The sequence below is a fragment of the Ursus maritimus genome, unplaced genomic scaffold, assembly GCF_017311325.1.
Source record: "Ursus maritimus isolate PB19 unplaced genomic scaffold, ASM1731132v1 scaffold_30, whole genome shotgun sequence".
NCBI classification, from domain to species: domain Eukaryota; kingdom Metazoa; phylum Chordata; class Mammalia; order Carnivora; family Ursidae; genus Ursus; species Ursus maritimus.
Genome location: NW_024425564.1, coordinates 18,132,539 through 18,276,717, shown reverse-complemented (window position 1 = coordinate 18,276,717; position 144,179 = coordinate 18,132,539). Strand labels below are relative to the sequence as shown.

The following is a 144,179-nucleotide window of genomic DNA, read 5'->3' as shown; positions in this document are numbered from 1 at the left end:
TGCTGGATTCTCTGCCTGGAGGCCAGGAGCCCGTCAAACGCAGTCTAATGGGGCAGGAGGTGTCGGCTTCTCTCAGAAGCCTGTATCTTTGTAGTTTTAGATCCCCAGCAGGTGCCAGGACATGCAGCCTGGCTCTTTCAAGAGTGGTGTTTCACTGCCACGGCTTTGGGCTTGGAGGGATGTTTCTCTGTCTCCCACCCCGCCCCTCCCCTCGTGTCTTTCGAACTTGTTTTTCCACTGACGCTGGAACCCTAGTGCTGGTGCTCTTGGAGGCGCCCTGTAATTGCAGAAAGAAGCTGCTCTGAGTTATGAGCTGGCATATGCCGCCCCCTAACGGCTCCTGCCTCTTAAGTCTTCAGGCTCGGTTGGGAGGTTGGGAACAGCCTCCAGGGGCCTTCGTGGAGGGTCCCCAGCAAGTCTCCTTCCAAGGAAGCTGGACAGCTCAAAGAACCGGTCTTTGCTCTTGGCAGGGGTGGGGGGAGATGGGGAATGTCAAAAGTCAGGCAGCTTCGGTATGTCTGGCTGGGAGCGAAAGGCTCCAACGTTTCACTGCCAGAGACAGAATAACGACTCTTCTCGTCCAGGAGCGCTCCTTGGACCAACCTCACCTAGCAGCCGAAAAAAGGATCGCCCGTCCTTTCCACCTGCTCCCTTGCAGGCTTCTCACTGTGCCCGGAGAGACAAGCACAGCACGGGTCAGCTGTGAGCGCTGAGGGGCTTCCTTCTCCTGCCCCTCGGACGGGCTGCATGCTGCGATAGGCCCCTCAGACTTCCCCGGCGGAGCCTCGAGAACCAACTCAAAGGCCAGAAAGAAAGGGAGGGAGAACACACAAACCCTTGGAATCCTGTCTGTTGAGTTAATGTTTGAAGAAGCTGAAGAAATCGGTTGGACCTAGTCCAGTTCTGTTTCGAGGGGAATCTGGGCCTTCATCAAGGAACAAGGTTCATAGGTGTGGGAGGAAAAACTGGGAAACATTTTGTTTTGGTAGCTGGGAAGCTTGTCTCTAGAAGTGATGGAAAGCAGCTAAAAGAGGAACTCGCTATTTCCTAGCAATAGGCCCAAATCTGGCCAAAGTGAAGCATCGTGTTATGAGCTCTGCTGCTTGGCAGGAAGCAGTGCAAAAGTTAGTGTTCACAAGTTTAGACTGTTGTCTACAGTGGAGCTTCTGGGGGGGGGAGGGGAGACTTAGTGTGAAAGGGAGTGCAGCTCTGGGCTTCTCTGGCTTTTCTTAGACTGGGGGTGGTGGTCACAGAGATGATGCATGAAGTCCTGGGGAACTGCAGCTGGCTAGTGGGGGCACACCGTGGCTCTCCCCTGCCCTGTCCAGGGGTGAGGAGACCAGAAAGTGGAGAAGGTAGGATGGAGCTGTGAGTTAACGGGCTCTGGGCTTTCATGTGACATGTAAGCAGGTAGACCATTTTCACTCCCTTGCAGAAATGGAAAAGAAGCACTTAACATTTCTTAAAAATTTTATTTGGCTCTCCGGTTGCACAGACTTGTCTGTAATTAGGAAATAAACCTTTCCCCCACTCAACTGTAGAGAATGGAGTTTTTTCCTCCCTTCTGAGAATCCAGAGCAATTCTAAAACATAAAAATAAGAAGGGTCCCCTCATCTGAAAGAACTGACCTGAGATTTTGGCCTATTTGTCTCTGGGTGCCTGATGGTGCTGACTCAGCCCCAGACATGGGCAGTAGCTTTCTAAAGGGCCTCATATGATCCGATGAGGGCCTGTCAGAGATAGCTGGTCCTGCTCCCGAGCATTAAGGGCCTGGCACGTAAAGGGTAAAGCTAGCTCTTCCTGCTGGCTTCCTCCGGGGAACAGAGCTGGGTTGGAGATAACTTCAAGTTATTCTCTTCAACCTCAAGATTTGGTTTGTTTTATTGCCAACCCCCCCGCCCCCCTTCCCCCAACTTAAAGATGGTATGGTGTGGCTGGGAAGATGTTTCTCTGCCTTGTTCAGCAGTTATTCACTTTCCGCTTTCAGAACATCTTCTAGAAAGCCAGTGCCAACTCCGGAGAAACGTTTCCCCAAAGCCTGGTTCCTGCTGAGCTGCACACATCTGCTCTCTGGTTTTATTTGGGTAAAATCGAAGGTCAACGGAGGGCCCTGGGCTTAGAGATGATGTTTAACACAAAAGGGTGTGACCAAAAGACCTCTAAGAGGCCTTTAAATCCTTGACATTCCATGATTCCCTGTTAATGTTCTAACAGTGGTTGGAGGAAGTCAGCGAATTCCAAGTGTCTTGGCGTTTCCTAGGGGAAAATGGCAGAAGCACTCAAGAGTAGGACCTCGACTCATCAGAATGTAGGTGAGGCTCCAAGCACACCCGGTATAATAGAGTCGCATGCCAAACCCAGGCAGGCCTGCATCTCGGCTTTGTTGACCCACTTTGCAGGACCAGAGGCAAAAGACTTCTCTGAGCCCCGGCATCCTCCTTGGTGAATGAAGATGTTGTAAGCATTATTTCAAGAGTTTCGTGTTCAGCGTATTGTAAAACATAAATATTATTATTTTTTAAAAGACTGGATTAAAAGGCCCGAAAGGAAATGAAATGTAAAATTGGCTTCTGTGAGCCCTCTATGTCTTATCTGGACTTACGTTTCAGTAAATGAAAGAACTTGGGATAAAAGTACAAATAAAAGCTTTGGGAGAAAGGCGAGGAAGCAGAGAGTGGACATCTGGGCAGTCTTATAGAGAAACCAGTTCAGATCACAACCTGAGCCGTGAGAACAGTGCGGGGGAGCAGACGTTGGAGAAAGTGTGAAAAAAAAGAAAAAGAAAAAAAAAAAGACCAGGGAGGGGAAACCTGAGAAGTCCACTTTGCCTGGGGAATCCAGTGGTGAATAGAATCTGACAGAACCTTGGGCTTATGGTCTGGATACCTGCAGGGAGAAGTTTTGGCTGGAGTGGAAAAGGGGACCTTGCAGGGGAGCCCCAAACTGGGAACCCGTCCAAAGCCACCAGCCTGCCAGGCCGAGAGGGGAACTTGGAGCGCCCGCCTGGTAAGCACCTGATTAATGAGTGAGCCGCTGGCTGGTTTAGGTAGGCGTGCACCTGTGATTTACCTAATCCCTACAAAGCTCACACCACGAGCTCCCCACACACCCTAGTCATTTTTCACTCTGACTGCCTGACTAAGCCTGGATTTTGCCAAGCAGACTTTGGGGGTAGGGACTCCTGAAAAAAAACAAATCTGATTTTCATCGGGTGGACTTGGCCATTCACAGAAATAGCAATGAAAGCAAAAATAGAAGTTACTTCATAAACTTGGGAGCTCCAGAAGCTATGATTGTACAAAATGTGAGCAAAAGCTCATAGTTGGTCTATCCTATGTTATTACAGACTTTACACTATCTTGGTGTCTTTGTGGCCTTTCTCGTATAGTCGGGTTTTTATTTTTGTTAACATAAATTTTTTAAACTTTTAAGTGTAACAAGCTTAAGAAAAGTTAAGAAAAGTTCCAAAGGCCTAAAGGTATAATTTGCTATAAGTTCACAAATTGAAAACACCTCGTATGACCGGCACTTCGATCAAGAAACAGAGCACGGCAGCGCCCAGGAGCCCGCCCTGTGTCCCCTTTTCCAGCATGAGCCCGTATCTCACACCATGGTTTCGTTTTGCCTGGTTTTTCTCTTTCTTCCCTCTTTTTAAAGAAACACTGTTAATCGTGGTAAAAGGCACAAGACAAAAACCTTATCATCTTCACCATGTTTACGTGTCCAGGTCAGGGGCATCCTGTACTTTCACGTGGCCACGCCGCCATCACCGCCGTCCGTCTCCAGAACTGTCTTCATCCTGCAAAACTGAAACGCTGCCCCATCCCCTGTTCCCTGCCCCCCACCCCCCGGCCCCCAGCCCCTGGCAGCCTCCCTTCGACTCTCTGCTCTACATTTTGGCCACTCTAGGACCTTCATACGAGTGGAATCGTACAGTATTTACTTTGTTGACGGGCTTAGGTCACTCAGCATGATGTCCTCAAGGTCCACCCATGTTGTCGCCTGTGTCAGAGCTTCCTTCCTTTCCAAGGCTGAATAAGATCGCACTGTGCGCATAGACCACACTTGGTGTATCGCTCGTCCACGGATGAGCACTTGGGTAGCTGCCACCTTTTCAGTCTATTGTGAATGGTGCCGTCATAAACGTGAGGGTAAAGTACCTCTTCGAGACCCTGCTTCCAATCTTTCGGATCTACACCCCAAAGTGGAATTGTTGGGTCATGTGATAACTCCATTTTTAATTTTGGGGGGAACCTCCAGACTGTTGCTCACAGCTGGTTTTGCCCATTTTAAACTTTATATACATAGGACTGTTCAAGACACACTCTTTTGTCTGGCTTTTTTCATTCAAACTTGTGTTTGTGAAACTCAGTTTTTACTGATATAATTTTCTAACGGGCCCCCAGTGTTGTAAGGAGTGACAGTGTCCTTGCTTTTTATTTGCTTGTATTGCATATTCTCTCATATTTTAAGCTATGTTTTTTATAGGGAGCTCCTCCGTTCTTTTTATCGATGTAGCATTGTGTCAGAGTATTGAGTGAAGCAGTGCATTTCTTCCTTAAAACTCAATAGAAACCTTTGCTGGACCCATTTATAGGGTCTGTGAGTCTGGTCCCTTGTGAGGACATAAGCCACCATTCTCTGTTTTTACTGCCTTATCAGACTTCACAGCCTGGAGAAGCAGATACCCAAGTGAATATTCCTGCACAACCCACGACATGGGCCACTCACATGGCAAACATCCATTCCAATTTTAAGATTGATTCTATAATTTTATGATAGAGAACTTTGATCAGCCATCCAATTACCATGGCTGGTAACCACTGCATAAGATAATATACCTCTGCATTTCCACACTTCCTCTAAACTGGCTTTTCTAATGACCCCTTCCATCCACAATGACCCAATTGAAATAAAAAAAAAAAACAACCAAAAACCTGCAGTTGGAATCACATATTTGTAGAATCTCGGAAGCACCTATGGGTTTCACTGAATAATTTCCTTTTTTATTTTTATTTTTTAAATCCTTTCTGTAGAGAGCTGGGAGAAACATTCTGTAAATCAGATGATCTAATTAGCTCTGTGTTAACCTCAACTTTTTTTTTTTTAAGTCTGCCTTTATTTCTTTATTTATTTTAAGTAAACTCTATGCCCAACATGGGGCTTGAACTCACGACCCTGAGACCAAGAGTCGCGTGTTCCACCAACTGAGCCAGTCGGGCGCCCCATCAGCTCTTAACAAAGTCTTGTTTAAGTGTTCCAGAGAATCCCAGCTATGCTCAAGGAAGTAAGGGAAGCGTGTTCTAACTTGGTCAGCTGGAGTGTGGTAAGCACATAATCGTTAGAATGACCTTAGAGGACAGTGTTTCTAGGAATAGAGATGGGAAGCTGGAGGTCCAGCTGCCCCTCCGTAGGGTCATCAGCATATGATTACAAATTGCTGGCAGATCTCCTTGCACGCTCCCTCGTACTCTGGGGATAAAGCACGGAGGAGGGAGGGCAGGACATGATATATTTAGGTGGAGTCAGGGGTCCTGGGTTTGAGTCCCTCCTCTGACACTTACCAGAAATGCAATATGGAGCAAGTCACTTGACCCCGCCGAACCTTGCTTTCTCCACTTGTGGAAACGGCTTAATTTATAGATTTTAATTGCATTGTGTCTGTTGTCTTTTTCTTAAGGCCTCTATTCCCAGAAAATCAGATCTTTGAGGTCCTTATCTTGCTGGGAGGTTTGTGGTGCAAGACTGACAGTAGAGTTTTCCTGACTCCAAACCCACCCTCTGACGTTTGTTTTGAAAGCTTGAAGTCACTTAGCAGATAATGCTAGCTAGCTCCCAGAAGATGGGGTGTGTGTGCAGAGTGTGGGGGAGGGGGTGGAGGGAATGGAGGCTGGCATTCTTTGTTCTGTTTTTGTTTTGTTTTTCAGTGAGAGGAGAATGCTGCAGAGCAGAGAGAGTGCTTTCCAGTGGCTAGGAAAAGTTGGTGGATTGGGGATTCTAGAAGGAGCCTCAAAAATTTGAGTCCTGGGCTGTCACAGTCCAGCTCTTATGAAAGTGGCCAAACCTGGGAGGGAATGGCTACTTGGCTCCCTACAGGCAGCATGAAGACTCTTCAAGGTACCCAGTGGGTCACTGCAATGACATGTCAGGGATTATAAGGGGAAACTAGAGGGGACCCACCTTGAATGTTCTCCTTTGCTTGTGACCCTGGAACCGTCTCTGCCTTTTGAACAACTGCAGAAACTGGGATGAGAAGTGAGAGTACCAAGAAGCGAAGGTTGAATTCATTTGATTTAATAGAAATTAAGAAATTAACATTTCTTATGGCCTTAGTTTCTAGAGCGAAATTCCTATGGGCCACATGTATAGGTAATGGAGAGTCCTAACGTCCAGCTAACATAACTACTGTGGAAATTAAGAGAGCTGGCTTATCAAATAATTAAGCTGGCCACCAGTTCCTTTAGGACCCAGCTCTCCTGGTTACAGAGAGAACATGCGGGCCCCGGGCTCCTCTAGGGGTTGGTGGAAGCGGAAATTTACCATGGGGCGGCAGGCTTCCCGGGGTTTCTGCGGGGGTGTCGGGTCTGTTGCCTCCATCAGCAGACCAGAGCAGGATGTGGAAGCAGGGGCTGCTTCCTTTGTGGGATGAAGCAGGGCGTTGCCTCTAAATGCTGACACTGCAGATTTTGCTTAGTTTATCAAGGAAGAGAGAGAGACTCCAGTGCATCTCAGGCCAAGCATCGGAGATTCTCTGACAGGCTTCCGTGTCCCTCCTCTGTCACGCCTCGACCGTCTGGTCCATTGCAACAGCAGATAGTGCTGGAAAATGATTGCTTTGCTCCTGTGGTAGTAAGTCATTCGCAGGGAACTTGAGCTCCTGATCAGGGAGCGCCATGGCCAGCAGCCTCTAGACTTGCGTTGAACACTAGAAATCCAATGCTCCAAAAATTGAGCCATTATTTTCAATTTTTTTAGTAGCCACATTATAAAAAGTAAAAAAAAAAAAGGTGAAATTCATGCTTATAATTTTTTTTGAATATTTTATTCGTTTATCTGAGAGAGAGAGAGAGAGAGAACATGAGCAGGGGCAGGCAGAGGGAGAGGGAGAAGCAGACTCCCCGCTGAGCAGGGAGGTCCTCAATCCCAGGACCCCAGGATCATGCCTGAGCCGAAGGCAGACGCTTGACCGACTGAGCCGCCCAGGCATCCCGTGCTTAAGATTTTTATCCTCTGTAACTTAGTGTATTGAAAATACTATCACTGCAATATGGAATCACTATAAAATATCAAAATATATTAATATAAAAATATTCATGGGATATTTTATATTCTTTTTTGTTTTTCACCAAATTGTTTGCATTCCAGTATATATTTTCTATTTACAGTGCATCACAGTTGGAGCTAGCCACCTTTCAGATGCTCAGTGACCAGGTCTGGCTTCTGGCTTAGACAGTGCTGGTCTATACCCATGGTTTTCGATTGGGGTTAATCCTCCCCTCTATCAATAACTGCAGGTATATTTGATTGTTGCAGCTGGAGGGAGTGCTGCTGGCATCTAGTAGGTAGAGACCAGGGATGCTGCCAGACACATCCTACAATGCACAGCAGAGCAGCCCCAGCAAAGAATCATCTGTCACAAGACGTCAATAGTGCCAAGGCCGAGAGACCCCACACCGAACACTTCCCTTCTCCCTGCTTTTTTCCCACAGCAGTGAGATTGAGGCACCAAGAGCCAGGGGGTGGCAGGACAGATGCTGACACCCAGGTCCCCTGAGTTCAGCCCCAGGGCATTCCTCTACCTCACCCATGGCCTCCTCCAGCCATGTGATAGTAGCAGGTGTCCCCAGATGAATACAAGTGACAGGTCACAAGCCCCAGGCAAGAAACCAACCCCCCCCCAAAGTTCCATGGCACAAACGTTTCTTTTGTGTTACATGAAAATTTCGGGAAAATTCATGCACTTGTCAGAACCTGAAGAATAGAAGAGACAAAGGAAGCACTGAGGTCAGCAAGAATTTTGCAGCTGCCGCTGGGCCAGCTTGGATGAGGTCCCTGGACCATGGGTGTCAGAGGGGAGCATCTTCCAATAAGATCAAATTCCTTACTTCACTGCGAGAGGACTGTTTTCTGAATGTCCGTGTCAACGTTTATTCTCATCAGGCAACAAAAAATACTTCTCAGTGATGGGAAGCCACAGCCTGGAAGTAAAATGACCAAGCGTGTTTCCCTTCCCTTTGTCTCCTCGGGGGTCCTATCCGTGCGCAGGTGCATAGATAGGGAACTTGTTAAAATGTCTGTGGAAACCAATAGAATGAGCGAGGGAGTGAAAGAGTTGCATAGAACAGCTTCGGATATAAACTAACCTTTCTCCCAGTTTGCTTCAGTGTTAAGTAACCTGTTGAGTAAGTGTCACCTTTTACAGTACTTCTCTCCTGACCCTTGATCTCCTTGGGCAGTGTTGTGGCTCCCGGCTTTCTGCGCGTGCCCAGCCCCACCCTGCATTCCCGCGTGTGTTTGTGGATGGCCCGATTCCACGTTGGGAAGTGACGTGGGAAGTGAGAGCCCCCTGGACGCCTTCCTCCCCCTGTCCTGGGCCCGGCCGAGGGGCTCCCTGTAAGAACCTCCCTTTCCCTCTGCCCTACGCTCCTGGAGACATTCCGACCACACCTCCTGCATCGGGGACCTCTGCACCCTCCTGGAGCCTGTCCACCCTCCATGGGGAGACGGCACCCTCACTGCGAGTTTCTGCCGACTGGGGGCTCTTGAGTCTATGCCAGGGCACACTTGGATATACCCGCTGCTTGACGAGCCCCAGGCATCATTTGTTCGCGGGTGTGTGTTTCATTCCAAGACTCTCGCTGGGTTTTGCCCGCCTTTCTGCCTTTTGCTGCTCATCAACTTAGCACAGGATGAGTAAACAGCCCTCAGACTGGCTCCAGCCATTTTGTGGTTTAAAAAGGAGCTCAGAGCTGTTTGAAAATGAGATTGGCAGAGAAGCGTGTGGCTGTCACATGTGGCTCCCTCCCGGCCCGGTCTGTTTAATCACGGGCTGACCGCTGGTGCTCTGACCCCCAAAGAAGCAGATGTCAAGGGGCTGAATCACACGGGGGAATTCCCAGCCCTCTGACCCTAGGCTGTGTGCTGGCCTTTCTCCCCCTTCCATGGTCCCTATTTCTCTCATGCCATCATTAGGAGATTGAGAAGTCTCTAATTCCATGGGGTGGGCTGGGTGCAGGGCCATTAGGACAAGAGGCCCAGCTCTGGGACATGGAAAATATGATGCCTTATGCTGAGAACGAGAGGCTTGTCTCGAAACAGAGGGAGAGCCAGTGACTTGGATAGGGATCCGTCTCCTTACCGACTGCCAGCTGTGGGGACAAAGCCCTGGTCACCCAGAGCAGCTAGTTTCAAGGGCACGGCCACTGCACCAGCTCCTGGTTCTGTGCGGCTGCCCAGTGTGCTCACGTGGTCGGTACATCCGCAGAGAGGGGACGATTCTTTTCCAGACCCCGAGAGCTGCTCTCTTCAGAGAATTAAACCATGACTATTTCTCTTTCCTCTTTCTCATCTCATGATTTTATTTACTTTGAACAAAATACACAGATGTCTCTCTTAAATGAGATGAAGCCCAGAATCCAGGGATCTGTTGGAAGCACCGTGGATCTCTCCCCATCGCTCACAAGAACTGGGCTTCATCTCCCTGTGTCCCTGCTGTCATCAGCTGGAGTGCCAGCCCTGCGTGGGAAGGGGGCGGCTGCTCCTTTGCCCTCAGCATCTCTGGGGCAGCTGGGCTGGGGCAGGAAGTGGCAGACAGAGGACGCTTCCCTGCTGCTGTGCGGCTGTGTGCAAACCACCCCCCCATGCAGGCAGCTTCTGCAGCCAGACCGGGTTGCGTGTTTTTGCGCTGCGGACAGATGCCAGGACCAACGTCAACGCCATGATGCAAACAGCGACGCGAAGAGGAGAAAGAGTGTTTTGCATCCAGGTCCTGGTTTCACGGTCGTGTTTGCTGACCCAGCACGTCACTTTAGCCGAATCTTAATGAAAACGTTTTTGGACAGGGATGAGTGCCAAGGTGCTTTCATTAAAGCGATTTCAGAGCATCGTTGACCCAGGTTCTCAGTGGGATGCGGTGCTTCCTCTCAGGGCTGTGGACTGGCCAGTGTCAAAGGAAAGCCACATTTCACTTTTTCAGCTCCATCTGCTTGCGCTGCTGGCTGTATTTTTATTTTACAAGACAACACAATGTTTTGGTGGAGGGTGAATACCCAGGGGAGTCATTTTCAGGGGGAGGATATGAGGACATTGGCACAAGGAAAACTTTATGTTCTAACTGCATTTATTTTTCTGTTTTTTCTTTTTCCCCTATGATGGCTTAGAAAGTTGGAAATTCAGAAACCCTTAGAAAGACAGGCAGTTTGATTTAATGGTACACAAATGGATCTTAAAACCATCCGTCCCCTAGCTTGTCTATGCTGGAGAACTGTCAGGCCAAACAGAGCTATACAAACCGTCGTTCGGCCCGGCGGCTCGGCCTCAGGCTGCAGCCGCCAGCTGCCCCCCCTCTGGAAGGGCGTTTGTTGAATCCTGGCCCTGGCAGGAGTTACTGCGAGTCATTACTGCTCACTTTTGCACCATCTCCTGAAAAGAAAACACACTCAGATGCTGGGTCTGGCCTTTCTCTCCTGTGTGGTTTCCAGGCCTTTGCTTTGCTGTCATGTCCCTTGTCCCCTAGAGGCAGTGGCAGGAAGCAGGGCACCCGGAGGCCTCACCACCAGTGTGTGTCCAAGGGAGGAGGCCAGTGTGGGAAGATGGCTTTGTCACCCTAACCCCACTGCCGTCATCCCCCAGGTCTCTCTCTTCTGGGTCTCATTTCCCATCAGATTTCCAAACAGGGCACTACAATCAGATCATCAAAGAGCTGCTGCTTTGGGAAGGCATATGCTAATGAGGCTGGGCCCAGGACCCTGCTGATCTCTTAGGGTGGCCCCCTTTCCTGGGCCTGGGCCTGAGAATGCCCTCCCCTCTCTCCCCTCCCCCTCGCTGCCCCCATCCGCAGTGCAAGGGGAAAGCAAGATGCCTGTTTGCCTTTCTCTTTCAACACTGCCACTGATCAGAAATCCAGAAGGGTTCATATGGTCAGGCAGCTTTAGTCTGCTTAGGACACGTGGGGTATGGAAGAATTAGAACTTCTGTGCCCCCAAGACGCGGTACAGATTGAAAACATAATTAAGTGCAAAAAAAAAAAAAAAGTTTAGATTGATTCATAAGTGATCAATTTCTAGAATTTTCAAAGGGATCTAGAGGTTACTTATATGTAAGCCTCTGTTATGTACAAAAGAGACAGAAGGATGAAGCAAATGTCCTCGCGTTCAAAGCGCTCACAGTCTGGAAAGGAGATGAGACACACCTGCCCACAGAGCAGGTAGGTGAGAGATCCCCACCCACACACAATGAGCAGAGCCTTCCTGCTCCCCCCTTCTCAGCAGGGGGTGACCACAGGGGAACACAAATCAGGCTCCACTGGTGAAGAGTAATGAATACATTCACTAAAAAATGCTTGAGGGGGCTCTGACACGGTGAGGGATTGGGTATTACACAGAACACAGTGAAGGCTTCATGGGGAAAAAATCCCCTTACCCTCCCAGGTTCCACATCTCATGGTGATGGCTGAAAATCTCTTCTCTCAGAGTCAGGCCTCCTGCGCTTGGTGATCTCATTTCCTCCTCTCCTTTGTCAACCTCACACCACATCGCCCCCCACTGTCAGCCCCACCGATGGTGTTTTCCTTCTCTGCATTCTGTTGGCCGCCCCTCTCCATTTCTACACCCACTTCTCCCATCAGCCAATGGACGCTTTAGGGGGGCAGAACAAAGGAAGGGACTCCTTCCTGATAGTGCTGAACGTCACCGTCACCTGAGTCTTGGGCTCCTGAAGAACAGGGAAGGTTAATCCCCCAAACTTTGTGACTAGAATCTCCCACCCTTTTTGTGTTCTGGGAGATGACTTACTACAGAGAGCTATCCTTCCCCACCTGACTTAGATAAGACTCACTGTTATCGGCTGAATATATCCCCTCATAATTCATATGCTGGAGTCTTGAATTCCTAATCCCCAGTACCTCAGAATGTGACTGCATTTGGAGATAGGATTTTCAAGAGGTGATTAATTTAAAATGAGGTCATAAGAATGAGGCCTTAATCCACAACGACTGGTGTCCTTATAAGAACAGAAGGTCGGGACACAGACATAAACAGAGGGACAACCATATGAGCTGTCCACAGGGAGAAGATGGTCATCTACACACCAAGGAGAGAGGCCTCAGAAGGAACCAACCCTGACAACACCTTGGTCTCAGACTTCCAGCCTCCAGAACTGTGAGAAATAAATGTCTGTTGTTTCAGCCCCCAGTCTGTGGGGTTTGTTATGGCGGCCTTAGAAGACTAAGACACTGGCTGTCCAATCTTTCTTGTGACCACCATAAAACTTATGGATGACTCCAAGGCCAGACAGAGACCCTCCAAATTCCTACCTTCATTTCATAAATGATTAGCTCAACTGTTTGCTCCCCCGAACTTGCTAGACACAAAGGTAGACCTATCTTGTTCAGCTGACAGACAGACTCCTTCTGATCACAAAATCCTCCCAACTATGAAATGACCCACCTCTGGCTTGGCTACTCCTCCCTAAAATATCTAGACAGAATCGCTGGTGAGACACTCTGGTCTTTGGATCTGGGGTGCTTTCCCTCCTGCAACAGTCTGAATAAAATCAGTGTACTTACCTGCTTGTCCTTTGTCTTTGACAGTTTGGTGTTGTGATTGGATGGGGCTGGAAGCCCATCTGGACCCAGGCTTCTCCGCCCAGAGGCTGAAGCCCCTCAAGCCTGTCATGTTCCTTTCTCACCTGGCATTCCAGGGATCCCACGTGAGCCCAGCTTCAGGCATTTGTCTGTGGTAGCGTGGCAGGGACTTAAGTTTGATTCTTGGTCTGAGTGTTCTTTTGGTTTTGTCCTTTTCCTGGCTTCTGTTTAACCTTGGTACTATGGAAACTCTGAATCTACTTCTCAGCCCTTTCTGAAAATCCCCTCTGATTATATGCTTTACCACTATGGTGACAATTCTGTTCCTTTTCTCAAAAAATGACAGGGTTTTACTGAGAAACACTTAGAACTGCAGTGGTCTCTTTGAGGCACCTAGACTCTCCTAAAACTGGCCCATCTAAGAGGCGCCCTCAAATTTCAGGGCTTTAAGATGTCTCCTCCTCCATGGTGAGCTCCTTGTGCTCTACAAGGAGGCTGACGAATGAGACGATGCCTCCAGTCTATCTCAAAGTGTACTTAAGAATGTCTCTCTCAGTGTTCTCTCTCATGAGCAGTTCTCTGCCTCCCCACTCCCCGTCATAACCTGTACTATTGGTGCTTCCTATCTATGATGGAAAGCTCCCGACCTGAATGCCCACCTGAACAAGGACTTACTCAGATTTCTGTGCTCTTGGTAAAGAATTTCCAGACAATAAGAGTAGGGAAGGGTTTATAATTAATTCAGACTGGTCCTCAGGACATATTCACCTGTGATTCCTGATTTATAACAACTTGTGCCGCGGCTGGTAGGTCGCAAAGCTGCCCAGTATGATTTGAAAAAGCCAGATGGGCCTCATCAGGGCCTTCCAAAAAGATCAGAACACTCCTGGGGTTTATAGGCCAAAACTGCCAATTGGCCTAAAAACCCCAGGGGAGGAACTTTGGAATCCATCCCCACTGTTTTCTCTCAAAAACTGATGGCCAACAATACAAGATTGCCAGTGACAAAAAGGTGAGCCCACCCCTGCAGACATAGACTAGAAGATGCTGGGAAGAACTAATTCAGTCTTGCTCTTGATAACTAGCTGCTCTTTGTTACCAATTTTGTAAACGGCTTAAAACCAGGAATTAGAGATTTTATCCAAAAATGTACTATAAACAAACAACATACTCCTCTCTCTGAAAATGTACACTCACTCCACACCATGGAGACACCATTGCAGAAAAGGTCAAGTCAACACAGTGCAAACCGAAGCCTTTAGAACTTAACTAATTAGGAGAAGCAAGCCAGGGCAGTCTGCTACCTCCGAACCCCCATAGAGACACTTGCAGATAACATCAATGAAAGGATGCTGGAGCTGGGAAGCCTGGCTTTAAGATGTAAAAGGGAACAAGAATCCAAATTCCATCTCCCTGATGACTTTCACTGAGGGACCCTCCCCTGTGTCTACACTAACATGCAAGAGGAGATAGTCATTCATTCCCACGAATGGGCACCCCGCTCCCTTCCTAGTGGGCCACGTACAACACATCCTACCATTAACACTTCTCATTTCCCACCCCCGCCCCTCGTACAAAAGCCATACTGTGGAGGGACTTGATAATTGTTCACATGACTGCCTTTCTCTGGACCTCTTCCTGTCTTACTAGGATCCCTCACTACCCAGCCTGGCTTTCTGCTTAGCTTCACTACTCAGTAAACCTTCTTGAAAGGTTTCCAACTAGACTATCAACATTCTTGGCTCCTGCAACAACCTCACTATTGAGATCCTTGGCTTCCTGCTCACACCTTTTCCCTTTCATGACTCCCCTGATTTTGACAGCTCATTGGTTACCACCCATTATTTATTGCAAGCTCTTCCCTGAAAGGGCCATAAGCTCTCTAAAAGCAGAATGCAATGATGCAGTCCTCAAGCTCATTATCTTAAAGCATGATACCCCCACTAAATGGAAGATTGTATTCCCTAAATGAATTAAGACTACTATCAATTTCCCTCTTCATGAGACCAAAAAAATGACTCCAAAGGTTTCCAGAATTAGTTGACCGTTGCAGAAACTGGACCCCTAATTTTCCACTATTGTGTCTCCCTTACATGTCACGGCTAAGGAGACCATCCCCAAACCCTTTAGTGACTCTCCTTCGATACCTGCATTTCAAAGCCTCACGTCCCTTCGATCTTCTCCTCCCACGTTTGCATTCCCTGTTTTGGACTCATTGTCCTTTTCCCTTTTTATGAACAAAAAGGAAAAACATGTTTTGGGGGCTTCACCCTATGTCTTATAGTCAATGTGCTGTTGGAGTTATGTTATGGAAATAAAGTGGGTCTGGGTCACCCACCAAAACTGGAACCCAAATCAGTGGCCTATTGGAGGCTTTCCCCAAGGAATTAAATATTCTTGAAATTGAAGTTCATAATAATGGCCACACCCTCAAAATTAAAGGAAACTCCTCGTGTGACAAATATGTTATAATAGCTGCTTCTTAAGAAAAATTTCCTTGATTACCTGCATACTTCCCATTGCTCAACCTTCTTTAGAGATGGAAACTCTACTTAAGAAGCTTAGGGCACATTGACTGCGAATACCTCAGCCTGATAAAACTAATTGGAAATATGTTGGAAATTTGATCCGGTCAAATGAGCTTTGGAGATGCCCAGATGGTCACTGGGTCTCTTCTCTGTCCCTTACCTGACCACAACCTCCATTTACCTGACCACAACCTCCATAACATTGCACATCATAGCAAAGGTAATCTTAAAGGTCTCCTCCATGTCGGTGAGGTTGCTTCTGCAAACTTCATATTGAGCAGATAACGTCAAATTGCCCCATGGGTCAGAAACACAATCCTGGTGAAATGTAAATGCATGACAAGGATAAGAGCCAGCTCCCTCTGTCCCTGTCTTATTGACAAATGGGTTATATCCAATTGCCAAAGTCTTATTAACATGAACATGGGTCTAACCTTAGTCTTATGTTTTTAAGATAATTAAAAATGTTTTTATTTTATTTTATTTTTTATTTTTGTTTTTTTGTTTTCAAACTACCGGTCTACTGCTACCATTGTAGTTTCTACTACAAAGAATTTTTGTCAATTGGGGAATCCTTCTGTTCTTCTCCAGTGATAGAGGAACTCATTTCATTGCCTAGATTATGTGGGACATTCAACAAATATTCCCTTTCTCACAAAAATTGCACTGTCCTTATCACCTTCAATCCTCTGGAAAAATAAAATAGGTTGATGGTGCTCTAAAACTTGAATTCATCAAGCTCACTCAGGAAGTCAACCTGCCATTGCCCAAAGTCTTGTCTTTAGCCCTGATGATTCTTTCCTCCTCCCCCTCCAGTCAACACTGATTGTCTCCTTATGAAATAATCAGCAGCCCAGTGAAGATCCCTTTGCTCCTCCTGGACATTAGAGGATCCTAACCTGATATAATCCAATGTCCTCAAATACTGCCAAAGTCTAATTAAATACACTCCTACTTACCACCAACGGGCTACATCTGCTTCTTTCCCAGAGGCTCCATGGCCGTCCTTACCTGATCTACCTGAGACCTGATTTTCTGGAAAGATACTACTGAACACCATTCTTGAACCAGGAAGAATGGACCTTACGCTGCTCTCTGAACCACCACATTGCTGCAAAACTACATGGAGTACAACCTTGGGTTTATGTTTCACAATTAAAAAGAATTGTAAGCCATACTCTGAATGGAAATCCATTCTAGTGGGAGACCTTAAACTGAGGTTCCATGAAAGCCCCCAGAAGCAGATGACACTGCAAAGAGACTGCTTTCACAAGACTCTCAGAACAGGTAAATGGCATCCCCACCTGTTGGGCATGCATCCTGTCCAGAGTTGCACAGGTAGACCTTGCTTTTTCTTTTTTTAAAATTTTATTTATTTGACATTTTTAATTTTTTTAATTTCTAATTTTTTAAATTTTTAAGCAATAAAGTACTTTTTAAATTAAGATATGACTTTTTTTTAGACATATGCTATTAATACTTAATAGACTAGAGCATAGTGTAAACAACTTGTATATGCACGGGGGAAGAAAATTTCATTTGACTTGCTTTATCGCGATATTTGCTTTATTGCAGTGGCCTGCCACTGAACTCACAATGTCTCTGAAACATGTCTGTAAAGGCTACTCTGCAGCCATTGACTTAACAAATGAGTCAATCATATATCATGATCTAGCAGCCCAGAGAACAATTCTGCCTCCAGCTGAATTTGTGCACAGTGGCCAAATCTGAGCTGACAACTTAACACGTGGCAATCAAATCTGGACTGATGGTGGCGCGGATCTGGACATCCCCATTGCCTCATTTCCAGACATAGTTGTTCCAGCACAACCACATGATTGTGTTGAATGAGAGTAGAGGCTGGCAATATTGAACTTTACCTGAGCCCTGGCACTTGCAGAAAACAGTGAGGGCTAATCCCCTAAACTTTTGTTCTCCAAAATCTCCCCTTTTGTGTTCTGGGAAACAGCTTATTGCAAAGAACAGCCCTTCCCCATGACTTAGATAAGACCAGCTGTCCAGTTGTTTTTGTGACCCCACAAGGATCGTGGATGACCCCATAGTTTACCTGTTTCAAGTCCAGACTGGTCCTCCAAATTCCATCTTTGTTTCATAAAGGATTACTGAACTATCTGTCCTCCGAAACTAGGTGGACACAGAGATAGACACTTCTTGTCTTGTCTTGACACACTTCAGATTATAAAGCCATCCTCACTATGAAACGACCCACCTGTGACTTGTCTTCTCCTCCCTATAAACACGTAGACAAAACCACTGCTGAGACGCTCTGGTCTGCAGATCTGGGGTGCTCTCCCTACTGCAACGAGAAGCTAACTTCTATTGAGCACTTAGTATGGGTCGGGCACTGTGCTGAGGGCTATACATATTACTTCATTTAATCCTCACAACAATTCTATGAGGTAGGTGTTATGCTTTCCCCCAGTTTTCAGAAGAGGAAAGCAAAGTTACATAACTTGCCTTGGGTCCCATGAAAGAAAATGGAGATTTGAAGTTCAACAGCAGCATTCTTTCTTTACAGTCTGAGCTAAGGCTCTGAATTTTCATACATTCAATACTTATCTACGTATTTTGCCATACTAGTAATAGAAATCCAAAGTGCTCTGCAAAGCCAGGAATTAAGAGATAGAGGAAGGTTTATAAGAAGGTGGCGTTTGAGGATCGTACGGAGGACCGAAAAAGTCTTTGTGGAGCAGAAATGGAGAAAGGACGTTGGGGCTGTGAACGGGCTTATGTCCAGCAGACACTAGAATCAGGGTCTGGACTCAGGAGAGCTTTTTTGGAACCAAGCTGCGGGTTTAGGAATCATCCGCATAGAAATGCTGGGGGACATTGAGAGAGTTTTCAGAGCATCGGTGGGATTAGCGGTCACATGGCCATGGGTTGATGAATTAGCAGGAAAAGGCAGAAAGTATCAAATGCTTTTTCAAGAAGTCTAATGGCGAAAAAAATGGAGAAAATATAAAAATAACTGAAGGGCAAGTAAGGTCGGGCAAGTGCCTAAAACATACATGTCATGGTGACATCTGTAACCCATAGAAGTAGACACTGAGCTTTGCTATTTTCCAGGTACGGGGCTAAGCACAACAGTATTCGATCCTCCCCCGGATCCTGTGAAGTGGATACCACAGCCATCTCCGTATCACGGAGGATAGGGAAGCTCGGAAAGGTTAGCAGGAACTTGCTGGCCATAGAGCAGCTGGAGCTCTTATTCGTGCATTGCCTGTGGGAATATCAATTCGTACAACTGCCTTTGGACACGGTTTAGCATTTTTTATAAGGTTAAACATACGCTTTCCATAAACCTTAGCATTTGCTCTCTGAGGAACTGGTTCTTTCCAAGAGAGGTGACAACGTGTCCATATACACACTTGACCACTAGTGTTCATGATAGTATTATGCATAGGAGCGCCACATTGGAGACAACCCAATTGCCCATCAATAGCTGAACGGATAAACAAGTTGGGACATAGCCATACGATAGGTCACTACTTTGCAATAAGAAAGACCTGACAACTGATATATGCAACGCTTAGGGATGAACTGAGAAGGCATTATCTTAAGAGAGAGAAGCCAGACACAAAGAGAGCACAGATAGCATGATTTTGTTTATAACAAACTCTTGACAAGACAAATCTAATCTCTAGTGACCAAAATCAGATCAGGAGCTAAGGGTACACATTTATTACATAGGAGCATCTTGTTGTGTGTAAATTATATTTCGATGAAGTTGATATAAATTTAGGCGTGTCTGGGTGGCGCAGTCCTTTGAGCCTCTGGCTCTTGGTTTCCACTCAGGCTGTGATCTCAGGGTCCTGAGATGGAGCCCCGAGGCATGCTCTGTGCTCAGCGTGGAGTCTGCTTGAGATTCGATTTCCCCCTCTGCAGCTCCTCTGCCCCGTGCTGGCTCGGGCTCTCTGTCTCTATATCTCTCTCTCAAATAAATAAGTAAATCTTAAAAAAAAAAAAGTTGATATAAGTTTAAAAACAAAAGAGAATACTGGCATGGAATACTTTAAGTCACAGAAATATAAGCCCAGAATTCCATTTAAGAAATAATACCATTTTAATTACTTCCTTACCTATGTAAATACATGATAAAGGACCCAGAAAAATCACAACGAAGTGATAACGGAATGTCACCCAAGGGTAAAGGAGCAAGATGGAGGGGGCTTTGCACTCACAATAAATATATGTTCACGCTGTATTGTTAGGTCTTTATAATAGTGTGTATGTATTGTTTACTTGCTTTAAGAAAATGATAGAAAAGAAAAACACAGACATACACACAGACACAAAGGCACCTTTCCCAAGTCACATGAATCTGAGCCCAGTTTTGACTATAGAGCCAGAAGCCAAGAGCCCCTGGGCACAGGGGCTGGACTATGAAGGGGGATCACAGTGGCCTCCCCATGCGCTCCAGGCACAGGACACCAGGCTGAAGGAGCCGATGTCCCAGCGGCCACCTTGCGTGCTCTCCTGGGCTCTGGACATTGTGGTCGCTCCACGGATCTTGTGAAACCACTAAGCCAGACTGGAGAATGCTTCAGTTCCACTCACTGTCTCATAATATTTGGCTACAAAGCCAGAATAATTGTGAACAGTTTTTTTTCTTGATAAGTGTTTTCTGAAGGAGACCCTTTTGGATGTCACAAGCCGAGGGGAGAGGGTGCTGCCGGCCTCTAGTGGGGAGGGCCAGGGATGCTACTCAATACACATCCTGCAAAGCACAGGGCAGCCCCCCCAGCCAAGGATTATCCTGCCCAACACGTCAGCAGTGCTGAGGCTGCGAAGCCCTGATGTAGACCACACTGCTTCCATGACGCTCTTCAGTCTTATCTAAGAAATAGAAAGTTTGTTGTAATGATGGAGGTTGATTCTCACAGTTGTGTTTTGTCTTTAAATGTCACCTGAACCATTACGTGGACATAGAGACAGAAGAGTTGCCTTCTTGCTTCTGGACAAAAGTTGGTCTTGGGCAGTACCTGAAGGGTGACTCGGGGAAGTTCACGAATGTGTTAGAGAGCCCTTGGCAGTGGTTATGGTGCCCTGGGCTCTGGCCTTGGCTGCTACATGCACCTGCTGTGGGCCGCTGTCTCGGGGGCAACTCCCACATCTTCGGCTCTGCTCTGGTTCCAGCCTTCATTCGCCAACAAGCTCATGTGTGAGCCGGTCTGGGGTGTTACTGAAACAGGACAGCATATAACGGAAGAAGGAAGAAGAAACTGTCCAGCACAGCCCGGCTACTCCCAGCATGTGCTCCCCGTGTGACCCGCTTCCTCTCGTGCTGAGAAAGGAGGAGGCCAGGCGGGCAGGAAGGCTGGCCAGGAGTGAGGTCCCAGCTTGGGGACTGGTCGTGTGACAGTGGGCTGGACAGAGGGAACTCTGTGGTGCTTGTGTTCACAGCAGGTCCAGGCGGAGAAGTGGCTTGCCAGTATTCTCAAAGAAACTCTCAGAAAAGTGGTGACCAGCCTTGGACATTGCAATGTCACTCGCTGAAAAGAGCTGTGAGGCCCCCGGACCTTGCAGGCGCTTAAGTGTCCGACTCTTGGTTTCGGCTCAGGTGGTGGTCTCAGGGTTGTGAGACTGAGTCCCGCATTGGGCTCTGCAGTCAATGGGGAGTCTGCTTGAGCTTCTCTCTCCCTTTTCCTCGGCCCCTCCTGCTCATGCGTGCTCTCTCTCTCTCTCAAATGCATAAATAAATCTTAAAAAAAAAAAAAAAAAGAAAAGAGCTGTATTTTTTTCCAGGATGAATTCTAACTCACGATATTTCTTATTAGAGTAATTCCAGAAGTTAGTATTTTTCTTTAATTTTCGTGAAAGATTTGCATTTGTGTTTTTGTTTTCAAAAGCAAGTAAGAGTAGGTGGTTTTAAGAAATATACATATTAAATACTTTTTGTAGGTTATCCATGCACGTGGGAAGACATTTAGCTATTACAAAGGGCATACAGTAAAAAAGAAGTCTTCCTTTCTGCTTTGGGGCAGCTGCTTCTGTTTTCTTCACAAAATGATCTTTGGAGGACAGACGAGGTTGGAGAGCAGCTGCTCTAGCTGTTGCTTTAGAAAGGAACAGGGGCCCCAGCCAGCCAGCCAGGGGCCGGATGGAACTGCTTCTAGGAGAGGATATTCTATTCCGGACAGACGTTTACAGGGCAATAAACTATTGCACACAACTCAGATAGTTGCCCTGCTGCTTGTTGATAAAAGAAAGTGTGTGTGTGTGGGGGGAAGTCAAGGGATAGGAACAAGGCAAGAAATTGAGGCTTTTGGAGTTATAAGCTGGGGTTTTACTGGGTTTTCTTCTGGAACAGTCTGCGCAGGTGTACTAACCAACCACCTCTGTCTTCCCTTCTATGGCGTCATTTTCATAGTAAGTGGCCAATACAGGGGAGTGACATGAGTCAGAAGGATTGCATAGGGTTCCTTGGTCTTTCATGTGTTCTTAGAACTCTGCTGTCTTCTTTCCGTGTTCAAAGCAAGTTCTGGTTTGCCCAGAAAGCCCGCTTCCAGCGGCCATCAGTGCCCTCACTTACTCAACATAGGCTGATCATGTTTACCTGGCACTGGTTTTGAGTCTCGCTGGACTCCCATGCATGTGGGTCCTCTGGGATTTTCTGCTCAAGGGCCTCACGGACGCTGCCTATGAATGGGGCAGCAGGGTGGGGAGGGGGATGTGCATGCTGTGTCTGTCTCCTCTGTTCTTGGGTATGCTCCATTGTCCTACAGAACTTCACTCACAGAATCTGAGTTCGAAGATGAAATTATTAAGATTTTCAAGAAGGCGACAGCAAAGCATAGAACAAGTGTGGGGCCCCTCTGAGCACGGGGTTCTGAGCAGCAGCACAGAATGATGGCCCTGCGCTGTGATGTGAAACTGAGACTGCTGAAAGTGTCTTAAAACCATGAGATGAGCTGCCTGAGGCCAATACCAACATCCCAAGGACAGTAGAGCCACAAGCTGGAAGGAACTGGGGTTCTTGATGACATTGCCAAGCCACAACTTTAATCCCCTTGGAGCTTGCTGGGCTTCTTATCATATGAGATAAAAATATCCTTGTTTTTAAAGCTGGTTGGAGCTGGGCATTCTGTTACTTGCAGTTGAAAGTATTCTAACATATACAGGGGTGCGTTCTGTCCATAATGAGTGAGTGCAGGACACCCTTACCTCCTTCCTTACCAGGCTGCGTGTCTCTGCTCCCCGCTGTTGGCAAAGCTGGATACGTAAAACCAGGGGCCCCCTTGTTAGTCCTGATAAGGCCTGAAACTGAAAAGCTGAAGGAGACGAAAGGAACCAAGATGGAATGCCATTGCAAACAATTACCTAGCCAAGACACGTGCTCTCCTTAAAGACACTGCATGTACCTTCACTGCCTCCTTTAGGGAAATGGTCATCTTGTAGGAGTCTCCCGGGACCTGAAGAAGCCTCGTCCAGTCCCACCCAGGGTTAAGTGAATGCATCGAGTTTCCCTGTCTCTCTGTGTTGGCTCCTCTTGCTTCCAACTTCCGGGTCATTTGGTTTAGGAGGTTTACAAAAACAAAAATGGAAAAGTAATAGCATAAACAGTACATCTGAGACCCTCCAAGTGGGACCTCAGAAAACATTAGCCAAGCAACAGAGCCATGGCAAATCCTTGCAGATAATTAGACAATTCTACCAGCCTGCGTGGGTCTATCCACCTTTCCTGGACATGGTAAGTGCCCATGTACGCCAAGAGTGCTTGACCCATATCATAAAGGCCCCAGGAGATGTTGTACAGACCGGTCTTACAGATTCAAAGCCATCCCCTTTTCTTTACATGCAGACCCCAAGCCCTGACAGTGGCCGCAGACGGGTTTCTAATGTCACAGTTGCAGACTAGGGTTATCGAACACAAGTAGCTGGAAAATGCTAACAATGACAATGTTGTTATCAACATTCTCAAGTGCCTGCAATTCTTCGCAGGAGTTTATGGCTGGCAAAGTCCCCTCGAGGTGACCTGGTCTAGCCCTGCCATCGAGGGAATTGAGACACAGGTGTGGCTTGCTCAAGGTCACCAGTTGATGCCTACCCGGGATTGGGTGTTTTGATTTCCTGCCTCGTGCTCTTTCCCCTGCACCCCACCCGTCTCTTACTGCTGGCTAATTTATTGCAGGCTCTATTTCTACCCTCTCCTCTAAATGCTTTATGTGCACAGGACGCTCTCTTCAGGATAAGATCGCACTTTTTCCCACATTACTTCCCCATCCTCTCTCTTCTCCCCCAGTGCTGCAGAGTCCCCACGGCTGTGGAGTCTCCAGCTGAAACCAGTTAAGAGGGACTTCCTGCCAAGCGACTGATTCCCAGCGCTCAAGTCTGAGCAGCTGGGTATGGAGGAGTCTCGGTTGTATTCTTTCTGATAAGTGTTACATATCAGCTTTGATCTAACTTTGTCAGGCTCAAAAATGTGCCTGAGTTACTCTGTAAACAATCACAAAATGTCAGGTTTAGAATATAAATGCGATTTATTTAGAACATGAAGGCGATTCTCTAACTGTGCTCCAGGGAACTCTAAGTGTTCCTCAGGGGGGGTGCCTTCCATTCAACCTCTAATAGCAGGTGAGCTGGGGAGCTGAGCAGACTCAGATTTAGGCCTTTGTCCCCTACCCTGAGTTATTTCATTGGGTTGAGGTTCTGTGTACGGTTTCTTGTGAAGAAAGGGGTTTGATGCTACAAAATGGCTTTCAACTCTGGATCTAGTCCCAGTGCTCTCCTTTTAAACGTGGAGAACATGGAGGTTCAGAAGGAGGCAAGAGGAAACTGTAATAGTCCCGTGCAGAGCTGCACAACTACTTAGTGACAGAAGCGGGGCTGGAAACCTGGTCTGCAGACTCTCCCCCAGCACCTGGTAGAGACGACCCGGCCCCTCCAACAAGCTGTATTTTCGGCCTGATAGAAAGACAGAGCTATGGGAACCAGCACCACAGTGGGGGCTCCTCTGGACAAGGAAAGGGACAAAATCAGCACTTAGCAAGTTGACGACTGAGTGCTAGACACTGAGAAGACATACATTCACTCTGTCGGAGCAGACTCATTGGGCGTCTCTTCTGTGCCAGCCACTTGGCCTGGATACCGCCGCTGCCTGCCACAGGGACTCTTTCCTCAAAGCTTCCCAGCAAGGCAGCCGGAGTGGGGAGAGGGGAAGTGCCTGACAGGGTAACACGACGAGGAAGTGGAGAGCTACATCTGAACGGACAGCGATTGCACTCCAGACCTGCTGTCCTGGGCCTCATTGTGTCCCTACACTTCGTGTGTGTGTGTGTGTGTGTGTGTGTGTGTGTGTGTGTGTGTGTGTTTGCACGGGCTCAGGAAGCCAACAGCTGCCAGGTGCATGTGAGCCTTCCAGAGACTCGAAACTCAGCAAAAAGAAAAAAAAAGAGAGAGAAAGAACAACTTGCGTTTTCCCTTACCTATTTGGAAAGTGGTAGGTCTCCTTTCCAGGCCTGTTCTTGGTGGGGGAGGGGAGGCACAAGCTTTATGAAGTGGAGTTCCCTTCTAGCCCTAATCCATCTCCCTGTTCAGGCTTTCATGATTCACCCACATGCAGCTTAGCCGGGCGCCCGCTCACAGTGGAAAACATTGCTCACCCTGCAGCTTAGCTTCTGGGTGGGTCTCCGAGCAGCTGTCCCTCGGGATCCGGGCATGGGCGAGGCTGAGCACTGTGCATGTGAGCGATGGGGTGATAACAGCCATGAGCTGCAGAGGGAGAAAGTGTTTGCCTTCATGGGGGGGGGGCATTGGTGGTGTAAGAAGTTTCCAACTGTCCTTGTCTTTCAAAAGACAGTGTGTCTCAATAGAGTGCTAGCAACTTCTGAAGATATTCCAGGCCTTGTTTGTTTGGTTCTGTTTGAGGTTTCTTCCGGCTCTACTGTCTGGCCTCTGCTCCTCCAGATATTCTTTGCAGAGACCAGGAGTCATTTTAACAAACTGGGTGCTGGGGGGGGAGGGGCTGTTGAAAAGAGGATGGAAAGGAAGCACAGGGGCTGTGCCGTTTGTACTGGGAAACGTGATGGCTGTCATCCCTTCAAACGTTGACCTTTCCAGCCTGGTACCCAGGATCTTTTTTTCCTGCTCTTACGGGGTGCTGTAAAAAGTCGTTGACGGCGATGGTTTGGTGGGAACTTGGGCACGGCCATGTGGCTTGAATTTTAAAGCTTGTACTCCAGATTTGCTTTGCAAGCTATAGATGTAAATGCATTGTCCCTCAATTTAAAAATTGTAAATCTTTATGAAAACATTTGGACTTAAGTAATAAGCTCAGTAAAGTATTCCAAGTGAGCACAAAAGTTATGAGGAAATGAAAACCACAGCATCTTTTGACATCTTTCTCATTAATTTTTAAGTTATTAACTTACAATCTTATTCTCTCCCATTGGAAAGAGATCATTTTCTATATTTCTTCTAAAGAAGAATGAAGCACCTTGTTCCCCAAGGCAGCTCTACCAGAATATTCCATTCTTTTTTAGCCACTACTTAGCAAAGACATGGCAACTCTCGGCAAATTACCTCTGGGCCGATGAATGCCAAAAATGAGATTTGGGGGTGGTGGTGGCTCGGTGGCCCTGGACATCAGAAGGTGGCTGTGACTGCTGTGGTTTGGCCAGCAGAAGTGGCCTCTGCCCACCCCACCCCATCACTCCTCACCGGGTGAACACCCGTCAGCATCTCCCTGCACCCCCCACCCCCAGGCAGGGCTCTCCAATAATGTGGCACAAATCCTGGGCTAGGGGCCAGCCTGTCTTCCTCGCTTTGTGAGTAGTGGAGAATGAAAACAACATTCTGCACTTTTGTGCTGCTTTCTGACCTCCAGAGTGCCCTGTCTGCATTTTCCCCCTACAGGATTCCAGGTAGAATCCTGACCAGGATAAAACAGGTTGTCCACCCCTAAGGGGCAGATGTTACTTGGTAGTGTTGGTATTCACTGAAGAACCCTTCAGATATTCTCCTTGCTTGTCATTATCATGAACACAAACATTAGGCCAACACAAATCACCCAGGGACAGCTGTGCACTTAGGACATGTTACACACGGGAAGGTTTTCCTTTGTTTTTAAAGAAATTATATCTCTATTCTCCACATGCTTCTTTGCCTCCTCTACCATGGATTTCTTTCTTTCTGGGACAGCCAGTTCAGGTCATAGGACACTCAAGAGCATCGGGAACGGGCCAGGGCTGGACCTCTTGGGGCAACATTCCTCATGACTCTTTTAAGAGCTTAGAGATTTGGAACTGGTGGCAACTGGTAAAGTTTTCAATATTTGGTAAACAGCCAGGGTCCTGAGCTCTGGGAACAGCCTTATTTAGCTCTTTAAAATTTGGGTTAGAGGCTCCCAAGAAGCTGGTGCAGGACAGAGAAATGAACAATTGCTTCTCGGTCACACGTGACAGCCAACGGACAGCTCTGAAAGACTCAGCCCCCAGTGGAGAGAGAGACCAAGGAACAGCCTTGGACCAGCTCTCAGAGGAGAACAGTTTTCTCCCCAACTGCTCTGCATGTGCCTGGATGTCGGCCAACATCTGTGAAAACCACAGTGCTGGTATGCTTTGGGCGAGGCTTGTGGCCATAGCAACAGGACGGGAGAGACCCGGTCCTTGAGAATGAGAACAGTGGATAAGGATGAGATACGGATCAGGCGGGAGAGGCTAGGGAGGCGAGGGAAAGGTTGGACCTGTCTGAAGAAGCGAGCCATTTTCCTGTTGTGGAGAAAGCCCCCGGGTAGGGCAGTGCTTAAGGTCCACCTGAGACTCAAACTGTGGCTCAGATGCACACTCCTTCCTCTAATGAGCAGGTGCAGCTCAAGCTGAGATCTTGGGAGATTCGGAGACTATAATCACCCCATTTGATGATGTGCCACTGACCTATTGTGGGCTAATTCTTGTTGAAATCTTTTTGTGAAAGATGCTGTCCAAGGACATGGAGTCCCGTAAGAGAATGCATGTTCTTTCCGTTGGGCAATTCCTGAGTGAAACTCATTCTCACACCGGTGTGGAGGAGGAGGAAGAAAACCCACCCCATCCAGAGAGATGTGCTGCCTGCGGGAAGCCTGTGATTTAAGCACTGGGCTCAGGATCAAAGATGTGAGTTCAAATCCTGCGAATGCTATGATCCTTCACGTGACCTCCCTGTGCCTCTTGCTTCCTCACACATGAGTGAAGGTGGGGAGGTAATCTACAAAACCTCTCCAGGTCTGAATTTCTGTGTATCTATGGACTGTAGAATAAAAGATTATGAGGTACTTGGATTGGGTAAGCCTCCTTAATTGTCCATGTTCAATGCCTTGGAGCCATCGGCTAGAGTTGAGGGCAAGTTTTAGAAATGGATAGGTTTCTCTTTCGACCTTCCTTCCTGCCCTTTCTCCGTCCCTATCTTCCTAACTCTTGCAAGTGTCATGGTAGCCTCATGATTTGATGGGAGTTTTGTTAAAGCAGCAGTTGTAGAAAGTCATTTATCTCTTCTGGTCTTATCTTCTTCCCTCTAGGATAACACTCCAACCCCAACACTCCTTAGGGCCTAGACCCCCAGGCTCACTTTTCCTGTCAACCCATACCCCAGCAGGTCAACCATCAGAGTTCTAAGCTCTGGGGCCCCACGCCTTCTTTTGTCCCAGTGACCTTGACCCTGGCATTGTAGCATTTGAAATTGTTCATCTGAGGCAGTAATTCTCAACCCCTGCTCTACAATGGAACCAGCCGAGAAAGTAAAATTAAAAAAAAAAAAAATCAATCTCAGGAGACTGATTCCTGGAGATTCTGATTCCATTGATCTTTACTGGTATTTTTTAATGTTCCCTAGTGATGCTAATATGGAATGACTCTGAAAAGTACTGTGAAAAGGAAATGGACCCCTGCTGTTGGATGTCAGTCATCCTTACCATACGACCATGGACGGTTTTTTTTTCTTGTATTCTGATATGGTTGCCCTGTGAGGGCATGCCCTTTAGATGCGAGGTCACTCCCTGGGGTTGGCAGCCTCTAAGATTGTCCCAAATGGTCCCCACTTCCTTGTATTCACACTGTTGTGTAATCCCTTCCCCGTAAGCCTGGGCCAGACTAGAGACTTGCTTCTAGCCAGCAATATAAAGTGGCAAAAGTGATGGAATGTCACTTCCAAGATTTGGTTATGAAAGATAGTGAATTGTCTTGCTTGCCCTGTCTGTCTGTCTCTCTCTGCCCCCTCCATCTCCCCTTCCCGAGCTCTTGCTCTGAGGGGAGCAAACTGATATGTTGTGATTAGCCCTATGGAGAGAACCATGTGGCAGGAAGTTATTGTTTCTGGTCAACAGCCAGTGGGGACTCGAGGCCTGCTGACCCTCTGATATGAGTGAGCTTGAAAGTGAAATACCCACCGTGGGGCCTTGTGATGTCCGCTGATATTTTACAGCAGTGTGAGAGAGACCTTATGTCAGAGGTACCAGGCTAACCATGTCCAGATACCTAGTGCACCGAAACCATGAGAGAACAAATGTTTATGGCTTTAAACTAACTTGGAGGGTCATTTGTTACACAGCAATAGAGAGTTAATACACTCCCTGAAAGAAGAAGTGGATCCATAGACAGGAAGACATATCACTGGGACGGCTGGCAGTGAAGGGCCCTAAGAGAGGGTTTCCGGAGGTGGGAGCTGAGCAGGCAGGGCCAGGTTGCTGGGGCGAGGAAGGCAGATGCCCTGTAAGTAGAATGTCGCCAGCTAGATCACTGCCTCTCAGATATTCAGTGTGCGCCGAAGATCACCTGGGGGATCTTGTAAAATGCTGATGCTGATCCGATAGGTCTGGTTGGGGGCCAGGGAACCTCCGGTGCTCCCAGGTGACGTTGATGCTACTGGTCTGAGCGCCACATGTTAGGCGACAGGGAGCTGCACTGTTCAGATTTGTCTCTCTACGGTTGCTTCCTTCTTAAATAATCTTCTCTGTTCCAACCCTGACTTGGTGGTGTTTCAAGAAGCCAAGGAAGTGGAATTTAGAAGGAGGAGCAGTGCCCCCTTGAGGCCACATGGTAGAGGCGGTGGCGAGGGAGAAACACCTCCCACGTGAATCTCAGAGTTAGGTTGAATCACAAGTGGTCATTCATATAAGTAAAAATTGTCAACGATTAGCAATTTCTGGAAGTTCCAAAAGGTCTGACTGCCTGTCTCTACTGAGAGATCCTCCTTTCAGGGATGGTCCTGGAGCTTTTAAGTGTATAAATTCCTCATCCGTCTTTCTCAACTTCTTCCTCCTCCCCGTGAGCACAGAGGGGCACCAACCCTGGGTGGCCTGAGGCAGCCCGCAGAAAAGTCTTTGAAGTCTTTTTTTTTTTAAATCTTACTATTCTCTGCATATTAATGGAATGTGTTCATTATAGTATAAAAATAATTTCCTCCCCAAATATACGTGTAGAAATGCTGTATCAGGAAGTTGTGCTTGGTCCAATAGGTGAGCTGGGAATATGCCTCTCCCAGGTGAGCAGCTCTGCCTGGACCCAAAGGCCCCTCGTCCAATTCTGAAACTCCCATCTCCCCCTCGAACCACTCCCATCTCCTCACCCTCCCTGACCTCCTGACCTTGACCCTGTTTTCTCCTCTTTTCTCAGGGGGTACCGGTTAGTTCCCTCTGGCCATCATTCTAGTCTCTACCAAGTGCTGGTCCAAGGTCAAGCATTTCAATTGTGTTCAATAAACCCCCACGCCCTGGACCTCCCACCACACCTACCTGGATAAACCCCACCCTGTTGGATAAACCCTAACCTCTGGATAAACCCGGTCCTCCTGGATAGACCCCACCCTCCTGGCTAAACTCCACCCTCCTGGATAGACCCACTCCCATGGCAAAACCCCACTATCAGTTTTCTCCCCGTGGACTTTCGGGCATCAGTGTTTTGCTGTGAAAAGGATACTAAATGGATAACACCATGTTATCCAGCCTCTCATGGGCTCTCCATGCTGCTCAACAGAGCTTTAATCCACTGTTTCTCCAACCCCCCCTGGTGTTAAGTATATACACAGGCTGTCCTAACAATGTAGATTTTTGGTCCCATCCCAGGCCCACAGAATCCGCCTCCAGGGGAGGAGCTGGGGAATCTGCATTTTGACACTCCCTTCCTGAGATTCTTCTCCCAAGGCAAGCTTGAGAACTGCTGCTGTTATTCACCCAGGAGGCCCTATTCTTGGCCCCTCTGTAGCCACAGGGGAATCGTCCAGACTCCCTGCTCCGCCCTGCCTCCCATCACCACCCCAGCCAAATCAGATGTTGCCTCCTTTCCCATTTAGAAGATTAAGGCCATCTGCTCTGTGCTTCCTGAGTTTCCCTCCCTCCACCTTCCAACAGTTTCCACATTTCCTATCCTTTCCCCTTCTCTCCCGTCTCTTAAGGAAGAGACACGGTCCCATGGCTGACTTCTCTTCTGGGTCTGGGCACCTCCTTGTTCATGTCCTCTGACATGTGGCCCTTCATCACCCCCTTTCCTGTACATTCGGTGTGGCCCTTGCCAAAGAGCATTTTTTGTTTTTTTGTTTTGTTTTGTTTTTGAATGGGACTTCTTGTCATCTCCTTAAGAAACAAACTATCTCACAGTAACTTCGCTTATTCCTCAAGCTCAGCCCCCAGCTTCCTTCCACTGCTGTTGCCTCACTGCCCATGTGAAGCACCCTGGCTGGTAGTTCTTTCACCCCTCCCCTCTCTGGCCTCACGAGTGCCCTGCGCAATGTTGGCAGGGCCTTTGTGATGCCCCAGGCTTAAAGCCAGAGTGGGGGCCTGCCGCACCTTTAAAGGTGGGGTTAGGGTGAGAAAGCCGAGGGCCCTTAGGCTGAACAGTCACACGGATTTTGCTTTCCTCTACACGCTGCTCTGATCCAAGGCTGTGTCCTTGGTGTCTGCTTGCAAAAGCATTGGGCCTATCTTGTAGGAAGAACTACAGAGAGCTGACTGTATCTCTGCTATGCGTTGATCTGGAGGATGGAAAGTTGCTGAGGCCCCCAGGTGGGTTTCTTTGCCCAGACGGTGGTACACAGGTCCCCAGAGATGACCTTCAGGAATTGGGGGGGATCTGGGCCAAATGTCACCCCCAGAAGGGCTCCAGGTACTCGGCACTGATTACTTTTACTCTCACCTGCACCCACCAGCTAGACAGGCAATTTTGGGGGAGCTTTCAAAAAACTTAATAGAGGTGAAATTCACATAACATAAACGTAACCATTTTAGAGTGAACAATTCAGTGGTGTTTAGTGCACTACGGTGCTGTGCAAGCACTATCTACGGAGCTCTAACACATTTTCATCACTCCAGAAGGAAACCCAGTAAGCAGTTTTTCCTCAATCCCACCTCCCTGAAGCCATGGCAACTACAGATTTATGTATTCCGGATGTTTTATATAAGTGGAATCATCCAGTGTGTGACCTTTGTGACTGGCTTCTTTCCCTTAGCGGAGTGTTTTCGAGGTTGGTCCATGCTATAGTATTAGTTCCCTTTTTCCCTTCATTCCCCTTTTTTCCCCCTCCCAAAAGTTTTCATGGAGGTAAAATAAACACAAAGATTTACCATCTGTTTACTTTGAAGTGTGCAGTTCAGTCGTACTAAATACATTCATAATGCTGTGTAACCATCAGCATCATCCGTCTCCGTAAATCTTACCATGTTTGTAAAACCGAAAATCTGTTAAATGCTGACTCCCCACTCCCTTACCCCCCAGCCCCGGGCAACCACCCTTCTACTTTCTCTATGATTTTAATACTCTAATGATAGCGTATTGCGTATTTGAAAGTAGCTAGGAGAGTGGATCTTAAAAATTCTCATCACAAGAAAAACAATTTTTATAACTATGTACAGTGAAAAAATATATTTATTACTGAAAAAAGGTGAATTTTATAGTATAAAGGTAGAGAACACATCTTCCAACCGTCTCTTCTCTGAACTCCTTCTATTATAATCCTACATTCTTGAAGTGTGTTCTCTTCCTATGTTGACTCCATCCCTGCCTTCCACATACCTCTACCAATGGGGAGGACAGACCAGGGCCCCTGGTGCAACAACCGGAGTGTCCTGTTCAGCAAGGAATGTCTAACCCTCCACAGTCTGAGCCCCTGGAGAGCATGACATCATCACATTGACGGGAGTCAAGAGCAGGCCTGGATTGGAAGGGCCCATTGGCAAGGCAGAGTGTCAGCTAGAAAGTCCTCAGAGGCCTTTCCAGAGCCCCCAGGAGACTGCCTGACGTGAACATGGGGAAGGGGGAGCTGTTATGCGGGCCACCAATGCTGCTCAAGCCAAGGGTTTGTGATAGATGGATGTTTGCTCAGACCGCTGAACTCCTTTCATATCTGGTATGAGAGAGCATCATCCAAACTCAGCATCTGAGCATTACCCTGATGGCTCAATTTCATGCAATCCAGAAGAACTACCATGGAGGCCAGCTGGAGCCTGCTCAGGCAATTCCCTTGCTGGAACTGGGGCCTGAGATAAGGGCCTCAGAGCAACCCCAAAGGCACAAGTCTAAGAGGTCTTCACAGCATTTGCTCGAACCTGTGCACAGGCTGGGGGTTGAAGAACATTTCTAAGGGGGAGATGGAGACTGGCACACACCCAGGTCTCAGTCAGGCTGGAATCCCACCTGAGTGGTACTATCAGCCTGGGCAATTCCAGGCACCAGAGAGGGGCTTGGAAAGTTTGGGGAAGGCTCTCCAAAGCACAGTGCCCCCTGAGGCATGGCACCCAGGCTCAGGACTCTCTAAGGGGCAGTAGTCGATGACCCAGGTGTCAGTTTAAGTTCCCCAAGAAGGAAGGATATCAAGATGAGATTAGATGTGCAAGAAACACACTCAGGGCACATGCTGGTGGGAGAAAGTGGGAAGTATGTAGCCTGGATAATGCCACAAAGATGTCTACGTCCTGCTCCCCAGAACTTGTGAATATGTTACCACATGGGACAAAAAGCACTTTGGAGATGTGATCAAGTTAAGAATCGAGAGATGGGGAGATTATCCTGGATCGTCAGGATGGGCCCGCTGAGATCACAGATTCTATAATATAAGAGGGCGTCAGGGGGGCAGAGTCCTAGAAGGAGTCGTGATGATAGAAGCAGAGGTCTGAGTGATGTGAGGAAGGGGCCAGGAGCCAAGGACTGTGGACCGCCTCTAGAAGCTATGCAAGGCAGGGGATAAATTCTGTCTTAGAGCCTGCGGAATGAATGCAGCCCCGAGGGGCTGTTTCAGACCCCTGATCTCCAGGACTGTAAGATAATGAATTTGTGTTGTTTTGAGCCCATAAGCCGTGGTGATTTGTTGCCACAGCCACAGGAAGCTAAGATGGGGAGGAAGCCACAGGAGGCTGGGAGTTGTCGGGAAGCAGTCTAGCCTTTCCAAGAAGAGAGGGAAGGCTGGAGGGCTGGGAGGAAACAGTTTCAAGGAAGTTTTGGCAGGCCGATGACAGGCCCTTGAGCCCAAGTTGCTTGACAGAGGAGCCCTGACTGCTGTCCCTGCTGTGCTGTCCCTGGCTGGGAGAGGCAGATTTCAGAGGGCTGGGGCTGGCCCGTGGCCCCCATGCTGTGCAATTTATTTATTTCGTGTAGATTTTGGGAATAGTTCCTCGGGAGGGTAGGTCACATGGCCTCTTCTCCAGAGGGGGCACTTAGAGGAGGGGGGCTAGGGGCAGAGGGGCCATGAATCCCATTCATTCTCTTTCTCCTCCACTCTCCTTCTGATTGTCCCCCTCACTGTTATCTCTCATCTTGGCAGATCGTGGTGGCTTACCCGGTGGTGTGACCCAGACCTTATACCTGGAGGGACCTCAACCCCTTTTCAGTGTGGGATTGCTGGGAGTGCCTATTCACAGTTACTATGGGGGAGGGGCTGCCCAGAGCCACCCAAGGGGACCCCTGGGCTCCATACAAATTTTTCCTGCCCCTTGTGTAAAAGGAGCCCTTCCCCTTCCTGCTGGTCAGGGTCACTAGCTACTACCCAGATGGCAGGTCCCTAAAACTTCATAGGGACCTTCTTTACCTCCTATCCTCTCTAGTGCATGTATCTTACCAAGTTCTCCAGTGAACTATCCACCTACTATTTCTTCTGTCCCATCACCATGATATCATTATGTTCTGTAGGATGTTCGGATGGTCCACATATCTTCAGACCACATTATGACAGAAGACAGAAGAATCCATCTAGCCCTGAGGCAAAGTTTTAATGGAATACTGTTTTCCATCCTACATTAATACGAACTGTTTCTAATCCTCTTTCTTGTTTGTAATGGAAAAGAATGCATCTGCCAGGTCAGTGACTGCATGCCATGGACCACGTCCAGCACAGCACCTGCGATCAGGGTTACTATTTGTCTAATTTTTTGTAGATTCTAGTCCTTCCCTAAGATCTAGTCAGTTTCTGCAGGGGCCAGACTGAATTAAATGGAGATGTGATTGGTACTATGACTTTGTATTCTTGAGGACTTTAACGGTGGTACAAATTTCCACCACCTTTTCCAGAATACCATATTGTTTTTGACTTACCACTGTGGCTGGTGGAGGTATTTTCAGATGTGGTGTTATGCAGTGAAAGGTTTTGTCCCAAGGGCCAATGTTGAAGCTGACCCAATTCCTGAATATGCCAATTACAATTGTGCACTTAGGAAACAAGGAAGTGACCACAGGCATGTCAATGGAGTGAGCAGGACCACTGTGAGCTGGACATTAACCAGAACTCCACTTACTATTTGGACTTGTAGGTCCCTATTCTAACGGGGAGGAGGGGGGTGGCATGATGACGCTTCAGTTCTCCAGGTATCAATGTCAACTCAAACCCTGTGTCCAGTAGTCCTTGAACAGTTTGGGTTTTTTCCTTTCCCCAGCGATTGGTCACCTAGTACATGACCTTTGGGGGAGGATTATTGTTATGAGTTGAATTGTGTCCCCCCGAAAGAAGATATGTTGAAACCCCATCCCCATATCTGGGAATGTGAGCTTACTTAAAAATAGGACCTTTGCAGATTTATCCACGTTAGGATGAGTTTAGTTCATTAGGGTGGACCTTAATCCAACATGACTGAAGTCTTTAGAAAACAGGGAAATTTGAACACAGAGAGAGGCACAGAAGACGACACGGGGCGAAGATAGCCATGTGAAGCCAGCATCGGAGTGACACATCTACCAGCCAAGAAACACCAGAGATTGCAACAACCCCCAGCCACGAGGAGGAGGCAAAGAAGGATTGCCTTCCAGGTTTTGGAGGAAGCGTGGCACTGCCAACACCTTGATTTCAGACTTCTGGATTCCAGAACTATGAGAGACTAAATTTCTGTTGAGGTAAGCCACCTACTCTTTACACTTTGTTACGGCAGCCCCAGGAAACTGATCCGACTATCTTCACAGTACAGCTTGCCATGGCATTGCGGGGTTCTGCGTCTTTGGTGAATGGATTCCAAATCCGGAAGTTGGCTCAGATCTAAAAGCTAAGTAATGAGGCAGCCCCACAGCCCCCCACCCCCGCATTTGTACGTTTGTTATTATAGACCTTAAGCAGCACCCTTCTTGGTTGCCTGCTTATTTTGCCCTTTGGACACCACATTGTGCTAACCAGCTCCCCGATGGGCACGCCTCTTTGGCTGCTTCTCTGACCTTACCACTCAGTAAGGTGGTTGTGGTCCCCTGGCTTCTGGTTAAGCACAGACTCCTGGTTGCTAGTGCTTCCAGGCCCTCCCTCATTCTAACCATGGATATTCATAAACCCAGCTCTGCACCCACGCTGCCTGTGCTCAGCCCTGGCCTGCAGAGCAGAGCCACCACTGAGCACATTGGTGATGCTGGTGTCCCTCACGCGCACAGCTCCAATGGCTTTGATGAAAGGTGTGTCATCTATGCCTTCTTTGGAACGTCATCCTCTGGTGGGTCTTTTGCCTCACCTAACACACCCATTCCAACATGCCCACTGCTTCTTCATCCCTCCCTTGGCCACCTGTCAGAAAAGCTTGGGCATTTCTACTCCATCCAGCATTGCCCATCAGTTTCTCCGGCAGAAACTTTGTCCATCCTCTGCGTTCCTTGCCAGGATGTTAAATCCTGACTCTGGAGAAACTTGCCTTTCAGTCAATGAATCCTGTTTTGTCTAGTCTTATACTCTGATCCCTCTGATCAAGCCCCTAGCTCTTGCCAGTAAATTGGCTAATTCTTACAGGAACTTTGGTGCGTAATTTCGTTGTTTCCTTATCAGGCTCAGCATATCCCCAACCAGGTTATGCTGGACTTGACGGTAGTTATCACCTAGGAGGGAAGGGGAGAGGTGGGGAGTACCCGAAGGGCACCGATTACCTGCGAGAGAGAGCAGGAGAAACTCTGGATGAGATGCAGGTGTAACCCTGGTGAAAGGCAGAAGGAAGGAAAGCACCAGTGGTGCAGGTCTAAGAAAGCTCTGGCAGGGCCAGCGGGGAGTCTCAAGATCAAAGTCATTCATTAGAAATAGGGGACTCCACACCGCCCCCAAACAAGGCATCCTCCCCACTTCCGAGTGCAAGCCACTCGGATGCCTTGTTTATTAAATGAGACTGACATTTATTGTACAGGAAACTGTGAGGATGGAGTAAAACAATGCCTGAGATGTACCCCATTTAGGATGGCAAATATGGGCCCCTCCCCTTTCCACGCCCAAGGCAGATGTCACAAATCCTTGCTAGCATTTTTTCCCCAGGGGGCCTGGTTCAGCTCCTGAAACATTCTCAATATGATGTAGCAAGTGGTTGCTGAAACAAAGTCTTGTTCCCAAGCAAGACCTCGGCACTGGCCTGACTCTCTGTCCCTAGAAAACTCTTCATTGGGAGTCCTAAGACGTTTCTAGGGCTTATTAACTGGTAGCTATGTTTAAAGAGTGTATTCTGTAACTTCCAGGTATTCTGTTAGAATACTATTATCCAAACAGTGCACAGCAAAACTCTGGCTCGTTGGGAGGACATTCATTTCCTTGGGTTCTTTGCCAATTTTCGATTTAGGGAAGTTGAGGGTGGAGGCTCCCGTAACCATGGTGAAGAGAGGAGGGAAGACAGCTGGATGTGTGAGTATGCAGAAATAGAGTAGGTGGGGCTTGAGGGGGAGCTTGTGAAGGGCGAACTTCTCTATGGGGTGTGGGTGAAGGCGTGTGCTTCTCCAAGGGCCCCCACGGGGTCACAGGTCTGTGTGAACTGAATGACAGGAAATATCGTATCATGGTGTTCGACTCCAAAGTCTCCTGTACTTAGGAGCAGAGGGAAGAGCGATGATGGGTCTGCTCCTTTCTCTTTCACTCTCCCAACTAATCAGACTTGCCTTGGGCAGCTCTGGGTGGAATGGAAATGGAGTCTCCTTAAAGCAGCTGTGTTGGGTTCTACTGAGACATACACTCACACGCGTGCCTTTAATGGTGTTCACACAAGAGGTGTTGCTACAAGGAGATGGTACATATTTCTGTGGTCAGCAAAGCTCCAGGCCGTGATGTGTGCTGATAGCTTACCAGCCAATACGCACGCTCAGTGTCACCATCTTCTCAGTGTCCTATTTAATTTTTTTCTTTTTGACTGAGGTAGGAAATGGGCCGCGTTCTCTTCCCTTTTCTTTCCTCTAATTGCTGTCTACATGTATATTTTTTTCTATTGAACTCCTTGGTATCAAGGAAAGAGAATTTTCATATGTTTAAAGCATATATACTTCTGTCTCTAGGCCTGTTGCCCTTGCAAAAGAATCCTACTTTCCTTTGGATAGCCTATGAAAGTCTCTTGTGGGCCCTCATGCATCCCTCTGAGGGAGAATTTGTTATGGATGCCTCGTTAATGTAGACGATAAGAGAGCAAGATGGTTATTTGTTCAACCTTAGGATTTCCATATTTTCCTTATGCTTCTTTTTCCCCCTTGCTCCCTTGTGCATTATCCTTGATTTTTGATGATTATTTCAGATAAGGGTCCTTCTGTATGTAAAGAGGGACTTGTTTTGCATGTGCGTGCAACACATGTGTTTGTGTGTGTGTTGGAAAGGGAAAGGAAGAAAGAAGGGAGAGAAAGGAGAGCAAATATAGGGCAAGGAATATGGCACAATCCCTGCTGGGCTGTTAACTTCTGGTACTGTTATGGATGAAGAAACGTGGGCAGGATTTTCTAAGGCAAAGTTTGTCGGAATAGACTGGTAAGGCTGTTTGGCTATGTGAAGAGTAGAGTTGTCCAATTACAGAGGACTCCGAATGGCAGGATGAAAGGTTTGCATTTAATGGATCGTGAAGAGCAATTGAAGGTTTGCGTGCCAGGGAGAGCCGTGTGCAGCCTGGACCAGAGCAGGAGGAGCCCGGGTGTGGGAGGTGCATGGGTGGCTGTTGGCATTCCGCACTCAGAGGAAGACAGGCTTGCACTGTGGGTGGGGGGACAGCAGGAATGCAGCATTTCAGATAGAGGGGAAGGACACTTGGGAGGTCTGTGCACAGCCCCTGATTGGACCAGGAGTCAAGGAAAAGGAAAGAGACACAGATGGACCCTCTGGAGTCAGGAGGGTGAGGTCTGGAAGGTGGCAGGGCCTTGGGGAAGGAGGAAGGTCATGGGGAAGAAGCTATTTTGTGCGGTTGGGGCTGAGTTTTGTTTTGGACACACAGAGTTGAGAGTGCCTGCAGAATGCCTGGGAGGAAACATTCAGTCTGTCATGGCTAATGGGGTCAGACCTTCAGCAGAGAGATTTAGATCTAACATGCACATACATGGGACATCTGCTTAGAGGGAAGGCGATGATTGTGAGAGGGAATGAGGGCCTTGAGGGATCACGATTAATTACAAAATTTAGATCTCTGAAATCTGTCTTGACATTTTCATTTGCGGTACATAGATCTGTGTCCTAAGCTACAGATTTCATTTTTTGGATATCTCTATCTATCCTATCTATCTATCTATCTATCTATCTATCTATCTATCTATCATCTATCTATCATCTATCATCTATCACCTGTCTACATCTGCTATGAGCTGAATTGTGTCCCCCATCAAATTCATATGTTGGACTCCTAACCCCTACAACCTCTGAATGTGACTGTGTTTAGAGTTGGGGTCCTAAAGACATGCTTAAATTAATGGGAAGCTGTTAGAGTGGGTCCCAATCTAGATTACTTATGTCTTTATGAGAAAGGAAACTTTGGATGCCCAACGAGCCAGCAGGGGCACACTGCACAGAGGGAAGACTGCATGAGGACACAGGAAGAAGGTGGCATCTGCAAACCAAGGAGAGGGGCCTCAGAAGACACCAGCCCTGCCCACACCTTGACCTTGGACTCCCAGTCTCCAGAACTGTAAGGAAATAAGCATTTTTAGGCCGCTCAGTCTGTGGTGTTTGTTACAGTCACCTGAGAAGATGAATGCCATAGCCATATCCATACATATCCATATACAAGTGTGCGTGTATGCACATATGTAGAAAATCTTTTTGCCTACAACAAAACAAAAACCGCCTAGTAGTATAGTTGGAAAGGACACTAAATAGCACAGTCTGGAGGGACTGCAGGGAGGCAAGTGACTTAACGAGGACCCATCATATTAGCACTGATGATTTTCTTTTTCTAAGATTTTATTTATTTATTTATTTATTTATTTATTTATTTATTTATTTATTTATTTAGCTCTCGAACAGGGGAAAGGGGCAGAGGGAGAGGTAGGGAGACTCTCAAGCAGATTCCTCATCAAGCGTGGAGCCCAACATGGGGCTTGATCTCAAGACCCTGAGATCATGACCTGAGCCGAAATCTAGAGTCAGACTGAGCCACCCAGGCGCCCCATCACTGATGATTTTCTGAATACAAAGGAAGTTGAGATGACCCATTGATAGTTTTCACACCCAAGTACTTCCCTAAGGCCTAATGAACAGATTAGAAAGTGTGGTAGACATATCTCCTTATGCAACAATTCACCCCCTGAAGTGCCCTCATGAAATTAGATAAACAGGGAAAGACACGAATTATACCTGCCTAGTGTTCGTGTTAGAAAACTCTGAATGCTTGTACCTGATGTGATGATGAAAAAGCAGTGGTTGCCATCTTCCCTCCTTGTCCTGATGGGGACTGCTGTGGCAAGTGCCCATCCATACTGCCCTGACTTGCACCTCCTGGGGCCATGCCTTGGGGGCCTGTAAGTGTGGAAAGGAAAGATGGGTGCTGCGCTACTGGCCAGGCCTATCTTGACACATGAACGCATGGCGCTGTGCGTGTGCAGACACTGAGCTCAAAAGGGTAACATCTTCATTGTCCCTAGGGGCCTCACGGCTCCTCCTTGTCCTCTGAGCCATCAGAGCTCATCCTAGGTCCTTGGAAAATTCCACCAGTGCTGAGGTTCGTAGGAGGCAAGGCACGGTAAGAGAGGGACTTAGTGCAGTGGCCAGCACACAGGGAGCAGTCAGTGCACATTAGCACTAACCATTTTTGTTATATTCTTGCCACCCCTCTTACTCAGCTGCAAGCTGTACGAGGGAAAGCTAGCCGTCACCCTGGTGTTTGGGTCCCTTACACGATTCAATCATGGTAGGTTTGTCAAATGATGAAGAGTAGAGCCACATGAATTTTCTTCTTAACATCAGAGCTTTACATGTAGTCTTTGTTTTGCACAAGAGTGTGGGACTGTAGAAATGACCAAGCAAGCTGACAACTGTGTGAAGCAATCTCAGTGATCAATGAGGATAATCAACAATCAATAATCAATGAGATTGTTTCATGACCTGCAAAATTTTTGTCCAAACATTAAGGACTCCTTACTGTTGGTTGTAAATGTAAAAGAAAATTTTAAACGTAGCAAAACTAATATTTAGCATACTATAATTAAAAATATTAGAAATATTGGGAAATAATGTTTGATTTCTTTATATGCATTTTTTAAAAAGAGTTTTCAATAGAGAGAAATGGACCAAGCATCTATTTTATGCCTTGTTGAATTATACTCCTTTCTAAATCTGGCTCATCTTCTAACATTCTGTCTTTTACCTTGAATGCTGTGAAATAGCCCCAAGAGTTCCCCAAAGATGGCTTTTTTGGCCAGCATTTTCATTTTTCTTCCCACAATCATTTTCCTTGTTTATTTCAACAGGTTAGCAAATGTCTCAAGCAACAGCAGCGCCATCTTTCCCATCCTTCCCACCCAGCACCCTTCAGGTGTTGCTTCCATAACTCTGCTTACGTCTGCTTAAAATTTACTTCCCACATCACCACTTTCTGTTTCTTTGCTACACTTTCAATTTTGTTGGCTAATTCTCTTTAAGGAGTCCCCATTTCTGTAAAATGTCCATTGGGTTTACCCCTGGGAGATAAGGAGGCCACACAACTGCAGCCTTGCTGTGTGTGCATGAACTGATGCCAGACGCAGAGTGACCAGTCACCGGCAGGCTGTGAAGGGAGTGACATGGTGGGTTCCCCGATCATGACACACATCTGTAATTTATGTAGTGCTCTGTGGACGGAAGCACAAACAGCAGTTTGTACGTGGCACAATTACTCACAGTTACTAAACTGTGGTGACTAAAATTGGAACTGTGCTTTTGGGGGCTGGCGTTAGTTAATTTTGGTTACTACAGGGTAACTGGAATTCGTGCATACGGGAAATATGCAAGGGGGGGGGCTGCCTGCATAGTCCCTATTGTGACCTGTGCCTGATAATATAGGCGTAACTGTCACTGAGTGGTTTTGTTATTCCTGAACATTAATTTACAGAGGCTGTTGTTGAAGGTATCAGGTTGCTCATGTGTGAGTGAGCTTTCCTCCTCCAAGAAATGGCATTCCCAGTTTTCCTCTTTGAATCCATCGCTCCACATGTATTTGAGGGAAATTTGCTTGACGCTTTCTAGAGTGGCTTCCATGCTGTGGTACCCAGATCGTGGTGATCAAGGACAGGAACAAGAGTTGGCGTTCAAGAAGTTGCAGGCTTTCTCAGAGAATTTAATACATTCATGCGTGTTGTGAATCTCTACATAAATCATATTTCCTGTATTCAGAACTGCTATGATTTAAAAGTCATTGGGATAATAACAACTTTCTAGAAAGTGTCTTGGCTTGCTAGAGTTACTATAGTAACGTTACCCAGATTGGGTGAGTTAAACAACAGAAGTTTATTTTTCAACAGTTCTGGAAGCTCAAAGTCCAAGCTCCAGGTGTCGATGAGGTTGGTTCCTACCGAGGCCTCTGTTCTTGGCTTGAAGATGGTGCCTGCTTCCTGTGTGCTTGCGTGGTTTTCCTTTGTGCACCCACATTTCTTCGTAGGTCCAAATGTCTTATTCTTACAAAGACACGAAGCCTATTGTATTAGAGCCCACACAAACAGCCGCATTTTAACTTAATCAGCTCTGTAAAGGTCCTGTCTCCGAACTGAGCCACATTCTGACGTACTGGGGATTAGGGCTTCAACATATGAATTTCACTGAATGAAATTCAGTCCATAAGAGGATGTAAGGAAATGCTGCACATTAATTATGAGATGAATTCTGAGTTCAGAAATGTGGAAAAGTTGGTAAAAGTGAGTGTTAGAATCAAGGAAATGTGTATACAGTATTTGTCAAATTTATTTGACACTGGCACGGTTGGTTCTTTCATTAATCATCTCATTGAGGTTGTATTCTCTTGATCCCGCTTAATACAAAATGTGAAAATGGGCTGGTAAAGAGACAGTAGGAAACAACTCACGCATTTTTGTATGATACAGAGAAAGGTATCTACTAAAAGGTTTTGTTTTGGATTTCCTGACTGTCTAAATATGTGTACAGAAAATTTACCACAATCATCAGAGATTTAAACTCTTGGCCTCCAAGTGCAAGTTTAAGAGGGTCTCCTTAGTTGCTGTCAATTACAAAATGGTGCTTTCCAAAGGGGGTGAGCCCTTCCTCTTGTGATGTTCCTTATTCTGCAGGGCTCCTTGGTGTTAAATCTCTACTCCATCTCTAAGGATCCTTTGGGTGGCACGTGTGCCTCGTCTCAGCTTTGGATGCCTCTAGCTTCCCATTACAGTTCTAAACCCTGGTGAGGGACGTCTGCAGGACCTCCCCCAACACTCACATATGCTCAGCCTGGAAATAGAGGCCAGTGGAGCTGGGGGCAGAGGCCACGGGATAAATGCTCTTGTCCCTCTTCCCTCAGGTAGATGATTCCGAGATGTCCTGTATAGACTGCTCCAAAACCCCTAGCAAGATCTTTCTCCAGGCATCCATCTTTGGGGTTAACTTAATAACACATCCTTGCATTGACATTTCCTCTGCTCCCTGGACCCTCTTTGCATGTAATTGCATGTAATGCTCTGCTTTCAGGAAAACCCAGGCTAAGGCAGATGGGGTCTTCTATCTAGCCAGAGCCGAGTCCTGGGTCTTTGCTTGGGACCCCAAATAGCAGTGGGATGGGATAGGATGTGGTACAGAGGTGGGGAGAGTGCAGGTGCCCAATGGAAAGGAGTGTTGTTTCCAAAAGCAGGGAGGAAATAAGTTGCAGAGACCAAAAACAGGTAAAAGAGAGAGCGAAAGAGAGAATTATCCACTATCTATATCATGGCCTTGAGCAACAGTAGAAACCAGACTTTCAGAAATACAGTTTAGTAAATGGTTAGTCTGGAAGTTTATTCACAGGAATCCCCTAGTGGTAGTTAACATTCCCTCTATGTTCTCCCCATTAGAAGAGACAAAACAGTCACGTTTCCCAAATTCTTAGTTATCAGAACATATCTATAGAGGAGGTAAGGCTATCATTCTCATTATACAGATGGGAAACCAAGGCAAAATGATTAATTATCTCCCAAAGCCATAAAAGAAGCTGCGGCTGAGTTTGGGATTACGTTTTGGGTTTCCTGCCCATGGAAGTTGAGCCCCACCTTTTACTGGAACCAGCCCCAGGGAAGAAGGTTTGCTGGGTTTCCTGGAAGGCAGAGGTTAGCATTTGCATGCCCTGTGCTGGGGCTTTTGACTGGGCGCAGCCCGGAGAATGTCGCAGTTGGTATGCCTATGGAAAGGGAGGGGAGAGAAAGCATTCTGAGCAAGCCAGCCTTGGGGTTGGGCTGTGTCATCGCCAGCCGTCTGCCCATGACTGGACTTGCCAGTTACTGCAAAGAGTCTCTCTGATTCCATCCATGGACACCCAAGGACAGAACAGAACTCATTTCTCTACAGACTTGAGTCATGCCAACAGGTATTCTTTGAAAGATCACCATTTGTAATTGAAGGCAAAAAAAGTAATAATAATTGCCCCCAATATTTCACTGTTCTTTTCATGTGCTGGTGAAAAAATATGATTTTCAGGAGAAATGATCTCCACTATATTTCTCAGTTGAAATACAGGCAAAGACATGTTTCAACTTTGGTTTTTGTTTTTGTTTTTAATGGTGATTCTCATTTATTTTCAGCTTTGGGGGTGTTTCTTGGGTCTGTATGTTAAGGGAGGGATAAATGAGGGGGACCAAAACATACTTGGCATTTATTAATGGCATTTACATAGGTTACTCTATTTACTCCTTATGACAGACTACGAGACATGTACTATGTATGATTATTCTTTTTACAAAGGAGCACCCTGGAGCTCAGAGAGGTCCCATGCCATGAACATCACTGGCCAGGTTAAATGAGAAAACCAGCACCCATGCCTGGCCGTGCCTCGCTCCAAAGCCTGTGCTGTTTTTACGACACACAGCCTAGCTTCCTGCAGACCTCATTCACGGTGCGGACGAGCTGGAGGCATTCTGGAAAGCCCACTGACACAGTAATCCCAAATCCTGGGTTTGTCATGTTTTTTTTCAACTGTAGTTTTTCCTGCTTTTTATTATGGATGTCAGATTTTCCTCCCTGCCTAAAAGTTATCTACACACACACACACACACACACACACACACACACACACCCTGTATCTGGGTAGGGGGGAGTGGAGATGGGAGACAGCAAAAGTACATGTTAAGTTTGAGTATGTCTTAGTCAGTTAGTGTTTCCAGAACAAAGTGTCACACGCTGGGTGGCTTATAAATAACAGATATTTATCTCTCACAGTTCAGAAGCCCACAGTCAAGACACCAGCAGATTTGATGTCTGGTGAGAGTCCATTTCCTGACCAGGCTTACCCAGCCATCTCCTCGCCGAATCCTCACCTGATGGAAGGAGTGAGGGACTCTCTGGGGTCCCTATTATAAGGGCACTAACCCCATTCAAGAGGGCTACACCCTCATGTCCTATCACCTCCTAGAGGCCCACTTCCTAATGCCAGCCCCTTGGGGGTTAGATTTCACACATGAATTGCGGGGGGACATAGGCACCCCATTTCATTGATTCTAAGATGAGCACTTTCTCATGCGTGAGCCACTCTGAAAGCCCCATGCCTAATGCTCACTGTTGGCCAGGCAGCGTGTGGCCCAGTTCTCATTGCCAGTGTCTGCGCATCAAAGCTCGGACAGCAGGTGTCCAAGGCTTAGAGGAAAATCCCAGACAATCGCGGAGCACTTTTAGAAGAAATATAGCCTTAACCAGAACCTTCCTGAAAGCTCTGGATGCTCATAGGACAACCGTGGGTGGGAAAATGGGGAATTCCAAAGTCCTGCATCAAAGAGTGATTCCAAAGAGGTAGATTCTGTCTGTGGAAAAAGTTTTAGGCGTAACTTAAATCAATTTATTTAGCTTATATTTCCCTTTTTGTGTATGCAGAAGAGTGATCCAAGATTTTAAAAATCCTATGTCCAAAGAGTTCTAGAAGGACTTTTAAAAATTTGTTTAAAATAAAAACTCATAAGTGCTAAGAAAGCCTTGTGACACATAGATATGAGTGTTTTTCCTTTCTGGGTGCTTCATTAAGTGTGTTATGCCAACGAAGTTTCAGATTCCATGGTATACGGTAGTGTTTATATTTTATATTTTAATATCCATCAATCTGTTTCTAATGTATTCATGGAAAAATATGCGAACCATCTTGCCATTAAGCTATTTTTGAAATCTCATGGAAACCTGCCAATATTTTCACTATTTAGCTAAGAAACTCTTTTGCTTTTGGAAGGGGGGACGTTCCAGTATGGTAGGGCTATGTTTCTAGATATATTTTTGGTCAGGTTTTTGTTAATCCTGGCATTTTTCTAAAGCAAAAAAAAAAAAAAAAAATCATCATAATACATGAAGATGAGAAACACCAAAATGGTTTCATTATACAAAATATGCAATCTGGAGAATACAAAGTCAGTTGTTGGACTGTATAAAAGTCGCTGTGGATTGTATAAAAACATTTCATTTCAGAAGGCTTGCTTATTTGTTCCTGCATTGGCTCCCTATGATTAGGGATATGTGTGCCCTTGAGTTCCCTTGGTGGTGCCCCATGAATTTATTTATTGGTATGTTTAAATCGAAAAATGTGACCTTATCATTGGTGCTGCAGGTGTATTTATTTATATTATCTTGCTTTTAGAAAAACACTATTATATCATAAAATATTTAAACCTTAAATTACTTCCCACAAGCCTCGAGTTTCATGCAGTTCCTATCTGGGCATAAAAAGAAATCAACAGACGCTGGTTTGAAGGGCAGTGGACTTTGGTTCTTGCCACACTTTCAGATAACAAATGCTTCACAGAAAGTAGGTCCAGTCTTTCCCATTTCGCGCTGTTCCTTCCGTCCTGGCGCTGCCGTGCCGTCACGTCTGGGCTGCTAGCACTTTCTAGGGTTGGAGGAAATTGCATTTCCAAGAAAGCAGAATGCAGACATCCCCTGGTTATGTACACCTGCATTAAATGTAGCACTCGCCCCCAGCACCAGCCCCCGATTCGGGATTTGGTGCCCTGTTAGCCTTTTGAAGGAACAATCCTTCTCCCTCTCCGTGTCCCCTGATGCTGAAGCCAAGATCCTCAGTGTCCCCCTGCCTGCTCACCGTGGTGAGGGTCCAGCTTATTCCTTCCACACATGCTCTCCAACGTGGAGTCCCGGAGCCTCTGTGGCTCCAGAGCCGGGGCCAGAATTTGCTCCCACGGTCCCAATATCCTGAGAGGGAGAAGGGTTGCAGCTCTTCTGATCAGGTGGAACCCTGTTTAAAACCTTTGGATGGTGCCCCATCGTCTTTGGGGTAAAATCCAAACTCCTAAAGTGCCTTCTAAAATCCTTCAGCATCTCCTGGACGTCAGGGCACTCTCCATCGTGTCGCCCTGCATTCCTGGCTCTCCACCCCAGTGCTCCCCGACTCTGACTTGTTCCAGTACCCCCCTAGCTTGCCATACTTTCCCTGGCTCCCTGGTCTCTGCACAAGGCCTAGAGTGGGTTTGACTGGTTGTAGGGAGTCTATGCACTGCCGAGAGTCTCCTTGTTTTCATGGGAAAACACATTCCAAACCAACTTGGAAACCAATGTGTGGAACACGGCTGACTGCAAGCGGGGGCTGCACAGGCTTTGTTAGCCAAGCAAGTTACATTAGAAGAGGTGGGCCTGGGGGCTAACCCCCTCCTTCAGTAAGAAGCCCTTTTAGAGCTTTGGAAACTTCCACTTGGAAGGCTGACCCATTTGGTCCCTGCCCTGTGTGGCATGTAAGGGCGCCTGGAATAGAACTGGCTAGAATGGAGTGCTGGGCACTAAGGCATCTCTGATAAAATAGTCCAGGTGCGCAGGGGACTATGGGGCCAGGAGAACCGCGCCCGACGGTGTCACCACAGTGGGAAGGGACACACGTACTTAGCTCACTTGCAAAAGGTACCTGGGGCTACTGCGAGCTCATTCTCAGGGGTTAACAGGTGTGAAATCAGTATTTATCGCAGCGGCTTTTCCTGGTGTGACTTCTATGAGTTCTCGTCTTCTTTCTAACCTCAGCAGGACACCTTCCCTTCCCTAGAGTTCAACTAGGTGCCAGTGTTTGGCTTGGTGTCAAGGTTTCTGATGCCGTATCAGCAAACATTTCTGTTATTCTTATCAAAACCAGCAGGTGACTTTTCTCTGGCCACGGTGAAAGCAGAGGCCTGCTCAGGTAAGCCCTGGGGGGTGGGCCGGGGATGCAGAATCAGAGGGGGCCTTATGGAAGTATTTTCATGCAGGTGGAGAAAGGAAAAAACTTCAGGGCATCGTGGCTGAAGAAAGCAGTGTCTCTAGGCAGACGTGTGTGTGTGTGTGTGTACACGCGTGCGTGCAAGGACCTTTATAGATTGTTGGATATGGTGAACCTCAGAGCTTGCTAGCATCTGCTGGTAAGCAAGCTGGCTCTACTTCGTGACCATTCCCCAGGCCAGTTATCTGTCCATGGTAACTACTGCACATCAAGGACTTAACCACCATAGCTCAAGCAGGGTCCCCAGGATTTGCATATGTGCCCTCATTTCATCCTGGTAACAGTCCTGGCAGTATTATTATCCCTGTTTAGCACACGAGGAAGTAAGTTGGAGAGCTTGCACTGCTTTTCCAAATCTGGAAGCTGGGTCCCTCTGATACCACGGCCGATGAGCTCTTCTGCCATCCTTTGTCTCTTGGGGGATGATACAGACATGGGCACCGCTTGGCTTCCAAGGATGCAGTAGAGATAGGAGATTATGACCTCATTGCCTGACTTTTTCCTCAACATTCTTCAAAATGTGATCTCAGAAATACAATAAAAAATAGCTGGATGTTGAGATTCAGGGACACAAAACCTATTTTCTGGCTTCTTACTGGCTTCTTTTCGTTGCTACTTCTAAAGTCAGTAAGTCACCCTCCTGCCCTGCTTAAGAACTTTGAAAGGCACATGTTGCCCTTGGGGTCAGATCTGAAGCCCTTAAGTGGCTTCCCAAGTCCTTGGTTAGGTGAGCATGTGCACTATGGTCTGTACCTTACAAGGGCACAAAAAAGCCATTTCAATTAACCATCTCATCGGAAAACTATCAGACCCGTGTTTGTACAAGAAAGACACCTGGGTGTTACTGGTGGGAAAACCCTCCGTGTGAGTGACTCAGAACTTGGAAACGGCACTCCTACTTTAACAGAATAGTTCTTCAACTTCTGGTTATTTCCTCCAAAATCCCTTCTGCCGGCTCGGCCTGCCTGGAGCTGGAATGTGTCCTGCTGCTTGGCTGGGTCCTCCTCTTCATGCACCTTGCCACCACCCAGGGGGCCGATCTGATAAGGATTGGGGCTTCAGGGCTGCCTGTGTCCCTCTCCGCTTCCTAAAACGCACAGCTGCCTTTTGCTGCTGGGAAAATATTTATTGAAGGTCTGGCTGTAGCTGAGAGAGTTTGACAACTCATAAGGCACAAACATTCTTTATCTGCAGGATGAGGTTAGTTTCTTTTGGGCCTGGTGTTTTGTAAGAAGGAAATCGCTTTCATAAGCATCAGATTAGATCCAGGAAGCATCCACAGGACAATGAAAAGCTTGTAGAGGCCCTGCGTCAGGATTTTTCTCATTGGTCACTACTGCCACCTTCTGGCGGATCTTGTGAACTACATACTATGGACTGTATTACGAAAGTTTCCTTACCCCAGGATTCTTCGTTTTTATAAGCTCCCGTGTGGTGCAAAGGGGAAATAGAAGAATTATTTTTTAAATAAAGTATTTATCAGTATATTTCATATTAGCAAGAATGATAAAGCAGACAGAAGAATGGCATGAAAATAAAAAATATAGTGGACTGTTTGCTTTTGAGGCAATAGGGAAAGGAATCTGTAAGAGCAATTTTTATACCTTCTGACTCAGCATTCATTAGGTTTGACCAAAATAGGTGTTTATACCTTATCTGAGTTTCTAAGACCTCCTGCCCACTCTCTAGATCTGATTTCTTAGCAAACATATGTTAATCTATCAATCATTTTGGAAAATCAGTACAAAATTAGGGTATTAAATGAAAATTGCTACCTACAAAAAAATTATTGCATGTAAGACACGTCTTCAATTATGCAATAACAAACATCAGTCTTTTTAAAGTTCTTATTTTAATGTCAGTGCTCATCACGACAAGTGCACTCGGTAGACCCCATCACCTATTTAACCCATTCCCCACCCACCTCCTCTCTGGTCACCATCAGTTTGTTCTCTATAGTTAAGAATCTGTTTCTTAGTTTGCCTCTCTTTCTGTCTTTCCCCCCTTTGCTCATTTGCTTTGTTTCATTTCACAGATGAGTGAAGTCGTATGGTATTTGTCTTTCTCTGACTTATTTTATTGAGCATTATACCCTCTAGCTCCATCCACGTTATTGCAAGTGGCAAGATTTCATTCTTTTTGATGGCTGAGTAATATTTGATCATATATACTCCATCTTCTTTACCCATTCATCCATCAATGGACATCTGGGCTCTTTCCATATTTTGGCTATTGTGGACATTGCTGCTATAAACATAGGGGTGCATGTATCCCTTTGAATTAGTGTTTTTGTATTCTTTGGGTAAATACTCCGTAATGCGATTGTGGGATTGTAGGGTAGCTCTATTTTTAACTTTTTGAGAAACCTCCATACAGTTTTCCATAGTGGCTGCACCAGTTTGCAATCCCACCAACAGTGCAAGAGGGTTCCTTGTTCTCCACATCCTTGCCAATACCTTTTGTTTCTTATGTTTTTTATTTTAGCTGTTCTGACAGGTGTGAGGTGGTATCTCATTACAGTGTTGATTTTCATTTCCCTGATGATCAGTGATGTTGAGCGTCTTTTCGTGTGGCCGTTGGCCATCTGAATGTCTTTAGAGAAATGTCTGTTCATTTCTTATGCCCATTTTTACATTGGAGTATTTGTTTTTGGGGTGTTGATTTGTATAAGTTCTTTATATATTTGGGAAAATAACCCTTTGTCAGATATGTCATTTGCAAATACCTTCTCCCATTCTGTAGGTTGCCTTTTACTTTTATGGTCTCCTTTGCTGTGCAGAAGCTTTTTATTTTGATATAGTCCCCATAGTTTATTTTTGCTTTCGTTTCCCTTGCCTCAGGGGACCTATCCAGAAAAAAGTTGCTATGGCCCATGTCAGAGAAATTACTGCCTGTGCTCTTCTCTAAGATTTTTATGGTTTCAGGTCTCACATTTAGGTCTTTAATCCATTTCAAATTTATTTTTTTATGTAGTATAAGAAGTGGTCCAGTTTCTTTACTTTGCATGTTGCTATCCAGTTTTCCCAATACCATTTGTTGAAGACACTGCTTTTTTCATTGGATGTTCTTTCCTACTTTGTCAAAAATTAATTTACCATATAATTATGAATTTATTTCTGGATTTTCTATTCTATTCTGGATTTTCTATTTCTATTCCTGTTCTATTGATCTATGTGTCTGTTTTTGTGCTGGTACCATACTGTTTTTATTACTACAGCTTTGTGATATAACTTGAAGTCTGGAACTGTGATGCCTCCAGCTTTGCTTTTCTTTTTCAAGATTGCTTCGGCTCTTCAGGGTCTTTTGTGGTCCCATACAAATTTCAAGATTGTTTGTTCTAGTTCTGTGAAATATGCTGTTGATACTTTGATAGGGATTGCATTAAATGTATAGATTGCTTTGGATAGTATAAACATTTTAACAATATTTGTTCTTTCAATCCATAAGTATGGAATGTCCATTTTTTTTGTGTCATGTTCAATTTCTTTTTTTTTTTTTTAAGATTTTATTTATTTATTTGATGGAGAGAGAGACAGCCAGCGAGAGAGGGAACACAAGCAGGGGGAGTGGGAGAGGAAGAAGCAGGCTCCCGGTGGAGCAGGGAGCCTGATGCGGGGCTCGATCCCAGGACCCTGGGATCACGTCCTGAGCCGAAGGCAGACGCTCAATGACTGAGCCACCCAGGCGCCCCAACATCTTCAATTTCTTTTGTCAGTGTTTTATAGTTTTCAGAGTATATGTCTTTCACCTCTTTGGTTGGATTTATTCCTAGGTATCTTATTATTTTTGGTGCGATTATAAATGAGATTGTTTTCTTAATTTCTCTTTCTACTTCATTATTGGTGTGTAGAGATGCAACAGATTTCTGTGCATTGATTTTGCATCCTGTGTTTACCGAATTCGTTGAGCAGTTCTAATAGTTTTTTGGTGGAGTCTTTTGGGTTTTCTATATATGATATCATGTCGTCTGCAAATAGGAAAAGTTTTACTTCTTCTTTACAGACTTGGATGCCTTTTATTTCTTTTTGTTGTCTGACTGCTGTGCCTAGGACTTCCAGTGATGTGTTGAGTGAAAGTGATGAGAGTGGACATCCTTGTCTTGTTCTTGACCTTGAGGGAAAGGCTCTCAGTTTTTTCCCATTGAGGATGATGTTATCTGTGGGTTTTTCATATATGGCCTTTATTATGTTGAGGTATGCTCCTTCTAAACCTACTTTGTTGATGGTTTTTGTCATGAATGGGCGTCATAATTTGTCAAATGTTTTTTCTGTGTCTACTAAAATGATTGTATGGTTGTTATCCTATCTCTTATTGATGCGATGTATCACATTGATTGATTTGTTAATATTGAACCACCTTTGCAACCCAGGAACGAATCCCACTTGTTTGTGGTGAATGATTTTTTAAAAATATATTGTTGGATTTGGTTTGCTAGTATTTTGTTGAGGATTTTTGCATCTCTGTTCCTCAGAGATACTGGCCTATAGTTCTCTCTCTCTCTCTTTCCTTTTTTGTAGTGTCTTTATCTGGTTTTGGTATTAGGGTAATGCTGTCCTCATAGAATGAATTTGGAACTTTTCTTCCTCTTCTATTTTTTGTAATAGTTTGAGAAGAATAGGTATTAATTATTCTTTAAATATTTGGTAGAATTTTCCTGTGAAGCCATCTATTCCTGGACTTTTCTTTGTTGGGAGTTTTTTAAATCACTGATTCAATTTCTTTCCTGTAATCAGTCTGTTCAAGTTTTCTATTTCTTCCTGTTTCAGTTTTGGGAGTTTATGTGTTTCTGGGAATTTATCCATTTTTTCTAGGTTGTCCAATTTGTTGGCAGCTAGTTTTTCACGATATTCTCCTATAACTGTTTGTATTTCTGTGATGTCGGTTATTTCTCCTCTCTTATTTGTGATTTTATTTATTTCGGTACTCTCTCTTATTTTTCTTGTTAAGTCTGGCTAGAGGCTTATCAATTTTATTGACTTTTTTCAAAGAAACAGCTCCTGGTTTCATTGATCTGTCTTATTGTTTTTGTTTGTTTGTTTCTGTATCATTTATTTCTGCTCTATTCTTTATTATTTCCTTCCTTCGGTGGGCTTTAGCTTTTGTTTGTTGTTCTTTTTCTAGCTCCATTAGGTGTAAGGTTAGGTTGTTTGAGATTTTCCTTGCTTCTCGGGGTGGGCCTGTATTGCTGTACACTTCCTTCCTAGAATGCTTTTGCTGCATCCCAAAGGTTTTGAACCATTGTGTTTTCACTTTCATTTATTTCCATGTACTTTTTAATTTCTTCTTTTGTTGTTTGGTTGGCCCATTCATTGCTTCATAGCATGTTACCGAACCTCCATGTATTTGTGGTCTTTCCAGATATTTTCTTGTTGTCAATTTCTAGTTTCATAACATTGTGGTCAGAAAAGATGCATGGTATGATCTTGATCTTTTTAAAATTTATCAAGGCTTATTTTGTGGCCTAAAATGTGATCTATTCTGGAGAATGTTCCATGTGCACTTGAAAAGAATGTATATTCTGCTGTTTTAGGATGGAATGCTCTGAATGTATCTGTTAAATTCATCTGATCCAGTGTGTCATTCAAAACCATCATTTCCTTGTTGATCTTCTCTTTAGAAGATCTGTCCATTGATGTAGGTGTGGTGTTGAAGTCCCCTACCATTATTGTATTATTATTTATTAGTTCCTTTATTTTTGTTATGAACTGTTTTATGTATTGGGGTGCACCCATGTTGGCTGCATAAATATTTGCAATGGTTATATCTTCTTGTTGGATTGTCCCTTCTGTTATTATATAGTGTCTTTGTCTTTTGCTACAGTCTTTGCTTCAAAGTCTATTTTGTCGGTTATAAGTATTGCTATCTGTCTTTCTTTTGACATTCATTTGCATGCTAGATGGTTTTCCGTCCTCTCACTTTCAATCTGCAGGTGATTTTAGGTCTAAAGTGAGACTCTTGTAGGTAGCACATAGATGGGTCTTGTTTTTTTAATCCATTCTGTCACCCAATGTCTTTTGTATGGAGTGTTTAATCCATTTAATCCAAAGTAATTATCAAAAGATATGTATCTATTGCCATTTTATTACATGTTTTGTGGTTGTTTCTGAAGATTTTCTCTGATCCTTTCTTGTCTTTCCCTCTTTCATGGCTTGCTGGGTTTTTAAATGATGTATTTAGAATTCTTCCTCTTTTTTTCTTTGTAAATTTATTAGTGGTTTGTAAATTTGTGGCTACCATTAGGCTTGTATATAAACTCTTCTGCATGTAGCAGTCTATATTAAGTTGATGGTCATTTAAGTTTGAACCCATCTTTACTCCTCTCCTCCCCACATTTATGTATATGGAGTCATATTTTACATTATTTTATTTTGTGAGTTCCTTGACTGATTTTTTTTACAGAATTATTCATTTTTACTGCCTTTGTGTTTCTTACCTTCATACTGTCATTTTTGGTCTTTCTTTTCCACTCAAAAGATCTCCTTTAATATTTTTTTGTAGGGCTGGCTAGTGGTCATGATCTCCTTTAGTTTTTATTTGTCTGGGAAACTCTTTATCTCTCCTTCCATTCTGAATGATAGCCTTGCTGGATAGAGTAATCATGGCTGCAAGTTTTTCCTTTGAATTCAGCCCTTTAAATACATCATACCACTCCTTTCTGGCTTGGAAAGTTGCTGCTGAAAAATCCCCCGATGGCTTATGGTTTTTCCTTTGTATATAACTGCCTTTTTTTGTCTTGCTGCTTCTAATGTTTTTCCTATATCACTACATTTTGCCATTTCATTTATTTATTTATTTTAATTTTTAAAGATTTTTACTTATTTATTTGACAGAGAGAGAGACAGACAGCCAGCGAGAGAGGGAACACAAGCAGGAGGAGTGGGAGAGGAAGAAGCAGGCTCATAGCAGAGGAGCCTGACATGGGGCTTGATCCCAGAACGCCAGGATCACGCCCTGAGCCCAAGGCAGACGCTTAACGACTGAGCCACCCAGGCGCCCCTACATTTTGCCGTTTTAATTACAATATGTCTTGGTGTGGATCTGCTCTTGCTGACTTTATTGGGGTTCTCTGTGCCTCCTGGATCTGGATATCTGTATCCTTCCCCAGATTAGGGAAGTTTTCACCTATTATTTCTTGAAATAAATTCTCTGCCCTCTCTTCTGTCTCTTCTCTTCTGGGCTCCTATAGTACAAATGTTATTACATTTGATGGAGTCACTGAGTTCCCCAAGTCTATTCTCATCTTGCATAGTTCTTTTTTTACTCTTTTCTTCAGTTTGATTCCTTTTCATTACTCTGTCTTCTCGGTCATCAACTCATTCCTCTGCTTCTTCCAGCCTGCTGTTCATTCCATAACCTGTGTTTCTCATTTTGTTTATTGAGCCTTTTATCTCTGTTATGTTATTCCTTGTCTCTGTGTTAATGGTCTTACTGACGTCCTCCACTCTTTTCTCAAATCCACTGAGTATCCTTATGTTCATTGCTATAAAATCTCCATCAGGCACATTACTTACATCTGTTTCACTCAGATTTCTGGCCATGGCCTTGCTCTGTTCTTTCATTTGGGATAAATGCCTCTGTGTTCTCATTTTGTCTAAGTCTCTGTGCCTGTTTCTATGTGTTAGGAAAGTCAGCTATGTCTCCTCTTCTTGAGGGTGATGGCTTTATGAAGAAGAGTTCCTGTAGTACTCTACAATGTACTGTCTCCTGTTCCTCAGGTTGCAAGAACTCACAAAATTCAGGCCCTCTCTCTTTCTAAGCCAGTCACTATTGGGGATTCATTTTCCTGTGTGCTGTCCTGTGTGTTAGTCTGTGTCTGGTCCTCCTGTGTGACTGCAGCTCCCTCCCCACCACGACAGCCATGATGGACTTTAGAGTGCAGCAGCTGGGGCCCTCAGACAATTACACTTCTTGCCATCGGGGATCCAAGAGGCACATTCTCATTGCTGCTTCAGACACCTAGAGCAAAGATTATACTTCTCATCCTCTCTTGAATTTGATGGCCTTGTGTTGAGTTCTGACCAATATGATATATGTGTAAGCTGCATAAACAATGTTCAGAAATGGCTCTCAAAAGAAGAGGACTGTGCACTCCTTCCCTGACCTTTCTCCTCTCTTGCTGGCTGGATTATGATGAGATGACTAGACCTGAACAGCCATTTGGGGCTGCAGAAGCCTTCTGTGGGAGGATGATGAAGCCTCAAAATTAAACAAACCCAAGCCCCATTGATCATGGAAAGCCTAGGTCCATGGGAGAGAAAAACAAACTTCTAACTTGTGTAAAGTACTGTTTGATTTTCTGTCCCTCAAAACAGAACTTAAACGTAACTGAAAAAAAAAAAAAAGGTCTACATTTTGTATGTAAAGACTGAAGGTTAAAGGAATAAATATGTCCCATGGGATAAATGATGGCACAAAGAAAATCTTAATCACCCAGGACAGTGACTGGGAGATGCTATTTATCCCATAGCCTGAGGATACTAGCAGATCCCACCTTCCTGTTGCTAAGATGGCATTCCTCTTAGTTAACAAGGGCAAGAGAAGGAAACCACTGATGTTCTGCATGGAGGAGTCTTTGAAAACAGCATGTGAGAAAGCAGCTTAAACCCCCCCACTGTGTGCCAGGTTCACAGAGTTTGCTGAATGAAGGGACCAAGAAGAAAACCAGCTTGATTTTAATTGTCTGTCAAATCCTTTGAAAATTAACTTTTTCTAAACTAATTCCTTTTGAAGCATTCAAAGCTTGAGAACGTAATAAATGTTAACTTTTGTCGGGGTTGTCATTTATTCAACCCAGTACCATTCTTTGACCATGGCATGCAGGCTGTTTTCTGGAAGGATACGACTGTTCTCTCTGATGACTTTCAAAACATGAATTTACCCATCTAAACTTTTTAGCAATGTTACCTGTATAGTTTTTAACCCTTATGTGTATTTTCAACATGTGGTGACTGAAGGTTAGCAACTCCTGTTTACTAAGGCCCTTAGGAGGCACCAGAAAAGGGGTTAGCACATAGGCCTGGAGATACACCAGTCTGAGTCTAGCATTGGCTCTGCCACTGAATCACTGGTGTCACCTTGGGTCTAATTTCTGAGATGGTTCCTCATTTGCGATCGTCCCTGGTTTATGGTATTGCTGTCAGAATTAAATTAGATAATGCATGAAAAATCTTAGAGGCTCAGTATAGGGTGCTGGTCATGTTGTAAGTACACAGTAAGCATTAGCTATTGCTAGCAATTTAATGCCCAGTCCAGTATAGGTTGTCCAGTATAACATCCACTGGTCACATGTACCCATTAAGCACTCAAAAGGAGGCTCTCCCAAATTGAGATGTGCTGTGAGTATAAAATACAAACGAGATTTTGAAGTCTTAGTATGAACACAAGAATGTAAAATATTTTCTGGATAATTTTAGAAGTATCAATTACATGTTGTAATGATAAATTTGGGATATATTGTGTTAATAAAATTTATTATTCAAGGTAATTTCACCTGTTTCTTTTTCCTTTTTTAAAATGTGGCTACTGGAAAATTTAAAATTATACCTATGGCTTGCACATCGGATTTCTTTTGTTTGGTGCAGGTCTAGGTAGGCAGAGGGGTGTGATGGTAAAGTGAACCCCCAAATCCTGGTCCATGTGGTTAGCATCTGGTGGCTAATAGGGGCTCTAACAAAGGTCCGGTGGAGGAAATCTACTTCCTAGGGCATGGTGAATACTTACACTAATCAATTCTATAGATACTGACTGAGGTCAAGGGGTTATCACCTGAGTGAGCAACACTCAGTCACCCTAGTCTAAAGATACGCCCAAGAATCTGGGGGTTCAGACAATGGAAGTTTGGAGAGGTGCAACCCAGGATCTGGGATGGAGTCTAAGATCCAAGGTGAAGCATAGTGTAGACAGAGCACCAAATGGCAAGGAGTGGTCAGGGGCCTGAACCAAGGAAGTAGCAGTTCAGGGGTGGAAAATCCACTTCACAGGGGCATTGTTGGTCTGGACACAATTCAGTTTCACAGATATTGATTAGAACCAGCTGTGTGCCAGACCTTTTATTAGAAACTCGTGAAAGACTATACTTGCTTGCAAGGTGCTTACAGTCTGGTGGGAAAGACAAATGAATAAAAAGATAACTGTAGTATACAGTGGTGAAATACCATGACAAAATACATGGTAGCTCATTGTAGAGAAAACTAATCCATTCTTGTGGGTAAGAGACATTTTTCCAGAAACAGCAACATTTCAACTAAGACTTATGGGGAAGTAGCCAGGAAAGAAGGGGTAAGCACATTCTAGGTACGGGAGCAGCATGGGCAAAGGCTAGGAGGTCAGGAAAGCACTGTGCACTCCAGGAGTTGCAAGTGCTCAGTTGCCTCAGAGTAGTTTGAAAGGTAGGAGTGGCTGGAAGCTGGAGAGAGGAGAAGGGGCCAGATCACAGATTGGATGGCATCGCAGATGAAGGGCTTTGAGGGCACAAGCCTGGGGGCTTTATAGAACTTGAAGCACAGGAGTGATGTGGCCAGATTTGTGCTTTAGAGAGATTTCTCTGACTACATTGTGAGGGTCCTAGTTCTGGATAGGATGAATTAAACACACCCCATCCAGTCTCTCGCCCTTAAATCAGGTATAAAACCTGGACAGAATGCATGGGGCAGCTGTTTAAGGACTCTGGAGGTAAAGTAACAAATGGATCAGAGAAGCTCAACAGTTGAAGTACCACTAAGCCAGCGGTGAGTTTACAATTTTTTCTCTTCCAATATTTCCTGGACTCAGCACAGCCTGAAACCTGGAAGGTGGCACGAACACAAAGAACGATCCAGGAGAAGCTCTCTGGTTCAGACTCAAGGAGTGGATAAGAGATCTCCTACTATTAATAGAAAGTGGGAAAATCCCCATTTTCCCTCTTTTCTCCACTCTCTTTCATTTCAGCCCCTAAACAATCCTTTGGTGGCAGCAGGAACGGTGGCAGCAATGGGGGCCCCAAAACTGTGAGGGAGGGGAAACTTCCTCACTGATTGGTAAAGCTGTGGTCCCAAGAAAATGGACTGAACCCTTATTGTTTTTTAAACCTTCATTCATTGCTTGGTCCCAGGCATGGACTCGGTTGCACCAAATGTGTGTCAGATTGAGAAAACAAGTCCCCACATTTTGTCTGGAGACTGAAAAGACCCGAAAATATTGGGGAAATCATGGAGAGGGAGGCGCTCAGGAAAGCAATCTTATAAAGTTGTTTTTGAACAGCTGGGCTCACCCCTGAGCTGCACATGAATGGATCTGAGCCTAAACAGAATGTCATAGACTTTGAGAACTGGCCCATCAGATAGATCACAGCCCAGGACCCAGAATGCCCACTGGGTGGCACACATGTGGGACACATCTGAATAATGCTGCAAAGGCTTTGACAATGGTACTGATATTTAAACCACATGGGCAGAGAGCTGCTCCAGATTTGCAGCCTGAACCCAACAGAGCCTGCTAAACAAAGCAGTTTCCCTGTCTCAACAAAACCATCAACATTCCCCATAGGTTTGAAATAAGACTTGGAGACTTGTAATATCCAAAACATCCAGGAAATAATCTAAAATTACTTAGCATACAAAGGACCAGGAAAATTTTAACTTGCATGGAAAAATATCCAACACATGCCAAAGCCATGATATTACAGATGTTGGAATTATCTGACAGACTTTAAAGCAGTAATTATAAGACTGCTCCAAGAAGTAACGGTAAACCCTCTTGAAATGAAAGAGAGGATTGAAAGTTTCAGCAAAAAATACTAAATGGTGAAAAGAACCAAATGGGAATTGCGAAAGTGAAAAATACAGTAACCAAAATTTTAAAACCTGAGTGGACTTCGTGGAAATGATAGAGAAAAGAACCAATGAACTTGAAGATAGATTGATAGAAAAGATCTAATATGAATAAGATATCATTCTTATTTTGAAGAATTATCTTATTCTGAATAAGCTTCTGACATTCGAAATTGATTTCTCCAGCCTGACAATAGGTTTTGGTAAAGGAACACATGTTATAATATTTTTAGCTCTTATTTGACATCTCAAGAACCATGCTGGGGGGGGAGGGGTTCCATTCATTCCGTAGTATAGAGAGGATGCCCTAGCTGTGCAGCTTGCTGCTCTGGGTAGCCAAAAGAGGGAAAATCCACCCCTTTCCATCCTGGGAGATGATGAGAGGAAAAAAAGTGAAAAAGAGGCAGGAGAGGTAGCTGGTTGGAAGTGTGTGGCAATTTTCTCTACTTATGCTGAGGAAGGTTGAGAGCATAAGAGTGTCAGAGGTGTGTTGGAGTTGGCTTGTATCAGCTCTTTGGGGCTAACTGTTAAAATATCAGGAATTTTGCAAGCTGATTGTTAAAATAGTTTGCAGCTTGAAATTGGACATGGTGGGGATATTTGCGCAATGATAACTGGCAAACACTTAGAACTCCTGAAAAGCCTGTTGTTAAATTACCAGCGTAGTACTATAACAGATAGATCTAAGGGAACATGGGGAGAGGGGCGGCCTGCTTTCCTTCTTCGCTATTTGGAACCCTGGAGGACAATGCTATGCAGGGACAATACGAGCAAGGTGTGATCCAGCATGGTGGTATGACATGGTTGGACAGAGAGCAAATCTGATTAACACTCTCAACCTTACCTAGTTTCTCAAATAGCATAAATGCTGGACTGAAAACCATGGGCCCGCTGTGCTAAGGTGAAGATCCCTGCCACAGAGTCCAGTCAAGGAACTCAGATCCAGCTGTCTTTTGACCAGTTAAGAGCTGAAAGAAGGCTGAGTCAGTGGGAGGATTCACAGAAATGGAACTGGCCACAGGGTCATGAAGCACAGATACCATCAGCAGACTGGTGGATCCAGCAGACAAGATCAGACCACCTTGGTGTCAGATTGACCAAGATAAGGCGGGGCTGCGGATAGTTCCTGGGTCCCCAAATCCATTTATTATACCATCATGAAGTCACAGGAGGCCTCCTCCCCCACATACCACGTACCACTGGGAAGAGGTGGGCTTGGAAGTAAGGGGACTGAGATATGATTCCCCCATACATGAGTACCAAAAGGCCTATTTAAGTCACTACATCTAACTAAGATGGGAAATCAGTCTATAATTAATTATCTTTTCTCTGCTACATGATAGTGGGAGCTCAGGAGGAAAACAGAATCCAGTGTAGATCCGAACTAAACAGACCACATTTTTTTCTTCCTAGTTGACTGGCAGTGTAAACCTGCTACCCAGCAACACTTGGAAAATAAATAAATAGCATAGCTTGTGTTTATCCAAATGTATAATTCATGATTTTTTTTTTTTTAAAGCTCAATCATTCTTTGCAAACAGAGGTTTCACTTTGCCCTTATTGGACAGATGGAAAAGAGGCTGGAGCATATTACAGTTGAGGGATTTGAAGACAGAAAGACCACATCTTGGATGCCTCTCCATGATGTGGGCCTTTGCTGTCAGGCTGGTAAGTCCAGAAACTAAATTTTTATCATTTATCCCTGGAATAACCAGGACCAGAGGAAGTGGCTCATTTTAAACTCAGGAGAGGTGAATTGATAAAGAATACCGAGTTTATTTAGTTACCTTGGAAAATGACACTGCCAGTGGGCTGGAAAGCTCAAACATATAGGATGTTAGGGCCAAAAAGTTAGCTGAAATCATTTAGTCCGGGCAACTGAGACCCGGGCAGGTGAAAACGCATACTCAAAGTTAGGCAGTTCGCCCATCGTTCGTGGCTGAGTGGGAACTCAGACGCTGACCCCACTCCCATTTCAAGTAAGGACTCTAGGATTCCACCCTACAACTACCTTTGCAGAAGAGTCTCTGTGAGGAACCGCATCACAGCTGGAAGGCTGCTTAACAGTCCTGCAGTTAAAACAACAGCTTCATTCCACTTGCCAAACGCACGGGAATCTCCCGCGGGCCCATCCTTCAGATACGCAGATGCTGATTCTCTACTTCTTTCCTCTTTTTTTTCTAAACTCCATGAGGAAAGACCCCTGAGTCTTTCCTCAGGCCATACACAGTTAGTTAGGGCAGATTATATTTGAGTGACACGCTAAGCCCAATACGCGGTTTTGATTGGATCAAAATGTGTCCCAAGTTACGTAGTAATAATAATAGCGGGTGGTGGTCTTGTTATTGGGCGTTTGCTCTGTATATGTCACGTATTGGCACTGAGCACTTTACATGTGTTACCTTTTTATGGACAGACTGAAAAACATCTCTAAGGGTCTCCTAGTTTCTACTTCAGAATGTATTTTTTTCCTCCACGTGGGCCTCCATGGGCTGTGCAGGCCTCCATGTTCTGTATGGAACTTTGTGGCTGATGGGCCACATCAGCGGCCATGCTTCATGTGCCTGCCTCAAAACGCCATCTTTCGTCTCTTACTCCCCGGAGACCCCACACGCCTGTGTCCTGGAGGCCTCTGAGACCCTTGGGAACTCTTGGGGGGCAGACCTGGGCTCTGTCAAGCATATACTTTCTCTGTTACCTGGGCTTGAATCTCCGTGTTGACTTATGTGCAAGGTTGGTGAGCTGCTCGAGAGAGACTTGTGCTGTTTTCCACAAGAAGGGAAGAGTAAAGGCACTGGCTGAAAATTGGAAGCGTTTCAGAGAAATGTAATTTTCCAGAGATACAAACAGAGTACAGAGAAGTGCATGTAAGTGGTTGAGCTTCACGGTCTATACCCGTGTGGTCCCTTCGCAAGAACAAATGGCAGGCGAATCCCCTTGTGTGGCCCTAGACTCAGGGAGGCAGGCTGGTGGTGTGGAAAAGCTATGGCAACAGATACTTGGGGGGCGGCCAGCCGTCAAAGAGCTCCTGACAAGCTGACTGAAATGGGAGACAGGAATACAACAAAATAAAAAAGGACATCCTAGATCGGACTCCAAGGCAGAGGACGGCATGCTGGGAACAGCCTGGCCCTTCTGTGCCATCTCGACTGGGCCTGACCGTTTAGGTCAATAAAAACTTGGGGAGTAGAAGAGCTGATAAATACAAAGAATTGAGCAAAACACCGTACGCGTCATCAAAGCTTCTCTGATTGGTATTTCCGTTTCATTTTTTAATGATCAGAACTTTAGAAGAGTCCACAAAGACCTTTGTTTTAAATTGGGATTAAATATACATAACATAAAATGTATCCCCTTAACTACCTATTCAATGGCATTAAGTTCCTTCACACTCTCGTGCCGCCATCACCACCGTCCATCTCCGGAACTTCGTCACCTTCCCTGAAACTGAAACTCATTAAACACTAACTCTTCATTTCACTCACCACCAGCTCCTGGCAACGACCGTTCCACTTTCTGTCTCTATGAGTTTGATGACTCTAAGCACTGCATATGAGTGGAATCATGCAATGCTCATCCTTTTGTGACTGGCTTATTTCACTTCACATATCTTCAGGGTTCATCTGTGTAATAGCCTGTGTCAGGATTCCCTTCTTTCTGAGGTTGAATAACATTCCATTGTATGCATAGACCACATTTTTTCATCCAGTGATCCATCAGTGGACACTTGGGTTTTTTCTACCTTTCGGCTCTTGTGAATAATGCTGCTGTGAACATGGGTGTACAAATATCCGTTTGAGTCCCTGCTTTCAATTTTTTTTTTCAATGCACATCTAGGAAGGAAATTGCTGGATCATGTGGTAATTCTGTTTTTAATTTTTTGAGGAACTGCTCCAATGTGCACAAATGCTTTTTCACTGAGTCTGCTAGCTCAGACAAACCCATTATCTCTCTGTAACTATGAATGATTCAAGATTAGTAGGGGTTTGCTGTTCCTTCGTAGCACTTGGTTTGAATATTTTGATTTAGCAAAGGGTTTCTTTCTTTCTTTCTTTCTTTCTTTCTTTCTTTCTTTCTTTCTTTCTTTCTTTCTTTCTTTCTTTCTTTTTTCTAATAGAAAGGGTCTTTCCGAAGTCAGACCCTCCTTTGGGAACCTGGGTGTGTCCCTCATTCTGGTTTGATGAGGAAGACAGAATAAAGGCCCCCAACGATGTCTCTGTCTTAATCCCCAGGACCTGTTGTGTAATACGGTAAAAAGGACTTTGCAGGTGTGATTAAGGACCTTGAGATGTGGAGCTCATCCTGGATTATCCTGGTGGGCCCCATGTAATCCCAAGAGTCCAAGGTGGCTGAGGGAAGCAGGAAAGACTCCAAGGAAGTTGTGACTCTGGACAAAAGACACAGAGACAACATTTTGAAGATGGAGGGAAAGACCGTGAACCAGAGAATGTGGGTGGCTGAAGAGCAAGATGATAGATTCTTCTCTAGAACCTGCAGAAGGAGCACAATTCTGTCTTCACCTTGGTTTGACACCGGGAGGCCTTCTGACACTTCTGACCTCCAGAACTGGAAGATAATACATTTGTGTTGTGCAAACCACTAAGTTTGTGGTGATTCAGCACAGCAGTGGCACAGAGACTAACACAGGTGGGGACTGTACGGTCCCGTGTTCACAGTCCTTCACATAGCTTCAAGAGCTTGGACAAAGGCCCTGGTTGGAGGCTGACACCATGCCCCACTCAGTATGCCTGGTCTCCACACTTTATCAAAAATGTAGTTCTGCTGGGGTGCCTGGGTGGCTCAGTTGGTTAAGCGTCTGCCTTCTGCTCAGGTCATGATTCCAGGGTCCTGGGATCAAGTCCTGCATGGGGCTCCTGCTTCTCCCTCTCCCTCTGCCTACCACTCCTCCTGCTTGTGTTCTCTCTCCGTGTCAAATAAATAAATAAAAATCTTTAAAAAAAAATGTAGTTCTGCCAGGAATAGCTCTACTTAAATTACTGACCAGGCACCAGTTTCTTTTCTTTTTTTTTTTTTTTTCAGGCACCAGTTTCAATCGTGATAATTGGATAATTGATTTTAACCTCTTTGAACTTCATTTAAGAAGTCTTTCAAAGGGGGATAGTATTAGTTCTCAGGGTAGTGGTGACTTTTAAATCATCTAATTTGTAACAAAGTGTCTAGCACAGTGCTCTTAAAAGCAAGCCCATAATAAGGACTGAAAAAACCATTTCAGGTAAGTCCAAAGTCAACGTGCTCAAGGCCGCTGATTCTCAGTGAAGTGCTTTCCCTTTTTCAATCTTTCTGGGATATTTGAACACATTCGTTTGCCTGCCTTTCAACAACCGGAGACCTTCCTTCTTTCTTTTCTTTCCTTTGGAAAAAGAGAAAGAGAGACAGAGGGAGAATGGGTGGGGGCTGGGGACTCATCTTAGGAATACAAAGTTCAAGAGGCCAGGATCTTCCGTCTCTGCGTTTCTCTGATAAGAGATATTTTCCTGTCCCATTACCAGAGTTTGAACCCGTTCCGGCTTCAGTTAAAGGGACTGCTACCCTTAACAAAGAACAAAGCATCTCGAGAAAAAATTTAAACAATGCCTTTGAACACGTTTTTATTATAACGCTAACGTCTGCCAAAATTTCAGGATCAAAGAAATCTGAAAAGATTTATGCAATAGTGAACCCTTCATGAAAAGTGTTAGATTAATGGGGAGACCATGTCAAATATTAAATATTTATGGCTCCACTCTCTTTTTCTTGCCCACTAAGGAAAATAGACTCAGAATGAATAATTATTTTCAAATTTAAAAAATTTGGGAAAATTATACGTAACATAGCATGCACTTTTAGTCATTTTTAAGTTTTCAGTGGCATTAAGTACATTCAGTTTGCTGTAGAACCATCACCACTGTCCATCTCCAGAATTTTTTCACCAAGCAAACCTTTGTATTTTAAGATACGAGTTGCATCAGTGGATTCAGAGTCCATATTATCTCGCTGTCTGTATGTAGAATTCTTCTAATGTTCTATATAAATATGTAAATATGTGTTTGCACATGAGGGGCTACAAAGGGCTCAAAGAAAGAAGGGAAGGGAAGAGAAAATATGTATCAAGTGACTAATAAGCCCTACATGTTACATGTTCCACACATGTGTGAATCTGTGAAGCAGAAACTTAACCCATTTTATAGAAGGGGAGACCGAAAAAAATTAAGTAGCTCACCCATGGTCACATAACCGGGAAGTAATGTCGCTGGTTCTCAACCCTGATCTGTTTGCAATGGGACCATGCTTTCAAATTTAGACTACCTTAAGCACAAAGGAAAGAAGGAATGGGGTTTGGGTAAGATGCAGACTTTAGGACTGTTAGGTGGCTAGTTATTGAAAGAACCTTCCAAGGGTGCCTGGGTGGCTCAGCTGGTTAAGGACTGATTCTTGATTTCGGCTCAGGTCATGATCTCAGGGTTGTGAGATTGAGCCCCACATCAGGCTCCACGCCTCTCTGTCTCTCTCTAAACTTAAATAAATAAATAAATAAATAAATAAATAAATAAATAAATAAAAAAGAACTTTCCGGAAATTGTGGGTTTGGTTTTGTTGGAGATTTTTAAGGACTCGAGATGTAGCTTTCCTCCTGCCTTAGGTTTCCATTGACTGAACATCTCTAGAAGGGTCTCTGTGGTTTGTGGTTGCTTAACGTATCCCATTGTTACATGTCATTGTGAAGTGGTAACAATAGGGACAAAGATAGCGAAGGGACAGATTAGTGAGCTAGTAGTGGTGGAATACTATGTCAGAGGGTAGGATGTCTGGGTTGGGCTGCTGCTCCTGGACATTCCTGTTTTGCTCAGAATATCATATCAGAGATGGAGAAGGGGGATGCTGGAAAGGAAACTCGTGGCTTCTTCATGAATACAAGGATAGGTGGACTTTGCTAGAAAAGTTCCACCCTCCAAGGATGAACCGGAGACTCGGGCCTCATTTCTAACTGAAATCTGGTGCTGTCTCTGAGGCTGCTTCTCAGGAAGATGTAGGTAGAGTAATATCATGACGTGATATTAGCTAATTTTTGTCGGTCTCTGTACTAGGCACTATACGGTAATCATTTTATTTGTACCAAATGACACAAACACTGTGGTTCTGTCACCATCTCTATTTAACAGGTGAGGGGATGGAGGCCACATGGCCCAGAAGTAGCAGGGGCAGAACTTCAACTGAGGTCCGTCTGTACCTCAAGTCCATGCTCGTCTCCACCATGACACTCTGGTGTCGAAGCTACATACACGGGGGTACTAAACGTGGCTTCACTAATTGCTACCCTGTGCTCTCCCTAGAGTCTCAGTTTGCAATATTATGAATAATGGGAACTCTACTACCTACTGCATGGGATTTCTATGAAGATTAAGTAAAATTACCCACATGGAAATGTCGGCTAAATAATGGGGACACGTTACAGATTGAATTGTATCCTCCCCAATGACGTGTTGAAGTCCTAACCTCCAGGACCTTAGAATAGGACCTTATTTGGAAATAGGATGTTTACAGAGGTAATTAAACTAAAATGAGATCATTAGAGTGGGCCTGAATCCAATATGGTTGGTGTCCTTATAAAAGGGGAAATGCAGATATAGAGACAGACACATACAAAGGCAAGATGATGGAAAGGTGCACAGGGAGAGGACCTTGTGAAGGCAGAGGATTGAAGTGATGCATCTATAAGCCGAAGAACGCCTGGGGCTACCAGAAGCTAGGAGAAGCACAGAATGGCTCTTCCCTAGCACCTTCAGAGGGAGCATGGCCTTGGCAATACTTTGATCTTGGACTTCTGGCCTCCAGGACTGTGAGACAAGACATTACTGTTGTTCTAAGCCGGTTGGTGGAACTTTTGTTACAGCAGGCCTCACAAACTAATACAGTGCACAATCAACATTTTTTTTTCTTCCTTAGGCCATTCATTCCACGAATATTTTAAGCCAAGTAAAGGTGAATGAGTCCTTGTTTCTGCTCTCAGATTGCTTATACCTCAATAGGGCAAACAGAAAGCAAAGAAGTAATTACAGAAGAATGTGGTTAGAATGGTCAAGGTGCTAGAGGAGCCCCTTGAACCCGGCCTGGGCATCAGTGATGGAAAACTTGGAGGGAGTGATATCCCCAGAACGATGAAGTAGTAGCACTTTGGATCAGGCCAAGGCTGTCATGGAACAAGGATGTTAACAACTTTTTTGTTTTTCTAACGGAGCAGGCTCAGTTCCAAGTTGATAGGAAAAATGGCAGGGATAAGCAAGATTAGAGGGAAGCCTAAGTGTTTGTTTCATTTAGCAATTTTGCCTCCAGCATAATTTTCAGCTGGAGTGGCTCCTTATTAAGTTTGGTTATTGGTAGCGGTGAGTGGGTGCTGGAGTGGGGTGGACTGATGATGCGATCAGGGACCATAAATCAATAGGAAGAGACCGATGTCTCTGTGAGGCAGAATATTCCCTTTATTTAGTTCTCTTTCTTCAACACGTGCCATGTAGTGCAACAAGATTCCAAAGCTTGGCTTGGGCCACTGGTAAGGTTGTAGAGGTTGTGGGCTGCGTAAAAGGAGACAGAGGACTGAAAACCAGTGTGTGCCCACTAACCAAGCCATGTATCTGGGCATAGGCCTATGTCTGGCCAACAGACAAGCATTCCTTTGTTTGCACAGAGGTATCATCTTCTTGCCAAGTCATATGACACTAACTCTGGTTTCACCAGAGCGGGCACCTTTTTATAATCATATATAATTTTTTATAATCACATACAACAGATGTTGTCAATCCCAATGGTAGTCCCAAGCATGGCATTTGATCTTGCTACATGACAAGGCATCTGTTCCTTTGAAACAGAGCCTATTCTAAATGCTGGAAAGTTGCCCAAGGAGTCCTTGTTACACAGTTAGAGACTGGATCCACAGCAATTCTGTCTTCTTCTCATTAGTTTAATGACCACCTCTGGGCTATCTTGCTAGTCTGAATCTTTACTAGATGGCTTCTGGCTCATGCCCCTGACATTGAGACCATATCTGATTTTTGTGGAGTCTAGAGAGGAAGGGACATAATAAACTCTAAGCAGTTGACTAATGTAAGTTATAAATGTTATCTGTGCACTTAGGACAATGTTCACTACAAAGTTCATTCTTGTCATACACATAACTGTATACATTGTGAATTTCCCTGACTTTGGAGTTTCTTCTTCTCCAGACCCTGTGACATATTTTCTTGGAGGGTAACGTAAATGGTTGCCGTGGGGGTTGAGGGCTGTGCTCCAGGCCAGAATATAAACAGACAATAGGTTTTGATGTTATTGTCAGGAGGATGGTGAAGAAGGAACTCTACTCACAATAGGAACAATGCACCTGTCTGTCTTCCAGCAGAGGGGAAAAACAATGGTATGGGCATTGTACAAAGGTTACAAGTAGGTCCAAATGGAGTTCCAGATGTCAGTGGGGAAACAGCAGGAGCTGGGGTGGAATCACATGGTGAGGAAATGGGATTCCCTGATCCCATGTGGTTCTGGGGAAGGGAAATCCTGCCCACCAGTAAAATTGGAATTTCTCGTGTCCATCTGTGGATTCATATGAAGACACTAGCAAACAACACTTAATTAAACTTCAGTGACTTAGCATTCCACCTGCATATTACAGAACCTCTCCAGACTCTCCTCTTACCTGAGTCTGGTTACCTCTGGGTGCCTCTGGTCAGCTCAAGAGCAGCTCTTTCTTATTCTATTCTTTACCACTCTCCTCTGGCACTATTGTCCAAGCTCTTAAAGCTACTGTGATGTGCTCTGGGGCAGCATGGCACCCGTGCCCAAGCCTGGTTCCCTCTTCCCCACTTTGTGCTGGGTCCTTCCAGGTTTATGAAGCAAGCCATGCTGTGTTCTACCCACTTGCCCATGTGCCATAAGGTCACTGGGCCCTACAAAATGCCATGGGTGTCCTGAATCCCTTAGAAAGCCAGCCTCTGGCTCAGCTTCTCTCTCCTCAAGGCTTTGCCACAAATCCAAGGGGCTGGATGGGGAGATGAGATGCCAGGCCCTCCTTTTTTCTCTGTCTTTACCCTCAGGAGCTTGGCTGCAACATGATGCCAACACCATCACTTCCACCCTGAAAATATCCAGAAGAGATGACATGGTGTCCTTTGGTAAGGCAACAATTGGTTTCTTCCCGAAGTTGTGCTGATTTTTTGAATTACTTTTTTAAAAATGTTTGTTTGTTTCTTTATTTTCTCCTTTCCCAGCCTTGAAAGGCCTCTGGGAATAAGCTCCCCGAGAGCAAGAACAGGTGTGACCCGGCTCTCAGTAAATGATTTTAGTGGCTTCTTTCCAATTCCAACATTCTGGGTGCCCTGAACATAGCTGTGAAATATTGAAATCAAAACACATAAAATATCGGATAACGAAATCCAATTAAAGAATTTAACAAAACAAATAACTGCAGATAGACAGCCCTCAGGAAATGATTGTGATGGAAAAAGAATATCCAATAAATACAAATGAATTGTTTGTTACCTCAGGAGGTAACTGTGGGCAAATCCAATACGGCTGTGAAAAATGGCCAGGGAACAAGGCAGGCGTGATATGCACCATTCTCTTCTCAATGACTCTAGATGTGACATTTGCCACTAGGTTGGTCGAAAGAGTCATTGTGAACAACTACAGATGTAGGCCAGGTTGGCCTTGACACCAGGTGACCAATAGGGGAGTTTCTTTCTTTCTTTCTTTCTTTCTTTCTTTCTTTCTTTCTTTCTTTCTTTCTTTCTTTCTTTCTTTCTTTCTCCTTCCTTCCTTCCTTCCTTCCTTCCTTCCTTCCTTCCTTCCTTCCTTTCATCTTTCTTCCTTCCTTTCTTTCTTTCATCTTTCTTCCTTTCTTTCACCTTTCTTCCTGAATATATTAACATGGTATAAATTTAAGGTGTACAATATGTTAATTTGATGCATTTATATATTGCAATGTGATCACTATCATAGTGATATTTAGCACCTCTATCACATTATATAATTATCCTTTCTTCTACGTGGTTGGGATAACTAAGCATTAGTAGGAGGAGTTTCTGTGTCAAGCTGTCTTTCAATTACTTCAATTTCATTACCAAAAATGAGGTGAGAAAAGAAAAGAAAAGATGTGCTATGGCCTGAGTGTCTGTGTCTCCCCCAAATTCATGTTGAAACCTGCCCCCAGGGTGATGGTATTTGGAGATGAGCATTTGAGAGGTAACTAGTCTCATGAGAGTGGAGCCCTCATGAATGGGATTATTGCCCCTATAAAAACGACCCCAGAGAGTGCCCTGGCCCCTCCTACCATGTGAGGACACAGCAGGGAGACAGTTGTCAGTGATCCAGGAAGCATGTTCTCACCAGACACTGAATGTGCTGGCACCTTGATCTTGGAATTCCCAGCCTCCAGAACCGTGAGCAATACATTTCTGTAGTTTCGAAGCTCCTTTTCTATGATATTTGTGTTACAGAGGTCCAAAGGGATGGAAACGGGAGGAGAAGTTACAAAGAACATGATCTTGGCTGTGGTGAACATGGTGGAGCATGAGTATGACTACGTGGGTTCTGGAAAGCAAATGTGGGAAGAAAGCTGCGGGGCACAGAGCCAGGTGGCTTTGGGCTCTGCCTGTCCGGGCCTCCTGTCTCCTGCAGGCACTATGTCTGCCGCAGATTACCACCTACTAGTCATCACGCTCAAAACAGCCGCTCCCCACTCCCCACCCCCTGCCTCTCCAGTCTCTGGTCCCCTTCTCTCTGAGTTTGTTCAGGTTTCCATGCTGCCTCCTTGTTCAGAGGCACCGCCTCTCTCTCCTTCCTTCGTCTATCCCATCCGCAGGAACACTGCACAGAACCCTCACGTCCTGGGTCAGTCCCATACTTTTCACCACTGAGGGGGACTCGGACAATGAGTCAAACATGAAAAGGGTGAGGGCACACTTGGTAAAGAGAATAATTTCTTGCCAGGTGGGAATGGATGGAAAAGAGTTCCTCAGGAGGGTGACAAGGGGACCCTTTGTCAGGGAGATGGGCTCAGGCTGGGATCTGGGTCCACAGTAAGTTTCAATAAATGCTTGCTGATGCATTGATTTTCAGGGGTCACAACTAAGCCTTAATAGAAAAGCCTATGCTCGGGTGAAATTCTCTTTTATTAGATACCTTAATTCATCTAAAATTGAACTCATTGCCTAATGACTGCAGAAATACAGTATGTCTCAGCCCTTAGGAATCAAACACCAGGTTGATAGCCAGAGAACCAGAGCTCAGCCTGCTTCCTTCATGGGCACCAGGTCTCTGATCCCATCCATCCTGCGAGGGCCAGCTCACGGCTCCTTCTACCTCAAAGCCAACACATACATTCTCCCCGTGAAGCCACAGTGTTTCGCTCCTCTCTCCAGTTACCTACCATGGGCTACCCATCATAGAAGATTTTGATACCTTCTTTCTTTCCTTTTCTTAAAATGTAAGCTGATGGTAGATAGGAATGATGTATTATTCATTTTTACATACATACATAAACACATCAGTATTTTACATACTGTGCTTAATACAGTGGTCAGTAGTTGGTGCTGGATAAATATTTACTGATAGAAGAAAAGAAGGAAGGAAGGAAGGAAGGAAGGAAGGAAGGAAGGAAGGAAGGAAGGAATAGAGAAAGTGAAAAAGCCAGGCTATCCTGGACTATTCATCCAATTTATCCAGATAAGGTTGAAAGTGAATGACCAAGAAATTTTTATTTATTTATTTGTTTGTTTATTTGGTTTTGGTTCTTGCTGAAGAGCAGAGTGGAGTTCTTCCAAATCGTGGAACTCAGTAGTTCACTATATGCCTTAAACATTCATGGTGTTTATATGTTCTTTTCTTTTCTCCTATGCTCTCATCAACAAATTCATTGAACTCCTTTATTAACCCACCTTTGTCTGCAGCCTGTTTGCTGCTTGACTTGACAAATTCTGCAACCCCACAACTAAACCCATAAAGTGCTCCCTATCGTGTGACCTCCAACCAAACAACCAGGGGCAGCATCAAGCAACAAGTGCCGGGGTTTGGAGTCAGACTGACTGGAATCCCAGCCCGCGGAGCTCATAAGCCGAGGGCCAGTTACCTCCCTTCTGTCACACTAGCTTTCTCTTCTATGGTTTGGGTGGCCCCATCATGCACCTGTGGGCTGTGATTGAGACAGGGAGAGCACCTGTGTATATGTCGATGCATGGCACGTAGCAAATGCTTAGATAATTGTTAGCTTCCAAACAACTATATTATTATTGTCATACTGACGTCATTATTCTGACTCCCCAGACATTGTCTTCCTACACCCATGCACTTTAATCAGTTATAGTTTATCTTTATGTGGAAACCTGATCCTATCCTTGAATCATTTCAGTAATAGTCTCTTAGCCCCTTCTCAAATTTTCTTCCACCATCCCTGAATAGAAGAAGAGGAGGGGAAACCACCACCGAAGGGTACAGCCTTCCACGGCATGGATGTTTTCTCTTTCCAGATCTTGCTTGGGTTTCAGGGAATCCGCAAAAATATCAGCTGGGGAGGGGGTGGAGAGAAATCATTGTTTTCAGCTGAAATAACATCAATGCATACATTCTTTTCCGCAGGAGGAAAGGATTTAGTTTTGTCATACATTGGAAAGGAAAGCTGGATGAGGGGATCGAGAGAGGCAAAAATAAAGTTCAGGGCCGGTGCTTGTAAAGGCAGCCGAAGTCTTCAGTTCCAAGTGGAGCCACTGGAGCTGTGTACCCGCTGGAGGGGAAACAGCGCCTTCCCAATTCCCCTAGAACCCCGCTCGCCAGAGAAAATGAGCAGGAAATTAGACAGAGGAACTCGTGTTGCTGACCGAGAAAAATGGAGCTGATTCAAATCTGAAACTGAACCGCTGAGATGATAAACCCCCTGCCTAACAAATCCGGGTTAAAATCAGGATGTGGCCCTTTTCCTTCTCTCACCAGCTATTTTGGGTTATCTTGGCTGAAGGCAGATGTAATTGTTAAATGTGCAGATGTTACATTTAGTTCTTCCGTTATGCATGTGTATCTCTTTGCCTTTTTTTTTTTCTTTTACAAGAAACAAGCTTAATTAACGATGACACACATTTTCTTTCCTCGGGACTGTTTGGCCTGGTTAATTTAATGTTTCTGTTTGAGCGGAAACTTGTACCTGAATGTTTCTCTTATATTCTCTTCAGAGTTCAGCGTTTCAGCAAGCAGCTCAGCGAGCATGCCCCTTCTTCTAAGAAAGAAATCAAGGTGCCAAGGGACCCCTTCAGCACTTAAAAAGGAATGCGGGCTTATGGGCGAAGGCAGGGCTCAAAGACCCTTTGCCTCAATAGAGTAGAAGGGACAGGAGAGGCAAATTAGGGAACAGCGTTTTGGCTGCAAGGTGAATACCTACCTCCTATGGACAGAATGGTTTGTGTCCTTCCAAAGTCACATGTTGAAATCTTAACTCCCAGTGTGATGGTATTTGGAGGTGGGGCCTTTGGGAGGTCATTGGGTCATGAGTGTGGAGCCTTCACAGATGCAATTAGTGCCCCTATGACAAAGGTCCCAGAGAGCTACCTTGCACTTCCTCCACGTGCGAGGAGAACACAGCTCCTATAAACCAGGAAGCAGAGTCTCATCACACATTGAACCTGCCAGCAGCCTTGAGCTTGGACTTCCTACCTCCAAAACTGTGACAAATAAATGTCTGTTGTTTATACAGCACTCAGGCGACGGTATTCCTAGCAGCCCAGAGGGACTAGGCACCACCTTAGCAGAAAAACTCACTTTTATTGAGTTACGGGCTAGGCACTGTTCTAAGTGCTTGCCATGCATTCTCTCCTTTAATTCGCAGTACTTCCATAAGGTGGGTGTTATTGCTGACACTTGCGGGTGAGCCAGCCAAGGTTAGAGCATTAAGTCACTCACTCCGTTAGCAGGTAGGGGAGAGTTAGAACGGCAGTGCTCGCCTGTCTAACTCCAGACATGCTCCCAACTACCCAGCATCTTTCCCCCTTTTCTCCCTTCCCCCCTTTCCAGCTCCCCCAGTTTCCACTTAGGGACAAAGGTGGCTCCCGTGGGACTAACTCCAATCTAGCACCGGGTGGGGTCGCATGACCCAGCACTCAGAATGATAGCAGGGCTTCCGGAGAGAGCTGTCTCTCTCCCTTTGTACATTGGACAAGTGTGAAACTATTTGCTCTTATAGGAAAGACTGTCCGAGGGTGAAACCAGTATTCACGGAGGCCAGAGGTGAAAGAACCATGGAGAAATAGAGGTGAACACTGATGGCAAGTGTGAACCTCTTCAGCAAACCAAGGCTGACGCCAGAGACACGTGGGGGCTCAGCAGTCACAGGGGCCAACGAGGTCCCTGTACGTGTAAGCAGACTGAGTTGAGTGTCTGTTCCTTATGCCCAAACATTCTAAGTGATGTGACCACACTGCCCAAATGGATCTTCAGCTTTCTGCCTGGGCCCTAGTCTTGGGCACTGGCATTTCCTCCCACCAAACACACACACACACACACACACACACACACACACACACACTTGACTGTCGAACAACATGGGTTTGAACTGTGAGAGTCCGCTTATATGCTGATTTTTTTCAACATAGTGAAGCATTCTGAATATATTTTCTCTTCCTTACATTTTCTTAACATTTTTTTCTCTAGCTTACTTTATTGTAAGAATTCAATATTTAATATATAGAACATACAAAATATGTGTTAACTGACTATGTGATCGGTAATGCTTCTGGTCAACAGCAGGCTCTTGGTTAAGTTTTTGGAGTCGGAAGTTATACATAGATTTTCAATTGCATGAGGGCTTGGTGCGCCTAATGTCCGTGTTGTTCAAGGGTTAACTGTATTTGTAGATACAGAGAGTTTCCCCTAAAATATAGCGAGGGGCCTGTGGACGCCCAGATGATGGGAGCTGTCCGATTTCCACAAGAGTTTTTTGGGAACATAGCATCATCTTGAATCAAACTGAGTTCTTTTTTGTTTGTTTGTTTTTTTCCAGGGAAGTTTATTGAGGAGAAATGTTTAGAATGTTTTCTAGTGATTTTGAAATAGCAGCAACTCTGCTTATGGGAAAATGAGGCATCACTTCAGTTCTTTGTCAGTGTACGCTCCGCACTTCACCTGCCAAGCAGGCACATGCCGGGGCGATCAGCCCCAGAGACCTTGCCTCGGGGCTGCCCACCTCCCCCTCAATGCCTCTGGCTTCCTGGGATGGCCGTTCCACACTTCATCTTCGTTCCTGTGTTCTGCCAGAATGTCAAGTAGCGATAATAATTCCAGCTGTTCTCCTACCAAGGCGGAGCCAGTGAAAAGCTTTCTCAACTTGCAGGAGTGGAACTCATAGTGAAATGTAAGGCCCACGACGGGACGCTAAGTACAAACATCTTGGGGCAGAGAAACGCATTCTTTTCCTCTCATCCCAATCGTTGAGTATGGCTGCTGTGTATTCGCGTGGACTCCGTCATGGCTGGGGCCAGCCCTGTACATGGAAATCCATTTTTAACCCAAACCCATAGGTCTGAACCTCTCTCTCTCTCTCTCTCTCTCACACACACACATGCACGCTCACACACACGTACACATATTGTCAATGAATTGTAAGAAGATGACAAAGAACAGGAAGGGGAAAGGGAACAGATGAATGGCAGAAAAATGAAAAGTGAGCTTGTTGCTGATTCCTTGTCCTTGCCTCTGCATGGCTGTGGCCACTGGCCTGTGCTTTGGAACACGTGAGTACTCAGAACCTCCCCGCAACCTTCCCTCCGCACGTGAGAACGCTTACCAGGAAGAGAGCAGGGGAGTGTCTCACTAGAGGGACTGGCAAAGGATCAGAAGTTCAGTCTGCTGTGTGTGTGTCTAACAGGATCGCTCCCATGTGTGTTCAGAGGTCTGCTCCCTCGCCGGGCATAACCACAGTATGTCTTCTTTCTTGAGCATTAATGGGTATAAGTGAGGACACTGCCATAATTTTGTTTCTCCATAACCCAAAAAACCTCTGATGCTGGTTTTAAAGTTTTAATTTGCCAGGCGCTTACAGCCTGCTATTCTGGGTAGCTTAATTATGTACAGATGGTAATTAATGGCAATGGACATTTTTAAATGCTGGATTTTTCCCTTTTTAATCTCTAACATAGTGGCACTTTTATGGATATCAAAGACCTGCAAATGATAAAGTCAACCCCATCACCTGACACCAGTCCCCCAGTAGGAGCAAGAGGGCCAGATGCTGGGCCAGTGGACACTGGGAGGATAGGAGTGGGGAGTGGGGCATGGGCTGGTGTCAGGGCTGTGGAGCCCACCATGCGATTCTGCACATCCTGGGACAGAAAAAGACGAGGCTGCCACAATGGCTTTGAGAGAAGACGGCAGCCTGCTCATTTACGGAGGATGTTGGAGGTGTTTCTGAATGCAAACGAACGTGCCCACTGATCGACGTGGCTTTTTAATTTTTCAGGGGACCGCAAGCTCAGCACTGTCTGTTTTGCTCCCTGGAGTAGCCTCGGTGCTGAGCATAGGGCCCAGGACCGGAGTGTTCAGCAGGTACTCATCGAGCATTAATGAATGCATTCATGAGAGCCATGGCGTGCTGAGGCCAGGGACCACCATGCTCTGGGGACGGTGATCTAATGAGGCTTGGCCAGGTGGGATTGGGGTATTGCTCTCTGTAAGGATTTATTGGCTCCTCAGCCCTTGTGGCCAGAGGGCCTAGAGCTTGCTCGGAGAAGGAGGAGGACAAGGGGCACATTCTGCCAGCTAATGCCAGCCAGGCACTCAACCTTCTCAATCTCTTAGAACTACTTATGCTTCGCTAGCACCTGGCACTTTGTCTGGAAGAAATCACGCTGTAACCATGCGACTGAACTAAGAGCCTTTGAACAAACCATGAGGCACGACTGTGGGCCAGCTTTCTTTATTCTGGGTACCCGGGGACGTGCTCCGGAGGAGCTGGGAAGCAGGTGAGTCCGGCCACGCGGAGGACGACGGGCCCACGGGATGGCGTCGTGACCGCCAGAAGGTGCCTTAGAAGCATGCACATGCATGGAGTCTGAGGACGTCTGGTCCTGGGGCTACATCTGCCCCTGCCCCTCCGGTGAGCCTCTCTGTGTCCGTGGACTGGCTTTTCGTACGGGTTCAGCGTGAGCCGCTGGCGGCTCCCGGCAGACACAGCGCGCGCCAGGTTCGGCTGCTCAGGAGTGAGTGACAGTGGCGTTGGCGCAGGCCACGGTGGAACGGTTCTCATTGTACAGTTGCAGCAGAACCTGGTATTCCCCCTGGAAGGACGCAGGCAGAGCATGAGATGTGCGACCCACAGAGCAGCCCGTTGTTGCACTGGGAGGGGTCGAGCGCCTCCCAGGTGCCAGCACTGTTTAAGACACTGGGGATCAAGTAGAACCAGGCCAACCAGGCGCTTACGGGCTCCCTGGGACAGACAGACGATGTACCCGACGCTTCACTATGGCTCCAGGCACGTGCTGGTGCCGGAGACAGAACGCAGGCCGGGAAGAGGAGAGACAGCAGTGCTGGGCCGGGCAGGGCAGGGTGGGGCTGGGTTAGCGCTGGTGGGCAGTTTTAAGCAGGTCCCGCTGCAGGGGTGACCTTTGGGCAAAGGCCTGAAGAAGATGGGGGCACCCCTGCTGTGCCGAGGGCTGGCACCCTGTGAGTGAGGAACAGGAAGGATGCCCACGGGGCTGCAGGGAGAGAGAACCAGAGGAGGAGGGAGAGGACATGAGTCAGGGGTGGCCTCCCAGGCCATGGTGAGGATGCTGGCTTCCACCCTGACAGGGACACAGGTCATGAGAGCGTTTTCCCCAGGGGAGTAGTCTGATCACATGTACAGGGTAATAGGACCCTCCTGGCTGCCCACAGAGCCTGTAGGGGCAGAGAGTGGAAGCACTTAAGACCAGGTGGGAGACTTCCCTGGCTGGGGCAGACGGCAGAGGTGAGGAGAAGAATCCAGATTGGATTCTGGACAGATTTTGAAAGAAGAGCCAATAATGATTTACCAAGGAAACTCTGTGGGTGGCAGAGAAAGAGAGGGGTTGAGGGTGATGCCAAAGATCCTGACCTGAGCAACTGGAAGGAGAAAGTGTCATTTGCTGAGACAGAGAAGACCTCTCGGGGATCAAAATTCAACTGCACGAAACCAGAATGTTCTCTGAGAAAACGTATTGCCACCTTTTAGGGTTCCTTTCTGGATTTGAGCCTCCACAGGGGACTCTCTTGTCTGTGGTTAATGGTTGGGCTGAATGTGAAACTGCAGAAAAACCCATGTGTCTGCTCAGCGCCAAAGCCCCGCCCCAGCCCCCAGAGGCCACGTGGAATGACGTGTCCTCAGGCTCACCAGTCTGGAGAGAGATGTTCTGGGCCGTGGGAGGTGCCGCTAAGCAGGGCAAAGGGCCCAAGAGGGTAAGATCTCAAGAGATTCCTGGCACATCTTTGAAGTGCCTGTCACCCAAAGAAGAAAAGGGGTTTAATCTGTATAAGCCAGAGGGAAGGAATAAATCAGACCACGGGATGGAGATTGCATGAGAGGCAGTTTTTGTTAGAGAAGAATAACTTTCTAGCAATTAGCAGAGGTCCAGGAGCAAGCGGGTTCCCCAACAATGAACACCGCGTTCGGCAGAGCCAGGCTGTACCCTGGACGGCGGCTGAGGTGAGAGGGTTGCGCCGAGTGTCCCCTAGGGCGCCGTTCAGCTTGAGGATCTGTGACAGCGCAGGCTCCCGTGAGGCCGGCTGCTCAAATACGAGCTGCTGTGATTTCAGAAGCAATGTAGGAATTTAACCGAAGCAGCGTGAAAGTTAGAGAGTTCATTATGAGTAAAGAGAGGTTCAAATGTGCTTCTGCTCATGTCCCCCTCATCACCACCTTCTTTATGTTTAGTGTCTGTGCATTCAGGCACACACCCCGCAAAATTATTGAAAAGCAGATGAATTTTTCACTATTGCCTTAGAAGCCTAAGAAAAAAGCATAGTATTTGCAGGAAGGTTTCTAGGTTGTGAATTCCATACTCACATTCCATACATGCCTACATACCTACATACGTATAAGATATGCATGCTCTGGTTTAGGAAGCAAGAGAATTTGGGCAATTAAGCTCATCTGCAGGCAGGTGGAGGGACACGCTAGGAGGACAGGAGGGGCAGAGTAGGGACAAGAAACAGAGGGCGGCAGGCTCTCTGCTGTTGAGGAGAACACTGAATTTGTGGGTCAGGAATTTATAGTCGTATCCTTGGCACTTAGATGAGGCTTCACTTACAAGTGTTGCCCGCACATTTTGGAAGCCCAAAGGATCTCTAAATTCTAATTCAGAAAACAGCAGTCATAGAGATGCTGGGCTCCAGGCAGGACTTCAGTCGGGGCCAAGGGACTGGCTGTGTTAAAGAGAAAGTAACACCAAGACACTGAAGATTGACTGCCGAATGGAAAAGTTTCCAGCCAGCAGGGATGAAATTAGCACAGAGCCCATCTCTGGGGGATGTGGTGGGAGGAGGGGATCTGGGGCAGGTCTTTTAAACCAGAAGGCTTCACACTGTCTCTGCCCCATATTAGGAAGCAAAGTCTCTGAGCCTTGCTGGCTGGCTGTCAGCCAAGGAAGCCGGGCTGGCTGCAGCTGGTCCTCAGCCAGCGTGGGAGCTCATGTTGAGATTAAGGCCGGCAGCTGTCTCTGCTGCATACGTGACAGGTTGCACGTGTCCCACTTGGGTTATGTCCCCTGTCAATTTCAGCAGGCTGGGCGCAGTCAGGGCTGGCCAGGTTTCTGTTTCCTAGGCCCAAACCTCAGAGGGGGAAGAGGACCGATGGATGCTTAAGCAACCATGCCCACGGTGGGGACACCTGAGCCTGGCTTTGCCCTCGTGTTGGGCAACATTGCTGAGCACCAACACTGGTCGAAGAGTGCAGGTCCTGAACTCACCCAAGCATCCTAAGGGAATGCAATAAAGCTTTTTTTTACATCTCTGCAAGATTTTCTTTTAAAGGGATTCTGTGTCTTTAAGAAGTTCTTTTCCCTTCTATTTCATAGCTCTCCCTAAAGAGCACTGTTTTTGTTTTTGTTTTTTTTTAAAGTCAATGTTGCAAGATGAAAATCAATTGTTTGCAAATTTTAAGTCAATCTCCAAAGGGAGGGGGAATGGAAGGATTCAGAAGGAAAATAAGGTAGGAAAAAGAATTCAAATAGCAAAGATTTCAAGAAAAAACAACCTGGGAGAATTTTGGTCCCACATCCTAGAAGTGAAGGGAGTTTGCAAGACTCTAATATTTTACTGAAAGGTCTGCAGAGAAGACTCTGGAGAATCCCTGAGGGGGAAGGTGAAGCTGGAAACTTCCCATCTGCAAGAGCAACACTAGAGAATGTTCTAGAGACATGAGAGCTTACACCTTAGGAACCCAGAGAGTGGGACAGAAAGAAACCACACATGAAAAATGCAAGTTTAAAAAATTCTTGATGCAGAAGGAGACCCTTTCCCAGAATCATGCATGGGTTTTTTGGAAAACCGAGAGGATGAGGTTGAAACAAAAAATATAGTTATTACATCTTTGTGATTCCTTTTATGATGTCCCATAACATTCTCTCACGAATAGCGTATTGAAAATGTATTGCTTACGTCAGCACTGTTTGAATTCAGCCATTTAATAAGGTCACATTATTTTGCATAAAAAGGGATTAGTGGAAAACTCTACTCTTAGCTGTGAGCCTCGTCAGTGAATGCTCAGGGTGGGGGCATTTTATTCACCTGGTGGCAGCCATGAGTAATAGTGCAAGACCGGAACCTGGGAGCTTATAAGCCCTCATGGTTGTATGTGTGTTTCTTCTTTTCTCCAAACAGCCAGCCTCACCGACAGCCCACCCCCAACGGCTTTAGCCCATGTGATCCCCGAAGACACAGGCAATCTTGCCGGCCGGGACGTGGGAGCTCTCTGCTCAGAGGATTCCCGAGTGTCCATCAGGACATAAAATGTGACACACCAAAATGGCAAAAATCAATGTCTAAGCATTTGTATGTGCCTACTGTGAGGTAACAGCTTTTTTGAAGAAGCGTGTTCTTAGTGATGGCCAATGGAAAATGTTTAAATTTAATTCCCTCCTCCACCTCCCTCTCCTCTAAGAAACTGCTCAATACAATAATTAAGTAACAGAGCAAAACAGAAAACCAAGACCTTACCTCAGGAATTTCAATTCCAGGATTATTGATGGGGCCAGCAAAATAAATCTGCTCTGAAACATACACAAAACAGGCATAATGTTACTCGATCATATTAAACAAAAATGATTTGCTCATATTTTCTGCACTCGCTGTGCAGTAGGGATCCAGTGATGAAAAAGAAGGTCTCTGTCCACACAGTTGCTCATATTCTAAGTAGAACCCTGACAGCATGTAAATAACTACACAAGGCACTAGCTGGACTGTAGAAAGTGCCAGAAGAAGACATGCTGGCTGTGTGAGAGGCAGATGGTGTGATGGTTAAGAGGCCAGGCTGGAGTCAGGGTGCGTGGGGTTAAGTCCTGAGACTGCCTTTGATAAGTGTTTTATCTTGGATAGTCATGACCTCTTTGGGCTCAGTTCCCCTTTTTAGAATGGGTTTAATAATGACAATAACAGAGTCCACTTTTCTGAGCTCTGAGGAATCAAAGAGTTAATCAATGTAAAGTGCTAATAACAATGTCTGGAAAGCACTCAAAAAATAATTGGCTAAAATAGCAAACTAGGAAACGCCATGTTTGATTGGATGGCTGGCCAAGGAAGGCATCTCTAGAGAGATGATATTTGAGGTAAGCCCTGGGGAGGAGAATGAGGCAACGTTCAGAAGCTCTGATAAAGGAATGGAGAGGGTAGATGGTTGGGTAGTTTTACTGGGCAAGAATGATGAGGAGAGAAAGTCCAGGCTTTTGGGAGTAGATTGGGGACAGCTTATGATAACAGATCACGGAATATAACGAGGGTAGGGAAGTAAAAGAAGGTAGGGTGGGTTGAGAGTAGAAACAGTGGTAGAGTCAGTTGAATGGGGTTTCCATCGTTGCTATTAGGGTCCTAGAATGCAGGGAGGTCTAGAAGGACATGGTAAAGCCAGAAGGCAGAAGGCTTGACACTGAGATTTCAGAAGTGGTGCATTTACTGGTGATGACAACACATAGGGTTGATGTGGGAGTCAGTGGTTGAGGTGTAATGATGGAAAACATTAGGGGAGGTCAAACTGCTGGGACATTATGGTGGTGGGTGGGCCAGTCATGTCAATATTGAATATTGAAATCTTGCCCAGCTCCTCATATGGTGACTGCCGTCTCTGTGACTCCCAGCCCCGTGCCCTTCACACATGATAAGCATAGTGTTTAAGAGCACAGACTCTGGGTCAGATTGTCTGTGCTGGGCTTGACTTTGGGCTCTTTTGATTATTAGTTGGGCAAGTCACCTGATCTTTCTGCGCCTCCGTTTCCTCATCAGAAAATGAGGCGGGGGTTATAATAATATTCACCTCACAGAGTTGTCATGAGGATCACATGAGTTAATGAAAGTAAAACTCTTTCCACAGCACCTGGTCCATGATGAGCAGTAAATGAGCGTTTGCATTAATACATTCACTCACCAGTCTGCACTAGGGGGCATCTGCCCGATACGGGCCAAGCGTTATGCCAGGTGCTAGACAGAACGGTAGACAAGAATATTATGCGAACCATTTGAAGCATTGGTTGCCCAGAATTGTAATCGTTTGTTTATAGGCTGCTTCCTTCAGTAGTCTGTGCCTTTTTCTTTGCACAGGTCCCAGGACACTGCAAGGTCGAACACACAGCAGGGCGCAATATCGGGTTGTTACAGAGGTGGTTGAATGAACAGATCCAGAGCCAGAATGTGGGTTTGTCAACCAACTTCATTCTTGCTCCTGCTATTGTGATACTCTCCCTGCTGGAAATCTCTGGGCCTGGGCCATGCTGACACAAGAGACTGGATTAGGGAGAGAGCCATCAGAACAGTCAATCTGGTGACAAGGGTGGGAGGGATGGTGGAGGACGATGGAGTTGAATAAATGCTTATTGGTTTATTGTTGGCATTAAGTATTGAGCTCCTTTAATGGCTCAGTGACTTCCTGCCTCACATAGCTTCTGGTGCCTAACCACTGCTCAATAAATATTTGGAGACCGTCCAAACTCTCTCCATGAAAAGGGGCTTTGGGCCAGGGGCATGGCTGGTGCATGAGCAGCTGCCCACATGGAATGATATCAGGGGTATGGGGGGCATTTAGAAAAGGCATCTCCAGGCAATCTGAACCTTAACTTCTAGCAGGAGACCCATTCTTAGCATAGCCTTTGGCTTCTGTTGGCTCATGTCCCAAACATGTCTATCCTTCCTTCCTATGGTCAATTTCTTGTACCTTGCAAGGATAATGTGCAAACATGGTAGGTGCCAGAGGGACAACATTCCTGTTTCATTGCACTAACTGAACTGATCCATTTATTTATTCTTTTTTGGAAGATTTTTATTTATTTATTTGACAGAGAGAGAGAGACAGGGCACCCAAGCAGGGGGAGAGGCAGGCAGAGGCAGGGGGAGAGGTAGGCAGATGCAGAGGGAGAGGCAGGCTCCCTCTGAGAAAGGAGCCCGATGTGGGACTCATCCCAGGACCCTGGGATCATGACCTAAGCAGAAGGCAGACACTTAACTGAGCCACCCAGGCACCATTGATCCATTTAATTTTGAAAGGAAATACATATTTGGTTGTGGATATAAGCAAAAGTTTAATTGGAAGCTACTTCTCCCTGTGATGTCGTTTTAGAAATAGACATGTTCAAGTGCAATTGGGAAAGATACAATGACTAGCTGTGCAGAAAGTTAACCGTGGGAGAAATGAGTGGTGCATGTGGGCGGTGTATCTAACAAGTGCCGAGAGTTCAGAGGGGGCTGCCTGGGATTCATTTGTAGTACAACCGGAGGGCATACCGTTCACGTTATAATATGTGAGTGGTGCCCCCTGGAGTTACGCAATGCAGTGGCCCAGCTACCAGTACACCATTCCTTTTTTAGGAAATTCTCTTCCCCAGTGGATATTCTCTGACCCAAGCCAGAGCAATCTGAGCAGGAAGACAAAGAAGAGACCCAGGGCCAACCTATTCTGGCAAGAGATGGTTTGTTTTATTTCAACTCACCAGTATCTAGGGCTGTTCGCTTTCTGCCTGGTGTTGCAGCCTTTGTACCGTGTGCCTTTCAGAAAATCCCTTTGCTTTTGTTGGCAGAAATGGATTTCTGCTGCTCACAACGCAAGGACTGTGAGTGCTATGGGCATGAACCAGTCAAGATCACTCACGCTGGCCATCAAAGTAAGGGACGCAGGAGCAGAGTCCAAGAATGGGGAGTGAGTGTGCCTGTGCGTGTCTGGTCTGGGCGGGTTCCCTTGGACACATTTTACCCCTGCTTTATGCTTCTACGGATTGTCCTAAGGTGGCGTAGTGCAAACGGCTTGACCTTGGAAGCAGACAGAACTGACTTTAGGACCCAGCTCTCCTATTTGCTGGCTGAGTGTCCATCCTACAAATCAATTTCTGCACTTGCAAGAGGGAAACGAGAATGTCTCTCCTGCAGGGCATGGGGGGACCAGAGAACTGTACGTAAACTTGCTGAGAGGACTTGGGTCCCCAGTAAGGCCAGAGCCAGTAGTTATTAGCTGCATTACTATCCACCGGATGGGAAAAAGGGTAATGCCATGAAGACCCACTTGGATGCCAAGGAACACATCAAGCCCAGGTTTTGGAACCTTTTGGCAGAGGCAACAGCTAGTAAGTTCTGTTGGTGCCATTCGTTTTAAAAAACAGATGAGGACAGCTCTTTGAAGAATCACATTAGAATGATATCTAACATTCTATTATGCTCATTTTTTTAGTTTATTTTTATTTTTTTTAATGTTTTTTTATTATATTATGTTAGTCACCATACAGTACATCCCTGGTTTCTAATGCAAAGTTCGATGATTCATTAGTTGCATATAACACCCAGTGCACCATGCAATATGTGCCCTCCTTACTACCCATCACCAGCCTATCCCATTCCCCCACCCCCTTCCCCTCTGAAGCCCTCAGTTTGTTTCCCAGAGTCCATAGTCTCTCATGCTTCATTGCCCCTTCTGATTACCCCCCTTTCTTTATCCCTTTCTTCCCCTACCGATCTTCCTAGTTCTTATGTTCCATAGATGAGAGAAACCATATGATAATTGACTTTCTCTGCTTGACTTATTTCACTTAGCATTATCTCCTCCAGTGCCGTCCACATTGCAGCAAATGTTGAGAACTCGTTCTTTCTGATAGCTGAGTACTATTCCATTGTATATATGGACCACAGCTTCTTAATCCAGTCATCTGTTGAAGGGCATTTTATGCTCCAAGATTTGCAAATTGTGTGTCTCAAATAAAGAGGTTCTGTACTGGGCCGAGAGGTTTTCATTAAATCTCTCTCTCACACTTTACAGTTTCAGTTGGAGCTTTTTGGGGGTCTGTGAAGTTCCCGAGAACGGCTGCAAGTCACTCATGAAACTTTTTTTTTTTTTTAACCTAATGAAACAACACCTAAAATTAAATTCTCGCCCCTTCCGTTCTTAGATCCTCCCCGATTCTGAGATTCCTCTAATTAACATTCTCGCACTCCAGGACTATAAAAAGAGCCCCAGTATATCTGTACCCACTCCTTCCTTTCTTCCATTTGAAATCTTTATCAGTTTTTGGTGTGCTGCGGATTAAAGAAATCCACCTCCCCGGTTCTGAACACATGAAGTCATTTCTGTAAAGTGGCTTTGTTTTTGACCCAGATCTTTGTGTGGTTGGCACATAGTGTCTTTTTCAGAAAGGAAATTGATTTTTAAATTGTGGAAATAAAAGGTCCCAAAGGGTTTTGGATTCGATGGACGTGAGGCTCTGGGCTGTCTCCTGCTCTGCAACCCTTTGTCCTCTGCAAGCAGCGTGAATGCCCCCTGGAAGCACGTCCCGAATGCGTGGGTTCTGTCCAAGGCATTCTCCCTGTTTCCTAGCCCTCCCCAGTGTCTTACTGCAATTGCCTCCAGTCTTCCAAATTTATTACAAAAATGTCATCAATATTTAAGCACCAGGAGGGTGTTCAACACTGTAAAAATACTTAAGAGTTACAATTTATCATAAATAGGCCAATTAGTACATTCAGAACAAAGATTTTAAAAATCATCATTTATTTATTTACTCCAGCTTTGAATCTTTTTCCTACCTGCCAGGCCCAGTTGAGGGCGATCTTTGGGGGAGATGTGCTGAACTAGGAGGACACAGGCTTCAGCCTGCTCTCCAGGGAATGGGGGCACCTCAGGAGCTGGGGAGGCCCCCTTACAAGGGCTCCTGTGGGCAGTGGTCCCACAGCAAAGACGGAGTCGGGAGAGTGTTCCAAGTAGACCAGGAGCCTTGTCTCTAGAGCGAGAGTGAGCGAGCGCATGACTTCATTTTAGTGAGCTCTAAATATAATCTTCACTCCTCTCGCTGCCTCCGGGCATTTCCTTTAAGACACCCAAGTCTGGCAGATGGCTAAGGCCCGGGCACGGCTCCTCATCTTCTCCCTGATTTTAGCTCTGCTTTTTTCAGTCTCTGACCCTGCAGGGTGTAGAAAATGCTTCCTGGGCCCACAGGGCAATGAGCTAGGTGCTGGTTAGGGCTCTCGTTTAAATTCATAATGAGCTTGCCTGGTGGGGACTCAAAGGAGTGTCCCCTTGCCTCCAGGGGGATTGTGGCTGTAGACAGACTCCCTGAGGGCCTGAAAGCCTTGAGGTTTCTTCTGGGTTTCCATGGATGGGTTTCAGGCAGTCTGGGCAGGTAGCTCCAGGCTGGGCCCCGGGCCCAGTTTTTATTTTTTTATTATTTATTTATTTATTTGGTGTGTCTGACTTTGTCAGCTTCTCTATCTCCTGGGCCGTTTCGCCTTTTATTCTGCAGAGCCCGTGCCTTCTTTATGTCTTTCCTGAGGGCTGGCCACCAGAGGACTTCAGTGTGGTAAGCGTGCCCGTACCACCTCGGAAGCGACCTGAGCGTCTGCGTGCAGTTGCCCAGACTGCCGGCCGAGGGGGTGGGTGGGGGCACAAATCTAGTTCCTGCCCCGTGGGGCCAGGCTCCGCAGCCTGGGGCTGGGTCCCACCCACAGATCCTTCTGCTGTCCTGGCCTCATCCGTTAGCCGGTTTTGAAATAAGGGCAGCCTTGGTAGCATCGGCCATGCATTGAACGTTTGTCCCAGGTCAAGAGCCTGCCACCCCTCCGTACTTTCCCGCTGTGCAGTGGCCCGAGTAGGACAGCTGGAAGTCCGGGGGTGTTATCCTCTGCAAGCCCTCAACCCAGGAGGACTGGAATCTGGGGATAAATTCCATAACCTCCCGACCTTCAGAGGGATAATTCTGACATGCACACTGCAGTTCCCCAGGATCCCAGTGGGGCAGAGCCCTGGTTCCCTTCCCAGTAATCAGTTGCCCATTTATCCCTTCCTGGCTTTTCCTCCTGCCCCGAAACCCTCGAGTTCCTCGCTCATGCCTGCTTTCTGGCATTGCTTCCTAATAACTCCCCACCCCCAAGTCCTTGTCTCTGGCTTTGCGGGGGAGCCCCAAACTACCAACACTTCCTGGCAGAAGGTGAACCTTTTCCCAATTTGTACCAAGGCCCCGTATGAGCCAGTGACCGTCTTAGAAAGTTGGCTGCCGATATATTTGGGCCTGACTGTGATGATGGAGTCACCCAGTCTAGAAGCTAAATCTGAGCACCCTCGAAGCTACTCTCTGACTTCTGCAAGAAGAATGAATGTCCTGGATTGTCCTTGAGAAGGCTCAGAACCTCACACTTTGAAGAAGACAAGAGTTGAGAGAGAGGGATGAGGAGGTGAAGACCATGCTGGGTGGGTGGGTGGCTGTGAGGGAGCCAGCAGGCATGGGAAAGGGGGAGCAGAGAAGGAGCGGGAGAGGTGTGCAGCTGGCCTCTCAGATTCTAGGTTCTTCGTTCAGACACATGGACTCTTACTGTGCCTGAGCATTGGGCCACTGTGGGCCAATGTGGTGCAACCTGTAATAAATGAGGTATATTCTCTAAACTGATTCGAAGCTTTGGGATTCCTGGGCATATCAGATGATCCTTTTTTTGAGAGAATTTTTGCTGTTGCATATGGAAGCTCAGTCATTAAAACATGTTCAATTTTATTTCCAAACCTATCTTGAGATATCCAGCATGTTTTTGGCCCCTCTGGTCAGTTCTGGGCATCCTAGCTGTGGTCCTTTTCAGAATTACAACTGCACTTTGGAGCTCATAAGTATCTGATTAGAGTTTGGATTACTACAGGTGTTAGCTTTGTCTGTACTACTTCGATATCTTTCACGGTTCATTCAAACGGGCTAATGAGATCTTCGTTTTGGCCATTTTACCACTAGAGAAACTTAATGTTATTTACAACTTGAAAGCATTCACTGTGCCCTTGCAATGGATCATTTATAAAACTATGAAATGAGAATCTTCTAAGGGCTTCCTTGCTCACGGGCCCACTCCTTCACCTCTCTGGTGAATCCGAGATGCACCTGTTACCCCTATTCTTTTTTCCCCTAGTTGCATCCTGGCTTCCTCTTAATAATAAACTTTTATAAAGGACTCATTGCTATCTCACCCTCTTTCTCTGCTGGAATGATTCCAACACATGGGTCGTGGAATTGACTTCCAGCCAAATAGCTTTTCTTGTGAGTAGGAAGGATCCATGGCAGGTGGGAGCTTTAGGGGGTCTCAGACAGGGTGAAAATAATGGCCCAACAAGGCAAACCTTTTCTGAGCAATGATGTAATCCCTTAACAGAAAAACTCGTATCTCTGCTCAGGAACACGAGTAACTGTATCGTCTGTGAAGTTCTCCAAACGGTTGACTTCTGCGAAGGCATTTTCATTGAAAACATATAGAGTTTGGGTTTTCCTTGGATTATGCACAATTAGTTGGCCTTTTTACGTGGTACGCGGAGGTCAGATAAGATGGATTGATTTTCCAGTTGGGAGCTGAGCAGGCTACAAATGCCCACCCTTCAAGATGTCTGTGTCCTTATCCCCAGAGCCTATGAGTATGTTACCTTCTGTGACAAAAGGGACTTTGTGGATATAATAATGCTAAAGTTTGAGATGGGGAGATTAACCTGGATTATCTGGGTGAGTTCAGTGAGATTACAAACTGGTTTCAAGCCAACAAATGCTTCTAGAAACTGAAAAAGTCAAGGAAATGGATTCTCCCCTGAAGCTTCTAGAAGGAACACAGTCCTACTGACACTTTGATTTTAGACTTCTGACATCCCAAACTACAAGAGAATAAACTTGTTACAAGTTACTAAATTTGTGGTCGTTTGTTACAACAGCAGTAGGAAACTAACACAGTTGTCTTGGATTAAGAGAGGAGGCTCCAGGTGATCGACCTGAGAAGGGGCCGAGAGTGATGGCTTGTTTGAATTTGGGTCCCCAACAAAGGGCCCTTCAGAACCATGACACCAGCATAACCCAAGATTTCAGGAAAAGAGAAGGTACTTGAGGTTATAGCTTGGGCTGGAGAGTGAAGTTTCAAATATACATTCACATACTTGCATTCAGGATAGACCGTTAAAAAAATTAGAGCAATATAGAAACTACTATGTCAGTGATGTCTAATGATGTTCTGCAAAGATGGAAATGTTCCATATCTGCATCACCAAATATGGGAGCCTCTAGCTAAATGTGGCCAGTGTGACTGATGACCTGAGTTTTTGATTTAATTTAAATGTAAATGATTTAAATAGCCACATGTGACTAGTGGCTATCATACTGGATAGTTTTAGGTCAGCACTGTCTAATAGAAATATAACGTGAGCCACATACATAATTTAAAATTTTCTAGTAGCCATATTTTACAAAAAGGAAAAAAAAAGCATGTGAAATTAATTCAAGAATATAAATATATTTTAACCCATATCTTAAAATACTATAATTTCAATATGTAACCAATATAAAAAATTAACAAGATATTTAGAAGTCTTTTTTTAACAATTTTTTTTTTTTTTTGCACAAAATCTTCAAAATGTAGTGTGTATTCTACACTTAAAACACATATCACTCTGGACTGGCCACATTTCTGGTGCCCACTAGCCACATGTGGCTAGTGGCAACTGTACCAAATGGTGCCAATTATTTATTTTTTAAAAAGGTTTATTTATTTATTTTAGAGAAAGAGAGAGAGTGAACGTACATTGCGGGAAGGGCAGAGCCAGAGGGAGAGAGAGAATCCCAAGCAGACTCCTCACTGAGCACTCAGTCTGATGTGGGGCTCAATTCCACAGCCCTGAGATCATGACTTGAGCGGAAATCAAGATTTGGAAGCTTAACTGACGGAGACACCCAAGTACCCCCCAGGCGGTGCCAATTATTAAGTCACTGATGAGGAATTGGTGTCCAGAAGGTGAAATGATTTGTTTCCAAGTTTATTCCTCCTACAAGACCTTTTTGTCTTTGCCGCTCAGTTTCTGTTAAGAGATACATAACTTCTGGCAATGAGAAGGGAAAGAACATTTAAGTTTTTTTCCCTACCAACTTATTTCTGAATTTCAGTGGATAAATAGTTAATGTAACTCTCAAAATATAACTTGTGAATTGGTGGGCTGATTGGATTTCCAGAAATGGAAATGAAGAAGACAGTGCTGGGGAGAAAGAGGAGAAATTGAATTGATCTCCAGAAACCTGGGGCAGATGCAGGAAAGAGCAATGTGATGGGAAAAAATAGAACAGACATTGCAAAGGGTGGCCTTTCTCAGATTGGGGGTCTCTGGGGTGCATGCACATCAGAGTTCTCAGGATGTTTGTTAAAATGCAAATACCAGCAACCTGTGGGATTAGAGTTTTGAGTGGTCCAGGGAGCTGGGAGTTGGCCTTCTTAACTGGCTTCATAAATGATTATTACATGAAAGTGTGGGAGTTGTCGAGCCAGGGTTTTGAAAATCTACAATAGGCTGAAAATTCGTAAAGGAGCTTGTATTGTCTTAGAAAATTAAAAATGCTTTGATCCTAGGTCATCATCAATCTAAACATGCTGGGTTCAACTAAACTGAAACTGCGACTGATGGCAAAGGACAGTTCCAACATATTATTGGCTCTTACAGATGGGCTTGAATTTGTGGACAGAAAGAAATTTCCTAGGGCTGTAGGATTTCTTAATAGGCAATATGCTTTCCTCCTCCTCCTCCTCCTCCTCCTCCTCTTCTTCTTCTTCTTCTTCTTCTTCTTCTTCTTCTTCTTCTTTGGTCATTGCTGGTACCCTCTCCAGGTTGATTGTTGTTCCTACTTCTATTTTTTGCAGTTTAAGAGTGGGAGTTTTCTGGGGCGCCTGGGTGGCTCAGTCGTTGAGCGTCTGCCTTTTGCTTGGGGCGTGATCCCAGCGTTCTGGGATCGAGCCCCACATCGGGCTCCTCCACTGGGAGCCTGCTTCTCCCTCTCCCACTCCCCCTGCTTCTGTTCCCTCTCTCGCTGGCTGGCTCTCTCTGTCAAATAAATAAATAAAACCTTAAAAAAAAAAAAAAAAGAGTGGGAGTTTTCTGCTAGTGCATCACACACCACTGTTTTTGTTGACTCTCTCCATTAGTCTGCAGCAGTGGCGGCGGCCCAGCAAATCCACAGCTGCTTGAAGGATGCAGACAAAGAATAAAACATGAAAAGAAGAAGGGCTGAAGGCTGAGGAGACGATGCTTCAAATGTCCAATGTCAGGAGAAATGCAAATGGCGCTCTCTCCCCGGAGGCACAAAGAGGCCACGGAGACTGTGCTGTGTGGGCCACCAGAGGGTATGCAGCTTGGACTGGAGTCATGTTCCTGCTACCTCCGAGGAAAAAGGTCTTCAACTTCCAAGCCTCGAAAGCTCCCCTGCCCCTGCAGACCTTGTTAAAATGCAGACTTCCACGCTGAGATGGATGACTTCAGGGGCCCAGAGCCCTTGCTTGAGAAATCCCTAATCAGCTGCATGAAGTAGCTTCCATTTATCATGCACTGAGCGCTTACTCTGTGTCAGACTGTTCGAAGGGCTTTGCATGTATTACCCCATCTTGTCCTTCTAACACTCCCACGAGATCACCCGTATTTTCCTTATTGTACACAGGAAGAAAGTGATGCTTTTTAGAAAGATCGAGTAATTTGCTTGAAGTCACGTAAACACAGGTGGCAGTGAGGGTCCAACTCTGTGCAGGGTTAGCTTCAAACCCTGTGCTTGTCCCCAACCAGGCTAGTGGTTCTCAAAGTGTGGTCCCTGGATCAGCATCATCAGCCTTACCCGGGCACTTGTAAGAAATGCAAATTTTAAGCCTCTCCAGAAGTACTGAATTGAAAATTGGGGGTGGGACCAACAATCTGTGGTTGACAAATCCTCCAGGTGCTGTGATGTATGTGCAAGTTTGAGAAGCCTCCTGCTTTCCCAGGCAGCGCTGCAGTGGGATGAGGCAGGCCCCAGAAAATTCTTGGAGAATAATACAGGGGCTGGTAGCGTTCTCCTACAGCAATGGAATGACAGTGGGGTTGGTAATGGCAGAAGAAACTGCAGTTCCCAGGTGGCAGAGGACCATCACCCCCCTCGTGGGTCTGTGGATTCATCCAAGGGAAGTGGGACCAAGACACACGAGTTCCCATCTAAGCCCCTTTGTTATCTGGGGAAAGAGGACGAGAAGCTGGGATCTGGACAGATTGAGAAGGAAGTTACAGGGACAGCAGAGCAGAAAGCCTGAAGCAAAGGAATTTGCAGAAGCAGGTGGCCTAAAATGGCCCAGAAATCCAAGGTAAGCAGACAGGTGGGACAGAGGTGACAATCCAGAGAAGGCATATTTTAAAGTTGAGGCCTCAGATCAAGCCGCTTGTTCCCCTTCTCTTAGAGCAGTAATCAATGACCGTATTCCTGGGGCTTGCATTCGTTAGTGTGTGTGCAGTGAATGCGGAACAGTTGAAAAGTGAGACTCACAGTGGGGGTGCCTGGCTGTGGGCGTGCTTTATAGAGATTGTCAGGACCGTCGGTGTAGATTAATGGTGGAAACTCTTGCCTGGAAGGTGTTTTTGCCCTATCTTCTATGACAGCAGTGCAAGGCATAGGCATTTTGCAGAAAGCATCTGTGGGAATTTTTCCAAATCTAGGCAATTTCCAAATTTCCTCCATTTCACAGACCCGCGAAAGGGAGCATATAGAAACAGAGAGAGCTAGGGCAATAGAAATCTAGCTGATGAGATCGGAACTGCTCACCTAGATAGAACTGTTCAGACCAAATTCTGAATCGTTACAGACAGTGAGGTTGAGATGTTTCTGCAATTAATATTAATGATGCTCAGAGGATGGCCAGGTGCAGTCGTTCAGCATAAACCAGGACAGCTGATAGACACCAGAGCTAACAAAAGGGAGGGAGGACAGGTAGCCAACATGAGCATCCCCTATGCTTCTGCCTTTGTCTTATTTGTATATAAAATCAATGAATATTATAGCAGAATCCCTTAGCTGCTGTCAGAGATAATATCTGCCTTGTGGGAAATGTCATGTCAGACTTTATATACAGTTCTCAGGGGATCTACTGTGCTGTATACTAAAATTCATCTAATTACAAAGAATTCCCCACTTTGGACAAACACTTAAAGTAGGAATGTTCAGATTTACATAGAAGATAAACCAGGGAGCAATTATTTCCTTGACTAAAGGGTTCTCCAGCTTGTAAAAGGTGTCACTGTAATATTTATTTTAATTACAAGCTTTCCAGATGCAGTTAAAATTAAGTCTGCGGCTAATTTGTTTCTGTAACTCACATATTGCATGAAGTGTATCAATATCCATTGTATGTATCTCCTAACAGATTTTGCTCTTCCTGGAAGGTGGTTCGTCTACCCCGAGTGAGACAGGTGCACCCTGCACTAGCAGTCTTCACAGAGACTGTTGATTTCTGCACCTCTCTGGGATTCTGACATGCATATGACATCAAGTCCTCCCATGGCTTCAGCCATGTCATTCATGGCTGCTAGGGTCTCAGAGAGAAGCCCTTGACCTATGGGTCTCCTACTTTAAAATCATATATACCTAGCATACACACACACACACACACACACACACACACACACACACACACAGGAGATGTACTTATTTAACTCTTTCATGCCTTTATTTTAATTTCAGTTGGTTTTGGCAAGAGGTTGGATGCAGCTAATATTCACATGTTAATTCACAAAGCAATAAACAAATCATTATTGAAAGCCAATTATTATTTAGTGCTGTGAAACCAATGCTCTTTGCCTGGGTTGAACTCCTAGAAGTTTGGCCAGAATCAAGTCTGACAGTTGATGTGTCTTTGCCAGTAGGAGTGAAAATCCTGTGTTCATTCTATTTACTTTGGGGTCTTAATCTAGGTTTTTGCCCAAATCTCCAGGTTTGTTACAGTTGAGAATCTTCTTTCTACATAGCCCTACACGCTATATTCTGGACAGCCAAAACATGGGCCGCTCTGTAATTTGATTACCCTCCCCCCACTTTCTATTTGGGTGGAATATGTCCAGTTGGGGCATCTTCTACCTTCCCAGATTGATACTTCAGTTTCATGTTCGACAGTAAGTCCCACAATCCGTTTTATGCTCTATTTTTCATCTCATTTTCATCTTCCTGAGACAGGATATTCTAGGAAAGTCTCTGAACAAAGTGAACCCTAATTTGTCGAGAATGGATATCAAAATATGTTGGCCATGTGATAAATCAGAAGTCCATGAAAGGGAGTTCGGTGAACTCAACTCATTTCCAAGCTAGAGCTGTGGGGTCTTGTTCGTGGTGGAGGTTAGTGCCAACAAATCCAAATTTTGGAAGAAGTTTCTACGTCAGACGATTGTGGGGTAGTCTTGTTGGGGCCATGGAGACAAAACACACCTCTGTGGTTAAATGTCACATTTCCAAGAAGGAAGTGGACATTTCCACTTCCACTCATTCTGGAAGGAAGTCAAGTGGGGAGCATAAAACGAGAACTTCAGAGGCTGATCTTAGACCAAGATAAGACAACAAAATAGAACAGAAAGACACAAGAAGAGACTTCTTCATCTACTCCTCAGGAAATCCTGGGATCCTGCGTGGTGGTAGAGTGTTAGTCTGGCTCCCCCCAGCTTCGGGTGAGCTGGTTTGAGTCAGGATCCTCACTAGGCTTGTCTCTGTGGGAGACCCTAGCCTGGGTGTGCACAGCAGCTGTGGGTCCCTCAAGCTGTTCCACCCGCTGCCTCGAGGTCCCTCAGGTGGGGACCGAGGCAGACAGACATGGCATTGACATGTTTATTGTTTTCTAATGTGCCAGGCATGTGACATATCTTTTCTTTTTTAAGTATTCACTATTACCTGAAAAAGAATGATGGTTGTTCCCATTTTATAGATGAAACAACTGAGAACCAGAGAGATCAAATGATCCTGCAGAAAGAAGGGCCTTCTGTCCCCAGCCTATAAATGGCAGCTATCGGAGGGGAGGAGACCGTCAGTCCTGCTCTCTGGTGCTTTCAAACAAGGCTCTTTGCCCCCTGCCATCAGCCTCTCCCATCAGTCTTTATGTTAAGTCCCCTTTCTTTGTCCCAAATCTGATTTGTTGGCACTGGCAAAACATAGTTTAAAGCAAAGTTGTTAACATTTTCCAAAGTAACCTAATCTGAATTTATGCTGAACCTTAGATGAGTGACCACCGTAGTGAAAGACAGAGAGTACCCTATGCTCAGTAATTCTGGCTAAGAGCCCTGGATTCTCATTTTCCTTATAGCAGTGATTCTCAAGCCTTAACATGCAACAGAACCATCCAGAGCAGGGTTGACAAGCTATGGTCTGTGGGCCAAATACCCCTAAGGCTTCTTTTTCAGTGGACATGAGCTAAGAATGGTTTTTACATTTTTAAACGGATAAAAAAATCAAAAGCAGAATAATATTTAACAACACAGGAAAATTACATGAAATTTACATTTCAGTGTCTGCAAATAAAGTTTTATTGGCACACAGCCATGTCCATTCATTTCCATATTGCCTGTAGCTACTTTTGTGCTGCAGAGACCATATGAACATATGGCCTGCAAAGCCTAAAATATTTACTTCCTTACCCTTTGCAGGAAAAGTTGGCTGACCTGTGACCCAAAGGCTTGTTAAAAAACAGAGTACTAAGCCCCGACCCTAGAGTTTCTAATTTAGTAAGTCTGGGTGGCAACCAAAAATGTGCATTTCTGATAATTCCCTAGATGATGCTGATGTTGTTGGTCTAGGGAACACACTTGGGAACCACCACCTTACATAATGGCTGCTTAGGCCCAAAATGATTATTTCATTTCTGTAATTTTGTTGTGCCTTTTAAAATCCTTGTTTCCACTTCTAGTGGAGGGCTGAAATGAGTCATACTTCTCCAGCAGTATCTTCTTGATGTTCAAAGAGAATATGTAACAGATAGGTTTAGAGCAAGCTCCTGGAGCTCAGCTTCCTGAAGAGAAACTCAGTTCTACCACTTGCTGGCTTTGTGACCTTGGGTAACTTTCTTAACCCCTTTGGGACTCAGTTTCCTCATTGTTAACATGAGGATAATAATAGTTTCTATCCTTCCCAAGGCTGGTGCAATAAATTGGCTAATATACATAACAGTCCTGCAAAGGTCCCTGGCATTCATGAAGTGTTGTGATAATGCTAGTTGTTATCGAGCCATCCCTACCTGGGACTAAGGTAGCACTCCTCCACCTCGGCAGATCATCGGAATCACCTGGTTTGGGCCATACCTCTCAAGATGCTGATTTAACTGGTCTGGGGTGTGGGGTGTTGGGATCTTCATTATAAAGGGAAATCATAATGGAGCACTGCCCAATAAAAATACAATGACAGCCACATGTATAGGTTTATGTGTTTTTAGTAGCCATGTTTAAGAAGGTGAAATTAATTTTAATAATACATCAACAATAATGTTTTTTATTATTGGTGAATAATTAATAAATGGTATAGTAATCATATATTTAATTTAACATAATATGTCTCAATTATTATAATTTCAACATGTAACGAATATAAGAATGATTGAGATCTTTCACACTCTTTGTTTTCATATTGAGTCTTTGAAATCAAGTCCGAACTTTACATTTATAGCCTATCTCACTTTAGATTGGCTACATTTCCATGGCTGGATAGCCACATGTGGCCACCACAAAGAACAGTGTGGGTCTAACTAATGTACAACCAAGATTGAGATCCAATGGGGTAAGAGCACAGTTGGCCATTGTGGGCCCACCCAAAGCTATGGAGCTTCTAGTGACATTCTCTCCTTAGAGGTAGTCATCAGGTGTGGCCATTAGAACATTCGATTTAATCCCAGTTTAGTCCTAAAAACCGATGTCAGTTTGAAAGCATCAGGATCGAGCCAAGCAAATGAATCTACATGACCCGATGTCACCAGAGGCGAGAAACGCAGTAAGGGAGCGTTAACGGAGAACAAAGTAAAACAGTGACCTGTTTTGTTTCCTTCTCAATGAACCCACAACTGGGTAAAGGGAAATGTGAGTATCCCAGAAAAAAATCCGGAATGGATATTGAAAGATCCCTTGACATTCTATGCCACACGTTGACTCAGAACTTTCTAACTCCAAATATCATTGAATCTTATGTAGGTTACGATTCTTTTTGAAAAGAGGAAGAGGAAGAAGAGAATTCATCCTATCTATTCTTTCCTACGTGCTCACTAACACTGAAAAGAATAACCCTGTAAATTTATTATGAAAGCAAAAGAGATTTCTAAAAAGATGAGAACAAAGATCTGTAGTTCCACCACTTAAAGATAACCACGATTAGCACCTAAGTGTATAATATTTCAGAGCTCGATGGTGCATACGCTTAGCTACATTTTACTAAAAACAGTATCCAATAGTGAGTACTCTTTTACGCAAGCTTCTTTGTCACTTCCCAAAAATTTTTAGTGTATTTTCAAGTAATTTAATAATTTCCTGCAATATCATTTGAAAGCTCAGCACATTGAACCTGTGTTTGGCTGAGCAATAATCTGCTTATTCAATCCCCTATAACCGGGCAGATAGGCTATTGCCCTCAAAGTGCTAATCACACCATAAAAGCTAATGCCAAAAGAACATCGCTTGGTCTTCCAGTCCAATGAGCTTTTGCCTTAGAGCTAGCTGGGGAAGATGCAGAAGGAAAGGATGCAACATTTTATCCACACAGTCTCACTAAGCCTGACCCATTTTGTGGTTTACCTGACTTGGAGAACAGCCAGCAGGATGCAGGGTGCAGAGGAATGCAAAGTAATGCCTTGGAAATGATATCAAACAAATGATATCAAACACCCTCGTGTGCCACCTGCAGTAGACACCAAGTTTTCTCACTGCTCTGCTAAGAAGGACCTGCAAACCCCAGAGGGACTCTGTTTCCTGCTTAATATGTCAACAGCAGCTTGTGCTTGGGTTTGAATTGGCTTCAGCTCTCCACTTTTCCCCCTCCGGTCTTAGAATTAATCACTTCTTTCAATAGAATCATTCCTGCAATAGGTTTGTGGGTGGGTTAAAGAAAAACGTAATAACCCAAGAAGCCTCTAAATTTAAGATGTTAGTTTTTCTGGCTTATCTAATTTACATAATTATTTGTTCATGCAGCATTTGTATATCAGTTTTGTGATTGTTTTATACGATATGGAATTTCCTGGCAATTCTCCGAGTGCGGGCTTCTCAGGCTGCCTGTGCAGGCTTTAGCCGTGCAGCAATAAAGCAAATAAATGACTATAAGGCTGTCCGGCATTCAGATAAGGCAAGCACCAGCCTTCTGAACTGCTGAACTGAATTGGACATCTCAGTTTGGGGGAACAATATCTCTTCTGCTTTATTAATTCTATTAAAACAATTCATAGGGAAAAAACCAGGTTTTTATTAAACTTGGAGGACCAAGATAATTCACTGTTTGCTAGGATCTGATGCACTTGTATCTTTGTGGTATGTATAAGCATCATTAGATAGTTGCCTTTAAGGTGAGCTGGTATATTGCATTCAATCCATCATATAAAAATTCAATAAAACAAGTATTTATTGCATCTTTATTCTGTGCCAGGCTCTCATTGCCAAGTCTCCAGAGACAGAGGGGAGCAAGAAATATTCCTGCCTTCAGTGAGTTCACAGTTTAAGGACGGAGAAACACACACACACACACACACACACACACACACACACACACACACACACTATAGGATATGATTCTAGCTGAGATAAGTAGGAATGTGATACTCCAGGAACACCCAGAGGGAGTGATTCATTTGGCTGAGTCTAGCATGCTTCTCCAGCCCCGTCAGATCTGCGTTTGAGAAGACTACCCTGCCAGCAGTAAGGAGGCAGGAAAATCAGGTAGGACCCCATTTCCATCATTCAGGAGGGAGCAAGAGAGACTTGATTCAGGGAATAGAAGGAAGTAGGTATGAAGGTTGGCACTGTATTCTTTCTTATCAAGCTCAGAGTGCTTCCAAGCATACCTGTTTCCACATTTGGATTCAAGAACACTTATTGTGGGTAAAAATTGGAAAGATAAGAATAAGGCGATAAAACCGTAGACACTGACTATAGAAGAGGTTAACTAGGGACCAACTCATGAAGAGCTCACCATGTTGAGGAACGATATGAATGCACTCAATCAATCAAAAATATTTCTAGTAAGTTCAGAGAGGAAAACTAAGTCACCAGTCTATAGAAGGTTAGCTAGGAAGAAAAACGTGTCCCTATTTGAAACAAAGTCAGATCACTGGCCAGAAAGAGTTCTTAAATGATGACTTGAAGTAAACTCCTGGCCAAAAGGCACAGTTACTTGTTTCTACTTTGGTTGATTCATTCCTTAGCCACTAAGATTATGGGTCCCGGGGCCAGCTCACCTGGGTTCGAGCTGTGGCTCCCTCACTAGCACTATGACTTGATGGTAGAGTGTTAATAATACTAACTTGTAAGGTTGGGATAGAAAGTAAACGACTGACTGGATGTGAAGCTCTTAGAAGAGTGCCTGGCACGGATGCTTACTGATGCGGCCTCTTTCTGTCTGCATGCGTGCTGGAGAGCTCAGTACTGAGTACTCCCCGTGCAACAGGCACGTGTGAGGTCCTGGGCAAGAAGACCAAGAAGCTCATCATCTACGGAGGATGACAAGTGGGAATAAATGATTGTGCCAATATGGTCATGCAGCTCACAGTTTGGGGAACGGAGGCGAGGATGAGGCCTCAGTTTCAGGGGGGCCTGCACTTTTTAAAAAAAATTTCCTGTTTTCTATTCCTGCACAAACTTCCTCTGTCTGTACCCCTTAGCTATGGGAGGGGAATCCCAATTTCTTCTAGATCCTTTGTTTAGAAAGCATAATTGAGTAATTTCGCTCTAGCTTCCTTGAAAGAGGAAATAAATAAGTGGATGTTTCTGGTGTGTAGGGTTAAGGGTCTGCTCCCCCTTGGCCACTGGGACAAGGAAGGATGCCCTGGGAGGGAGGAGGAGAGTGACTTCTGGGAGGACAGTCAGAGATCAGACTCACGTTTTAGTTAAATAAACAGAGGCATCTCAGGGCCTTGGTGAAAATGCTCAAGGAGGACAAGGCGCAGAACGAGGTGAGGACTGGCTGGAATGGGGTTCTTGTGCTCTTTGGGGTATATACAGCAGGAGGGGAGACAGTTAGTGAATTGAAGAAAGAGCAGTCCTGGTTTTATGCTGTGTACTTTGAGTCTAGTGACCTAATGCCCCCATCAGTCAACAACTCAACTGGGCAAGACCACACTAAAACAGTGACATTTAGAAAATTTCATATATTTTTTTCTTTTTCTCAGAGTCCGTTGCCATATAGAGGAGACCCTGTCCCTAAAGAGATCGCTGAAGAGAAACCTGGAGATACTTTGCATTTCAGTGGATTTGGGGAAGCTGTTGATTCTTTCTGATGCCAGACCTTTTTTTTTTTTTTAACAAGGTACCACCGTGAACAGTAATATTTTTCAGTTTATAAAGTGTCTCACATGCATGTTTCGTTTGATTTTCATACTCAGTATATGAGGTAGGTCCTGTGAAATGGGCTTCATGGTTATTTTTATATGACACATGCTGATAAGCAAGATTAAACTTGTCCAAAGGTGAGGGGCGGAACCGGGGCTGCAGCCTCAGCTGGAAGCCATCGTTCGTCCCTCTCTGGACCTCAGTGAGCAGTCAGCAAGACAAACAGCTTACCCCCTTTCCTTCTTCCACAGAAAGAGAACTTGGGAAAATCCTCTTCACAGATGGGATAGGAGAAATTCAAAATGGATGATCCTTTATTGAAGAGAGCTATGTCAAGAAACAGCTCTTTGATGTCCTCTCCTAAAGGGAAAGAGAAGATCGGCTTTACTACTACTGTGGGTTTTGCTGTGTATCAAAGCATTCAACATTTATAGAAGCATGAGCCAAAGGGCCTTCTATTTCCAGAAGCCTGCCCTGTATGGGAACAGTTTCCTTCCCTCCCTTCCTTCCTTCCATCCATCCATCCATCCATCCATCCTTGCTTCCTCTTTTTTTTTCTTTAAACAGCACGTAGGCAATGCTGCAGGGGATAATGGCAGCAGCCCTAGGTATGAATGTGGGCCTTTATGAACTTGATCTGTTCAGAACAGGGCAGACACTCTGCTGTGCTCCCCTGCCCTGATGCTCTGGTCCCTCAAGGTGATGGCTGCAGGTCCGGCCTCGACAACTTCTCAGCCGCATAGTATTACGTGCCTCCCCTGAGAGTGGTGGGGTGGGTCACCTCCCACAGTTGCTAGGTAGCTAGTGTATCATATTACACAGGAAGCTTTAGGGTGCTCTGCCTTTTTCTCCATTCCTTTTTTTTTTTATGTTCCCCCTACTCCTCTTTTCATTCCTCTTTTATTATTCAGCTATTGCTATAGAATCCAGATATTGGGCAAGGTTCTGGAAATACAAAGATGCACAAGAGTTCTTGGTCCCCAGCAATGTTCCCTCCATTTCTTTGGAATGATTCCACACACTAAGTTTATTGAATCCTTCTGTTCTGGTTTTGATAAAACTGCATTAGGAGGTCCCTAAAAAGTTAAAAATTGAGCTACCCTGTGATTCAGCCATTGCAATACTGGGTATTTACCCCAAAGATACAGACGTAGTGAAGAGAAGGGCCATATGTACCCCAATGTTCATAGCAGCATTGTCCACAATAGCTAAATCATGGAAGGAGCCAAGGTGCCCTTCAACAGATGACTGGACTAAGAAGATGTGGTCCATATATACAATGGAATATTACTCAGCCATCAAAAAGAACAATTACCCAACATTTGCTGCGACATGGACGGGACTAGAGGAGATAATGCTAAGCGAAATAAGTCAAGCAGAGAAAGACAATTATCATATGATTTCACTCATCTATGGAACATAAGAAGTAGGAAGATCAGTAGGAGAAGAAAGGGAAGAAGAAGGGGGGGTAATCAGAAGGGGGAATGAAGCATGAGAGACTATGGACTCTGGGAAACAAACTGAGGGCTTCAGAGGGGAGGGGGATGGGGGAATGGGATAGACTGGTGACGGGTAGTAAGGAGGGCACGTGTTGCATGGTGCACTGGGTGTTATATGCAAGTAATGAATCATGGAACTTTACATCAAAAACCAGGGATGTACTGTATGGTGACTAACATAATATAATAAAAAATTATTATTAAAAAAAAAGAAGGGAGATACTCTAGCAGCTCCCGCAATATGATGACTAACTGTAAAGGCGTGGCCAAATAGAAATAAACAATCAGACAGCATCCTAGCTCATTGATTAGGGTGGAGGGAGAAGATATTACATATCTTTGCCTTTGTCAAAGGTTTAAGAACTTGCGTCAGCTATTTGGGAAAGGAAATAAATCAAATGATAAGCCATACTGCTTGTGGTAGACTAGTTTGTTGCTGAGATAACAACACAAAAGCTCTCTCCCACATAGACATCAATATTTAGGCTTGATGTGTTATCATTTTTTGTGTGGTTGTTGGATATACCAATTCCGGGTACTGAGACCACCCAAATGAATGCTTTGAGTCTTTGCAGTGCAAGAACACAGCATTCAGTCGGAGTTCCACTGTACGGATGTTACCCAGAGAGAGAAGTAAAAATTCGGATGGCAATAGAGTTGATTCCGCAGGGTGATGGGGACAGTGGCTTAAGCCAGCTACAAAGTAATTGAGGTGTGCGGACCAGGAAGAGATTGTGCAATGTTTTATTTTATGTCAATACTCTTTACTTACTCAGAATGATTCCAAATCTAATGTTGAGATTTGACTTTAAATGTTTAGAACACCGGTCAACAGAAAAGCCAAAGTCTTGTAATGGATCTGCCGAGAAGAACACAACAGATGAGGTGTGAGTACATTGTGTGCTCTGCAAACTTCCATTAAAAATTCACACCAATGCTATCATTGTTGTCTACATGAATCACTAAAATTGATTCAAAAACATATTGCCCAGCACTTTTCTTGCATAAATTCATGATGACATCAATAATCCTTCCAAGCCTCTCCAAAGTCAATGTTGGTCAATGCCATGTTCTGATGGTACGCTCTCAATCAGAAATGAGCACAGGGTCTTGATGGGTGTGTTACACACTTACTTAACATTTTTATCATTGCTTGAATTCTTATAGTTCCTGAACTTTTGGCTTTAAAATTGCTCCTTGATTATTTGAAACATTTCACAAAGCACTTATTACATTAAAAGAGGGAAATACAAGCAGATTTTCAAAGTTATGCCCTGCATTTATAATTTTGTCCCATCCCATCTCAGTCAATGTAATATTTTTTTCCCAAACATCCCATTATATGCAAGGTATTGTGCGAGATATGATAGGGACTGCAAAGATCATGTTTTTTACGCATACCTTCTGCTCATTCAGAAAGCTCCAGAGGCTCATCTATGCCTCAGAATAAAGTCAGGAAATGTCCTACTGGCCCAACCTTCCATACTCCACATTCTGAATCCATCCTCCATTTTTTTTTTTAAAGATTTTATTTATTTATTCGACAGAGATAGAGACAGCCAGTGAGAGAGGGAACACAAGCAGGGGGAGTGGGAGAGGAAGAAGCAGGCTCACAGCGGAGGAGCCTGATGTGGGGCTCAATCCCATAACGCCAGGGTCACGCCCTGAGCCGAAGGCAGAAGCTTTAACCGCTGTGCCACCCAGGCGCCCCCCATCCTCCATTTTTTGAGGTCAGGTAATCACCCAACAAAGTCCCATCACGGTTACCTGCTCGCGCGCTTTCTCTAATGGGTAAGGGTCTTACCCTTTTGGCTGTGGTCTAAGTGAGGTCTTACTCATTCCTATCTTTTTTTATGAGGGTTTCCCTGGTCATTTCCCAAATATTTTTGACTTCTCTGAATTCTTAAAACAGTTTTGTCTGAAATATTTTTTCAAAGCGTACGGACATGTATACTTTGTACTCTGATCTTGGGCTCATCCTACAACACTTACTGACGCTCCTGAAAGACAGGAGCTGGGTTTTTGTTTTGTTTTGGTTTGATTTCTATTTCCTGTTCCTTTATGTTCCCCACTGGTCCTGAGAGAGAACTGCTTTTAACTGAGTTGTCCTACGAGCTGTGCCCTTATAAGGTTTTCTGTTTAATCCTTCAGACTCCTAAGTGCATAATGCAGAGCCCCTCAGTCAGACACATGGAAAGCACCCCATAAGTGTAGGTAATGAGTGGATGAACCACGTGTCCCTCAGCTCCAAGTTCAGCCTTCCGAAGTCCTCTGTGTAAAGCTGGGGCTCTCCATAATTGCATTTATCCTTTGTCATCTTTAAAAAAAATTTTTTTAAATTATGTTATGTTAGTCACCATACCGTACATCATTAGTTTTTGATGTAGTGTTCCATGATTCATTGTTTGCATATAACACCCAGTGCTCATTGCAATGCATGCCTTCCTTAATACCCATCACGGGCTAACCTATCCCCCCCTCCCCTCTGAAACTCTCAGTTTGTTTCCCGGAGTCCAGAGTCTCTCATGGTTTGTCTCCCCCTCTGGCTTCCCCCCCTTCCTTCTCCTAATGTCCTCCCTATTCCTTATGTTCCACATATAAGTGAAACTATATAATTGTCTTTCTCTGCTTGACCTACTTCACTTAGCATAATCCCCTCCAGTTCCATCCATGTTGATGCAAATGTTGGGTAATCACCCTTGCTGATGACTGAGTAATATTCCATTGTATGTATGGACCACATCTTTATCCAGTCGTCTGTTGAAGGGCATCTCGGCTCCTTCCACGATTTAGCTATTGTGGACAATGCTGCTATGAACATTGGGGTGCATGTGGCCCTTCTCTTCACTACGTCTGTATCTTTGGGGTAAATACCCAGTAGTACAATGGCTGGGTCATAGGGCAGCTCTACCTTTAGCTCTTTGAGGCATCTCCATAACTGTTGCCTGCACAGGTGTCGGAGGGAGACTGAGGCGGAGCAGGCGAAGGAAACTGCTCCTCCTTCCATACTTGCTGGTCCTTGCGAGTGTCACCTGGAGATGGCCTGTCACCCTGGCAGTGGCAATTGGTCCCAGGGTCCAGCTCTCTTCTGCATCTTCCCAGAATCAGTGGAGGCTCAGCTGCGTGGGCTCCTAAGCTTCTGTTACGACAGTTTCTGCTGCAGACACCGTCTCCCCGTCCCCAGCAGTCTGTGCCTCAGCTCCACAGGGCCCTTCTTTGAAGCCTCCAGGTTCTGATAACTCCAGCCCCTGCCCTCTGTTCTCCCAACCCTCAGGGTGGTCGCTGCTTCCTCCCTGTCCAGTGAGAATAACTGACATGGTCTGTATTTTCCCCAGGGGAACCAGACTCTTTTGACAAATGACAATCTTGAGAGATGGCTGTGATTTTCCTCTTTTCACAGATGGAAAAATATAGACTCAGAGAGGTTACATTAACTTATCCGGGTGCCAGAACTCTAAGATGGTAGAGTCAAGATTCGAACCCAGACTTACGCAACAAGCAAAAAATTACAGCCCAGGATTGTGCGCAAGTATTCATGAAGTAGAGCCTCAAAGCTGTATGTTAATGATTTAATTTGTAAGATGTCCTGGAATATTTTGTGTGCGGGCATATGGCATGTGATAATTCTGTTTCATAACTGGTTTTAATTTCAGCTTAGCTATGAGCTCACATTTGTCAATGGTGCTGTTCCAGACAGTTTTATCATCCACACTGCTGACCTAGAAGATATGTAATTGTGGTATCTGCGTGGAATGATTACTAGGCTATTTTGCCTGCACATCCAATCTAAGGTGCAGTTTTGTTTGATCAAACCCTCTTGGATCTGGCCGTTCATTGTCCTGGGGAAAGGCCGTTTTCTCTTATGCTCATTTTCCTTCTTCATAAGCACCTTTGTGCCATCCCAGGCTTCTCTCGGCTTGGGAAATGGGAGCAGGAGGTATGGAGATGATTGTCCCTGCTACATATTTGGCACTCAGTATTGAAAAAGAGAGGCCAACTGATGGACATTCAGGAAAGTGCGTCCTCAGAACTGTGAATCTATTCAAACTTCTGCCTAAGTAGAGATAAGAGAGGCTATGTATGTGTCCCTTAGCTGGCTAACAGTTACAGAATTGCACTGCATGTTTATTGATATTTTAAAAGTATAGATAGAGAGAATAAACTAAGGGCAGGAGAAGGAAGTAAAACATCTCCTTGGTACTGGAAAAATACTGTTAGGAAAATAATCTTAATAGGGAACAAAGTCCCAGAGAAAGCAGTCGGTTGCTTCTCTCCGAGGATGTGTGTGTATATAAAAACATTAAGGCACATTGCTTCAGAAATGCTTAAGGGTTTGGTGATCTTTCCTAGCAGTGATTTTTATTCTATAATTGAGATCACATTTTATATTTGAGACTGATTATGTAGTTTGCAGTTGTCTTGTGGGAAGTGACATCCGTTCCTCCTGTGCCCCAGTCCCATCCTCACCGACGCATGTCCTTCCCTGCGTTAATATGAATTTTCACTCGGGCTCCATATTGCATCGTATTTTCCTTATACCTTTGCCATTCCTCTACGAGATGCTGTGTAAGGCAGCTCCCAGCCTCAGGGCTTAACACACTGCCTGGAGATTACGCCGAGTTCCAAGTGATTGTTTGTTGAATGAATGATAAAATTTATATATGTAATAAACTTGTAGAGAACTTTAAGGCAGGTTTTCTCAACCTTGGCATTACTGACATTTTGGATCAGATAATCCTTTTTTGTGGAGGTTGTGGGATGCTAGCAGCATCTTTGGCCTCTACCCCACAAACACCAGCAGGCTCCACCACCCCCCCAATCCAGTTGTGACAACCAAAGATGTCTCCAGACATTGCCAAATGCCCCCCCTGAAGGACAAACCCGCCTCTGGTGGAGAAAGCCACTGCTTTCAAGAATTGCTTTCTCAATTACTAGACAAGTACCTCAGACTTATGTACCAAAATAAAAGATGGTGGGTTGCATTTTTTAAGTAGTCTTTTTCATGTAATACGAGAACTGCTGGGGGGGAGGGGGAGGGGGGGACTCCCTTGGACACCTGCCTCAAGTAATTTTTAATACATATAAATTGGATTATCTGAACTTAGATCTTCCGAAGGAATGAAATTGGGAAGTTAATGAGAGTTGGTGTTCCCGGGCTGTGAGGGCAGAGATAAATGTTTCCTCTAAACGCTTCATTGTAGAACAGCAAATGAGCCGAGGAAAGCTTCATCGTGCAAGATACAATCTTTTCATTTTAAATATTTTTTCCTTAGCCTCTGTGTGATGCCCCCCTTCTGTCTGGTCTGTCGGCATCCATGGCTTCTGACCAAGGGAGGATTTTTTTTTTAAGATTTTTTATTTATTTATTTGACAGAGATAGAGACAGCCAGCGAGAGAGGGAACACAAGCAGGGGGAGTGGGAGACAAAGAAGCAGGCTCTCAGAGGTGGAGCCCGATATGGGGCTCGATCCCATAACGCCGGGATCACGCCCTGACCTGAAGGCAGATGCTTAACAACTGAGCCACCCAGGCGCCCCTGATCAAGGGAGGATTGTGGTTGCAGTGAGTGAGCCCAGCATGCTCCCAAACTGTCCCCACTGTCCCTTGCCTCTGGGACACGTGTGTGGAAGGCAGGCTCCTCTGAACAGCTGGGAGCAAATCGTGCTAGGGGTGAGGAAGAGGCTCCGGAAGAGCAGCCAGCTGTGTCTGCTTTGTATGTTAAGGGCAGTGACAGCCCAATGCATCCTGGGCTATTTTCCTGCTCATTCATAGGGTAGAAGAGATTTGGATAAACAGGTGGGCTAAGTGTGTGCAGGGTCTTAACAAATCTCAGCTCCAGAACAATTTTTGTGCCTTAGGCTCTGTGCTCTCCTGGTCTGGACTAGAGCTGGGCAGTTGTCCAGCAGAGGACAAGCTTGTCTTGGTAGTTTCTAGCCAGTTCCGGGCCTCAACTGGAACCAGGGACTAGAATACCAAACCCAACAGCACAGGCTCTGGATATGCAATTACCCACTGGACGGTGGTGGGGACATAAGCTTGATGGGTCTGGGGGGGCTGGGGGGGGCGATGCCGTCTGCTGGGTTCCCTGCCCGTGTGTTCTCCAGTGTGGGTTGCTAAGTCCTGGAGTCTATGGGCATCACTTGGCAGGCACCCCACAGCCTATTTGCTGGCTGGTTTGAGGGTTACAAGATGGGCCAACTCTCATGCTATTATTTTTCGTATCTCATGGGTCTGCTTGAGGGTTTTCTTTAACCTTATATTTGGAATAATTATATTCTCACAGAAAGTTCAAAAAGATACAGAGAGATTTCACTTACCCTTCACTCTGCTTTCCCCCACTGTTACATCTTACATATAATACAGTACATTATCAAAACCAGGACATTGATGTTGGTCCAATGAACAGATATTATTCAGACTGTACCAGGTTTTATAGATACATGGATATGTGTGCGTGTGCACGTGTGTGTGCACGTATGCATATGCACACAGGTGCGCGTGCATGCCTTTACAGTTGATTGCTTAGGTTTTACAAACTCTTGCCACCCTGAAACAGAGCTGACACTCCTCAAGCCTCACTTCCACTAGCCCTCCCACGTCTCCGCCAAATCCTTCCCTAGGCTTGTCCATATTCTTCCTGCTGCAGGAAGGCAATGTCTCTCTCTCTTTCTCTACCCTTCTTCTTCTCTCTCCCTTGTGTGACTGCAGGGTGTGTGTGTGTGTGTGTGTGTGTGTGTGTGTGTGAGCTGACAAGTCTGAAATCTGCAGGGCAGGCCAGCATGTTAGAAACTCAGCCGCATTTCTTGCAACTGAACTGTTTCTTCTGGAAACTTCAGTATTTTCTCTGAAGGTTGATTGGAGGAGTCCCATCCATATAATGGAGGATAACCAGCTTTAATCAAAGTTTATTGATTGTGAATGTCAATCACATCCATGTAATACCTTCAGAGCAACAGCTTGACCAAACAGATGGCCCCAGAGCCTAGCCAAGTTGATGCATAGAATTCATCATCACAGAATGCCTTTTGTGTTGTATTGCTGGAACCCTCAATAGCCCTTCCAATTGTGTGTTCACATTCCTTCTTGCTTTTATATGGTCCATAGTTAACTTGGGAATCAAATGTCTCTGAGTGGTTCCATATGTTTCTGGGATGGATATACTGAGCCCTCTACCAGTGGCAGGCTCTGTGCTGAGTGCTTGGGATATAGAGATTTGAAGAAGCCATCTGAGTTTTCAGGAGTATACGAATAGGGATGTCCTGGCTCATGGAATTACAAAGAGTGAGCCAGTAACTGTGCTTGGGAGTCATTGATGATTGTAGAGGGAGAGAGTGACATGATCTGATCTGTACTTTCCTTACTTGTAATAATTTCTCTCCCTTCTATCCAAACCCTGACCTCTTTGGGAAATGTTACCTCATTCCATCAGCTTCTTTCTCTTTATTCCTGTGAATTTATGATCTATGCTGGTTATTTGGCATGTAACATGGGCTACATTGTGTAGTTACTCAATGCTTTCTATGATAATGCCTTGCCTCCTTAACTAGTGTCAGATCCTCGAGGCCAGGACCTCACTATTATATGTTATTATAGCATATTCTATTCTCTTATAGTTGGATTACTCCTCCCCTTCCCATCATATTTAACACGTACCTCCATTGGCAGGTGCTATCTCAGTGTTTGCTGGATAAATGGCTCTAGCTTTTAATCTCTACTTTCTTTTTTTTTTTTTTGAAGATTTTATTTATTTATTTGACAGAGAGAGAGACAGCCAGCGAGAGAGGGAACACAAGCAGGGGGAGTGGGAGAGGAAGAAGCAGGCTCCCAGTGGAAGAGCCTGACGTCGGGCTCAATCCCAGAACTTCGGGATCATGCCCTGAGCCGAAGGCAGACGCTTAACGACTGCGCCACCCAGGCGCCCCTATTCTCTACTTTCTGAAAACATGTTTATCTCTATCTGCAGTGTAAAAATCAATTTGGCCAATTTCCAGGAAATGTCTTGGGAGAGCTTTAGACCTCACATCGGAAAACTTTGATTGCCTTTTCTTTTGGCCTTCTGCACCTTCACAATGCAGCTCAATCAACCCCTTCCCAGGATTCCAACTGGGGTTCCCTCCCCTGTTCTCTCCCTGGTCTCTCATAGCACCCTGTGTGTGGCTCTATCATTGTGGGTGCGGTAATGATTACTAGTTCGCATCCTAGTAGACCGTGCCCGGGTACAAGCTGTGAGTGGTCAGGACCTGAACCGTGTTTACGCATCGCCAGATAACCAGCATCTAATGTAATAGTCACACTGCAGCATGTCAGACGGTCGGATACATAGACGGAAAGGAGAGAAAGTCAGATAGTTTGATGATAGCAGAAGGATAGTTGAGCTTTCACTTCCAGCTTTGGGGAGAGCCAGCCGTTACTGGGGAGGTCTGAGTTGTGAGGCCAGTGATATCAATGTCTTCCCCCACACTGGGAAGGCTTTCTTGGAAGATGCTATTGTGATCATAATGGGAATTTTGCTGTAGCACTAAGGATGGAGTTTCTGAGTGTGGTCGAAAATCAAGGCCCAGGCCAAACAGTAGCAGATATTCCTCTGTCATCTTTTGGAATTCTTTTCCCAAAAAACCCCAAAACAATGAACAGAACTTGTTCTTGACTTCTTCCCTTAGGTTGGATGATTACCAATTCTGCAAGTTTGTATTCTGTTTGCTATACAGGCCTACTCGAACGTGGATCTGGAAGTTTGCTTTCTTGCATGGCCGTATTTTGATTGGGGCGTTTTAATTTGCTTGCGTGATTCATAGGACAAATTCAAGGGTCACTGTGGATCCTCAAAGAAAGGATGGTGTGTCAGGCTCCGTGTGTAAGTGAGATGTCTTTGCTGGAAATTCATTACCATGGCAACATAAAATTAATTTTGCTCCTTCCTGTCCTTGATGCCACTGTGGTGCGTTCCTTCTGCCCCTTCCCTCAGGTTCCTTCTCTGCCTTTGATGATCAAGAAGTGACTTACAACGTGGTAAATGTATTCTAGCTCTGTTGCTCTCTTATTTCCTCATCTCCTCTAGTTTCTGCCTTTCAAATCTTGTTACTGTAGGACAGCACAGGGAGGCCCCCCGATGGTACAGTATTTCAAACAACAGCAGCTCCACCCTGTTCCACTGTCTTTGGTGGCATTTCCTTGGGAATTGACCCACACACCAAAGTCAGGTCTATGACTTTGTTCTCATTTTATCTTGGGTGTGCAGATAGCGGGTTCAAACTGCTTACACGGGGTTCTTGATATCAAACACAACAAAAGTGGAGGAACACCGTCACCTTGGAATGCCACCTGTTTGTAATAGAAGAGGCCAAGAACTACAGCACTCTGTAGCTGCCTGGTAACATTGATGAATGCATTCTTGTGTCGTGTCTAACTGGGAAACACACGGAATCCATGGGAATTCATTATTGACAAAAAAAAGGGGGTGTGAACCGGAGCTGCCCCCTCGACATCTGAATCGCATTCCCCCGGGACGGCCTGAGGTTGGCTTCCATTAGGTTAGGAGGAAACGGTGTTTGAGCCATCACAGAAATGTTAGAGACCGCAAAGAGATAAATGGTAATGAAGACGAGCTTCGATCCCAAAGACCTGGACAATGTCTCACAAAAAATAACGACCCATGTGAGGCTGCTCTGCGTGAACTTTCGCATCTTAGGAGAAGATCGGCAATGAACTCTCAATGCTCCGATTTATCCTGTGTTATCCGTGGTGCCACGTGGTGCCGAATCTTAACATGAGGACGAGAGGAACTTGAACTTGTCTCCTCGCTGGCGGAGAGTGCGTCGTAGTGGCTCGAGGATAGGAATTCCTACTTAGCTTCTTGTCCATTTTCCTGCATACCTGACACACGGCCGGAGGAGCGCCTGACCTTGGGAGCACAAAGCAAGTCAGAAAATGCTTCTGCTCTCACCTGGATGATAACACTTCCAGCATCTAGTTGTAATACTACCAGACCAAACACACTCAATATAAGATACACGTAGACTCTACATCTCTTATTTTACAGTCAATGTATAGTCAACATTTTGTGGTCTTCTGTGTGCAAGGCACGTCTCCCATGGACACGCTCCATGCTACCTGACCCAATTCCTCCCTCTGCATTTAAAACTCGGTCTTACTGGTAGTGTGGCCATTCATTCTTTCGATAGTGTTTGTTAACTGTTTAATATGTGCTGGGCACTGCTAGCTGCCGTGGGACCCGGGTGGAACAGGAACATTTTGACCAGGCCAGTCTAACCAGATACTGTTGATTGACTAGTGATCAAATTCTCAGGGTTTCCCCGAATCTGGAAGCATCTAAGGAACTTGCCTGTTCTGTTGGGTATGGATAATTATTTAACTTTCTGTTATGAATCTGGAGTCAACCCATATGGGATAGAAAACTGGAGATAAGTTAGATTTTCTGTTTCTTTTGTTTTTAGTGGAAACTTAGACCTCAGAGCATGTGTCTCTACTATACTTCAAGGGTGGGAATTTGCATTTCACTAGCAGACAAACCTCTTCCCCGGGAAGGAGCCCATGGAAGGCTTTACTTTCCTTGGCTTAGGAATGTCAGGAGCCGTGACAGTGTTTGGTGACACCGAGACACAACCAGGATACACCTGTCATATTTCAGTTCTTCATTTCCTGCAAATCTGTCTGTTTTCTGACAGGGGACAAGAGCCAGGCCTTGATGTACAGGTGGTTAACCTGATTGTGTGTGGCTAGGAAGATGAACTCTGGGACTGTTCTTTAAATGCTGGGCACTCTGAAAAGGAGTTCTCTCCTGCTTCTGGAAGTCATGAACTAGGTATGGTTTAAAAGAAAAAGCTAAGGCATTTGTCCTTGGCATCTGGTGTTATGGAATGTGAAACATGAGTGAGTAGGGGCCAGTAAACTGGCTGAGAGGTAACATCTGACATCAGCCTTGTCTTTGCTCATTTATAGAACTGGATTTGAAGCCAAAGGACCAGGTGATTTTAAGATATATACGAATCACTGACTCTGTCCCGTCTTGTGGGTGACCAGGACATCGGGTATTAATATCCCCATTTTGTGATTGAAGAGGCTTAGATCTAGGGCAGTGAAATGACTGATTCCAGTCTCCAGACTCCGCCTGCTGTGGCTTTGCCCTCACACTGCCGTAGGTGAGAGACAAACAGCGAGGGAGGTCAACTGACTAAGAGAAGAAAACAGAGCTTTGGACAGAGGCAAAATGAGTTCAAATGCATGCAGGAAGACCCTCTTCCTCTTATGTCTCATGTTGGTCACAAGGAGGGACAGGGCAAGGCAGACCCAGCTCCCCAGTTTTTCTAGGCTTGCTGGCTAGGCTCACACACAAGGACTGTTTGCTGGGATTGCCTAGGTTACTTACTCTGCAAAACGGCAGCCATTTCTCAACCTAAAGGGTGCTGGTAAAGCACAGATGAAAAAGCAGGGGTGTTAGAAGATTTTTAGAGGACTTGAGAAAAATAATTCATGAAGCATCTAGGCCAGTGGCAGCCACATGGTAGATATTCAATCATTGGGCAAAAAAAGGATGGATTCTGTTAGAGGGGTAATGTTGACTATACGTCTTGTGACCATACAAAATGAAACCAGCTTCTTTTTAAAAATGTCTTTTTCACGTTAAGAGCACTCAAGGATTGAAATACTTTAGTCAAGTTCAACGGATATTTCTGAAATAATACCAGGATATCAGCTAGGGCCTCTCAGCCCTTGAGATATAAATAGGATTGCGGTGAACACGATCAATGGTTGGGGATGTTCTTCGACACTGGGTCTCAAACTTGGCCGCACATTGGAATCCACTGGGGAGCTCTGTAAAAATACTGAAGCCTGGGTCCTGTCCTAAACATTCTGCCTGGGCGTCATGATTCTTGTGTATTCTTCAGGTGATTCTATTGCCCAGCCTTGTTTGAAGAGCACGGTCATGAGCCGCACCAAGTGATGTGCTCATTCCGTAAGCTTAGCATCACATGTAGGCTTCCAGATCTGCCATGTACCACTGCAGGCTGCAAGTGTAACCTCCGCACGGACTTCCTGCGAAATGGCCTCACAAACTCTTTCACAAATACTACAGACTTTATGAAGATTGTGGGGAAAGGGGCTCACCGTATTCCTGGCTCCCTCCCTCCCTCCTTGCTTCATCTCTCTACCTTCTTTCTCTGGAGAAACAACAAAATATTTCCCATTGTCTCGGTGCGGAGGGCTTGGAAGCACCCCAAGCACCCCAGGGCCTCAGCAGCTACCCCAGTGACTTGTAAAGGAATTCTTTCAAGAAAGGCAGGGCTCTGCTTAGTTACAATTCTTGGAACAGCCCCTAAGAGATTTTTTTTTTGTTTTATTTCAGGAACATCAACTCAATGCCCAACACGAACCCAGGCATGGAAAGGTTTGAGATGGGGGCTCAGGGATCAAGAGGATATGGACTTTGAGGGCTGTTGGAGGAATAGGGAGCATGAGGTGGAGAGCACGTGAGGAGGAGTGGGAAGTGTGGGCTGGGAGAAGCCCGGCCATCAGGACAGGCTCACTCAGACCTCTGCGCTGAGATGGGAGCAATCACTTGAGGGTAGGGTTCCAAATGATCCCTGAAATTAAAAAACAAAAACCATCTTGTGATTGTAAATAAAAGACATTCTGGTCTTATTAAGGAAATAATTAAGAGACCAGCTGTGTCTTCTGTGGCCCAATTGGCTTTACTTTCCTCTACCGTCTGTGTCCATAAAGGTGACCAAAGTCCATGGCTGGTCTCAGAAGCTTTGGGTGTCACTCTTGGCACAATAAGCCCTGTTGTGTGTGTCAATGTCTCTCCATTAACTTCCATGACCTTTGGGGATGGAATGTCAACTCGTCCACCAACTTTGTACTGAGCATTCTTTTTTCTTCTCAGAAGACTGCCTGTGTTCTGGGACACAGGCGCAAATAGAGGCTACACAGAAAGAACAACTTTTCCTTTTCAGAAGAGAGGTAGGGTTTAAGCTATAAACTCTCCAGACAAGATCATAAGAATTGCATGGAGCACTGGGTGTTATATGCAAACAATGAATCATGGATCACTGCATCAGAAACTAATGATGTGCTTTATGGTGACTAACATAATAAAAAATTAAAAAAAAAGAATAAAAAAAAGAATTTGAGAATGAAAAAAAAAAAAACCATACAGTCCCTTTCCTATTTCTGAATTCTCTACTCCGACAACATCTTTTTTGTCTGATTGTGCTATGTAATAGGCACGGGATCGTTGTTTGTTGAGTGAATAAAGGAATGTTGATTAACAATCAGACAGGGGTAAGTAAGGGATTGAATGATTTTGGAAATGGTGCACCTACCTGCTCCTTTACTGCCTCATATGTTTGGTGAACACATCTCCCTTTTAATAAGTCTCAATTTCAATTCGTCCTCTCCTAATACAAGGGGACATAAAGATCGTGTTTCCCCCATAGTTCTCAGCACTCTGACTGGGGTGTAGATGTGCCTCCGGTGAGACTGTGTTTGGGATGCATATTTGAAGTCAGAGCAGCCAGTAGAACCTGCTAGCAATTGGACTTTTCCTATTTTTGGTGGCTGCCCAGAAAATGGAGAAGGGATGCTATTTCAACAGGGGAGACAAGAAACCTAATACCACTGTTTATTGATCTGATCACACACATGTTTGGATCTCCTGCCATGAGCTGAACGCTGTGCGAGGTGTGGGGGTACAAAGACAAGTCAGTTTTAGGCATACCCCCTGACTTTTTGGAACAGAGAGTGTAGATGGAGAAGGAAGGTGAGCAGACAATCTCCCCACAGTGTAGTTACAAGGCACAGTGAAGAACAAGGAAGGTGTGTGCAGTCCAGCATGGGGGTGGTCACGGATGGCCACGAAGTGGAGATGGTGCCAGAGCTCAGACTTGCCAGCCTCAGAGTCTGCAGGGGTGTGGTCATCAGTTGTCACTCTTGTAGCTCTGACCACAAGCAGGTGCTGTTTGAAGCACGATATATGTTTTAGCTCGAATCCTTGCAAAAGCCTTAAGAGGCTTGTTATCTCTATGTTAGAGACTAGAGAACTGAAGCAAAGAGGGTTAAGGAACGTGTCCAGGGTCATACATCTGGAAGGGGCTGGAGTATGAACCCAGGCAGATTGTCCATAGGCACTCTTTTCCAAGAAACTTGGGGCAGAGCGAACAACATATGCAGACTCTGAAGTCCCAAAAAGCACATAATTTCTGGGAACTTCACAATTGCCAACAAAGCCCTTTGTGTAATCAAGCCCATTCTGCATTTGTGGCATTTACCTTGACTAATATAAATGCAACTAGTTCAGGGGCGCCTGGGTGGTTCAGCTGGTTAAGCATCCAACTCTTGGTTCCGACTCAGGTCATGAACCCGAGATTGTGGGATCGAGGCCAAAGACAGGGGTCCTCGCTCTGCGAGGGGTCTGCTTATCCCTGTTCCTCTGCTTCTCTACCCCCCCCCCCCCGCTCTCTCTTTCCCTCTCTCAAATAAATAAATAAATAAATAAATAAATAAATAAATAAACTCTTCAAAAAGAAAAATAAATAAATGCAGCCAGTTCAAGTTCTTCAAAGACTTGTGGTCAGAAGTGGGTGGTGTTTGTTTGAACATACACAGACCTTAAAGATCCTAGAGTCACCTCTGGACGGATCCTGAAAAGTACAGAAGACTTAATTTTCTTGCTTCTATTGTTTAGAATGGTACTGGAAAGATCGATTTCTGTCTTCTTCCTATCTATTTCCTAGGAAGCAGCCAACCTTCATGACGCGGATGTTTCTGTGGCTGTTGGGGTTAAGAAGAGCCCTGCCATCAATCACTGGCCTGCCTCTTGCCGGTGAGCTCGGAGTTCTCACACTTTCTCTGGCTTTGCTGAACATCTGCCCATCATGTGGAATTGCATGACTGTACCACTGATATCCAGCTTGACACAAAACCAGCTTACCCTTTGCAGCCCTCAAGTACCACTCCCCCACACATGCACACATGCCCCAAAACAAAAACCCCAGCCTGTCTCACTTTGGCCTCCTAGGCAAACCATTTAGCGGACTCTTTCTAGAAGTACTAGGAAGAGCTACTTCTACTTACATCAGAATTTAAGTCAAGGTGACAGCTAGCCCTCACCCCACCTCAGTGAGTTCTCTTTCCTCACCTGTATAAGGAGACACTCGGCACCAGTTTAAGCTTCACACTTCCTCCTGGTCCTGGTCTCTCGGATGCCCTAGAGGCAGGGAGCCATGGAGCCTGCACTGTGGGGCTCAGGGCTGCCCTGTCGACAGAACCCCTGAAAGCAAGATGTGGGGCCTTGGGCTCAAGAAGTCCCGGCCTTTCTTTTTTTAACTTTTTATTTTGCAATAATGATTGATTTACAAGAAGTTGCATACAAGAGGGATGCCTGGGTGGCACAATCGTTAAGCATCTGCCTTCGGCTCAGCGTTCTGAGATCGAGCCCCACATCAGGCTCCTCCGCTAGGAGCCTGCTTCTTCCTCTCCCGCTCCCCCTGCTTGTGTTCCCTCTCTCGCTGGCTGTCTCTCTCTGTCAAATAAATAAAATCTTTAAAAAAAAAATAAAAGAAGTTGCATAAAAGAGTACGGAGAGGTCCTGGGTATCCTTGACCCGCCTCCCCTCATCTGACATCTTACACAGCTGGATCTCAGAGCCAAGGCATCAGCTCTGGTACCATCTACAGATCCCTTTCACATGTAACCAGTTTTTACATGCATGCATGTGTATGTGCGTGCACACACGTGCATGTGTGGTTCTATGTAATTGTATCACATGTAAACACCACCACAATCAGGAAAGAGATACAAAGGATCCTCCTCGTGCTCCCTTTGATAATTATCTCCTTCCCTACCCCTAGCAACCACTACTCTGTTCCCCATCAATATAACTTTGTCATCTTAAGAACGTTACGTAAACGGATCCATCAGCACGTAACCTTTTGAGGATAGGGTTTTTTTTCATTCGGCGTAATGTTCTTGAGATCATTTAGGTTGGGGTGTGTATCAACAGCTCATTTGTGTTTCTTGCTGAGCTGTATTCTGCAGTATGGATATATCATGGTCTGTTTAACCGCTCACCTGCTGAAGGACGTTTGGCCAGTTTGGGGCTATTACAAATAAAGCTGTTGTGATCGTTCACATTGCAGGTTTTATATAGACATAGTTTTTTCATTTCTCTGGGGTAAATACCCACGACTGGGATGGCTGTGTAATATGCTAAATGTATACTGAGTTTTCTGAGAAACAGCCCCACTGTTTTCCAGAGTGGCTATACATTTTACATTCTCTCCAGCGATGTAGGCAGGTCCTCTTAAAGAAAAATTCTTGCTAGAGAAGGTTGTTCCCTGGAGAAAAATCAGAGGAGGAGCTTGTAGTGCAGGGTGGGGTCTACAACTTCTACACCTGCTCAGCCTTGGAGATTGTGGTGAGACTCCCTCCGGGACATAAGAAGAACATTCCCATGAATGATTCAAATACTAGGAGCCATGAAGTGCACAGGCAGCCACGGTTAATTATTGTTAATGTCCATATGGGGTGGGTAGGCTTGGATGACTGGGCAAGGAGCTTCCTTTCTTAGCCACCAGCCTTCCTTCCCGATGCTGCACTCAGGGCCCCTGAGGCAATTTTGGCCACACTCCATCATAAGGAGGCCCTCAGAACAAGTGTTAATTCTTGAGATTTGTTTCCCTAATGCTTTCTGGTGTGAGATCAACTTGATATATTTTTCATTCCTCACCAGAGGAAAAAAATCAATTTACACTTTTCCTAGGAAGCAAGCCTATTGACAAAGCTGACGTGTTGTCTCAGTCTCTCAGGCTGCCATGACAAAGTACCACAGATCGGGGGGCTTCAACAACAGACATTTATTTCTCACAGCTCTGGAAGTTGGATGTTCAAGGTGCTGGTGGATGCAGTTTGTGGTGAGGACCCTCTTCCTGGTGTAGAGATGGCCACCTTCTCAATGTTTGTTCACGTGGCAGAGAGAGAGGGAGCTTGCTCTGGTCTCTTCCTCATATAAGGACACTAGTCCTAGCATGGAGCCCCCTCACATGACCTCATCCAACACTAATCACATTCTAATTCCATTGTGGTTTAGGGCTTCAACATATGAATTTGGGGGGGATACAGATATTTGGTCTATACCATGTGTCAAGACTGTCCTCTTTCACTGTCAGCAGGTTGGCAAAGGGGCTATTCAGTGACACTATCTACAGATGTGACCACCTTGATTTAGAATGAAGAGGGGGCACCCTCACAGAGAGGCATTTGAAGGAAGAGGAAGTGTTCAGGGAGAATCACCAGCTCCCTCTTCATTAGAGAATAAGAGGCACAGTATCTCCAGGGCATGAAATCAGTGCTTCCTAAAGATACCACGGAGACTTCCTGAGACGGGGAAGTGGGTACCAGAGTTTCTAACAGAGGGTCTTGTACTGAGATCAGGGAAGCAGAATTCCTTGTTCCCCAAACCAGTTCACCATTTCTTCCTGTATCTCCCACATTGTGAGGCGGAGACAGAATAGGGCTTCTGGATGTCCCAGCTCTGTCATAGAGCTCTCCCTGATGGGGAGGAGGCGGATGTTTCTACGGGAAACTTCTCGTTAGCACTTTGTGGCTTGTCAGACATAGACCTCCCTGGGAATAAGACCCCATGACATGACTAATACAGGATTACAAGCACTTACAGATCGATGCCAGGGGAGAAAAGAACCAGCTGACTTTGGCTTGGTGTCCCTCTGCCAGCAAAATAAACTGCTAAGCAAAGAAAGGGCTCATTTCTCTGCTTCCCAAATCAACACAATCCTACTACTTCCCCCCTGGTTAGAGGATTAAAAATACGTTTGCTAAAAGTAACAACAACAACAAAAAAGAATTATATTGGAAGATAGCAAACTGACAGGAAAAATAAGATGGGAAACCTGACTTCAGATTAATAAATGAGAATAGTGCACCTGCTGAATGCCCACAGTCTTCCTGCCCCCCCCCAACTCCCACACTGAGGTTAAATGTAGCAAATGTTGATCACCCCGAACTTTCAAGCTGACCCCTGATTGAACTCTTCACCTTTCTCTTTCACATCATTGCTGTAACCATTTGGATATTGTTCAGCCTTTTCTTTCCATCTGTTCATGTGTTTTCAGAACATAACATTTAAAAACTGTTATTGTGTGGAAACATTACAAGACAAGGCTGGTGAACCTAGACCAATTCCAAATACCTTCACCCAGGCATAAACTTGGGAGAAGTGGAAAGAAAAGTCCTGGGCTGGGAAACCTTTTCTGATACAAAGAGATATAAATAAGAGGTGCTGCCAACAGCTTGTAATTATAAAAAATTGGAAGCAACCAAAATATTAATCAAAAGGAGAATGGATACAATTGTAGTCGATACAAGTAATTATATACTCTGCAGCTGTGAAAATGAATTAACCAAAGCTACGTATGCTAGCTATCGCCTGGAATAATGTCATACAATGGTCCCCAAAGAAATTGTTCAGGCAACCCTCTTATTAATTCCAATAATTTTTAGATTAGGTTTTTCTGCATGGCCAGTCCTATTGTATGCATATAATAACATTTTTGTTCCCTTCTTTTAAGTCCTTAAATATTTTATTTTATTTATTTATTTTTGTCTTCCTGGGCTGGCTGGGGCCTTCAGTGCAGTGTTGGATAGAAGTGGGGATGGTGGGCATGCTTATCTCCTTCTTGGTTTTAAAGGAAATGCTTCCAGTATTTCACCATTAAATCTGATGTTCCCTGTGTGTCTATATTTTAGGTATGTTTTAGATCCATATTTTAGGTGTAAAAATCAGCTGATTTTTACTTTTTTTTTTATTTATTTTTTTAAGTAGGCTCCATGCTCAGCATGGAGCTTAAACTCACAACCCTGAGATCAAGACCTGCGCTGAGATCAAGAGTCAGACGCTTAACTGACTGAGCCACCCAGGTGTCCCCAGAGAGCTGATTTTTAAAGTTCAATCTAGTATTCTTTTTTGAAAAATCAGTTTACCTCGGTCGATTCATATATATTAGAATCTCTGATACATTTGTAATTATTTCTCATTTATAGTTGGGTTTTCTTTCCTTAGTGCCCTGATCTTTATATGCTCCTTTGTCCTCTTCTTTCCAACATTCTTTTGGATCGATTCAAGTGTTTGTTTGTTTATTTTCTTTTTACTAATTTGAAAGTAATATACTATATTGCTAGTTTTTTGAACAGTTACCCTTGAACGTCTAACATGAAAATTTTACTTAATAAAGCTTAAAATGAAACATTTCCTTTTTTTTCTTGTTGCTTTTTCTCTTGGTATTTATTTATTTGTTTATTTATTTATTATTGTGGTAAAAAAACACATGGTATTAGATTTATCATCTTAATCATTTTTAAGCATACAGTTCAGTAGTGTTGACTATAGTAACACTGTTGTATAACCAGACGACAATAGAACGTCTTCATTTTGCAAAAGTAAACATGATTTTAACCCTCTCCCTGAACAATACAAGGACAAGGTCATCAGAATGCCTTATGTCCCATCACCAGCTCGCTCCTTCATGTGCTATTATTATCCTGTAGCTTGTGCTGAATTATTGCTTTGTGGTAGGCACTCTCCAATACCTCTCCCAGTGGTCCCTGCTCCTAATTCACACCCTTATGTAAAGCATTCCCCTGAGACCCAGTGACTCGCTTCTAAGAGCATGGCAAATGTGTTGGGATGTTGCTTCTGAAATTAGAATAAAAAAATCTGCCTTTCTTGCCCTCTCATACTCTCTTGCTTAGAGCTTTGCTCTGCAGGAGCGTGACGCCATGTTGTGAGTGGCCCTGTAGAAAGGCTCTTGTGGCAAAGAACTGATGCTTCTGGCCAACAGCCACTGAGGACCTGAATCCTGCTAACAGCCATGTGAGCGAGCTTGGAGCGACCTTCTGGGGCCTGACTCTAGCCGCGTACTCACAGGAATTTGGGAGCAGATCTTCTCTCAGTCGAGCCTCAAGATGGTTGCAGCCCAGAGGAACCCCTTGATCAGCCTTTCAAAAGACCCCATGTCAGGGACACCTCACTAAGCCACACCTGAACTCCTACAGAGAGCACCTGTGAGATGGTAATGTCTGTGGTTTGAAGCTGCTGGGTTTTAGAGTAATTTGTTATGCAACAGTGGAAGGCAAATACATTCCCTTTTCAAAGTGGACATTATTATCATCTTTACATTCATTGCTTGTTTGAATTTACTAATTCTTTTTTGCTATTCCATCTTGCATGTCCAAACTTACTTCTGAGAGACCATTTTATTTCTTTCTGAAGTATCCCTTGGAAAGTTCCTTTACTGAGAATCTTTTGCAGACAAACTCCAGATTTTGTTTGGTTAAAAAAAAAAAAAAAAGTCTGTAATTTAATTTCTAGGCTTGGGGTTTCCTAGATCATGAAGATAATATACATTTGGACCCCAAACCTGTGGACCCTCTGGTCTGCAGCTACTGATTCTCAGGGAAAACTTATTTCTCCAGAGGCCAGGTAAGTTAGATAAGTTTCCTTGTCTTCCGCTTTTGCTGTATTATTATTTTTTTCTCATTCACTTTTTAAAATTGTGGCTATAACTTGTTGAAGCACCAAGCTTCATGGAGGGGTCACTTTCCTATCTTGCACAGCACAGGACTATGCTGCCAGACTCCCACACAGCCACTGAGGCCTGACTTCTGGTGAGACAGACAACTTTTCTGAGGGTGGACAAGCCTTCAGCGCTGTTTTTCCTCGCCTTTGGACCTTCTCTTTGTTTTGGTTCCTGGAGACTTCCTATCTTTTCTTACAAGATCAGCTATGCATTCAAAAATCAGGACACTTGATACCTGCTAGCCAGCCTGTGCTTTGTTCAACCACTGGTTCAAATAAACCAAGAGCCATTGGCGATTTTTCTTCAGGTCTTTTTTTTTTTTTTTTTTTTTCTCTTTCAAATGAACACACTCACATAAGAACTGCTCTTTAATTCAGTTAAAACCAAAGCCAAGTGTGAGGCAGAAAAGCTATTGTTCATCCTGGAAAAATTATCTTCCTGCCCACTCTCCACACTACTTAGATCCCAAACAGCTCAGTGTAGGTCAGGCTAGAAATTAGAGTCTCTGGTGGGGGGAGCTGAGGCTCCAGTACTTCCCTTTTGGAATAGCTCAGGATTCAGACCCAAGCCAGCTGACTCCAAAGGAGTGGGGGCCGAAGGATTTGGGCATCTAGGCATCTGCCTGATGGCTGAAGTTGGCTGTACTTAGCAAGCTTTTCTACATATGGAGAAAAGACCAGAAGGAGCAGGAAGCTGGCATCAAGCTTTAGGACTTTAGGGGCCCAAGTCACCTACCATATTTTAATCAGGTGTCCCCTGTCCCAGTTATTTGTTTACTGACTGTTGTTAGAGTACTTATGAGGTTCAGACCACAGAACAAGGCAGCTCTAGCCTAAACGTGCTCTTGCTTTCACTGCTTTATAAAACCATGTCATTTCTATGTAAGATCTGCAATCAGAGTACATTTATGGAGCCACTGGTCCTCTCCCTATTTAAGTGAGGCCCCATAGGTCTTCTGTATATACAAGGGCGCTTGTTTTATAGAATCTTGGGCAAGGAAGGATGTGGACAAATTACCTTAAGAGAAGGGCTGCATAGGAAAAGGCTCTTTTGCACTTTGGGGATATAGGTATAAAAGAGAGGTCTGATCTTGCTGTACATGATGTCTTTGACCTGAAATTGTGTGAGTTCACCCATCATGGCTTTTATGCTGTGAGAGGAAGCAAAGCTGACCTGGGAGATCCCATTGGGTTCAGCTGCCATGAAGCTTTGTGGCTATGGTGAGGACACATTGCCTCTCTGGCTCAAGTTGTTCTGAAAGAGGATGCAGGTGGACTGAAGCCCTGAGATTCTATCTGGCCAAGATATTTGGCCTCATTCTGCAAGAGGTCCCCAGTCTACGCTGAGCCTGTGGACAAGGAGTGGCAGAATGCTGACCCTTCTCTATGTGCCTGCAACTACCAGGCTTGTGGAGAAAGAGATGGTCATGTGACACCCATAATCACAACAAGGCAGACTGTCTGATCCTTGGCCTCACAGAGCAGTAGAGCTGCTCCGGGAACCTCACCTTGGGCGTCCCTCTCCTCCACTTGTAGCTGGCCAGCCACTGTGAACTATGATTAGGTACCCTGGCCTCAGACCTGTAAACAGATGCAAGGAAATGCTAATGTGGCCTGTCATGCTCATCCCTGACTGAGAAGGGGGGGGGGGACACCACTGGGAACTTGCTCTCTGCTGACTGGGAAAACGCAATTAGCAATACCAGACAGTTGCAGGGAAGAGACAGAAAGACAACGCCTGTTGTTTTGAGCTCTCGAAGACCTCGTCTCTCATGACTCTGTCTTTGAGAATTACTTAGCAAGCACGTCTGGGAGCTGCAGCCCTAACAATGGCAGGAAGGAAGTCGGGTCACATCCCAAGCACTAGATAAGCACGTAGCCTCATTCTTAGTTCTTTGGGGGTTCAGAGTGTTTCCACCCCTATGGATAGACCAGAGAGAAAAATGCACTTTTCTCTACCTTTGAAAGTAGGTAAGAATAAGGACCAAGAGTTGTGACTGAGCCAGAAAAAAATGAAAGAGGACTGATGAGCTCAAGAGGTCTCATATAAAATTTAGATAGAAAGCAGGATGACATGGGGCGCCTGGGTGGCACAGCGGTTAAGCGTCTGCCTTTGGCTCAGGGCGTGATCCCGGTGTTATGGGATCGAGCCCCACATCAGGCTCCTCCGCTATGAGCCTGCTTCTTCCTCTCCCACTCCCCCTGCTTGTGTTCCCTCTCTCGCTGGCTGTCTCTATCTCTGTCGAATAAATAAATAAATAAATCTTAAAAAAAAAAAAAAAAAGAAAGCAGGATGACAGCCAAATCAGCAACGGCAGTCACACAGAGGATACAAGGAGAGAGACAATTCAGTGCTGTCTTCAAAGCTGATGACTCAGCCAAAAGTCAGATGAGTTTCAACTGTGCAGACAAAATCCATCATTTCCTCTAAATAACCCCTCTAATTGTACATCTGACATTACCATGGTGGTGTAAGTTTCCTGCAATGCTGACAGACCAGGTTAATGTATCATAATGCTAGGACGGTGAGTAACATCCCAATGACCCTGGGAAACACACATCTTTTGAAGAAAAAGCACCAGGATACAGGGAACTTTGTGCAAGGAAGGGGCTGAAGGTCTTCCGGTTGTAATAGGTCAAGTTTAAGTAAAGAGAGCTTGCTGACCAGCCATTGATCCCACAATCAATGGATTGGTAACTTGGAACCTGTACTCTTGGCTAGTCTGAGGTGATAATCTTTGGTCTGGGGCACCCTAGACACCTAGGAAAATACTGAACTGAGTATGACTATAACCCCAGGAAGATGTAAGAATACAGGTAAGAGTGAATATCACCATAACAATGTTAAAGACATAAATGCAAACCCATGTTACCAATATTTTGCAAGATACTATAGTTTAACAAAAAAGGGTAGTAAATGGAATAATCACTGTGATCATCTGTGTCTGCTTTGCCTTTAAGGAAATCTGCTGTTTTAGGTTAAATGCTCAAGACAATTCTATTAATAAATGTGTGACCAATGTATGTATGTCTGCAATAAAATTAATTCATTTAATTTACAAAATTTTGACTAAATTGTGTAAGTAGTATTTACTTGCTTAAGAGGATTTTATAATATGGTACAGGAAGATTAAATTGAGCACTAAAATTAATATGGAGGACCCTTGATCCCAGCTGTGGGACAAGATTCTAATGTCTAACAGGCAGAGGGAACGCTGAACATTCTGTTCGGGATTTCTCCCTGGGGCTGGTGCAGTTCCCACCTGACCATAAAGGGAGATGTCAGGCTTCAAATAAGGGAGCCCATTGGCAGCACTTCTTCCACTGTAAATTGTGCTTGAAAGCAGCATTTTCTGGGCTGAGGATCTTTTCTTTCTCCTGCTAGCTCTTGGGTTGGTTACCACTCACTTCTGTCCTGAAGGCAAAGAGGCATGGACGGAAGTGGTACAGAATTTCAAGAAGGGACACACAATGGTGCCTTCTTGGATCCCACAAGGAGGCTGGCGGATGTGACTGCACCATTGCCCACTGTGCATGAATCATCCATTGGCTGCACCCAGATGGATAGTCAAAGTTGCTTCTGGTGGACCCCAGGGTACCTCTTCCGATGTGCACTTGGCTTCCCTAGGGTTCCAGAACAGAGCTCCTGGATCAGGGGCCTGGGACATCACTTTATAAGGCATTCCAGAAAAGACCCAACATTGACTCACACAGCACACAGTTCCTGCGCGGGTCACCCTTTTCTTTCCATTTAAATGCCAGCCCTGTTGTTTGGGTTTTGGAGGGGAGCATCTGTCTCCCCCCCTCACCCCAGTATGTGTGACCAGCTCTGCTCCCATGTTGTGCTTTCCAGCTCGCTCTTACCAGCGTAGCAGGGGCTCTTGCCAGCTGGGTGCTCCTTCATCCCCAGGAGCCTGGTGCCTGCTGGCCTCTGCCAGGTTCTGCTGCACAGCTTGGGGCTTGAAAGGGGATTTTTCACCTTCAGCCTAATAGCCTAGAGAAAACAAGCTGCTTTGGTCCCCGACGCTCCCCCTTCTGCAGTCCCGAGTCTGAAGCCTGACCCCGGACCTCACACTGGGGCGGCTTCTGGAATATATTGCCTGTGTTGTAGTTTGCACAAAAATAGCTGCAGAGCTGGACGACAGTCTTCCCCATTTCTACCTCTTCAATATTCTACTCCAAAACATGAGCAAAGCTGCTTCTCATGATTTTGCTTGAGGATGGAAAGCAGTGAACAGCACCCAGGAAGACATTTCCTGCCTGCACAGAAGAGCCTCTTAGACTCACAGGTTCTTGGCTTTCCCCCTGTCTTTAGGTCCCTATTCACTAAGGGACTCAGCATCTCTTTTAAAAAGTGCTTGGGAGAATTCACACCTCCTTGGAGGTCTGGCTGAAAGGACCTCACAGAAGCGGGGAGGAGCTCAGAGGCTTGGTAGCAGAAGCACACCTGCAAGATTTGTTCACTTTCAACTTTTTCCTCTTCCCATCTTAAAAAAAACTCTGCATCTCAATGTTGACACTTGAGATGCATATATTTATATTTATTTAATATAATATTTATATTTATATATAGATTTATGTATAAATATATATTCATGTATATTTAAAATATATTTTTATATATTTATATTAAATTTAATAAATATATATTTTAACATTCATTTAAATATATATTTATTTATATATTTATATATTTAATAAATTTATATATTTATATATTTAATATTTAATATATTTTTATATATTTGATATATATTTATTTATATATTTATATATTTATTTATATTTACATCTATATACTTATATATTTATATATTTAGTATATGTATTTATATATTTATTTATGCATATTTATATATTTAATATATATTTATATATTTATATATATTTAATAAATATTTATTTATATATATTTAATAGATATTTATTTATATGTATTTGATAAATTTATATATATTTAATAAATATATATTTTAAAAAAATAGTAGTAATTATACATATTACTATTATTTTTAATATCAACTTTCTGCCTTTTAGTTCGAGCAAAAAGAGCTCGCTATGCTCCTGGCAGCTGTTTAATCCTGTGTACCCATTTGTCCCTTCGAAATGGCATCGTTGTCTCCCTGCCTATTTGTTTACTTTTCTCTAATTGTATAGTATTTATATCCCCATTAATCCAGGAAAATCAACGAAGAGAGAAGTTGCTTTCTGCGTGCAATATTTCAAAGTACTGTTAAATGATTAATTGGCGGGTGATATTTTCCATTATTATTACTATTATTTTTCGTAGTGTTGCTTGTTTTATGTTGTTTCATGCTTCATTTATTTCAGAATTACTAGGCTTTGAGGAAAGCAGTTTCTCCCCCCTCCCTTTCCTTCCAAGGCAGTTTTAAAATAACTTTTCTACCAACATTTTATCAACCTGCTTTTGCAGTTTACCCTTTATTTTGGAGGAGTTGTTGCCAGCATTGCTTTGCATTTTTAAGGTCTGATTAATTGTCCTGTTTGACTATCTTGATGGATTACTCAGATGCACGTGACCTGATTTTGACTTTGTAATTAAAGATCTTTTTGGAGGTCAGATAAAGGGCCTGCCCTGCGGCAAACTTCAGCACACATGCAAAACCTATTCAGGCGGATATGGACAAGGCTGACTGCCTTCCGGAGAGAAGAGCAGGTGTTAAGTGTGAAGCATGGTGACCAGATGCCATGGTCCCCTGACCCTGGAACCTCCCAGGTGGCTGACCCTGGTCCCTTAGGAACCACCAGCAGCCCTCAACTTACTGCTGGAGATAGGGCTCCCCTCTCCTCCCCACTCACCCACTTCTCCACACTGAAATTTGCTGTCAGATGTGGGGGAAATAGGGTGTCCCTATAAAATACGTAAGCCACCTCACAGGGGGGCTCTGTCTGAAAAACATGCTGTTCTCACTGGTAAGACAATCACCTTTCGTTTGCTTTAAAAAAAAATATTGGGGCGCCTGGGTGGCACAGCGGTTAAGCGTCTGCCTTCGGCTCAGGGCGTGATCCCGGTGTTATGGGATCCAGCTCCACATCAGGCTCCTCCGCTATGAGCCTGCTTCTTCCTCTCCCACTCCCCCTGCTTGTGTTCCCTCTCTCGCTGGCTGTCTCTATCTCTGTCGAATAAATAAATAAAATCTTTAAAAAAAAAAAATTGGTAGATGTCATTCCCAAACACCTTGGAATGAAAGTGAACTTGGTACACAGGGCTGAAAAATCTAGATGTGGGAGCTCCTTCTCTTCTACGGCTGTGACAGGGCCCTGCCGGACACTCGGGAAGAGCCAAACTGGCCCAGCTCTGAATGCGTGCAAAGAAGGGAGGCTGGGGTGGGAGAAGATGGAAAAATCCTTGAATCAGAAGGCAAATCTCTCTCCTCCTCTTCCTCCTTCACTCCCTCCTCCCTTCCTCCCTCTTTCTGCTTCTTCTGCTAGTGTAAGGTTTTCACTGCCTCCCCCGAAGGCTTAGTTTTTGAGCTGTCCCTTCTCCCTACTCCTACCCTATGTTTCTGGGATCAGATGGCATGGGTTGCCTCGTATTGGAATTCCATAATGTAGCTTTAAGTCACTGGGCATGGAGTCAGACATTTAGGGCTGCATCATGGCTCAGGTGTGTTACCTGATAAGATAGTTAACGTGTATGTGTCTCAGTTCCCACATCTGAAACATGGAGATAAATATTCTACCCACCTCACTGGACTGTTTGTAAGGATCAGATGAGACCTTATAAACGGAGGGACATTATAAATTATAAAATGTTAGGCAGCAGCAGGAGATTATTATGGAAATGATGATATTCTCAAGGTATCTTACAAGTTCCTGCACTCATGGTGGTTTTGGCATCAAGATGACTTGGCCACACAGCCTCTCTACAGCTAGAATCATCCAGAAGACACAGACCACAGACCTGGAGGCTCTGATTTGATGAAGAGCTTGAGAGATTCTATCTTACCCTTGACCAGGGAGCAGGAACCTTTTGCTATAAAGGGCCAGATGGTTAATATTTCAGGATCTGTGACCATACAATCACTGTCACACTACTTATGGGAGAAGCCATAAACAATACAGAAACAAATGAGTGTGGCCATGTTCCAATAAAACTTTATGGACACAGAAATTGGCATTTTATGTAATTTTCACATGTCACAAATATTATTCTTCTTTTGAATCTTGTAGCCATCTACATGTGTAAAAACCATTCTTAGCTCATGGGCCATATAAAACCAGGCAGCATGTGGGATTTGGCCTATGGGCTTCATTTGCCAATGCCTGTTCCTAGACTACTCCCAGGGGCCACTGAAATGGCCAGGTTGACTGTATCAGAGATATCAAAAGGAGGACATGAAGTCATTTAGGCATGTGTCATAGGCTTTTTACTTTTTATGACCCACTTCTCTGCTTGGCTGACGTCAAAGCATGTGAAAACATATCAAAGTATGTTAAATGACAATACTGAGGTTCACACTCAAGGCTCTTGTCAAAAAACACAGCCTAGATCTCTGCTTGCCAATCCTTACCAAAAAACCCAAAACGGCAAACAACAATGGCAACAGCACAATTTATGGCTGTTTGGCTGGACCACATGTGGTTCGTCCAGTCCTATAGGCAGGCTAACCTTCCCTTGAGCAATCCAGACCAGCTCCATTCATGGAAGCTTCTACTGTGGCCCTTTGCAAAACTGATCCTGAGTTGAATTTTGGTGATGAATCCTTGCTCCTTGTTTCCATGAGAAACAACGGATGGGAGTCACATCGCTCCAGGGAGAAATTCCTCTCAGAGCTCATCCCAGTATCAAGAAGGGCTAGACATCTTATAAACTGGTTTTATTTTGCAAGCAATATAATTTCCTTGTTTGATATGGCTTTAAGGAAGCTCATAATCAAATATACCTCTATTGACTAGAAAATATTTTTCAGGTCATCAGCCTCAAAGATTTATGTACTAAGTATGTACTAAGCACTTTTCATATAGTTTTCACTTAATCCTCACATAGCCCTGAGAGGTAGGTAAAATTATTATCCCTATTGTAGTGGGTTGAATAATGGCTCCCCAATGTCCTAATCCCCAGAACCTGCCGATGTCACCTTATATAGCAAAAGGAAATTTGCTGATGGGATTAAGTTAAGGATCTTGAGATGGGGAGATTCCTAATCTCAGTGTCCCCATCAGAGGGAGGCAGAAGGAGATTTGGCATAGAAGGAAGCAATATCGGGGCACCTGGGTGGCACAGTGGTTAAGCGTCTGCCTTCGGCTCAGGGCATGATCCTGGCGTTATGAGATCGAGCCCCACATCAGGCTCCTCTGCTGGGAGCCTGCTTCTTCCTCTGCCACTCCCCCTGCTTGTGTTCCCTCTCTCGCTGGCTGTCTCTATCTCTGTCAAATAAATAAATAAAATCTTTAAAAAAAAAAAAGAAGAAAGCAATATGATAACAGGATGTTGAAGCAAGATGCTATCCAGTTGGCTTTGAAGATGGAGGAAGGGGCCATGAACCAAGGAATGCAGTTGCAGAAGCTGGAAAAGGCCAGGAAAGAGATTCTTCTCTAGAGTTTCCAAGAGAGTGTGGTTCTTCACTAACTGAAGTTGACTTTGGATTTCTGACCTCCAAAAGAATACACGTGTGTCATTCTAAGCCACCAAGTGGTAACCATTAGTGCATCCATAGGAAATTCATATGCCCACTTTACAATCAAGGACAGGAGACAGAGAATATTGCCCAAGAGCTGGAATGAGGGTTGCTGCCCTCAGGCCCCCAGATCTTATTTCTCACACTGCCTCATCTGTTGTACGTGGCCTGATTGCTCCTGGATTTATTATCCACCCTCTCTCTTCCCTCTGCTTTCCCACTACCTCCTTCATCCTCCAATCCTGTGGACTTCTGTAATCCACCCCATGAGCTGGTGTGATAGAGGCAGCATATAAATAAATACATTGGTGGACATTTGTGGCATATGAATGGGGTAAGATCTCTGGGCTTTTGCTAGTCCTGTGAATTGTCTTATGATTTAACAAAAGAAAGGCCCCAGGCTGCTTTTGTTCCCCCTTCTGTCCCTCTTTACCGTAGCACTAACAGATGGACAGAGCAGGACTTCTGCTTTTTCAGAAAATTATGCCCAGCAACTGCTTGTGAGTTTCTTTCTTTCTCCCCAAGGATTTTTGTATTATTTAGAACAGTGTCTGGCCTAAAAATCTCCCCCTCCCACTAAACTTATAAAACAAAACAAGAAGGAAAAAATGAAGCACTAAACCCAGAAAACAGTAGACCCTTTATTTTTGTCAGGTGATGCCCCCACATCTGTGTACATGTTGGGATTCTAGAAGCCCCTGACATGCACTAAGGAGATTGGAGCACCAGGGTTGGATAGAGGGTCTCAACACATGGCCTTTGTGCCATGTTATCAATGTGAAAGCCTTGGGAACAGGAGTGGGGGGACGGCCCTGCTGTGAACCCAGCAGCTACAGGGAGGACATCTGGGGAGGGGTATGCGACCACTCAGTACCTGATGGCTCAAGGGCTCTCAGGAGATGAGGCAAGACCCTTCTTTGGAGAAGCTCCAGGGTACTGCTTTCTTTTCTGCTGACAACAGAGTATACCAAAGATTCCTTCTGATGTTGAGGCTATCGCTATGATGCCAGTTTGGCCTGTCATATTTCTTTTCTGGATTATTATTATTTTTTAAAGATTTTACTTATTTATTTGACAGAGAGCAAGAGAGAGCGAGCGCACACGTGTGTGAGCACAAGCATCGGGGAGGGGCAGAAGGAGAGGGAGAAGCAAGCTCCCTGATGAGCAGAGAGACTGAGGGGAGGCTCCATCCCAGGACCCTGGGATCATGACCTGAGCGGAAGGCAGAGGCTTAAGTGACTGAGCCACCCAGGCACCCCCTGGATTATTGATTCTACAGACTACAAACCCTGGGTGTGGCCTCAGATAGCTGTCAGTCTAATATTCATGTTTCCACCCATTCCCTGAGGGAATCTTTCCAAATGCAATCTCCTCATTGGCAAAGATATGCAACCCAAACTTGTCTTTTATTGTATTAGTCAGGGTTCTCCAGAGAAACAGAACCAGTGGAAATATATATTAGAAAAAAAAAAATATATATATAATTAAAAGAAGATTTATCATAACATATTGGCTCGCACGATTACAGAGGCTAAGAAGCCCCATGATCTGCCATTTGCAAACTAGAGACCCAGGAAGGCTGGTCTGAAGATCAGAGAAAGCCAGAAAGTGAAGAGTGCTCCAAGCAGGAGGTCCAGGTCCCAACTTACAGTGAGGCTGAGACAGTGAATCCTATCTAGCTCCAGCTTTTTGTTCTATTCACGCCCTCAACAGACTGAACCGTGACCACCCACACGGGGGAGGGTGATCTGCTTTTACTCAGGTCACTGATTTCAATCCTAATCTCTACAAACACCCCCATGGTTGTACCCAGAAAGTGTTTGACCAGCTATCTGGGCACCCTGTGGCCCAATCAAGGTGACACATGAAATTCACCATCACACCTGGGCTTCCCCATATTTCCTACCTTATCTCTCATCGCTTCCTTGAGTTCCAGCTCTTCTGCAGCCCCCTGAACGCTATGCCTGGTCACGTCTCCCTGCTGTCAACATGCCATTCTCTGTGCCACGTTATTCTTCCCACTCCCCACCTCTATCCCCCTGCTTTCTGACAAAACTCCAGACAGCAGGCGATTAAAACACAGGCTCCAGAGTCAACTGGGCCTGGGATCAAGTCAATTCAATTCCACAGATATTTACTTTATGCTTCTCTGTGCCCCCAGGATGTAGTTCTGCCACTATTATCTGTGTGACCTTGGAAGAGTTACCTGGCATCTCTAACTCTCATTTAGATACCCATAAAATAATAATGCATGGGAAGAACTTAGCATGGCGCCAGGCACATATAAAGCTTCCACGGACATAAGGTGTTATAATTACCATTTTTATCATTCTTTGAGGTTGAGGTCAAGCTTGATGACTCTTCTCCTGGCAGGTTTAGACCCCCAAGCTCACCCTTTCCAGCCACCATGAGCCCTGGTGCATGGTATGTGCCTCTATTCCGGCCCTTCCCACAGAGCATTTACCCTGTTGTTTAATTGTCTGATCCTCCCACTACTCTTTGATGAGAACTGTGTCTCCTCCATCCCTTTTCTCTGAGTGCCCAGAGCAGGGCTTGTGCTGACATTTATTGACTCCACGGAGCCGCTACCTGGAGGGAGGAGTTATCCCCAGAGGCGGGTGATATGCTTTTGTTCTTCTCCTGATGCATCCGCTTCTCTTGCCTTTCTTGGCAGCAACTTGAAAGGCTGTGCCAGGCTTGGCTGCAGGCTGCAGGCTGGTCTGGAGGAGGGACCAGCCATGGCAACCTTTTATGGGAGAATGAATTGGAAAAACAAATCCTGAGCAGTCCATTCATCTCAACTCTTGCTTCTCATCCTGCACCTACAATGCATAGGCGCCAGCAGAAAGCATCCCATCCCCATGGGAAGAGCAAGAGTAATGAGATCAATACCTACAGCATCTAGCCATTCATTTTCCTTTACATTAGAAAAAAAAAGTTTTTGTACATTTCAATGCTCAGTGTTCCTTCTTTTTAGAAGAGTAAAATCGAGTTGGGCAAGCGGCCCTGGAGACCAGCCTGACCACCCCAGCCTCTCCAAGGCAACCCCCTGGGTGGCAGCTGCAGGATCAGCCGTCTGCTCAAGGGCGACATCTCCACTGCTCCCCAGCTGATCGCGAGGCCAATTTAATACTGAAAGAGCATCACTTTCCCAACGCCTTCAGTCCAAACTGCCTTTTGCTTCCTGTCTACCTCCAAAGTGTCGTATTTCACACTGGCATGCTTTTCCATGAGCCTGTCCCTCTAATCTTCACTCAAGATATGATCCCGATGCTGAGCTCACTTTTTCGCACTCAGTCCCCCTTTGTGGACTCAAGTGTGACCCCCCCCCCCAATTAATATGTTAAAGTCCTAACCTTTAGTACCTTAGAATATGATTGCATTTGCAGATGGGGTCTTTAAAGAGGTGATTAAGGTTAAATGAAATCCTATGGGTGAGCCCTAATCCAATAGGACTGGTGTTCTTATAAGAAGCGGATATCAGGACACAGCCAGGCACAGAGGACAGACCGTGTGAGGACACAGGGAGAAGACAGCTATCTAAAGCCAACGAGAGAGGCCTCAGGAGAAACCAACCTGCCGACACCTTGATCTTGGACTTCCAGCCTACAAAACTGTGAGAAAATAAATATCTGTTGTTTAAGACCGCAGTCCGTGGTACTCTGCTCTAATAGCCCTTGCAGACTAATATATACCCTGAAGTGTTGGTTCAGACACCTACGACACCTGTTCCCTGCATTCTATTCATTAGCCGGCACCGTTTGTTGGTAAAGACGTTGGCCCCATTGGGGTCATAACCATGGCTCATGCTCTTTGATTATGTCTGGCCCTAGAAAAAACCCTGGCATTGACGGCCACAAAGTAAGTGCTGAGTTAATGAGCAATGCTGCCCTAGGAGTGTCACAGGAAGGACAGGAATCTTCTCTTTTGAGATACGTGAACTTTTCACTCAATTTGCAGACTCAATAACCTGGAAAGGTAGTCCAGGTGTACAGTTTGCAGTGGTGGTGACTAATGGAACCATCTTTTCTTAATTTTGAGTGAATGAGGTTTCATGATTTCCTAGACTCCTCGGTCATTTTGGTTTTTTCCTGGCTCTGCAGTATCAGTGAATTGCTCTGTTTAGACTCAGTGTGTTTTCTTGTCCTCTTTGTGGCTCTCTTCAGGCTCTTTCCCACTCCCCACCCTCCACCCCTCCTTCTCCCAAGGGCTCTCTATGGCCTTGCAGACCCACTGCAAGTGGAGAAAGTATTTGGGTCTTAGTCCTCTCACCCCTTCCCCACCCCAACACAACGCTCCAGCAACCCCCGTTTTGGGGCCTTCCTTTCCCCATACACACAAAGGCGCATGTTTTGAAAGACCTTACCACAACTCTGGTAGAGCACTTCCAGGTTCCCATCCCGGCAGGCCGTGTGCGTGGGCCAGGCTTTGCTGCAGCTGCTGGGAGATATCAGAGTCCAGACGAGGAGGGCCGCTGTGAAACCCTTCATGGCCAGGTCCTGCATGTGACCAACAGGAAAATAGTGGCCCCAAACAAAGGGCCTTCCGGGGCTCTTCCTCTCCCCTGCTACAGGGGTGAATGTTCAGTTTCACTTCTCCTATTTTATGCTCCTGAGGAACCACTGTGAGAAGAAAAAGGCAGTTAGCAGAGGCATTTGAATACTGTTCCCCCAGGACCTTTGACACTTGAATCAGCAGGGGGAGGATGACCTGTGTGTAGGGTAGGCTCGATGTTGACTCTGCTTTCACAGGGAGGAGCCAGCAAGGGATGCATGACCTTATGCAATGGGCCCCCTCCAAACAGCCTCCGAAGAGGCCCTCCCCCGCACCCAGGTGGAGTAGCGAACTCAGGAAAGCAAAAACCCCAGGCTCCCAGGTGGTTTTCATCTGCAGCCCCCGTGTCTCTGTAGGCTCCCGATGTGGGCTGTGGACCAGGGACCTGGCTGGGGCCAGCACGCAGCAGCTGCATTTTGAGGGCTGCAGTCACATTTGGGATCTGGAATGAGGCTTTTGCCCTGTTGGCATTTTCTCTCATCTGGCTGCAGCCCCACCAACAGGATTAGGGTTTCAGCAGTGAATTGTGCAGCTGTGAGAACAGAGCTTGCTCTGGGAGCCGCAAATGCGGCCTCTGGAGAAGAGGTGGAGGGAATGTCCCTGAGAGGTGAGCTGTGTTCTATTTCTGGCTTGGCTTGGTGGAAGGGGTGGGGAAGGATGGGGGAAGTGAGAGCCTCCCTTTAAGATGGTGTGTGTGGTGGGGGTTAATTATTTTGCTCATTGGCGGGATTACTAACGTCACATCCCACTTTCTTTTCAAAGCTAAGATTCTGTCCCCCTATTCCACTACCTTTGTCGTCCTGCATTAGGACAGCAAAAGCCCTGGCTCCCCACCCCACTCCACCTTAGCTTGAGAGAACCAGAGTCAGGGCCATGGCCAGCAGATTGGAGGAGAACAGAGTATGCTGTTTCCCCGGGGAGGAAAAGCATTTCTCTGAGCTCACTGGGTAAATTGACTGTTTCTGCTGATAGAAAACTTTAGTTACCTCAGAACTTTTTTTTTGAAGTGGAACTTAATTACCACTGAAAATGAATGCACTAACTTATTTGATGAATACTTAGGATTTCTTGGGAGACATCAGAGTGGTCATTTGGGGAAGGGGCAGGTCTGTGTTGATTTACTATTTTATTTTATTTTATTTTATTTTATTTTTTTAGGTACTCATCTACAAATAAGTTAGTGATGTTGGCTTTCAAGTAATTCAACTTCAACTAGGAGCTTGTTAGAAATGCAAAGTCTCAGGCTATATGCAAGACCAACTGAATCAGAAACTCTGGGATGGGGCCCAGCATTGTTTTGTTTTTTTTAATTCTTTATTTTAATTCAATTTAGTGAACATATAGTGTATTATTAGTTTCAGGGGTAGAGTTTAGTGATTCATCCATTGCATATAACACCCAGTGCCCATCACATCACATGTCCTTAATGCCCATCACCCAGATACCCCATCCTCTCGCCCCCTCCACCTCCAGCAACCCTCAGTTTGTTTCCTAGAGTTAAAAGTCTCTTATGGTTTGCCTCCCTCTCTGTTTTCATCTTATTTTATTTTTCCTTCCCTTCCCCTATGTTCATCTGTTTTGTTTCTTAGACTCCACGTATGAGTGAAACCGGTGTGAGGTGGTATCTCATTGTGGTTTTGATTTGCATTTCCCTGATCTGGCACTGTGTTTTAATAAGCCCACTGGTAGTTCTAGGACAAGAACATGGAGGTTGTTCCTAGGAACTTTGGTTTCTCCAGAAGGTGTTGAGAGAGCTCTGAACAGTGAATGAGTAGAAGAATTGAGGCTAAACCATTATACCCCTACAGAGCATGGCATGACCAACACACCAGTGGAAGGACCCAAGAGGACAGAGCAGGGAGAGGTATCCTGGCAGAGAGCTATGAGTGGCTGCCAACAGGGAAGCCATGTCGTCTGAGGACCAGGCTATAGAGCTGTGAATCAAAGTGGTAAAAAGAAGCATAATTCATGAATTGCACTGGCATTTGGATATAGTCAAAATGGACTACTGCAAGGCTCTGGTGGGTTGGAGCAAGGAAGGTCAGGGTTCAGGGCATCAACATCAGCTGGGGGGCTTGTTAAGATTGCCGGGCCCTAAACCCAGAGTTTCTAGGTTGTGGATTCAGGAAGTCTGGGGTGGGGCCTGGGAGCCTGCATTTCTTTTTTTTTTTTTTTTTAAAGATTTTATTTATTTATTTGACAGAGATAGAGACAGCCAGCGAGAGAGGGAACACAAGCAGGGGGAGTGGGAGAGGAAGAAGCAGGCTCATAGTGGAGGAGCCTGATGTGGGGCTCGATCCCATAACGCCGGGATCACACCCTGAGCCGAAGGCAGACGCTTTAACCTCTGTGCCACCCAGGCGCCCCAGGGAGCCTGCATTTCTAATAAGTTCCCAGGCGATGCCAGTGCTTCTGATCTGGGTCTGAGAACGCTGCTAATCCAGATGATAAGATTTAGTCTGTTGCAGAGTATACAGTTTCGCGTTGTTTTTAAACCATCTTAGTTCTTATCAAAATATTCTTGTGCTAAATGGCAGACAACATTTTGTATAAAACACAGTGCACCATCTAGAAGCATAGAGCTGCTTTCTCTGTGGAGCTCTGCTTACTGAGAACCAGGATTTGCCTGAAATCATCAGCGATGGCTCGCCGAGTTCAAGCAGCCCAAAATGTCTTGAGGAGTTCTGTAACCAGAAGGTTTATAAAGACGAAGAAAGGGCTCATCAACAAAGTCCGGTTTCCTAACTATAAAACAGAACGAGAACCTGTTTATGATAGTTACATAAAATCTGGTTTTATATGTGTAAATGGTAATTGAAGATACTGTCAGGCTCTCATATCGACTTCCAGCAGGTCATCAACTGAAGCTAAAGAAGCTAGACTTTTTTTTTTGATAATCCTCTGCTTCTTTGTTTCAGGCTGCTTTCTGTCATAGAGGTTTGCTTAGGGATGGCGCCTTTCTTTTCTCGCAGGGTAAAATGTTATTGTCTGGGAACACTGAACACTTTCAACTCTTGATGCTTAAGCAGGGACCTGAAGAATAACAGTTGAGACGCTGGGGACACAGGAAAAGAGCTCCCTTGGGAAAGTGATTCCATCTTGGGGTGGGTTCTGCACTTCCACAGGCCAATATTGTCTACATTGCACGTGGCAGCAGACGGCAGATCGCGCCCACCGTCCTTTACCATTGAGCGCTGGTGATGCGGTGCTGCCTCCAATGGCAAATGCGTCTCCATCACCTCTTGTAGTCAACTATGGCTGCTCTCCTTCGGTGACTCTCAGATACTCATTCTATTAGGCAACAATTCTCCACTGTATTGCGCTGCCACTCTGCTCCTCTCCGCTGTGGCCTGTGTCTGTGTTTCTGTCACACTACAGCGGAATGAGTCAGGTTTGATCTCCTCTTGCTTTTGTCTTCCAGATGGAGAGCAGACTAAAAATGGCTTCCCTAGTGTGTGGAAGTCAGGAAGCCCTCTCCCTGTGGAACACCACTTCGCAGCCTCCTGGGCTGCCTGCTGAGGGCTTATCCTTTCACTGTTTTCACGCCCACCATGACATGGGCTACATGGAAGTCAGAGAACTAGTGCCAGCCAACTGAGCTTTTGGTAGCCTTTCCACAATCTCCCAGACTTCTGGAAGATTCATTCCAAGGAAAGTGTGAGATTCCCATGAAACCTCTTGGATTTTTCTTAACATACATTATGTGTATGACAGAAAAGTATAGAAACAGCCTGCTTTCTACAGAAAACCAGGGAAAAGTTATTTATCTGTCTACTTGCTTCAGATTCATTCACTCATTTATTCAACAAATATTTCTTAACCTCTCCAGCATGCCTGATATTGTTCCAAGCACTGAGAATGTGGCAAACAAAGTCCCTATGATCACTGAGCTTGCTTTCTAGCGGAAGGAGACTACATAGTACTATTGCTTAGTAAAAGAGACTTCGTGGGACACCTGGGTGCCTTAATCCGTTAAGCATCTGCCTTCAGCTCAGGTCATGATTCCAGGGTCCTGGGATCGAGCCCCACATTGGTATCCCTGTTCAGTGGGGCGTCTGCTTCTCCCTCTGCCTGCTGCTCTCCCTGCTCATGCTCTCTTTCTCTGACAAATAAATACATGAAATCTTAAAAAAAAAAAAAAAAAAAAAAAAGGAGACGTTGCTTCTTGAAAAATTGCTTGGGTTTCACATAGAAAACTGGATTGAATTTTCTGAAATATTTTCAGCAGACTATTCCATATCTATACTAAGTCTTGGTTTGTTTGTTTGTTTATTTATTTATTTCTAGTTTGCCCCAGACAAATGAGGCAGCTTATCAGGGCTTTCCAATAACTGTTTGTTTCAACAGACAAACTGTAGCAGTTCTCTCTAAAATATTGCCCCTGCCCCCACCAGTTTCTTTATTATTGCCCCATGTATTATCATCATTAATATTTAATTATTCTGGGGACATAATATGAAAAGCACTTGGTTCTTAAATGGGTCTGTAAGTTCTATGACAAAGTGCAAACAGAAATGATTTTTGCTTGTCTGAGGAACATGGACCCTGGGTCCAGGAAGAGGTGGGGTCTCCAGATCACTCTGATCAATTTCCAATAATGAAAAGGCAACAAATAGTAGTGTCTGCTTAAGGCCAAAGAAATTGGTCTGAGATCCACAGAGAGCAGGTCTAGTCTGAAATGACTGATGCACATTGCTCCCAAATTCTCTACAGCATGGGATAAATGAACAGCTTGTAGTTAACACTGTCCTCGAATTGAGAACGCTCTCAAGATTTCACTCTATTAAGATGGAGATGATTTTAATAAGCCAAAGGGAAAGCATTGAAGAGGAAACCAGAAGTGTGGTGAAGAATGGAGAGAGTTCTTTTACCTAGTATGGAGAAAAGTCTTGATTTCCTGCTGTAACTTGAGCCCTAGGCTCAGGTTTTAATATGTACCTCCAACTGTGGCTGGTTCTGGAACTTTCTGCTGATCATTATGGGATTTGCACTCATCGCATTTAGGCCAAATTCTTTGAGAGCACACTTTGCTGGACTGGCAGGTGGTAGTTGGAATAAAATACTGTGCCTGTGTTTCCATCAGATCCCTGGAGATTTTCTTGACTTCTCTTTTCTGGCACGGGCTGCTGGGCCCACCTAGAATTCTTCTGGAGAAGTTATTATGGAGAGCTTTATATTCCCTGAAATAGTAAGCTTCCTCAACAGTAACTTCGACATATAAATAATAATCTTTAAGATAACCTGTGTTTTTGGGGCACCTGTGTGGAGCAGTTGTTAAGCGTCTGCCTTCAGCTCAGGGCGTGATCCCAGCGTTCTGGGATTGAGCCCCACATCAGGCTCCTCTGCTGGGAGCCTGCTTCTTCCTCTCCCACTCCCCCTGCCTGTGTTCCCTCTCTCGCTGGCTGTCTCTATCTCTGTCAAATAAATAAATAAAATCTTTAAAAAAAAAAAAGAAAAAAGATAACCTGTGTTTTTTTTTTTTTCTCCTCTGGAATATATAAAAATAGCCAAATGCACTGGACCACTACTATGTGCCAGGTACTCTTCTAAGCACTTGAATAGATATTCCCTGTTATTTATTTAATTCTTATAACAGCTTTATGAGGTAGCTGTAGCTCCATGATCCCCCATCCACAACTTGGAAATCCCAAAATCTTGAAAAAGGAAAGATTTTTTTAAAAAACTCTTTTGGTTAAAAAAAAAAATCAAATCTAACTGAGAGTTCATAGTCTCGTCAGTTCTTAATTTAAAGTTTTAATTTATCCTACCTGGGTTACACTGCAGAAATGTAATATGATTGATCAGTGGGAGATGGGTGCAGGCACCAGACCCCACTGAAAGCGTTACAAAACATAAATCCTATTACCTTTCTAAAAGCAAGAAATTCTGAATGTTAAAATACGTCTGTACACAAAAATTTTAGTTAAGGGATTCTGGACTCATTCTATGATGATCCTTGTTCTCCAGAGAAGAAACCGAGGCATAGTTAGTAATTAGTTCAAAATCACACACATGGTAGGACCGAGGTGAAAGCCAGACAGTTAGGATCCAGAACCCAAGTTCCGGACCCTTGAGAAAATGCCTCTTAACTATTGTGCCTTTATGCTCACTTATCGTCACCTCTAGGGATATCAAAGTGAATGACCCCCCACTTCTTGGAAACTGCTTGCAGACTTTGCTCTTCAGCCAATGCGAGGCCCTATTCCACATGGCCAGTGACTAAGTGGATGGACCTATGTGGGACATAAATATCTTCTCATTAGAAGAATATCTTCCCATTAGAAATGTGACGTGACAATAGAAAGAGGACCTTCAAAGTCCAGAAGAGAGAGGCCATGGAAGGTGGCCAGTGAAATGGCGAGCCCCTGAAGGAGTCTAATGAATGGCGCCTTTCCTCTCTCTACTGGACACTGCTGAAACAAAGGGTCAGATGATTTCACGGCAAGCCCCTTAATATTCAGAAATTGAGGTCTTTGCTGTTTCTTTGAAGCCTGGATATGTCAGCTCCAATCGTAAGGTTATTGATGAATAAAGCAGGGGGAAAAAGGCACTTTGTACTTTTCAGGCAAAACAGTGCTTTCCATGGCTATGGCTTCTGCTCACCTGGAATTTAATTGTGTTAAAAAGCCATGGCCCCGAGCTGTCACTTTGTGTTCAAAAAGCTGGTCTTTCCTTTGCTCTAGCTTTTGAACCGTAAGATTGGAGACTCCCCACCAGGGAGTCAGAGATGAAGTCACTTAAAAATAGTCTGTCC

The 144,179-nt window shown here is 45.1% G+C and overlaps 2 protein-coding genes and 2 long non-coding RNA genes across 5 annotated transcripts; 1 reads left to right on the top strand and 3 right to left on the bottom strand.

Moving 5' to 3' along the window:
* Positions 1-18,950: 18,950 nt before the first annotated feature.
* LOC103664941 lies at positions 18,951-24,943 on the bottom strand. Its single transcript, XR_569173.2, has 3 exons — positions 24,778-24,943; positions 22,517-22,623; positions 18,951-19,303 (listed from the first exon to the last, which is right to left on the bottom strand). It is a non-coding gene; the product is annotated as an uncharacterized LOC103664941 (long non-coding RNA).
* Positions 24,944-26,658: 1,715 nt separating this feature from the next.
* LOC103664940 lies at positions 26,659-27,602 on the top strand. Its single transcript, XR_569172.2, has 2 exons — positions 26,659-26,903; positions 27,266-27,602. It is a non-coding gene; the product is annotated as an uncharacterized LOC103664940 (long non-coding RNA).
* Positions 27,603-78,052: 50,450 nt separating this feature from the next.
* LY86 (lymphocyte antigen 86) lies at positions 78,053-137,470 on the bottom strand. 2 transcript variants are annotated; one of them, XM_040645025.1, is made up of 5 exons: positions 137,238-137,461; positions 104,391-104,477; positions 102,351-102,479; positions 82,322-82,374; positions 78,053-78,429 (listed from the first exon to the last, which is right to left on the bottom strand). In XM_040645025.1, the coding sequence occupies exons 1-5, from the start codon at positions 137,374-137,376 to the stop codon at positions 78,346-78,348; spliced, it is 492 nt and encodes a 163-aa protein (XP_040500959.1). In that variant the 5' UTR covers positions 137,377-137,461; the 3' UTR covers positions 78,053-78,345. The 2 variants fall into 2 exon arrangements, with proteins under 2 accessions (XP_040500959.1, XP_040500960.1); XM_040645026.1 differs by lacking the exon at positions 104,391-104,477 and having other exon boundaries at positions 137,238-137,470.
* On the bottom strand, positions 115,957-118,030 carry LOC121106073. Its single transcript, XM_040645024.1, has 2 exons — positions 117,357-118,030; positions 115,957-116,220 (listed from the first exon to the last, which is right to left on the bottom strand). The coding sequence occupies exons 1-2, from the start codon at positions 117,900-117,902 to the stop codon at positions 116,164-116,166; spliced, it is 603 nt and encodes a 200-aa protein (XP_040500958.1). The 5' UTR covers positions 117,903-118,030; the 3' UTR covers positions 115,957-116,163.
* Positions 137,471-144,179: the final 6,709 nt, after the last annotated feature.

Bases quoted from the DNA above. Each gene is read 5' to 3' on its own strand.
- LOC121106073 (XM_040645024.1), bottom strand. From the start codon at position 117,902: ATGCCACAAATGCAGAATGGGCTTGATTACACAAAGGGCTTTGTTGGC. The intron at 116,221-117,356 runs GTATGCCTAAAA...TTTTAATTTCAG, and splicing joins CTGTTCCAAAAAGTCAGGGG to GGATCATTTGGAACCCTACC.
- LY86 (XM_040645025.1), bottom strand. From the start codon at position 137,376: ATGCAGGACCTGGCCATGAAGGGTTTCACAGCGGCCCTCCTCGTCTGG. The intron at 104,478-137,237 runs GTAAGGTCTTTC...TCTTCTCGGCAG, and splicing joins AGTGCTCTACCAGAGTTGTG to ATCCATTACAAGACTTTGGC. The intron at 82,375-102,350 runs GTAAGCTGTTTG...TGTATGTTTCAG, and splicing joins CTGTGGAAGAAGGAAAGGGG to AGCAGATTTATTTTGCTGGC.